Genomic DNA, 114,046 nt, shown 5'->3' with positions numbered 1-114,046 from the left:
CCCCCACACAAGCCCTGTGTGTGATTAATCCTGGCTTCATATGAGCAGAGGAAAGTCTGGCAGCCACGAGGCTAATTTATACAATGTAAAATGTCACTGGCTTATGCCAATAATGTTAACATGTTGTATTTGTGCGGAAAACGTGTTTAATGGAAGACAGTCGTTGTGTCTGTGAACAATGGAGCCAAATTATGTAACGTTACCTTTGTTAAATGTTGCTGTTGTCCCTGGCTTCATATAGGAAGCCAGGGCTCTGCTAGCTGCTGGCTAATTTATACAATGTAAAATGCTATACCCTTGTGCTAATAATATTAGCATATTGCATCTGTGGGGAAAGATGAAGACAGTTGTCTTGTCTGCAAATCTTGTGAGTTATAATAAAGCAGATTTATGTGCCTGTGTTTGAAACTGTCTCTATTAAGTAGTGCTGCACCTAACGATCGTTTTGATAAGCCGTCTAATGACTAATTTATCTATTATTCTGAAGATTATTTTCTTTATTACTTGCTTAATATAACACTTAAAAAAACCTAAAAATAAGTAACAAAAACTTGTCTCAGTACTTTATACAGCCACACCCCAAAAAAACTGACCTGTCTCTTTAAATCATGTCATACAGTTGTTAGCTATCAAAACACTGTCAAACTACTCAATTAACTCTAAATGATCATCAGCTTTACAGGCTGCAGTGAGGACTATATGGGCTGACTTTGCCTGGGTTTTGTCTCTCAGGCTCTAAACATAAAGCTCTGACTGGCTGAAGTTGTTGCTGCTCCTGCTGTGGATGTTTTTCGGGTCAAGAAACAGGAACTGTTTCTGTAATTTGATCTGATAAATGTCCTGAAGAGAAAAGTGATCTTTGTAATAAAGATGAAAAACACATTATCCCCATTATCTTCCCTAACCAAACCTTTGTTCTCAGGTGAGGGTAAGTAGGACAAGTGAGGACAAGTGAGGACAGGTGAGTCAGATTCCACACTGAAGATGAAACAAAGGAACAACAGGGTGAAACTGAGAATAAAGAGATGAAGAGAGGACAGGAGTTATATAACACACACACACAGTCACACACACACCCTCAGTTGAGTGTTACCTGTCAACGAACATGATGACCATGTCCTTCTTTTCTGAGTGTTTGAGCAGCTCTTTCTTCAGCCATCTGACCTTCTGACCTCCACCCACCGTTCGAGCCACGTCACCCCCCTTCCACTCCTCTCCCAGACCCAGCACCTGCACACACCATCATCATCATCATCATCATCATCACTGTATTTCTCCAGATGTTCATCTCACAGGTTGACTCCTCCTCCTCTCCCTCAAGCTGTTCTTGAGATATTGCATTCACGAGAATGAGATGGATGCAAGGTCACAGCGACCTTGACCTTTTACCCTTGACCACCAACAACTAATCAGTTCATCGTGAGTCCAAGTGGACATTTGTGCCAAAAAACATAATCTCTCTACGTCACGTCTATCGCCAGCGTGGAGGCATAAAAACAAAGTTTTCTTTATGAATTTAAAGTACCACATGGTGAGTAACTGATATACAGATGATCGACACCTTCTTTTAAGAGAGAACGTCTGTACAGTTGGTGAAACAGGACTGTCTCACCTGTGGTGACATCACAACAATATTTTGCCACTGAATTTTTCACACTTCATGCTGTGTTTTTGTGACACTCAGTATTATACATTATATCACCACTGTCACTTTACCTTCATTTAATCGCTCTTGTGTACGTTCTATTTTTACATCCATCTTACACTAGATGTACAGCTACCTTTGTGTGTGTGTGTGTGTGTGTGTGTGTGTGTGTGTGTGTGTGTGTGTGTGTTACCTTCACAGTGTAGTTGAACTCGTGGGCCGTCCTCATGAAGCGGTTGAAGCCATCTGTCTCTTCCGTTGCCGCAGTGATCACCAGCAGATTATCTACACACACAGATAAGGAGATCAGTCATGACATCATCAGTCAACTAATCAATGACTGAATCAACAGGAAACTGATTTTTTTTATACACACACACACACATATATATATATATATATATATATATATATATATATATATATATATATATATATATATATATATATATATATATATATATATATATATATACACACACACATACAGTACAGGCCAAAAGTTTGGACACACCTTCTCATTCAATGCGTTTTCTTTATTTTCATGACTATTTACATTGTAGATTCTCACTGAAGGCATCAAAACTATGAATGAACACATGTGGAGTTATGTACTGTAAACAAATCTGTTCTGCTTGTTGCCTCTCCTTAGCAGTGGTTTCCTAGCAGCTATTTGATCATGAAGGCCTGATTGGCGCAGTCTCCTCTTAACAGTTGTTCTAGAGATGGGTCTGCTGCTAGAACTCTGTGTGGCATTCATCTGGTCTCTGATCTGAGCTGCTGTTAACTTGCCATTTCTGAGGCTGGTGACTCGGATGAACTTATCCTCAGAAGCAGAGGTGACTCTTGGTCTTCCTTTCCTGGGTCGGTCCTCATGTGTGCCAGTTTCGTTGTAGCGCTTGATGGTTTTTGCGACTCCACTTGGGGACACATTTAAAGTTTCTGCAATTTTCCGGACTGACTGACCTTCATTTCTTAAAGTAATGATGGCCACTCGTTTTTCTTTAGTTAGCTGATTGGTTCTTGCCATAATATGAATTTTAACAGTTGTCCAATAGGGCTGTCGGCTGTGTATTAACCTGACTTCTGCACAACACAACTGATGGTCCCAACCCCATTGATAAAGCAAGAAATTCCACTAATTAACCCTGATAAGGCACACCTGTGAAGTGGAAACCATTTCAGGTGACTACCTCTTGAAGCTCATCGAGAGAATGCCAAGAGTGTGCAAAGCAGTAATCAGAGCAAAGGGTGGCTATTTTGAAGAAACTAGAATATAAAACATGTTTTCAGTTATTTCACCTTTTTTTGTTAAGTACATAACTCCACATGTGTTCATTCATAGTTTTGATGCCTTCAGTGAGAATCTACAATGTAAATAGTCATGAAAATAAAGAAAACGCATTGAATGAGAAGGTGTGTCCAAACTTTTGGCCTGTACTGTATATATATATACACACACACACACACATATATATATATATATATATATATATATATACACTTTATTAATTCCCTTGAGGGGAAATTCAATTTTTTCACTCTGTTGTCATTAACACACAGGTCCAAAATACACACACACAAACAGGACCTATACATGCACACAGTGGAGAGATATCAGAGTAAGGGGGCTGCCTTTGTCAGGCGCCCCGAGCAGTTGGGGGGTTCAGTGCCTTGATCAAGCACTGGCACCTCTCCAGCCACCAGCCAACGGACGGGGACTTGAGCCGGCATTCCCAACCCAAGTCCCTATGGACTGAGCTACTTCCACCCCATCAATTACATCTTCAATGTAGAGCTATCAGCGGGTGAGGGACATACTGTTTTTTTGTTGCTTTTTCTAAAAAACACTTAAAAAACACTTAAAAAAAGTTTTACTTTTTTTTATTTTTTATAAAAATACCACACTTCTTTCTTTAACCCCCCCCCCCCAAACTTAACAAAAAAAAACATAAAATATAAATAATACAAAATACTAATATTAATAATAATAATAATAATAATAATAATAATAATATTCTATAATAATATTCTAAGCTTTATTAAAATAGCACCTTTCAGAACACAGTAACAATGTGCTTTACAATAAAACTAAACACGTTTAAATTAAAACAAAGTTTTTTTGCTCTTACTAAAAACTTAGATAATTCATCACTCTTTTCTAAAAAGTTTTTATTCCTTTTTCTTTAAAAAATATATAAACAACTGTTTCTAGAAAGAAAATCAAAACTTTTTGTTTTTTTTCAAACTTTTTTCTTAAAAATAATCCAAACTTTTCAGAAAAACCATCAAATGAATTTTGTCCTTTTCCTTTTACTGAAAAGCTTTTTAAAACAGACCTTTTTCCCCAAAAAATTTTAAAATGTAAAAGAAAAAAAAAAACTTTTGAAACTGAAAAATGTCCTCAGTCCAGTTTCTTTCTGCTCTCAGACATGAAGAATCACTACCGACAGTAAAGTGAAAAATAAAACAACATCAATCAAAAGCTCTTGTTTGGATAATTGAAAAAAAAAAAAATACTTTAAGTACCAAAAGTACTTATAGTACTGATTATGCAGAATAATACACACAGTATTACTGGATTAAATATTAATACATGAAAAAGTAAAATATTTTCTCTGAGATGTAGTGAAAAAGAAGTAAAAAGTGTCAGACAATGAAAACACTCAAGTTAAGTACAAGTACTATAAAAGTGTACTCAGGTACTGAGCTACATAGCACCACTGCGTGCCATGTTAGAAATCAGGAAGCAAACCAAACTCCTGCTGCCCTCCAGTCTCTTTCTTCCTCCCTCCCCCCAGGCTTTCGAGGGATTCGGTGAGAGTCACATTCCTCAGAAATTCCTCAGAGAGGTTGGCGAGGTGAAGGGGAGGAGGCGGAGGACGGTGAGAGGTTAATGAGGAGAGGAGTATCTGACAAAAGCCTCCTTGTCCTCAGTGACTCCAGGTTTCCTTCAGTCAGTGTTTAAACGTGACTTCAGTGGACAAACCAACACTCATCTCTGTAACAAAGTTCTCCTCAGAATTACTCACAGCAGGGTCACTTTCTGCCAACAGTGGCTCCGCAGCTGTCACAGTGAATGGATCACTATCCTGCAGCACTGAGACATACTGGGATGAGTTCATGTAACACAGTATTAACTGCAACACACCTTTCCCACCACTTTTAAGGCTTCATGAAGTCAAATGAAGCAGATTCGGCTGCAGGTAAAGATGACTCTCACTGCTGATCAGGTAACAAAAATGTCCAACCTGCTGTCTTCAAATGTCTCAAGAAATTTGATCAGTCTTGTTTTGTTTGGGGCTGCTGGGTAACAAAAAAAGAACGGAGAAATGTTTGGGGCTTTCTAATTTACCTGTTGGGCCACAGACTAAAGAAAATGACTGCTTGCAGTTGTTTCGACCAGCAGTTAGATGTTGCTGTCTGGTGCAACCCAAACACCAGAATAAATGTTGGTATTGTACGGTTCTGCAAACCACAGACACCATTTAATGTTGTTATTATGCAGAGGATGTATTGAAACTTTTCATTTCAACAACACTGTGGTTTGTTTAGGCACAAAAACCACTTGGTTAGGAAAAGATCACGTTTTGGCTTTAAATACCCGCACAACTGCCACTGGACATGCTGCAAAGAGTCACCGAAAACACTCCCTTAAGGTCACACAATGGCTGCTGGAAATGCAGCGATAAGGCACTGAAAAAACACCACAGTTTGGTTGCAGTGGCTGCTGGAAACACGGCTGGAAACACAGTGATGTGTTGCTGAAAAACACCCCATTAGAGTCACACAATCACCGCTGGAAATGCAGCCATGGGTCACTAAAAAACACCCCATTTTGGTCACAGATTGGACGCTTGAAATGCAGGGATATGACGTTAAAATGCACAGCACAAACATCAGATTGGTCAGTTGCCATTTACCTGAAGATGACTGTTGTTGTTAGCACAACCCCACAGTGATGTGGTCTGTTCTCCTGTCATGCATCACTGCAGCTTTTATTTCTCAGAATTCTGGCTCCCTGTTTATACTGTGGTAGTTCTGCCTTTAATATCTGCAACTGTATTAAAAATACTGTGTCAGCAGATCAGTAAGGAAGACTGACTAATGGTTATAATGGATTTTAATTCACCAGATAAGAAGAGTGGTTTTCCACCACAGACACTGTTTCACAGTAGTTACAGAGGACTTCTGCTCAGCAGTGAACTTGCTGGACACCAGGCCAACGTAATGAAAACTATTTAGAGTTTCTGCTCATAATCTGCTGCCCGAGTGTGAAACAACAAACCCCCAACAACACACAACACAGCTGTACAAACACACACACTTCATTCATACACACAAGTTTGTAAAACTCTGCGCTCACTGTGACTCTGCAGCTTCATGTAAAGGAAATAAACACTGTCTGTGTAGCACTAACAGGAAAAGGAAACTCTGATTTATGTTTCCACATATTTTTTAGATTATGAGAGCATGTTATTATTATATGTTTTAGATACATTATTCCTGTTGCACTATGTTTTATTTCACATTCTTTCAGTTAATTTTCTTACTGTTTAATCTAGCAACACATTACACTTTATTCTCTTATTAAGTGTTTACAGTAGGGATGTTATTAAAATCAAATATCTCTAAGAAAACAACAATATGTGAGCAGATTATTTGACCTGAATTTGAAACCTACAGACTTCACTGAGTGGACTCATCTTAACTTGTGAGGTACCATGAGGACAATCTGTGTGACTGGGAGAATATAACTGATGGCACAAACACTGATTTTCTTTTAATGAAAATGTTGATGAAGAAACTTTAATTAATGTGGAAACTGAATCACTGAAAACTGAACATGATGTTTGGTTTAGACCAAATCAGAGACTTCATCACACTCAGCACAGTGACAACAACCTGAAACGTGGGCAGTGATTCTGGAAAGTTCCTTGAGAGTCGACTTCAGTCTTTACTGCTGCTGCGGTGCGGACGACTTTATGGACCACAATGAACCAGATCACATCTTCAAAATGAATTTCACAGCAGGAAACACTTACAGCACTTACATGATATACTACTGGAGTATTAGTATTGTTGATACATTAACATGCCAGCAGAATTTAAATATTGTAGCCAGCTGAGGTAGTGCTAATTCTGCTCATTCAATCTGTATTTATTTAGTAACTAAAGCTGTCAGATCTGCAAAGATTAATCTATAAATTGGGTAGGTGTCAACTACTAAATAGATCATCACATAATTCATAATAATAAAAACAAAAATAAATTTTATTTGTACAGCACTTTTCAAAACTCAGTTACAAAGTGCTTTAATTCAATACTTTAATTGGTAAAAGTCGAAATTCTCTGATTCCATCTCCTAAAGTGTGAATATTATAATATTTTCAGATTTCTTTCCTTCTTTGTGACAATAAACTGAATGTATTTGGGTTGTGGACAAAAACAAGACATTTGAGGACGCTGATCGACCTTTTTCCTCTTTTTTTAATGTATATATAAACTGTATATATTTGTACATTTTATAGACCAGACAACTAACGTTAGTGTATAAATCGAGAAAATAACCGACAATTAATCCACAATGAAAACAGTTGTTAGTTACAGCCCTACAGGCGGATATATAAAGTGGAGTAAAACATTAATAAATACAATATTAATCTGATATATAGTAGTATAGTATAAAGTACAAAATAACTCAAGTCATTCTTTGTGGTTTTGTGTGACGGATATCTCCCAGTGTGCAGTTTAAAGACATCACTAATACTATGACTTCTTCGTTTTGTCAGTCATTTAGACATTTCAAGGGTCTAATTATTAAACAGTTAATGGGGGAAAAACAGACTATAAAATGATGAAAATAAGCCCCAGTATTTAATTGTTGCTAATTAGCCTCAGGCTAATTTAAAAGTTAGGAAGTTGGAGGGTTTGATGGTTTGCACACCAGTTAGAACTAACAGTTTCCACTTTATAAACTCACGGTCACAGTTATTATTGATCATAAGTGAATAATGAACCTCTTAATTCAGTATAAATGAGGTTAACAGTTAGCTGACAGACACCAGGAGCCGGGCAGCTCCAGCGGGTCAGGGTGGTCCGCCCGGCCGGGCAGGGGACCCTCCGGAGCGGCCTTACCTGGAGACAGCCTCCGCTGTTCGGCCGACACGGAGCTGTGGAGGACGGTGAGAGTCAGGAGCAGGCCGAGGAGAGAACAGGAAGTCATGGCTGCTACTTAAAAACCCGTTAACGGCTCCGTTCAGAGTGTAACCCGTGACTTTATCTCCTCGTCTCGTCTTCACTCCATCAACGTTCCTCTCTGAATCCCTAACGGCTTTCACATCCCGTGTCCTGATATCGCGATAGAAAAATACGTCAACAGCGGATAGAAAAAAAAAACTATTCCTCCCGCCTTTTTCTGCTGCCAGCCAATGAGAATCTCAGAAGGCTTGAGTGGCGGGCTTCTCAAACCAATCACCGTGCCAGAGCGGCTCCACGGGAGCCAATCAGAGGCGGACAGATGGAGAGAGTGGGCTGTGATTTCGTGGCCTGGAGCTGAAGAAGGTTCGTGAAAAGTGGAGAAAGTGAATCTTTGCCACGTCTGATACATTCTACTAGAGAGAGAGAGGGGGGCGGGGCTAACTGTATTAAAACTTATTTCTCTTCATATTTATCATCAAGGCTTCATCATATATTAGATTCTGCTACTTAAGTATTTACATTTTCTGTTACTTTATACCTCTACTCCACATCTCGGAGGGAAATATTGTTCTTTTAATTTTTACTTTTAACATTTATCTCAGGAACTGTTCATTACTTATGGGAGTTGGGGGTGGGTTTTAGATTTGACATGTTTTCCTTAAAAATCTTTTTTTTTTTAACTTTAAAAGCACGTGTTTTTGAACTTTATGGAAAGCATGTTGTCTTTAAAATTATTGGCATGTTTTGTTTTGTTTTTCAAATTTAGCACTTTTATCACGTTTTTCCCCTAAATTTAACATCTTTTTTTTTTTTAATTCTTGGCATGTTTTTTTTATTTAGCATTTATTTGCTCAAATTCTTGCCATATCTTTTTCAAATTTGGCATTTTTTTCCTTTAAAATTCTTGGCATTTTTTTTTTCTAATTTGGTATATTTATTTCAAAGTTTTTGGCAGTTTTTTCCCCTAAATTTAGCATCTTTTCTTTAAAATTCTTGGCATGTTTTTTTTTTTATTTAGCATTTATTTGTTCAAATTCTTGCCATATATACATATATATATATATATGTATATATATATGTATATACATATATATATACAGTATATATATTATTTATTTATTTTCTTTAAGATTCTTGGCACGTTACACATACCATGTATATATACATATACATATATATACGTGTGTGTGTGTGTGTGTGTGTGTGTGTGTGAATAAAAAATTGTCTCAATAATGTAATGAAATAAAATAAAATAATTTTGGGGTTTCTTTTAAGAATAAAATATTTGATGGCATCTGTAGCAAAGAGCAGTCATCAATTAATTTTAAGTTATAAGGCTAATTCATTTTTATTTCATTTTAATGTTAATGTCAAAGAATGTTGAATAATAATAATAAATACACTAAGACTAAAATAAAATAATAAAGCTGATTATAGTCATTTATTTTAAAAAAAAAATAAGTTTCTAAATGATAAAATCCTGAAGGATAACAGAGGTCTTATTTTTGAAATTATATGATGACATCTTTGACAGAAAGTTGTCTGATCGGTCTGCGTCACAGCCCCGCCCCTTGACGCTTGTTGCCATAGTAGCGCGACAACACCGAAGCGACAGACAGGACTGAAGGGAGACACATTTAATCAGTCTGCTTTAAATACCGGAATAACGCCGCGTTAGCTGGGTGTGTGAACATGACCCAGTGAGTGATGAAGAGACAGAAGTACTTCACCCCCGCTGAGGTGGCTGCTCACAACACCGCCGCCGACCTGTGGGTGTCATTTCTGGGCAAAGTGTGTGACCTGACCCCGCTGATGGAGCAACACAAAGGTGAGCATCATCACAGCAAAGCCAAACGGTCAGATGAGAGCAGTGAGAGAGAGTCCACAACGTGAAGTGCTTTATTTTACTATTAGTATTACTTAAACTGCTTTCCCCTTTCACTTTACTGCATCCCAGAGAGAAATATTGTACTTTTTACTGCACTACTTTTATTCTAAACATCCAAAACATGTGATCAGTTTTTAAAATATGATTCCTTTTTATTCATAAAACCTCTCAACACACAGTATATTACAGTTAAAATGAGCTCCACCTTAACCAGATACAACAGGAAACTTATGCTTCCACACTCAGTCTTGTTTCAATGATGGGGACATATGTGTGTGTGTGTGTGTGGGGGGGGGGGGGCTATCTGTGTTAAAACAGCAGTAAAATTAAAAATAAAGTGACAAGATAAATATGTTTCATACAAATATGAAACCTGTGTTTCCTGCAGGCGACGCTCTGCTGTTACCCATCATGGAGTGTGCAGGAAAGGACATCAGCTGCTGGTTCGACCCTGAAACCAAAGATGTGAGCATTAATCAAACAACCAATCAGAAAGCAGCTCTCAGCTCTGCTCCTGGTTCACCTACACGTGTCTGTCTGTCTGTCTTCTGTCTTCAGGTGCTGAAATATGTAGACCCAGTGACTAACTGCGTGAGGTACTACACCCCCAGGGGCCGCTTTGTGCACGTTCCCCCCGCCGGCCCTCGCTCCGACTGGGCCAGTGATATCGGCCAGCCCTGGTGGAGGGATGAACGCTACGAGGTGGGACTGCTGTCTGCTAAAACCAGGTGGATACGAGTCGTCAACACGCTGACATCACAGGAGCAGCGCCTGCAGGTGAACTTTCAACCAACAGAAAATGAAAGCAGGCTGTTCTTGGCTACTGTTCAAACGTACATACGAACAGTAATGCACCAAAATTCGTATATAATACACATAATCGTTGAAGGCTGTGATTACGTGACCAATGCGCTGACGAGTAAAAACGGAAGTCGTATAAAGAGCGAAAGTTCATGTAAAGAGGCAGGTTACGGTGGTGAACGACTTTTCTTGAGGAGACTGGTGTTCGTGTCCCATGAGTTATTTCTAAGACACATCGTAATGTCGTCACATTACGCTAAGTACGTACTGTGAAGACACCCAAACATGTTTCTTTTCCTAAACCTCTGCAACTTTATGTGAAGTGTGTAATTTGACAACGCCCAACCATGATTCTTTTCGTAAACCTAACCTACGTAACTTTCTTTTAGGTACGTAACTTAACTTTAAGTACACAGTTTGTCCAATGTTGTCCAACGATGATTCTTTTCCTAAACCTGATTTATGTAACTTTATGTCAAGTGTTAAGTACGTAAATTTACCTTAAGTACGTAACGTGTCAACGCCTAACCATCGTTCTTTTTCTAAATGTAATCTATGTAACTTTATTTTCCTAAACCTAACCTACGTGACTTTACTTCAGGTAACTAACTTTATGCTACCCTAACTTGATGACGGCAAACCACGATTATTTTCCTAAACCTACTGTACATAACTGTCCCGTGTGAAAGCAGGTGAACTCTTGAGTTATTTTAAGATACATCAACATGTCGCCATATTACATTAAGTAAATGGCGTGAAGACCTCAACAGTTTCTTTTCCTAATCCTATGTAACTTTACGTTAAGTGTATAATTTGACAATGCCAAACCATGTTTCTTTTCCTTAACCAGCCAACGTAACTTTACTTTCCTACACCAAACCTAACCTAACCAGTAGGGGTGCTAACTCATAAGATATCATACAAACTGTTTTATGAGGATACGTTGATGAGGATTCAGGTGGAGACATGGTCCTGATTGTGGTAAGCAGGGACTCTGAACATACAGAGGACACATGATGTCAGTCGGCCTGGAGATGCTGAGATGTTTTGCTCTTGGTCAGAGTGTTGGATACACGTACGGACCCTGAACACAGCAGGGAAACACACCATTAATCTAGAGAGAGACTAAAGCTAAAATATGTTCACGTCCTGTCGTACCTCAGGTGTGCTCAGAGGAGACTCTGGCTGAGATCCTTCAGCGTTACCTGCGCTACAACTCCCACGCCTGCAGCTACACCTGGAAACATGCCGGAGCCAGCCTGGACATGAGCCGGACGCTCAGCGAGAACAACATCCCCGACGACGACCTCGAGCTCCAACAGCTGCGATTGGACCGAGACCTCTTCACTCCCGCCATCCTCCTCCACTTTAACGATGACCTCACTGAGGGCTGACCTCTGACCTCATCAAGGAGGACAGCTGGGAGGTGACAACAGATCAGTGTAGAGAAGAGTCACCATGAGAGCATTATGACCAGGACATTAAATGTTCATGAGAAACATGTGGCTGATTTATTCTGTTGACTCAAAGATCTAGATGGGACTTTAATCTGAGACTTTTTTTATTGGATGGATTGTGATGAGGTGGTTTATCATTCATGTTCGCCTCAGGATGAATTCTGACTTTTTACCTATCGCCATCATCAGGTCAGTTTAGTGTGTCCAGGCGCCTTGGGGTACAGACTTCACAATGCAGTGCCCTCCTAACCTAACCTATGTAATTTAAGCACATAACTTTAGGTTGCATCCCCAGTGTTGCTTTAACGTTGCATGCATCAAGGTGCTATTGTTTGGTTTACGACCAAGTACCTGCAGAACTAATGACATTCCCGTACATACTGCTAATAGAGCGCTGCAGGGACAATGTTTTTCTGTTGTGTAGTTGCCCTGGTTCCCTTGTCAGAAAGCCAGTGGGATTATCACATGCAAGTGTGTATGATCCTTACACGTTTTGTTCAGTAGCTTAATCTCAAGATAATTCCACTTTATGATTCTTGAAGCCTAACAGAAGTAAAAAAGCTAACATTAGGCTATAAACTACACCATGGTCGGATATTTTAACGTCACCACCACAATGAGGCTGTAAAGCTGTGATCAGCGTGATGACGTTCTGTAGCCACCGTCTTTTTCACAGTGGGTTATTTACTGATGTATTTTATGTCCTACAGAATGTGAAAGTCTCCTCAGCTTGTGTTAACCACAGACCTTCAAAAGAACACACTGACTTTGAGATGAGTGAACAGGAAGTTATAACGTGATGACTCATTTCTGGGTTTAAGTGGCCGTTGCACGCGAAAGATGCGCTCAAACGCCTGAGCAACGCCAGAGCAGCACGCACAGTTTCCTGAGCGCCTATTTTTCAGGGGTTGTGCCCTGAGATAAACAGAGTTCAACTTTTGGAATACAGCAGTGCACACAGCATGTCATGTGATGAGGACCAACCAATCACAGCTGACAGATCCCTTTCCTTCTTCAGTAAATATCAGTGTGTGATAAATATGGAGGAGAGGTTGATCATGTTAGTGCAGAGCTGTCAGAGCGTCTCACCTGTCAACTACCTCCAGAAAGCATAGTAGCATCCAGTGCCCAACTTTGTGTTTTCCAGGCGGTTAAAGACATGGCATGTGTACGGTCCCTTGGGACTCATTGTCCAGCACTGTTAACTGATGCTAGCAGCCTAACATGCTAAGCTAACATTTTACCTGTTTAATATTAAAGGGAGCACAAACACCAGTCTCCTGGGGACTTTGATCTTTATACAACATTACACAAACTTTGATGCTTTTTACGTCACATCCTCCTCTGCTCCTGTCATTATCACTTTGGCCAGTAGAGGGTGTAAGTGGTCGTAATCAGCTTCCTGCACAGTCGAGCATGTGCTCATTTTTATTCTGTCCCTCGTGAGACTACGTAATTGAAGTACAATCCTCTTTTAACATGTTAGCATTGTAATTGTGAGCATGTTAGCGTGCTGATGTTAGCGTTAAGCTAAATACAGCATCTCGGTCTGAAAAGTAAAGCACAAACTTAGAAAACAAATAATTAAATATTTCACTGACAGATACATGTAAGTTGTATAAGCAACTTTGTTCATGAGGATTGTTTCTCAGCGCCGATGTCTTTTTCCAGTTGTTTCTAATGAGGAGAGACTGTCTGTGGCCGCCTAGACAAAAAGCGCTTCACCCAGCTTCTTTTTTCAGTGCTTAAAATTTTTTTCTGCAGCCACTATATGAATCAGCTTCTGTCTATCTATGTCAGTCAGAAACTATGACAACAAAGACAGAGAAGCCCTGGACCATAGAAGAAGAATAAGTCAGACACTGAATGTTGTTGGTTTGTGTTGTACTTTTCTCGCCGTACGTATTGTAAGCTCAGAGAAAAGCACTGACAGGATGAGATGAAGTGCTCCCCAGCGCCGTGCCAATGTTTTTCTGCCAGAGAAAAACACTATGCTGACACACAGCCTAACAGTGAGGGTGGTTGCATGGTGTCAAAGGTTAAAGGAGTGTATTCCTACAGAGTTTGATTTGAACCTTCGTGTAAACATTATTTTGAGGAAGTGTCGACTGGTGATCAGTTTTCCTGCCGGAACAATCTGTAACAATAAAAAGGGAAGTTCTGACTTATGTTGAATCTTGGGAGGATTCATTGGAAACAGAAAAAAAGTAAAAATGTATAACATCGGAGAAATGTTATGAAATGTTGGACTGGATCCAGATTTGTTTTAGAAGTGATGACTGAGCAGTTTAATACAGTTTGTTGATCGATGGGAGGAGGAGCGTTTCAGAGTTTCTTGTTTCTGGAGTCCTCTGGACTGTTTCTGCAGAGACTTCAACAAGGTGAGTCAGTTTGTCGTTTGTCTGATTCCTTCTTTCAGAGACACCTGATATAAAGTTTTAACAGATGTTTGTTTGTTAGTTTTTGTATTGCACATATGTTGTTGTACCACCAGACTCGCTATCTTGATTACTATGCTAAGTGAACCAAACTCCTTTTAAAATTGCATTTCTTGTTTCATGGTGACTCTAAACCTGTTGTAAAGTAGATTTATATTCTACAGCAATCTATCCTTTGATTTGAAACAAAAATCTTTCTTTACTATGAACACTGTATAGACAGAATTGTTAAGGTAGGGCCACTTGTGCTCAGTCATATCATATAAAACAAAATACCATACAGCTAGAGGTTTGTTTTCAAATCATCTGTCAGTTTAAAAAAAGAAAAAAAAAGAAAAACTTGTCAGCCCTTATAAAATATAGGCTACAAGTCAATTTGAATTCTCATTTTAATTCACATATCTTAAAACAAAATTAGGCCACCATTTGTAATGATCTTATCTAAACTGTATGAAGTACATTATAACTGAAAGCTTTTAATTTTCCCGAGGCATCCTCCAACATTACTAACTACAACTTTTTGAACTCTTATATATCATGTATTTGTCCTAACTGTCCTTTTCCCTTTCAATGTTCGTTTTCAGTTCATTTTCAGTATGCAGTCATTTATTTTTATTTTTATTTTTACCACTGCCAACTGCTTCAGGCCCTTACACCTTCTGTAGTCCAGTTCAGAACATATGGATTCATATCCAGCTGCTGTAGTTATTTTTAAATGATGAGATAATGATCTTGTCATTTCAAGAAAATAATAAAATATACTGCAAATTGTTTTTTTGTTGTTTTTTTTTTACATTTTGTCAGCTTGACATGGTAATCCAAGCAGATGTCCTTTATTTTATTTTTACAATTATTCTGTGTATGATTACATTTTTACAGTGCAAATTATAATTATTATTATTATTATTATCATCATTATTATTATCATTATTATTATTATTATTATTGGTAACACTTTACAATAAGGTACACACAATTAGAGTAGTTACTGAGGAACTAATGAGGAACTAACTATTAGTTAGAAGTTCCCAATGACTTGGGAAGAAGCAGCGGGTTTATCGGGCAGCTGAGTGAAGTGGAGCCTGCGGAGGAAACACCGGGACCGTCTGGATGTAATAGTCCGTGGAGGTGCTGCAGTGCTCGGCTGCACAGATAGGAAACCCCTCGGCTGACAGGATGTACCACTCTCTCACTCCGCGCTACTTTGTTGATCTCATGCATTCATCGGACTTCCGGTTTCCCTTTTTGCATTATTTACTTTCACGCAGGCGCAGAACGTACGTGCTACTTGGCCGTCGGATGTAGTCTTCTTTTTTTCCCCCACAACTTTATTTAAGACAGGAAGTTTATAGAATGCAGATCTTCAACATTACACATATATGTCATATATCACATATGCCACGGGGATAAGAGTTTACAAGAAAACATTAAAATGATCACAAATATTAATGGTTTTGATTGCCTTTTGATTAAGGGAAAATTTAATGGAATCGATGTAACGAAAGCAACAAAAGAAGGTTTTCTATGTGTAAACTTACATTTGTGAATGTGAAATCTTGCCAAAGTAAGATGAGATTAATAATAAATCTTTCAACGGGTTTTGCCGTATTTCTGTTAAAGTCAAAAAGTCCAAACAGCACATCCCTCCAAAACAGCTTAAATTCTTTTTCAGTATTGTTCGCCAAAATAAATGAGTAACAGTTTCAAGCGTTGGGTGTAGTCTTTGTAGTGTGTTCAAATGCAACTGACACAGGGTGACGTGAGGCGACGTAGACGACACAACAGCTGGCTTTTGCTGCCCCTAGTTCTTTGATGTCGGTTTGGTGTGTCAGCACCTTGTACAGAATAACATAGATGGTCATATTAATGTGTATGTGACCTGAAAATAATGAATAAAACTCTTCTCAAGAATCCTGCTGTCTGTGATTTTATTTGTTAAGGAACTAATTGTAAAGATGATGATGAAGTAATGAAAGACTACTCATTATGTATCACTTTACTTTAGGACATAAAAAGGTTAACTAATGGACGGGTTATTGAGTAATGATTCTGTACTGATGAAGTAACTAGTTCACTAATCATTAAGTCGTGATTAACCCCTCTATGAAATTTGGTCATGAGTTAATGAAGAACTGACCATTAACTAATAGTTAGTTCCTCATTAGTTCCTCATTAGTTCCCCAGTAACTACTCTAATTTTGTGTAGCTTAGTTCCGCACTTTGGAAACCTTTGTGTTTATTTAAATTGTGCTTTATAAATAAAATGGATTGGATACTCATTAGTTCCTCAGTAACTACTCTAATTTTGTGTATTATATTATAATCCCTGACTCTTGACTTTTTTTTGCCAGATTTTGTCATGAACACAATGTGTTCAAGGACTGTCAGAAATTTGTAAATCCAACAATAACGGCATGTTTTCCTTAAAAATCGCCAGAAAATGAACAAAGGAAAAAAACAAATAAATAAACTTAAAAGAAATAAAAATAAAAGTTACAAGCTCACTAGCTTAACCACTTCAGCACCAGGTGCACCATGATGTGCCATGTGATAACCACGAGCAAACGAGTTTCATTTGAACACAGTATTCAATCAGCTCATGTAGAAAACTCCAAACTGACTTTGATTTCAGATTATTAAGTCTAATTCCTGCCTGTAGTTTGGTTGGTGTTCAGGGAGACAGAGCTTGGACTGTCAGACTTATTGTCTTCATCTTAAAGGACAACAGACAGAGAGACATCAACATGATGGACTACCAATATGACAAGGACCAGGACAACAGCGCCCTCTGGGTCAAAGGTATCTGTCTTATCAACTGCAAATATGATCACTGCTATATCACACCATAAACAGCTGATGAACTGTCTTTCTGTTTGTCTGTCTGTTCGTTCATCTGTTTGTCTGTCAGACGTTCCTCCTGGCTCTCTCTCAGGTCTATCCAGGTTCAAACGCTGGCTGTTTCCTGCCCTGACAGCTGTGGTCATCCTGATTCTGATCATAGCACTGGGAGCCAGCAGTGAGCACACTCACATTAACACACACACACAAACACTCACAGACATTGTGGGGTCCACTGACTTCATGGTCACTTGTGAGGACCACCCTCTCCTTCCATCGCTAAAGCTAATTAGTTTACCTTCTACAATCAGTTTCCTGTCATTTACAGATCAATTTTGATGCACAAACATGTTTGAGTTTGTTTTATACCCCATAAATAAGGCAGCAGCTAAATATAATCACAATGTAGAAAAAACTGAACTAGCTAAAAACTGCTAACTAGCCTAGTTTTGATGGTCTTCAGATTATTCAGACATTACGCCTTTTTGGACCCAGAAGTTCTGGAGAGCTTCCCCAAGAACTACAGACCTCCAAGTCCTTTTTTCTGTTTGCATTCACACCACCAACAAACGCTGAAGTGACGTACTGTGAGCTGGCCATTAGTTGGTATAGCACTGTCACTTCTACTTAGACGAATCAAAAAGGCGTCGTATTTCCACCATCACATATCTGCTCAGTGAAGCCTGGACTTCACTGCCATTCCATTTGTCAATGCTTGATTCGGTTTGTTTTATTGCGAGCTGTTTGTGTTTTGTGTTGTCTGATGTTTACATGGCAAAAATAAAAAAATAAAATGGAGGTTGCCAGTGCCACATCTGCTCACATGTTCTACCAGTCACTGTACACTTACATCATTAATGGTTCCTCTTGTGTTGGGAAATAGGAGCTAAAAAAAGTCTGTCAAGACAGCGTTCTGAGAACTATGATCATTCCTAGTTCTTGTGGTGCGGACACAACAGAGAGGGGGGCTTAGAACTATAAAATGCCCCAAAAATACAGTAATACAGTATTTGATTTGATCTGACAATGTTTTATTTTCTTATTTCATAAATGTGGTGTTTTACACTCTTGTAGTTACTGCTGTCTTTGTGTGCGTGTTTGTAATCAGACACAAATACGTCAAATCGTCTAAGGGCGATGGAGAAGAGCGTTTCCAACCTGACCAGCGTCATCCAATCACTGAATGCCTCACTGCAGCATGCTCAAGGTAACCCAATCACACACACTGCGGTGATCACACACTCATGTCTTATGATTTAAAAATAAAATGCAGGATGGAGTGTATTGCTGTTTTAGCCCCGTATAGTGAGTCCTGCATGCTCAGGGTAGGAAAAGTTAAAGAAAATTTTTCATGAGCTCAGGTAGAGAACCCAACTTCTGACAGAAAGAGAAAATAAAATGAATAAAAGTACTCAAGGTAAGGTTTCTTTTTATGTCAGACTGACAGAGTACAAAGTAAAAAATTATAAAGTCTGGGTTATTAAGAGAAACCAAATTAAGTCTGTTTTCTTCACTGTATAATCACCTGAAAATAATCAGGCTATTCCCACAAATTTTACGTATGTTTTCCTATGAAAAGCAATGCATCCAAATTCGTACATATCCCATGTATTTTGAAATATCTGCGATCACGTGACCAATGTGTTGATGGCAGTAAATGAGGAAGTGGTCCCAAGCACTTGCAAGGAGGCAGGTTGGGATGGTGGATGGGTCACAAAAAAACAGACTTTCGCGTGCGACTTAAGGCTTTTGCACACTGAGTCAGGGTTTTTTTGGATGCATATTTTAAATCAGTCATCCGAAAAACATTTTTTTACATACATAAACCTTTCACACTGATTCCAATGCATTTTATTGTTGAATTTGATGCGAAAATTTGCAACACATGACAAAATGAAGAGACACATTTCCTCCTTTGCCTCTCTCCACTGGAGTTACCTAACTGACAGTCATCACTCCCTCCCTGTCTTTCATTCGGCACCACAGCTGCAGGAAGGGGCGGAGCTGTCCTCCACATTCTGTGTGCGGTCCACATCCTCCTCCTCCTCATCATCATCCACCTGAATATTACTATCTGACCTGTTGAAAGTAGCTGTCTCAGTTATGAAGTGATTCTGTGCAACCCGTTCCTCTGTCTTATCTCAGCTGTGTCCAACCGCCACATTTTCTTCACTTATTCTTGGTCAAACGTCTCTAAAGGCTCTGACAGATATGAAAAACGCCGAAAATTGAACCTGTTCCAAAAACTTTAATGACAGATGAAAGTTTCAGACTGTGTGCAAAGGCCTTTAGCCCTGAAGTCACATGTTCAGAGCCTTAAAATAACCTACGTTGATTACGTAACTGTATGTAAGGACATAACATAATTTGTGCATGGGACACAAATTTGTAGGATATCATACTAACAGTTCTATGAGAAACATTGAAATAAGAATGTTAGTGTTCATGTTACCTTAGAATTAGACGTTTATATCTACATAGGGAGCAGGCAGAGATGGGCAAAAATACATCAAAATGTATTTTGATACAAAACACAAAATACCCCTCAAATAAATGTATCAAAATAAAATGCATGTATTTTGTATTTTCAAATACAGAAAATACTTTTTTTCTTTCTCTTTTTAGCAGCGACCCGCAGCTCTATAGGTCACTCTGTTGGTCGGTTGGTTGGTTGGTTGGTTGGTCGGTTGGTCCGCAAAGCTTTTCGTGAATAACTCAAAAAGTCCTTGACCAAAAATGCTCAAAATTTGCATACTGCAACTAGAGACCATGAGTAACTATGCCAGAAAGAATGCCCACAATTCGTCCATAGGTGGCGCTATACTAACTGATTCAAATCTTTTTGTGAATAACTCAAAAAGTCCTTGACCAAAAATGCTCAGAATTTACATGCTGCAATTAGAAACCACAAGTAACTATGCCAGAAAGAACAACCATGATTCATCTATTAATGGCGTGATAGTAGCAAATTTGGTTGCAGCTATTGCAAATTTGCACTTATTTTCTCACAGTGTGAGTATTCAGGTTTGGGCTGTAGGCTACCCTAAAATATTATTTATTGATTCAGATTTAGATTCAGACACTTTATTGATCCCACGTGAGGCAATTCATTTGTAGCAGACTCATCCCAAGCATCAACCACAACAACATACAATTTCCTATGTCATGCACAGTCCAGTAAAACAGACCACTAGGTCATTGAAGGGCACATTGAATGGCCCAAGTTTCAAAAAACATATAGCTACAAATATATATATATATATATGTAAGTAAAAAATATTGTTACATCCAATATTATAAGAATGTGTAGCCTATTATTTGTGTTTTTTGATTCATGGAGAAAGTATTTTGAGTATTTTAAATAGAAAAAAATACTCCACTCAAAAGTATTTTGTTACAAATTACATTTGCTTTTTATCGGCCTTATCAAATACAAATTACAAAATACTCAAATGTAACTGAAATACGTATTTTAAATACAAGTAATAGAAATACTGCCCATCCCTGGGAGCAGGTCCTTGTCTACAGAGATCACCATGTTGCACTGGGATGTTTCTACAGTAGCCCAAAATGGACAAACCAAATACTGGCTCTAGATAAAGCTTCGTACAGATTCATGTTTTCATATCGGCCACGTCAAAAAACACAGATTTTGTAACATGAATGTTTTATTCAGTGTTTTTCCTGGTTTAAATCTGTTTGTTTCTGAGAGGAAGAGGCCTCTGAGGATAACTCAGCTCCTGAACAATGAACACTGAAGGAATTCTAACCAGGAGAAATTGCAGCTGGTTGTAATCTGTTATCTCACCACTAGATGCCACTAAATCTTCCTAAATCTGACTCACTGGACCTTTAAGTATTAGTCTAAGTGTGATAAAAGGAGTTCAACAGTCATTTAAAGAGTAGAGGATAAGGTAGTTTACGTCTAAGTTAAGCACAAAGAGATGACAGCAATAGAAATGTCAACTGATGTGTAACTAACGAGCGAAATACTTCAGTTTCCTGTCCTTCATTCCAGAGACAGCTGAAGAAGCTCAGCGGCTGAAGTTTGCTGTGGAGAACAACAAAGACCAGCTGGCCTCAGGTCTGTCTGACTGCTCAACGTCCACTCTCTGGACTCCTACTATTAATAATCACAGTACAGCCGGTGACTTACATGAATCTGGTTCTAACAACACTTTCAGGAACAAGAGAGTGATTTGGATAGAAAGCATTTCACTGAAGTTTGGAGGAAATGATGTCACTTTAAACCTTAAAATAATAATAAAATGCAGTTTTTGGCTTCATGTTTCAGCCTCGAAGGTTTCTGCTTGACCTGTTCTACTTAGTCTTGTTTTATTTTTCTTTACCTTAATTTAAGTGCCCAAAGGTACCGGTCGTTGTTGTATTGGTAACTGATTCATACGATAAAATAACACTGTAAATCCTTAAATGTATCTTAAGTGCGTTCATGCTGATGCATTGTGCGTGTTTAAACACTGTATTTACTGTGTGTGTTCAGTGTCAGAGGCCTTGAAGCAGCTGTCGGTCTTGGACTCTCTCAGCAAGAGCGTCTTGTCGCTCAAATGTTCCCTCGAACGCATCATCAACAACAGTACATACACACACAGTGATATATATTTAGTACACATTTACAGACAGGCAGATACTCACACCTGTGTACCTGTGTACCTGTCTGTCTGTCTCTCTGTCTGTCTGTCCCTCAGGCACAGCAGGCACAGCAAAGGACGGATGTTGTCCTCTGGGCTGGGATCAGTTTGACTTCAACTGTTATTTCTTCAGCAGTTTGGCTCTGTCCTGGAACGAGTCCAGAGTCTGGTGTGAACAACATCAAGCTCACCTGCTCATACTCCACGATGACAAGGCCTGGGTGAGTCTGTCTGTCTGTCTGTCTGTCTAAAGTGTGATGTTGTTTGGACTCATCTGTATCCAGAGATGCAGGCAGCTCCTACATGGTGAACACAGCTCTGCAGCAGACGAGTACACCTCTCTGTTTTTATGTCTCTGCACCAGCGACAGGCCGGAGGCGTTACGTTCTTAGGTTGTCCATCTCTCCAATTCTTGTTAACACAGTATCTAAAAAACACTTTGAGGAATTTTCCTCCACTTTGACACAAACAGCCTCTTGGACTTAACAATGAACTGATTAGATTTTCATGGTCACAGGACAAAGGTCACAGTGGCCACGTTCGTCTCATTCTCGTGAACACAATATCTCAGCAACACCTTGAGGGAATTTCTTCAAATTTGGCACAAACGTCCTCTTGATTGCAAGGATGAATTAAGTAGAATTTGGTGGTCATAGGTCAAAAGTCAAGGTCACTGTCACCTCGTTCATCTCATTCTCGTGAACACAATATCTCAGCAACACCTTGAGGGAATTTCTTCAAATTTGGCACAAACGTCCCCTTGGACTTTAGGATACACTGATTAGAATTTGGTGGCCAAACGTCACTGTGCCCTTGTGGCCATCTTATTCTCATGAATGCGATTTTTCAAAAACACCTTTAGGGAATTTCCTCAAAATTGGCACAAACGGCTACTTGGACACGAGGATAAATTGGCAGGGCCCAGATCAAAGCAAGGGCTTCCTTTTCAACCACTGAGTAATTTAACTGATGTCAATTAATTTTTTTAGAAAAGAAACTGACTACTCTGTCAACTCCCTGCTCATCGGCTTGCATCAACACAGCCCCTGCTCCTACATGGCTCGCATCCACCTGTAAGACAAAAGGCTGGTCAAAACGGGGTGCAGCCAGCACTGGTGCTGCACACAAAATAGACTTCACATTGCCAAAAGCTTCCTGGCACTTTGGCGACCACACAAACTGAGCCCTGGCCTTCAGCAAGTCAGTTAACGGTGCCACAACAGTAGAAAAATTCTTACAGAAACACCTGTAATAACCCACCATCCCAAGAAATCTCATGAGTTCTTTTTTAGTGGTAGGCTGCGGAAACTGCTCAACTGCCAACACTTTAGCATGCACAGGAGCCACCCGCCCCTGTCCAACCACCCGACCCAAGTAAGTCACAGTTGCACGAGCAAACTCACACTTAGTCAGATTAATTGTGAGCTTTGCCTCTGCCAACCAGTCAAACAGAGCTCTCACCCGCTGCATGTGAGAAAACCAGGTATCACTGTAGACAACTAAATCATCCAAGTAAACTGCACAACCAGCCAGCCACCACACGGTTCATCAAACGCTGAAAAGTTGCCGGTGCATTTCTCAACCCAAATGGCATCACTTTATAGGAGTACAGCCCAGATGGAGTAATGAAAGCTGCCACTTCCTGTGCTCTTTTGGACAAGGGCACCTGCCAGTAACCCTGCAACAGATCAAACTTGTTGACATACCTAGCAGCACCCACCTGGTCTACACAATCCTCCATTCGAGGCAACGGAAAAGAATCTGGCTTCGTCACCTTGTTAACCTTTCGGAAATCCGAACAAAACCTGGGCGTGTTGTCACTTTTAGGCACCAACAAACATGGAGAAGCCCAGCTTGACAGAGAAGGCACTGCAATGTCATTATCAACCATATACTTCACCTCAGCATCTAAATATTTACGCTTCTCAGGAGAAACTCTATAGAAATGCTGACGGATAGGCTGTGCATCACCCACATCAATATCGTGCTCAGCCCAATCAGTACGGGAGGGCACGTCACCGAACAGACCAGGATACTTAAAAATAAGCTCTTCAAACTCCACAGCCTGTGCTGCTGGCAAATGGCTGAACTGACCCTTTAAGTTCTTGAGGGTCTCTGAATTTTTCAGCCGACCAGACAACAACTCCTCATCAGGCTCAAAAACAGCCTCGCCCCCACCCTCATCAGAAAACTCTCCAACTGTGCCAGCTACCAAGGCAGGACTCCCCGCCATTGACTCTTGCTGGACAGCACTGGGTGGACTAGAAGAGTGAGCATAATAGGGTTCCAACAGATTTACATGGAACAGTTTCTCAGGCTTCCTACGGCCTGGAGTTGAAATCAAATAATTCTGGTCTGAGACCCGTTTAACCACTGTATATGGACCAGAAAACTTGGCCTGGAAGGGAGAACTAACCAGCGGACAAAGAGCCAAAACATGATCACCAGTACTAAACTCACGAACCTCAGCCTGACGATCATACTTTTTCTTCATTTTAGCTTGTGAAGCAGCTAACATTTGTTTTGCCAACTCCCCTGCAGAATACAGACGGTGCTTAAAGCCATTTACATAATCAATAAGGTTGGTGGGTGGGTCTGACCCCTTCCACCCATCCTTAAACAGAGACAGGGGACCCCGCACAGTGTGGCCAAACACTAAATCATTTGGGCTAAACCCTGTACTTTCTTGCACTACCTCCCGTGCAGCCAAAAGCAACCAGGGTAGCCCCTCCTCCCAGTCCCCAACCAGTTCAACACAATAAGCCCGCAAAAGAGCCTTGAGAGTTTGGTGGAAACGCTCCAGAGCCCCTTGACTCTGAGCGTGATAGGCTGTTGACTGATTATGCCTGATCCCTAACAGTTTCAACACTTGGGCTATCAGATGAGAAGAAAAGTTAGATCCCTGGTCACTCTGGATCACCCTGGGGATGCCAAACACAGATATAAATTGTGACAGAGCCTTAACCACAGACCTTGCAGTTATTGTGCGCAAAGGATAAGCTGCTGGATACCTGGTGCTTTGACACATGACAGTTAGCAAGTACTGGCACCCTGACTTCGAACGAGGCAGTGGCCCCACACAATCAATGATTAAGTACTCAAATGGTTGACTAACAGCTGGAATCGGCTGCAGTGGAGCTGGTTTAATGACTTGGTTCGGCTTACCAGTTAGCTGACAAGTACCACAGTTCTTAATGTGCAGAGAAACATCTTTCTTCAATCGAGGCCAAAAAAAAGGGCGTAAAATCTTATCATAGGTCTTCCGGACCCCACAGTGCCCCGACCTGTCATGAGCAAGCTCCAACACATGGCTACGCAACTTGGATGGAACTACCATTTGAAAAATGGGGTCACCAACAAAATCCTCACCATGGGGCAACCACTTCCTCAGCAAAATACCATCCTGAATAAAGTAACCACTGGCAACATTTTTCATCTCACTGGCTGACAGCACAGACCCAAACAGCTCTTCCAAAGATGGGTCAGCTCTCTGCTCACTCCGCAGGTCACTGTGAGACACAGACAAAGGGAAATCAGGCAAACATGGCAACACAGTCTCCACCTCCCCTTCCCCTTCCTTCGACTCAGCCCGACTCATCGCCCGTGTAATCGCACATGCCGGAAAAACTTCAGGAAAACACACAGCACTTTCATCAGACTGCTCTGAACTCAAAGGAGAAGCAGTGACCACTGGAGGTGGTGGCTCACTTGCCCAGACACGACTGCCAGCCAAATCATTACCCAGAATGATATCAATCCCTTCAACTGGTAATGCTGGTCTCACAGCAATAGGCACCTCGCCTTGCACCAAGCCACAGTCTAAGGTCATCTTATGTAATGGGACAGGCACCAACCCCAACCCCATTCCTCGCATAAGGATCTTATCCCCAGTATCAGTTTTCTCTGAAAACGGCAAAACAGATTCCACAATATAAGAATTAACAGCACTGGTATCCCTCAAGATCTTAACGGGAACCTTAGTATTACTACCAGCCTGTGTGACAAACCCATCAGAGACAAAAGGCCTATAGGACTCACTGGGGTCGTCAGCCACACCAAATTCTGCCTTCCCACCTTGACACACTACCACATCCACAGGACCAGGAACACTTGCAGCCAGGGCAGCGGGTTTTACACGGCCGCTTCCTACGTGCTGCTTCCTAGCCCTAAGTATTGGGCAGTCTAACTTCCAGTGGCCTGGCTCATGGCAGTAATGGCACAAATTCTCTCCTTTTCCTGGTGTTCCCCGGGCCCCCTTACCCGAAGAACCCCCAAAGCGAACAGGCGACCTACCACCAGCATCCTTGTGCCTCACAGGCTCCTGCACAGGCTCACCCGACTGGCTTTTATGAATGAGGACATATTCATCTGCTAGTTTCGCAGCCTCAGCCGCAGTCTTAACCTTACGCTCAGTAAGATGTGTAGCCACCCGACTGGGCAGAGAGTTCTTAAACTGCTCCAAGATGATCAAATCACACAAGCTGTCAAAATCTCCAACATCAGAAGACATACACCAATGATTGAAATGAGTAGTCAGCTCCCTCGCAAACTCCATATGCGACTGGTTAGCCCTTTTTTCCCACGTCCTAAAACGCTGGCGATAGGCTTCCGGGACTAACTCATACGCCTTTAGTACAGCAGTCTCGACTGACTTATAAGTAAGATTGTCATTACTTAAAGATGCATAAGCCTCCTGTGCCTTCCCAGACAACACACACTGCAACAACAAAATTTGGTCAGAGTCTGACCAACCCCCTGCCTGTGCAACCCGCTCAAACAGAGAGAAAAAAACATCTGGATCCTTCTCATTGAACTTCGGCAAAAGCCGCAAATTCCTCACAACATCAGGAGCCCTAGGGAGCGAAGATGAACCTTCCTCGCCGTGCAAGACATCCTCAGAAAGCTTACCATCTCTGACTAAACCCAACCTAGCAGTCTGCAGCGCTATCTTTGCCTGCTCTGTCTCAAGCCGCAACCGTTCAATTTCGACCTGCTTTTCCACCTCCAATCTATACCTTTCTGTCTCAGCCTTCTGCCTCTCCTTCTCATGAGACAACTGTAACAAAAGCAACTCCTTTTGCTGCTCAAAGGTCAAACTTCCCACTGGAACTGAAAGTGACTGTGCTGCTAGTGCCTGACCAAGTCCTTCTTTCTTTGCACCCAACACCCCTTTCTCAACTAACTGCAGCTTCAGCATAGCCTTCATACTGTCCTTACGTTTGTCACTAAGATCACTCAGATCAACTTCAGACTCCTCTGCAATTTTCGTCAGCTGATCCTTAGTGCATCGATCCAAAAAACCCTCATTTGGGGCAGCAAGAAATTCTTCTATCCCTGCCATCCTACAGTAAACACTGTCTTAAGCCCAGCAAAAGAAAACAGGACAACAGAGCCACACACAGTGCTGCCCAGGCCAACTAGTGCACCAAAGAGACACTACTAGTGTCCCCCCAAGTTAATGTGAAGTTCCCCTCTATCAAGACTGCCTATACCAAACTTACCTAATCTCACTGAACCCTAGTCTTCATGCAGATTAGCGGTGGGATATTTAAACACTCAAACCAGTAGCCTGGCAAAGCCCCCAGCCAAGCTGGTTACACACCCAACAGCTATGGATGTGTCCCCGAGACAACTGCTCTACCTGCACACCACACAAAAACAACAAACTAAAAAAACAAACCAACGAGCCCAAAAGGACCACATTACTATACCTATCAAGGGAAACTCCACAAAAACAACACTCAATACACTAGCCACTACCCTGCCACACTGCTGATAGCCCACACCTGCCCTCTCAGTCAACACACTGAGCACAGGACCAAACTCCTCTTAACTGAAACAACAACCAAACCAAAAAAAACCCAAAATGAACTTTCCTATTCAAAATGCATCTCCCAAGCACAAGGCACAATAGACATCACTATCACTATAGTCTATGTCTAAGCCAACCCCATGCACCAACAAACAAAACCCCAGATCAACAAGGGCACCAAACAACGGCCTCAAACCAATCAAATTTGAGCAGACGAGCCCCCACTTGTCACGAACCGGGCCACACGGCCATGACAAAGAGGGAGACACATACACAAGGAAAGCCAATTAAAGGATTTTATTTGCTAAAGAATAAACATAAGAAAGAAAACCTAACTAAACATGGTGTTTGCAATCAGTAAAGTCAGTGGTGTAGGTGAGGGCATGAGTGAAACAATGTATGTGTGTGATGTTGTAGGGTGCAGAAACTAAGATAAAACCAAACCCAAAACCAAATGCTGCCTCAGGAAGGAGAAGAGAAAGAGCAGTGAGCAGCCAGAGCTTTTAAAAGCTCACTGAGCTCAGGTGCTGCCACTTCCCTGATTACCCGCAGCCACGCCCACTGCTACCTGCAAGGGAGAACACAACAAGGCAGGCAGGGCAGAGAGGGTCGTCACAATTAGAATTTGATGGTCACAGGTCAAAGGTCAAGGTCACTGTGACTTCATTCATCTCATTCTCATGAACACAATATCTCAGGAACACCTGGACACCTGAACTTAATCAGTTCATCTTTGAGTAAAAGTAGACTTTTGTGCCATGATATAAAGAGTGAGAAAATCACTACAGGGCAGGTGGGAGGGGTGGTTAATGGATCATACAAATGCTGGACTTTCACCCAGGAACCTGCTCTTTGCTTCCTGTGTGAAACCAAAAGTCAATAATACAACATTAATATCAAATGTTACATATCACAACGACTATGAGACAGATTGTCATTAAATGGTGCTGTCATTCATGTTCTCCAGAGGATGAAGCCTGCTGACTGTGCGTGTGAGTTTTAAAGAGTTACTACTGAAAATATTTGAATGCACGTCTGATAATGTCTGTCTGTTCAGGATTATGTGACCGCACGTACAGTTCCTCTGTTTTACTGGGTTGGCCTGTCAGACTGGAGAACCGGGCGGTGGGAGTGGGTGAACTGGGTGCCATACACCATAGAGCGCAGGTACATCCTGTTGACCTCCAGGTTCACTCATCATGTTAACAAACTCTGCACATTTGGGTTTCTAATTTTGGATTTGGGGTGCTGTCACAAAACAGAGTATTCCTTCAATTACTTTTGATCTATTTTTTTATTTCAGTTCCTTTGAACCATCTTGTGTGTGTTTGTGTGGTTTCCAGGCGCTGGTTGCCCGGTCAGCCTGACAGCTGGGCAGATCACGGTTTGGGCGAAGGGGACGAAGACTGCGCTCACCTGCACAACGATGGACGCCTCAACGACCTGCACTGCTCCACCAAGATGCGCTATATCTGCCAGACACACAGCATGCGTGGCTAAACAGCTCCACCCAGCTCCACTCATACGGGTGTAACCTAAACACCACTAAATAATCTGAACTGATCATCAGTTTTAAACTTGTGTGTGACAGGAAACGCATCATAGATTGGGCTCATCACTGATGAGCTGCCACCGGAAGCTCAGAAGACAGTAATAATAAAATACAACCTGACATCATTGTAAACTTTCTGAAATAAGAATAAATGGTATTGTTTTATGTCTAATGTGTATAGAAAGAGTATTAATCTGATGAAAGTCATAGTATTGTTTAAGGGCAATAGATTTTTGTAGTGCATGAAATGAAATTGTGAGATTTTATTTAAAGAAAAAAACATATAAATCTACTTTTTGCATTTACACTCCAGCTACAGTTTTATTATGTTTATTATATTATGTTTCCAGGTTGTTCATTCGTCCATCTGTTGCATACTTATGAATGCAATATCCCAAGAAAGCCTTGAAGGAATTTCATCAAATTTGGCACAAACAACCACTTGGACTCAACGATGATCTAAATAGATTTGGTTGGTCAAAGGTCAAGGTCACTTTGACCACGCATCTGTCTCAGTCTTGTTAACACGATATCTCAAGAACAACATGACAAAATATCTTCAGTCAGTTTGTAAGGTAAAATAGAAATATTATTCACAATACACTTGAAAAAAATGGCATCTGTGACGGTAGATTTGGTTTATCAAAGCAAAATCGTACATATATACGTACATACAATAATCACAGCAGAAACGTCAGATAGTTTGGACCATCAAGTTTAACTTAGTCTACATTCAGTGAATGTAGAGTCTGTAGGCAAACCCCGGAGATCTTGCCTCTGGAAGAAGAGCGGGAGAGCCCTGGTTTCCGTTGCTAGGCTGTTTGTAGTCCGCGTGATATTGACCAATCACGTTTGAGCCGGCTGCAGTTGTTGTCAGGTTAAACAGTCCATGCGGTGAACTAACGAGGCGGAACATAATTGGCATTACTGCAAACTCTGAATCCATCGTGATGTTTCAGCATATTTACTTATATATAAACGGAAGTCGGAAACGGAAATTCGCCTCCTCCGCCCAAATCAAACCAGAATGCCAAAAAATCGGGGGTCTGCCCCCAGAGGCTGTATTCGCCGTCTGCCGGAAGTCAGACGCCGAATACAGCCGATGGGTTCGGAGATTGTGTTTAACTATATACAGTATATTTAAATGATACAGTTACAGCTGAAAATGTCAACAGAAATAAACAAGTTTGATGATTTCACATATCTACACATTTCAGATCAATTGCTAGGAAGTGATTGATGCTGTTCACGCAACCTCACATTGACTCGGTCTGTATGTGCCAACATCACTAAAAATACAGTATATTAATGTTTATTTTGAACAAGGCTTTGTACTTGGCATTAACCGAGGCAGCTAATGTTAATGTTAGCGTGGTGGCTAGTCACCCTATCGTAACTAGCCACCACGTTAACATTAACCGAGGCAGCTAATGTTAATGTTAGCGTGGTGGCTAGTTACGATAGGGTGACTATAGCCAAAATGAGATGATGACAAGCTAAAAATAGATCTTGATAATAAAAACTAAGATGAAATCTATGTTTCATTTTCTTTGATCGAGACAAGAGACGAGACGAAAATGTTTGTGATGGACTATCAGACATTGAAAGCTGAGGACAGCCATGCTTGTAACTATCTTCAGATGCAGCATGACTGACAGGCTGTAAAATCCAGTAAATAGTCTGCACCAGGATGTTTGGGTTGGTGCAAGTTGTGAGCTGTAATTCAGCAGTAAATAATCAGCCGTGTGTGTCTAACTGTGGATGGTGGAGCTGCTGAATGGATTTGTGGAGTTTGTTAGTTGCAGCGGTGGCTGTTAGCAGCTAGCTCCGCTCGCAGACTTCACAGCTTCACCCCGCAGGACTCCACTCAGTCCGGACTGGAGAAGGTTTGTGGGTTGATGGTGTTTGACAGGCAGGTAGGAGACTCAGTTATCTGTGAGTGTAGCTGTGCTGTAAGTAAACAGTCTGAACTCAGATCAGTTTTCTCTGACAGAGATGAAAGTTTAGTTTGAATCACCAACTCTGTGAGAGGACACCAGTTTAAACCTCCAGACTAACATGTTGCACATGAAGAAACAAGTTATGTTTCTGCTTCTTAACAGTCACATGGATAAGTCAGAGTTTACAATGAACCTGGGGACAAATCCTAGTTGGCTCACATTAGTTATTTGTTGAGAGCATAAATAGAGAGATGTTGAGCTTTTCAGATGATGATCAGTAAGTGTGTGCTTGTAAATCAGCCCTTAAACCTGTCACACACTGCTGGAGACATGACACACACATTATTTTATGCAACCTGTCACCTTGATTCTGATTTATGATCCATGAATCAGCCTTACTGGGTTAGATTAAAGAGTAAAAACAGAGGAAACATCATGACTACAAGTTGACCAAAAATGATGTTTTGAATTTTCGTTTGCTAACTGTGAAGGATAAAAATTGAAGCTTTGACTTTGTCAGCAGCTCCGTCAGTTAAACATGTCTTTGCTTTATTTTTAATCACCACTTCAACTTCTTTTAGTGCTTCAACTTCAGCTGTTACCCCTCCACAAATATACTACACCAAAGAATCAAAAGTTTTAAGATATCTAGGCTTTCTTGGTCACTTTAGCTGAAGTTTTTTAGTGGAAATAAAAACACAGTAAAGAGTCTTTCATGGTTGTTGGTGTATTTCAGTGTGGAGTGACATCAGCAGAACTTCCCGACACACACACACATCTGGTGTTTTTTTAGTTCAAAGTGCATTTTGGTGGACAATGACCCTCAGCTTGGTGTTTGGACAGTCACACTGTTTGTCACTCTACGTCCTGAAGGGGATACACACGGTTTGAAGGAGCAGAGAGACAGAGAGGGAGACATCGCCATGACGACCGAATACCATGACGAGGCTCCAGACGACAGCAGCTCCTTCTGGAACAAAGGTACCTGTCTGTCTGTCCGTCTGTCTGTGCATGTTGCTGAGGTCAGACAAAACTGATTATACTGAACTGTAAAATGAAAAACTCACCTGTCTGTCTGTGTCCGTCTATGTGTCTGTCTGTCTATGTGTCTTTCTGCCCACCAGAGCCTGTTCCAGTCTATTACTCAGGTGTCTCCAAATACAGACGCTGGTTGTTTCCTGCTCTGACAGCTACAGTCATCCTGGTTCTGATCATAGCAGTGGGAGCCACCAGTGAGAGCACACACACACACACACACACACACACACACACACACAGGGTTTCTGGTATTTTCCAGGAATCTGTGCCAAATAAGGTATCTGTGAACTTTTTTTTTTGTTAAGGCAGTACGACTGTCGGAAGAGAAACGTCCGTCTGTCCTCTGCTTGTGGTTCATTGTTTATCTTCTCCTCAGGATGAATTGTAATCACCTTCTGACTTTATATCCAACGCCATCATCAGGTCGACATTTTAATGACATCTCTTTAATGACTTGTTAGCATGTATGTGCTTGTGTGTTCTTATACTGCAGAACATGTCACCAATGCCCACCATCTAACTGCTGTTATTACAACGATCGTCACTGGATCGATGTTTTAGATGCAGTGGTTACTTCCTCAACTACTTACTTCCTCAGCTTATGGTATTATACGTTCTTGCAAACCACAGACATGATACATTTGTATGTTATTATGTAGCTGAGATGTTGAAACTTTACAAGTCTTTAAGTTTCAGGTTAACATGTGGTTAGATTTAGGCCCAAAAAACCACTTGCTTATGGTTAGGTAAAGATAATGTTCGATGATACTCATTTTGGTGGCACTACCCTGGCAGGAAACACAGTAATGCCTTGGTAAAAAAAAAAAACAACCACTGTTAGTGGTTTGAACACACGGGCCTCTAAAAAACATCCACATTTGGTAGCTAAAAAGCTGCTGGAAATGCATAAATGTCTCAGTCCAAAAACACCCGGTTTTGTTGTTTGTTGGTGTTGAACAGTCTGCAGCTTGGCAGGTGTCTCTCCTAGATGTCACGCCATCCACCATCCCCTCCACCTCCTGATGACGAAGTCAGCTCAGATACATCACTTTGAAAATACTGGAAATGGACCTTGTGAACATTTCCTTTTGGTGGCAGGGCTGCTGAAGAATATTTTGTGATTAATTACCTGCATTTCAGTATTTTACAATTCAAACTTCATTAATGACGAGGAAACGAGAATTTTAAAATCTGTGTAAACATTTAAACCCTAACATGCAAACACACACAGAGAATGACTTTATGTGACATTTTGCATTAACATATGTTTATATTTATGTGTGTGTTTTGCATAGACACGAATATATTGAGCCGATTGTGGTCTGCGGACAAAAGTGTTTCCAACTTGACTGAGGCAATGAGCGCCACGCACCAGCTCTCAAAAGGTAACACACCTGCCTGACTGTCTGTTCCTTCAGTCAGCCCATGTGATACAAGAGATAACAGACTCCCAGATTTAAAACTTCAACCTGATCCATCAGAATCTCCTGTTCCTCTGACCCAGATGCAGCGAAAGACGTCCACCGCCTGAAGTTTGCTGTGGAGAGCAACAGGGACCAGCTGACCTCAGGTGTGTCTGACTGCTGAACATCCACTCACTGGACTCCTATTAATATTAATAATTATTCTTTACAGTACAGACTGTGATTTACAGTATTGCAGTGTTTACAGTAACATACTGTATAATATAGATTATTCAGATCTAAAACTGTAATGTTGTGTGCTGTGTGTCTGTGTGTGTGTGTGTGTGTGTGTTTGTTCAGTGGCAGAGGCACTGAAGCAGCTGTCAGCTGTGGACTCTCTCACCAAGACGGTCACCGAGCTCAAATGTGCCATCGAACGCATCATCAACAACAGTACACACACACACACACACACACACACACAGATCACAAAGCTGTCTTAACTCTGACGCTTCATTCAATCCTGATTCTATCAAAAATCTGCTTTTTAAAAATGTCCTCACTTTTAAAAAATATTCTTATTTTCCAAAAATCTCCCCTTTCCAAAGATTATCCTAACTTTCCACTGTCCTATTTTTTTAAATGTCCCTATTTTCCAAAATGTGCTCACTTTCCACAATACCTTCACTTTTCAAAAACTATCCCCATTTTAAAAGAGATGTCCTCCCTTAGAATTTCCCCTTTCCAATAATATCCACACTCCCCCCCCCCCCCCCCCCCCCCCCAAAAAAAATGTATTTTTTAAAATGTCCTCACTTTCAAAAAATGTCCTTACTGTCCTTAATCTCCAGATTCTAAGTTTCTTTACTTTTCTAAAGGTCTCCAGGTTCTAAAAATACCCCCCCGATAAAAATGTCCCTAATATCCAAAAAATCCTTACTTTCCTAAAGGTCTCCAGATTCTAAAAAAATCTCCCCTTTCCAAAAGTGTCCTCACTCCTTAAGGATGCCTCATTTTCCAAAAAATGTCCTTACTTTTAAAACATGTCCTCACTTTCCAAAAATATCATTGTTTCTTAAAGATTTCCCCATTTTTTAAAAAAAATGTCCTTACCTTCCAAAATGTGCTTACTTTACCTCCACTTTTCAAAAATTCTCATTTTAAAAGACGTGTCCTCACTTTGGATATCCCCTTTCAAAAGTTGTCCTCACTCTCCAAAAATGCCCCACCTTTTTAAAATGCCACCACTTTCCAAGTGTCCTCAATTTTTTTTTTACAATGTCCCCACTTTCCATAAAAATACCCCCACTTTTAAAAGTGTCCTCACTTTTTACAAGTTTACACTTTTCTAAAATGTCTTCACTCTTTTAAAATATCCCCCCTTTCCAAAACACATTCTCACTTTCTAAAAATGGTTCTTATGTTGCAAAATGTCCTCACTTTCCAAAATCAATACACTCCCCAAAAATATCCTCACTTTTCAAAAAAGGTTGTCATTCCCAAACATGTCCTCACTCAGACTTCTAAATGTGATTGGTCTTTGAATGGCTGATGTACAAGAGGACACAGGTATAACTGTCTTAGACATCATCTCTCTCTTCATGTCTCTTTCCAGTATGTCTGCTGACCTGTCTGTCTCTCTCCATCTGTCTCTTAGGTTCAGTAGCGGGTGGCTGTTGTCCTCTGGGTTGGGAAACTTTTGGTTCCAGCTGTTATTTATTCAGCAAGACACCTTTGAACTGGCACGATGCCAGAGACTGGTGTAATGGACACGAATCTCACCTGGTCATACTCAACACCGATGAGGAATGGGTGAGACAGCCTGTCTGTCGGTTTAAAAGAAATATAATCTATGTATGGAGTAAACAGCAGGGGACCCAGAGTGGCTCCTTGTGGGACACCTTTATCCACATTTAGGATTCCTGATTTGAAGCCAGTTGGAGTTCCGCTATAAAGTTAAATCAGCTGTATGTCTGTTTGTCTCTCTGCCTGTCTGTCTCTCTGGTTCAGGAATTCATAAAACAACATACCATGGGCACCTTCCATTGGGTGGGTCTGACTGATGAGAGAGGGGAGTGGGAGTGGGTCAACCAGACACCATACATCATGAACCGGAGGTGGGCTGTTACTCTTGAGATTTTTTTTTGAATTACTCTTCAACCTTTAAGGTCCAGAAACACCAAACCAACATTAAAGAAGTAGTGGTGACAAAAGCCAACTGTTGTGTTGTCTCACGTCGCTGTGTCTCAGTCAAAAAGTTGCACTTGAACAAACCACGAGACGACAGCTGACGGCACACCAGCAAATAAGTTCTGAGAGGAAATAACTCTTGCCAGTCTCTGTAGCTAATTTCAACATCCATGACAACTGTACAGGGCTGATTTTTTATAGAACGCACCTGTTAACATTTTATCAAGGCAACGATATTGGACAGGTAATATAACAATGACATGAGCTTAGGCTCACAGAGTATAGACGCAGCTGAAGCTGTCGCTGTTTCTTTGCTATGTTTTAAGTTCGTTAAGGTTAAGTGTAACATTTTAGTCACCAAACATTTGGCTGTACTAAAAGACCCTCTAAGGAGTCTGATTAGTTTTTCCAAAAAAAAACAACATTTTGTTTTAATGGTTTTAAGCCAGTTTTTTTTTTCTGCAGGTGAAAATTAGCATTATTACAGTTAACCATAACTGTAAATGCACTGTGCTAACCATGCTAGCAGCTAGCATTGGGGTCAGCTCCACTCTCTCATCCAAATATGGTCACTTCTGGCTCCAAAGATCCAAGATGGCAACGGCCAAAATGCCAAATTGCAGGATCGAAATGGGAGTCCACAAACCAATGGGTGATGTCATGGTGACTATGGTTATTATTTCATGTAGTCTATGCTATTAGATAATTTCCTAAAAACTCAAACATTAGGAGTGAGCACTTACCAACTGAAGACTTGCTCCATTTCCCAAATAAATACCAAATTACAGAAACTGTCCTGAGCATTAGCAGGTATACTAGCTTCATTCTAGAAATATCTAAAAGGTATTTCTAAGAAAGTTAAAGACTCATTAAATGACTAGAATTACTGCAACACGGTTCTGTGCCTTCGTGAACCGGTGAAGATGCAGTTACAGTTTACATCTATGTCTGTCCAGAGTCATATGAAGCCATGACAGTTGGCAAATTTTTGGAATATGGTCAAATTCCAATAAGTGGATGCTTCACACACGGAAGATCTATACAATCAGCACAGTTTCAAGATCACCAATTCAGTCTCTGACCAAATGTCTCCCCTTCTGTTCCTGAGATATGACGTTAAAACATGATGATGTCACAGTCAAGCTGACCTTTGACCTTTTGGATATAAAATATCATCACTTAATTATTTTATCCTGTTAGACATTTGTGTCAAGTTTTGTCATAATTAACATATGAACTCTTGAGTTATAGCCAAAAACATGTTGTTTTTTCAGGTTATAGTGACAGACACAAGGTCTCAGTGACTTTGGCCATTAAAATCTAATCAGCTCATTCTTGAGTCCAAGTGAATGTTTGTGCCAAATTTGAGGAAATTTCCTTAAGGCCTTCTTAAGATACTGTGTTCATGAAATTGTGATGAAGGTCACAGTGACCTTGATCTGTGACCACCAAAATCTAATTAGTTCAACACTAAGTCCAAGTGGACACTTGTGCCAAATTTAAGGAAAGCAAATGTTTTGATTGTTAAAAATGGCATCTTGTCTATTTAAATGACATCAGCACAATAATGTGTGCAGACAGTGACGGGGTGTGAATACTCTCTGAGGCCACTGTATACATCCTGTGTTTCTGTGGTTTCCAGGCGGTGGAAACCCGGTCAGCCTGACTCCTGGACCGGTCACGGTTATGGCCATGGAGATGAAGACTGCGCTCACCTTCACAACGACGGACGCCTTAATGATTTGCACTGCTCCACCAAGTTACGCTATATCTGCCAGAGACACAACCAGCATAGCTAAAGAACATCGCGTCTGTCCGGGCTGCACCCACCCACTGCTCACATCCACTGTAATCTGTAAAATAACCATTAAATAATTTGATCCCAACACATCAGACTGATCTGTTTCTGTTGTGTCCATGACAATGCTGCTCAGACAGACTGATGACATCATGCAATGTATCCTCATATGCCGATTTGTATGATATCTAACAAATGAGTGCCCCGTGAATAAGCACCCATACTGCTCAGGTTAAGTTTAGAAAAAGAATCGTGGTTAGAAGTGGTCACAACGTAACGTATAGTTGCTCATTTAATATTATGTTAGATGTTTAATGTAAGGTTACATAGGTTAGGTTTAGAGAAGAAACATGACTGGGTGTCGTCATGTTACGTACTTGACATAAAGTTACGTAATTAATGTACAGTAACACATTTAACGTAAAGTTATGTAGGTTTGGTTCTGCAAAGTAAAATTACATAGGTTGGGTTTAAAAAAAGAAACATGGTTATCCATCAGCATGTTTCACATAAAATTACGTACTTAACATTACGTATAATGAGGCATCAGCACGTTACATACTTAACGCAAAGTTACATACTTAACATGAAATTTCGTACTTAGCGTTAAGTTAAATATTGAACATAAAGTTACGTTAGGTTCAGGGAAGTAAAATTACTTAGGCTAGGTTTAGGAAAAGGAACATGGTTGGGTGTCTTGTTACGTACACGTAACAAGAGGCCTATAACGTAAAGTTACGTACTTAACATTAACTTAAAAATGTTACATTTAGGGAAACAATCAGGGTTGGGCATTGTCACATTACGTACTTTATGTAAAGTTATGCATTTAATGAAAACTTACCTAGGTTAGGTTAAGAAAAGTAAAATGATGTAGATTAGGTTAGGAAAAGAAACACGGTTGGGTGTCGTCACATTATCTACTTAGCGTAAAGTTCGGGAAAAAACTACTGATGAGACTATATATTTGAGTTTTTAAATATTTAGGACTTAGTAGGAACCAATGGGCTTGGAATAACAATAAGACAAATATAAAATATGTCACATTTTAGGAAGACAACATGTTTGTTCACTTGTTGGGTTGTCTGAAGCACAAATGGAAACCTTTGGGAATTACAACCATTTAGACAATACAACTATTTAAATATTAAACTGAGAGAATTTATTTAACTGCAATAAAAACATTAACTCTCCATAATGAAAAACTGTACACACTTTAGAAAAACAAACAGATCGACAGCCAGAAGGACAAAAACAAACATTCAGCTGAGAATGGGGCTACGAGGTTCCTACTAAATGTAAATATCTTACAAAATATGTGACAAATACAAAACCTTCACAGAGATACAACATTAGGGGACTTTCTGGCACTTAAATAGAATTTACACCTCAAACTGAGGTTCTGCTGTTAAAACAAACAGCGAACATGTAAACCAGGGCCGAAGCCAGGATTTTAGAAATATTGCCGTCCCCTCAACACCACCTAGACCAAAAAGACGGTCTGTTGCATTTGTATTAACTGAACTTTTTGTTTAATTTATAGATTTTTGTACCACCCTTTGTAAATTGTATAACCTTTAATACAGTTTCAAAGCCTTCTCCAAACAATCAGGAGTACAATACAAGTGAAGAAACACAAAATCATTCATTTCTTTGTTTGTTGTCCTTAAAGCAATAAGTTTTAGAAGTAGTTTTTTTTTTTTCCAAACTGTGGCTGTTGAAAGGCACAGACATGGAAACCGAGCAATGTGTACACATCAAATAAACCTGTTGGATCACCTTTAATAAGCTCATCTTTCCATCTGTGTACAACACTGAAGCTCTTTTAAAACTCATTTTCAACACTTACACTGTATTACAAATTAATGTGGAAATATTTTGTACGTAAGCTGTACCAATAAGATCTGAGACACAAGGGAAAAAGTACAGGGAACAAGGAGATAATGAAAAACAAAAAATAGTAATAATGATATGGAGTTTTATTGCACACACAGCTGAAAGGGGGAAGAGCCTGCCACACTTTTCTTCCTACTTTATCCAAATAACTTTAATCTTTTAAGTTACGTTCAAGTGGACATTTTAGCCAAAATTTGAAAAAATTCCTTAAGTTGTTCTTGAGATATCCCATTCACTAGAATAAGATTGATGCAAGGTCATAGTCATCTTTGACCACCAAATTCTAATCATTTCATTTTTGAGTTGAAGAGGATGTTTGCGCCAAATTTGAATAAAGTCCCTCAAAATTTTCTTGAGATATCACGTTTAGGACAATGTGACAGATGCAAGGTCACAGTGACCTTGACCTCTGACCACCAAATACTAATATAGTTCATACTTGAATTCAAGTGGACGTTTGTGCCCAATTTGAGGAAAGTCCCTAAAAGTGTTCTTGAGATATCATATTCACGAGAATCATTTTTTTCTTCTACTACTGTTATAATAATAATAATAATAAATTGTTATTATTACTATTATTGTTGTTGTTGTTGTTATAATTAATAATAATAATAACAATAATAATAAAAAATAGGTACTAAACATGTTGTGTTTAAGCCTCCCTTAACCAGAAAGCTGTTACCCCCTTGTTTCTTGTACTTAGAAGCTGTCCCAGTGTATTTTATTGATACTACTTATATACTAAATATATGTACTAATATATGTGCTAAAATAATTATAGTCACTTGCAGTTTGTAATCTTTAGTGTTACTAAAAACTAGAAATCCCAGCACATCTGGTACAAAAATCTAGCAAACAGCTACAACTGAAATCGTTTTAACAGCTTAAATTTGTCACTGTTGCTCTTTAAATGTAGTCCATATTGTAGAGTTAAAAAACTACAACTCCCAATATTAGTAAAGTGCATTAACATGTAAAACGTGTAACCTTGCAAATTTATCCAACATGAAATACTTTCATAAATAATATAAATTATCAAGTATAAAAACGTCAACGTTAAACGTTAAATAATAAGTTGACAAGGAAACGGTCAGTCGGTCAGGTGAAACGCTCGACTCAGGACAAGTTCTGTTGTAGCTCCACCCAGGTGACATGCCTCCAGGACACACACCAGCCTCTGATTGGCCAGCTGGGCCGCCATGTTGATGAGGTCAGCTGAGAGAGAGAGAGGAAAACTTCATCGTTCTGCTCACGTTTTTGTTTTGTGTGTGTTTGTGTGTGTGTGTGTGTGTGTGTGTGTGTGTGTGCTGACCTGGTGAAGGTGGAGGTGTGTTTGAAGAGAAGGCTCCATGTGATAAGATGGAAATCCAGGTGTTGGAGTGAGGGAGGAGGGGAGGACATGGGGAGGAAGAGGAGTGAGGGAGGAAGACAGCGTCGACCGACACACCGTCTGACAGAGCTGAGAAAAAAACATTTACTTAATTCATGACTTCAGAAACATATATATACAAGTGTGGGAACATATTTTGGCAGAGGGGTGCTGTGCAGTATAAAGGTGCATGCATGACGTATGTATGTACATGTGCTTAAGTGAGACGGCTGCCAACTGTTGGAGACCAACAAACAACAAAACTGGGTGTTTTCAGCGAGACATCTGCAGCATTCCTGGCTGTGACCGAGCCACCTACAGCAGGAAACATGATCTTTTCCAAACCAAAACCAGGTGGTTTTTGTGCCTAAACTTAACCACAGTGTTGCTGAAACGATAAGTTTCAACATATCTGCTACATCATAACCTACAGGTTGCAACCAAGATATTTTAAGGAACTAAAAAGCAGCTCCAAAACTGTTCTGGCAAATTTCTGGTCTTTCTCAGTCTGGTCAGCCTGTCGGTGATACTGAGAAGTTCCCAGTACTGCAAATATCTGTCCAATGACCTGATCCTCACAAAACATAACAGATTAGAGGAATTAATTTAAATATCTTTTTTCATGTATGTTGTGACAAGCCATTTATAATTTAAAACATGGTCAGATAGCCTGTGAGTTTTGGTAAAAAATTTTTAAAAAAAAGACAACTATTTGCAGACTGTTGTTCCACCCCTTGTCAATAGGGGGTCCAAATTAAACTGTTTTTTTAATATGTTCATAAAGCATTGTTAGAAAGAAACAGGCCTTCCTGTCTGCCTGCGCATGGTGCAAAACAAATGCTTAGTGCTAGACAAAGTACTAGTTTACGTTATTTGTCACCCCACAGTCCGTCTGCCTCACCCTGCGGTGACAGTAGACTAGTTTGCCGGGAGAGCAGACAGCAGATTTACAGACGTACAGCTACAGCAACTAGAATTCAGCAAGTGGGTTTTCCTCTGAATCCACTCCTCCACCACGGAGGTCAAAGTTGACCTTAAATGTTTCTGTTTTGTAGCAGTTTGTTAGCTAACACGTCTGTTAGGCTTACGTTTTGCCCCTCACATGCAGAAACAGTCGACTGGTTTCACTGAACTCAGTGGAGTGGGCAGAGTCAAAGGTAGAGTGATTCTCAACAGTGCAAAGGAATAAGGCTTTTATTAAATCTTGGCTAACAACCAATCAGAATGCTTGATTTGACCGTTTTATGATGCAGGAACCTTACTTGTTCTTTGATAGGATCCTCATTAGCGTCATTAACACAGAGGCTATTCTTCCTGAGGTCTAATCACACAGCACATCAGGACACCAACTCACAACTAAACCAGTTCACTGACAGAGGAGTACTAAACACGTAAAAACCAAACCCAACAGCTCCAGAAATAAAATACCTTTGTTGTCACTAAATAATAGATTCAACTGTTTTGATTGAAATCTACATTATGCTAAAGGAGCAAACGTACCTCTCAGTCTCAGTGTGTAGTAATCCTCGATGGCAGAGTCAAACCTCCCAGCAGCAGACGCCCTCCCACCCATCGCCACGGCAACCGCCTGCTCCTCTCTGTGGGCGTGGTCATAACGCATCGGCAGCGTCTCCACAGCAATCGTCGGGGAGACAGGGAGGAGGGGGGCAGTGACGAAGGACGAGGTGTCATCATCATCATCATCACTGTCATCTTCTTCATCGGCGTTTGTGTTTTCTAGAAACTCCATGGAGGCTTCAAACAGAATGACTGCCGACACACACAGAGGAGTCATTATTACCATTACTGTTATTATATGACACACACACACTCTGGTTTTTGTCACATGTTGGGACAACACTATTTCTGTCATTTGTGGGGACCATTTTTATTTGTCACACCTTGTTTTAGTCACTTGTTTGGAACACTTTTTCTTTTTTGTCTTTTGTGGTGACCACTATATTTTTGTCACTTGAGAGGTCCGCACTTTTTTTGTGATTTGTGGAAACCACCATTCTTTTAGGTTTTTTTGGGGGTCTTTTGTGGGGACCACCACATATTTGTCACTTGTGGGGACCACACTTATTATTGGTTATACGTGCCTGAGAAAAATCAGGCAGAATTGTTGAAGATGACGTGTAACAACAGAAAGAACCCACGCACACACGTTTCTCTGATTGACAGCTGTCATGAGTTTGTGTTCTGGTTTGAACTAGAGATGTACCGATACCACTTTTTCCTTCCCGATACCGATTCCGATCCCTGAACCTTAGGTATCTGCCGATACTGAGTATCAGTCTGATACCAGCACGTAAAAAAAAAAAAGGGATATGAATTGTTGTACAGTACAGGCCAAAAGTTTGGACACACCTTCTCATTCAATGCGTTTTCTTTATTTTCATGACTATTTACATTGTAGATTCTCACTGAAGGCATCAAAACTATGAATGAACACATGTGGAGTTATGTACTTAACAAAAAAAGGTGAAATAACTGAAAACATGTTTTATATTCTAGTTTCTTCAAAATAGCCACCCTTTGCTCTGATTACTGCTTTGCACACTCTTGGCATTCTCTCCATGAGCTTCAAGAGGTAGTCACCTGAAATGGTTTTCCAACAGTCTTGAAGGAGTTCCCAGAGGTGTTTAGCACTTGTTGGCCCCTTTGCCTTCACTCTGCGGTCCAGCTCACCCCAAACCATCTCGATTGGGTTCAGGTCCGGTGACTGTGGAGGCCAGGTCATCTGCCGCAGCACTCCATCACTCTCCTTCTTGGTCAAATAGCCCTTACACAGCCTGGAGGTGTGTTTGGGGTCATTGTCCTGTTGAAAAATAAATGATCGTCCAACTAAACGCAAACCAGATGGGATGGCATGTCGCTGCAGGATGCTGTGGTAGCCATGCTGGTTCAGTGTGCCTTCAATTTTGAATAAATCCCCAACAGTGTCACCAGCAAAACACCCCCACACCATCACACCTCCTCCTCCATGCTTCACAGTGGGAACCAGGCATGTGGAATCCATCCGTTCACCTTTTCTGCGTCTCACAAAGACACGGCGGTTGGAACCAAAGATCTCAAATTTGGACTCAACAGACCAAAGCACAGATTTCCACTGATCTAATGTCCATTCCTTGTGTTTCTTGGCCCAAACAAATCTCTTCTGCTTGTTGCCTCTCCTTAGCAGTGGTTTCCTAGCAGCTATTTGACCATGAAGGCCTGATTGGCGCAGTCTCCTCTTAACAGTTGTTCTAGAGATGGGTCTGCTGCTAGAACTCTGTGTGGCATTCATCTGGTCTCTGATCTGAGCTGCTGTTAACTTGCCATTTCTGAGGCTGGTGACTCGGATGAACTTATCCTCAGAAGCAGAGGTGACTCTTGGTCTTCCTTTCCTGGGTCGGTCCTCATGTGTGCCAGTTTCGTTGTAGCGCTTGATGGTTTTTGCGACTCCACTTGGGGACACATTTAAAGTTTTTGCAATTTTCCGGACTGACTGACCTTCATTTCTTAAAGTAATGATGGCCACTCGTTTTTCTTTAGTTAGCTGATTGGTTCTTGCCATAATATGAATTTTAACAGTTGTCCAATAGGGCTGCCGGCTGTGTATTAACCTGACTTCTGCACAACACAATTGATGGTCCCAACCCCATTGATAAAGCAAGAAATTCCACTAATTAACCCTGATAAGGCACACCTGTGAAGTGGAGACCATTTCAGGTGACTACCTCTTGAAGCTCATCGAGAGAATGCCAAGAGTGTGCAAAGCAGTAATCAGAGCAAAGGGTGGCTATTTTGAAGAAACTAGAATATAAAACATGTTTTCAGTTATTTCACCTTTTTTTGTTAAGTACATAACTCCACATGTGTTCATTCATAGTTTTGATGCCTTCAGTGAGAATCTACGACACAGATCAAGACACAGGTTAAAGTGCAGCCACACAATTTGGCAAAAAAGACATTTTAAAGGCTACAGTAGAATGTTTTTTAAACTCCGCTCCGTTTCCATTTCATTTGCCTGTAGCGTGCGTATGCGTAATGACATGAGGCATTACGTGGTATCAGATTGGTCATAGGCTGTACTCGCCGATACCCGATACCGCATTTTAGGCAGTATCAGAGGCATTTCCGATACTGGTATCGGTATCAGTATAACTCTAGTTTGAACGCTGAACACATTGCCCAGATGGCTGATGGGAGTTGCAGTTTTAAACTCTTATATTTACATTTGATGATAACTTCAGACATGTGTGTTACTATATAGAAAATGATGCTGTAGAAGTTTGAAGTAGAAGACCTGTCTTGTTGTTCTGCTCTGGTTGTAATGTGACCATCGGATGTCTGAGGAGACAGAGACAAAAGAACTAAACCAGTGCTGGAGGAAGTAAAAGTAAAAGTACTAAAACCACACTATAAAAAATACTTCACAACAAGTAAAAATCCTGCATTCAAACCTTACTGAGGTAAAAAGTACAATATTTGCCTCTGAGATGGAGCGGCGGAGGACGTGGTGGCACACAGAAGTACTCACATACAGTAAAGGTACACTAAATGTAGTCCGGTACTTGAGTATATATACTTGGCGCTCACCTCTTCTTTGGCGTTTCAGCCTGCAGCAGCTGCTTCCTCTTACACGACCTCCTGCTGAAACACAGTCTGAGTGTAAATCCACATTCTCACTCTGAAATAATGAAATCATTATAATCACATGATGAAGAAATGTTTTTATATCTCACCCTGATCTGTAGTCCAGAGGACGCGGCGTCAGCTGACTGTGCGCTGAGGACGGAGACATCGGAGAGAACGAGGAAGAGGAGGAGAGAGGAGGTCTGAAGGAGCGAGGCGTGGAGGACAGAGGGAGGAGGGAGGAGAAGGAGAGGGAGGGCGAGGGAGATGGATGAGGGGAGGATTTGGCGAAGCGAGGGGAGGGGGAGGAGGAGGAGGAGGAAGAGGAGGAGGAGAGGGATGAAGGTCGGACCGTCCAAAACAAACAGCGATCCTCCTAAAAGAGACAGAACAACATAAACGTGTTAGAATGTTAGGGAGTTACTAAAGTGTGTGTGGGTGTGTGTGGCAGTCACCTCTCCTCTGCGGCTGTATGTAACCATGGTAACAGCTGCCTGGATACAGAAGCTGCGTCGCTCCCGGTAACAGAGTCTCTCCACCTCCCTCTGAAGCTCCGCCCCTCGCAGGAACCCCAGCTCACCTGTTCGCACAAACACAAACACTTAAAGAGAAACTACACTCTTATTTTTTAGCCAACACTGACAGATGTACGGACAGACAGACAGACAGACAGACAGACAGACGACCTCTCCTGTCCTTCATGTAGGTTTCCAAGGAGACGGGAGGAGGCGGGTAGATGAAGAATCCTCCAATCAGGGCCCTGCTCAGCACCTGTCCATCCTCCTGGCTCCTCAGCCACAGGAGGAAGTGTCGCACCGGCCGGAGCTTACGGTAACTCATCTCCGAGTGGTGGCCCAGCCCTGCCAATTGACAAATGAGGAGAGAGGACAGAATCCAGCTGACCAATGAATGAGAAGAAGTGTTGGCGGACAGGATCGCTGGCACTAACAAGACGTGTGCTGTTTCACTTTTCTGCTACCAAAGGGAGACATGGTAAGAAAACGCTGCATGAATATCAAACATTCTTACAGAGGTGTGTGTGGTGTGTTACCTGTGCAGTACACCTGTGTGTATGTTGTATTTGTCAGGTAGAAGCTGGCGTCTGTCTGATCAGCGGCTTTGATCACCTTCAGTCTGGTACAGACGACCACTGACACTGAAAACACACACAGATGAAAATCACTGACTTCTCACTATTTTCTTAAAAAACACAGAATGTGTGTTTTCTGACAAACTACTGCTGCAACTATATCAAGTGTGTCTGTGTGTGTGTGGGGGTGTGTGTGTGTGTCTCACATGGGTAGAGCTTGCGGTGGGACTCAGGTTGAGATGTGGAGAAGAGCTTCACCATTATTGGGTGATTGCTAGTCCCGTCCTCCAATCGCAGCCAACGATATTCCAAAAGCTCCGCCCCTCTGCCATCTACCAATGAAAACACAGACTGGAGCGTGACTTGTGTGTTTAAGTGAAACTGAAAGAAACAAAAAACTAAGGCATGAATGTTATCTATATGCAGTCACCATGGCAACCCTCACCCTTGCTCCTGATTCGCTGGGGTCGTCCTGAGAACGTCAGAAGGCCAATGACATCACACACTACGCCATGAGGACGCTCCAGGAGCTCCTTGCTGACAGACAGAGAGTCAGAGTGTGTTTGTATAAGTGTGTGTGTGTGTGTGTGTGTGTGTGTGTGTTTACCTGCTGTAGAAGCTGTAGGACGGAGCAGGTGGGAGATGTTCAGGTGAAACAGAGGATTCTGGGAGAACAGAGATGCGGGCAGCAGGATTCCTGCTGTTCACACTGATCTCTGGACACAAACAGAGACACGGCGAAGAAAAGAAACTTCAGGAGGACGCGGTCCCCGTAAGAATGGTGAGATAGGTTTGTGTGTGTGTGTACCTATATCATCTGACTCGGCCTGGTAATGCTGTTTGACTCGATAGCGTCTCAGGCTGATGATGTCACCAGGCTTCAGACAGCGATACCAGCTCACACACACACTGTTCCACAACACCACACACACACTTCCTGTCCTGTCACACACCTCCAACACCGCCTGGACAGACAGACAGAGAGAGAGAGACAGAGGGCAATGGAGTTAACATAGTCTGGTGTTCCACATGGTTCTATCTTTGGTCCTCCCTTATTTAATCCAGTGGTTCTCAAAGTCTTTCTGTCATGACCCCACAGTGTTTTTTCGGTTTGCTGTCACATCTCTTGACTCTGTGTTTGTGAAAACAAATATCTGAAGTAAAAGCTCTGTCACAACACGACTTTGTTCCGTTAATGAGTGAACAGAAATCCTGATGTTTTCTTACTGGTACACTGCAAATACCTGCATACCATGTACACTCTACTACTGAGAAGCAACACCTGTTTTTCTTTTCATCCCTGTGTCATAGCCATCTTTTCTGTAAACCTACAGACTGTCTGTGCTTTGTGAAAGCATGATTTGTTTACTGTTTCACTATAAAAAAGATTTTGACATAAATACATTATTTATGCTGTGTTCACACCAAATGTGATGCAGAATTTTTCATCACGTTACTCACACAAGTTTGAACGCTAGAATATTCTGTGTTGACTTCATACACGTGAATAACTCATGTCATATGTGCTTGAAATTGCTAAATCGATGAATGAACTTCCGCCGGTGCGTCCTCTGTGTCATATGTCCCTGGAGGACTCCAGATACTTGGCTATCATTGCTGAAGTTCAGATTTTTCAACTCTCGCAAATAAGCGCACCACACGAAATCACACTACTTGCGTGGTTTGCATCAAGTCCATTGCGTCCATCGCACTGCCCGCTGGGGATTCGTGTCTAATCGTGTCTTTACGTTGACTTTACATGTAATTCACTGCCCTGAATTTGGTTTATTCGCGCCCGGTGTGAACACAACATTAAACATAACATTTTCCCCTGGTCACGTGCGCCCCAGTTTGAGAAATGCTGATTTCATCTAAGGGCTCATTTAAGCTCAACATATATCAACATGGACGGAGCCTTCTGTTCGTACTCTGCCTTCATTTTTTCAGTATTTGTGCAAGTGTTCTGAGAGCTCATTAATACAGGTGAAACTGAGCAGTACCACCAGAGATGGTGGAGGCAGTGTAGTGTAGTTCAAGCGAGATACGACTGTAGGCACAGACAAAGACATTTTAAAAATAGTGGAACGAATTGAATCAGTAACACAGTGAAAAGAATTCTTCATTCACATATTGCGATGTGACCTCACAGACCACCGCCATCTACAACACTGCCTCTGTTTAAAGGTACGTTATTACGACCTCCTCCACTGTCACCTCATTTGATGCTGTGTGAAGTGACCTGAAACTCTGTTTGTGGACGAGAGGCCAAAACATAAAAGAAAATATCTGTTTGCAAAGACATCTGACGAGAGACAGTGTGTGTGTTCACTGACCTTATATGGACACTCACAGTTCCGGTCTGTTTTCCCATAATACATCAGGTGTGACTTGTTGATGATGCGTACGATCAGTTGATGCTGGACAGCGCCCCTGGAAACGCCCCGGCGACCGATCAGGAAGGAGTCACGCAGTTCTGACACGGTCACAGCAGGACGTTGAACTGTTGACACACACACTTCTTTTACCCTTTAAATTTAATATATACATATATATAAATATATATATATATATATATATATATATATATATATATATATATATATATATATATTTCCTCCCCATAAATTATAGTAGCACATTTTAAGACTTCAGTGGACAAACATTCAAATGTAAAAAAATCAGACTTAATCTGATTAATATTCAAGCGTAATGATCGACAGTATCTCTACCCTCCTCCTCCTCTTCATCTCCATCCTCTTCCTCAATGGGCGGGGCTTCTCTCCACACCTCCCCGCTGTAGTCCACACTGTTCCACAGAGGGAGGAACACGCTCCTATTGGCTCTCAGAGGAACCAAAGAACCTGTGGGATCAATCAGCCGATCAGAATCATCATCACGCTGCAGAACATACCTGCGACTCATCGGGGGTTCGAGCCTGCAGAGCTGAAACCTTGTTGGTTTTGCTTGGACTTCTTTTTTTATTCAGCAATGTTTTTGTGAGTTGGTTCATCGTAGACACATTAAATCTTCACCAGTTCTTGGAAGTTGTGTACAAATGCTACTCAAGAAATATGACGCTAATTGGCCAGATGAGGGCGCTATAATTAAGGCCCACACATTCAATTTTTGAAAGGTCATACCCCTCACACTGTAAAGACCCTGACACACCAAGCCGACCATCCAAAGTCAGGCCGTCAGGGAGCGTCTGTCGCCCTAGTTTTTGCAGCGTGTCCCACACTGTCGGCGGCTTTTTGGCCGATTGAGCATGTTGAATCGGTGGTGGAGCTTGTTGGTGAGAGAGATCACTCTGATTGGCTGTTCAGGTTTTATTTCCTCGCCCCTGTAGCAAGTGAATCTGCCTGTAGTGAAACCGGGGCTAACCGGTGCTTCCTCCTCAGGCTCCACTTCACTCAGCTGCCCGTTGAGTCAATCATTGCAAAACTTACAGGAAATGTCTAAGAGGGTAGAAAGTGGCGCCAAAATGCATAGCATAAATTGGACTTTAAATCAGAAATTGTTTGTCCAATCATTACAAAACTTGTAGGGTATGTTAAACAATATGCCCATTTCCACTGAAGAAGTTCCTGGTACTATTTGGGGGGCAGGAACTTTACAGGAACGTCCTCTCACTCGGCCCTCAACCGCCGTGTCTCCACTGTGCGGCGGAGTAGGAGGAAGGTTGCTGTAAAGTTACCGGGCTCTGGATGTGACGTAATCGTTGCGCGACCATTTTGACCGGGGCGACAGTGGTCTGATCCCCGCCTCCTCCAGTCTTCACGTCAAAGTATCCTTGGGCAAGATACTGAACCCCAAGTTGCTCCCAATGGCTGTTCCATCGGTGTGTGAGTGCAAGTGAATGGTTACTGAGCAGCAGGTGGCACCTTGTATGGTAGCCACGACCACCAGTGTGTGAATGGGTGAATGTGACATGTAAACTGTCATGATCCTACCCAGCTTCTTAAAGGTCAGGCTCATCGTCATGGTTCTTATATTGTCTCTGTTCACATATTCATCTGGATTTTGACAACAGTCTCGTCTCACCTGCAGGTTCTGACAATCCAAACCAGGGCAGAGAGTCCTGGTCCACGTCAAACCTCCTGACTCCATCTTCCTCCTCATCATCGTCACCTGCAGCTCCATCTTTGACCTCCACGCTCACCAGTCTGTAGCTGTAGGAGCAGAAACATTTAACCCGACTGATGACATCACAGCGACATAGTCCACCTGTCCTCACTCACCTGTCTCTGTCTCCAGAGGCCCCAGGGCATTCTGGGAGCTGAGCTGTCATGGCGGGGGCGAAGGCGGCGTTTCGTAGCATCGACCCTGGCTGCAGGACGTTCCTCTCGACCAGCCGGTTCAGACCAGGATCCAGAGTCACACGAAGCCTGCAGTCTCCGTCTGTCAGTGTGATGTCATACAGGTCATCACCTGCTGGAGTCAACACACCAGTACACACCAACACAAACCAGTAAGACCAGTAGGCTCAGCTGCAGCAGAGGACATGTTAGAATTTCTGGAAACAGTTACAGGAAACAAAGTGTTGACCTTCCTGTTTTATACTGGTTCATGACCTGGGATGTTTTCTTTGTCCTGTTTGTTTGTTTGTACTTTTTGTATTGTTTTTCCTGTTTGTTTGTTTTTCCTGTTTTGTTTGTTAATTTGTCCTGATTGTTTGTTTTGTTTTTTCTTTGTTTGTTGTTTATCCCGTTTGTTTAGTTTAACCTGTTTTGTTTGTCCCGTTTGTATTTTTTGCTCGAACTGTTTTCTTTTTTGTTGGCCTGTTTATTTTGTTTGTCCTCTTTTGTGTTGTTTACACTGTTTTGTTTGTGTTGTTTGCCCTGATTGTTTTGTTATTTTTACCTGTTTTTTTGTTTGAATTGTTTACTGTTTCGTTTGTGTTGTTTGTTTTATTGGTAGTGATTTGTTTGTTGGCTTCTTTTGTTTGTCCTATTTTGTTTGTGTTGTTTACCCTGTTTTGTTTGTGTTGTTTGTTTTCTTTTGTTTATACTGTTCTGATTTTTTACCTGTCTGTTTGTTTTGTTTGTGTATTTTGTTTGTTTTGTCCTGTTTGTACTATTTTCTTTTGTTTGTCCGGATGGGTTTGTTTGTTCAGTTTGCCCTGTTTGTTTGTCCTATTTGTTTGTTTTGTTTGTACTGTTCTGTTTTTTTAACCTGTTTGTTTTGTTTGTGTTGTTTTGTTTCTGTTGCTTATTATTTTGTTTGTGTTGTTTATCCTGTTTAGTGTTTCCAGTTTGTTTTGTTTGTACTCAGTTGTTTGTCAAATGTGGGATCAACAAAGGTGTATCTTATCTTACTATTGTTTCGTTTGACCTGTTTGTTTATTTTGTTTCTCCTGTTTTATTCTGTTTGCCCAGTTTTGTTTGTGGTTTATTTGTTTTGTTAGTCCTGTTTTGTTTTGTCTGTGTTGTTGCTGTGTTTTGTTTGTCTGTCTTGTCCTGCAGTGTCTGACCATTGAGGACAGCCTGGGGGAAGTAGACGGAGGATCCCTGGTCTCTGCTGTACCGCTGCACGTCCACCACACACAGGAACTCCCTGCAGACAGCAGGAGAGGACGAGGACGAGGATGCCTGAGAGACAAACAAATGGGAAAAACAAACAAACAAACAAACAAAATAAAACCTAGAGATTAATCAGTAAAACTGAACCTGTGACATCATCACCTGCGGACACCCTGAAGAACATTAGTAGGAAACACTGGCGGTATCAATGTGAGTCAGTAAACGATTTAAGTTTTTCACAATAAAAGCTTCCAGCACAAAAACTAACAAAGAGTCAGAAACATGATAGAAAACAGAATAAACAGAAACAGAGCGAGTCAGAGGAATATAAGAGACGCATGTTATTGTTTGTGGCCGGTTTATGACAAAACGAAGAGTTCATATTCTGTAATCACAAATGTTAGATTTCAGTGAGACTGTTTCTGATATTTAACTGAACTAAATACAAGATAAATAAATAAAAAGATAAATATCCACCGGGTTAGACACTCAGACAAACAACATTCAGAGCAGATACAGAAAATATAACTGAACTGTGAATACATCAGATGTAACAACATGTTTGTTGGTTTTAGTGATGACGATTAATGAACAAAATAACATAATTAATAACAACCTTCATTTAACTGATGAAGCTGAGTGGCAGAGAGGTGACAGGCAGCTGAACCGCGCGCTCTCTGACTCGGACCAAACTCCATTTAAACTTTAGGTAATTTAAATCGGTCGGATTTACCGGCTCACAGAAACACATCTACAACACAGCTGGGCAGCTCTCTAGATCTTAAGCGTCTTGTGAAAAAATCGGCATATCCATAACTCACTCAACGGGAGTTTTTAGACATGAAATGTGGATTTTAAGTGACTCTCACTGCAGCAGACTGAGAGGGGAAACAGGCGCGTTCTTGAGATCCCGCGTTTTATTGTTAAGATGAAAGCAAACGGATCGTTTGCACGAAACCGGAAACTCCTCATTCAGAGAACATTAAGAGTCTAGTTGACGTGTTTTTGCTCCTGAGGAAAGCGACGTTAAATCGGTTGATATTTGAACGGAGTCTGGTTGATGTTGAGTCCGAGCTCAGAGGAGGGGTGGAGACGGAAGCACGCGCCAAACGCAACAGCGATAGATCAGTAAAACGATGATGATGATGAGGATGATGATGGTGGTGGTGGTTCAGACCTTGTTTGGGCCGGATCTGGACCGGGTCAGAGTTCTGTGGAAGACGCAGTCAGGAGCCGCCATGTTGGATAGGCAGCACAATCAATAACAGTGCGGTGCATTGTGGGACACAGACACAAAGCTTCCTGTAATGACTCCATGGTGACGTTTCATGTAGCGTGTTGCAGCTGTAACAGATAAATCTTATTAAAAAACTCAGATTTACTTTTCACGGTTTATCATAAATACTGAATTAAATTCAGAGAAGAGTTTCTGATTGGTTCACTGGATGTTCAGTCCCATGAGGCGTGAATGAATATGTAATAGTTTAAAAAAAAGGTAATATATTAATCAGCAATAAGCTAAAATCCTGTTGAAGTTAAAAAGCTCATATAGGTAAAAGAAACAATTCATAAAAAAGAAGGGCTGAGATGTGATTAAAAAGACCATAAAGTCACTATAAATATGAGTTAAAAAACAGTAAATGTGAAGAGTTAAAAAAACGGTTTAAAACTGTAAACTCATCAGATGTTTAAGAAGGGGTTAAAATATTACATAATCTCTTATTCATTTCATTGTTGGTTTTATTTGTTACAGTTAAAAACTAAACTATAATAATCTCTGTCTTCCTCTGGGATCGATTATTTTTGTCTGCGCCCTCATACAAGAGATATCGCGCGCAATGTTTGCCTCACTTCACTAAAGCTCTGGTTGAGGAAACACTGCATCACTTGTGTGATCATTTATCCCTGTTTTCCAGAGTGCAACAAATACGCTTTTACTGTCATCATACACTAAAAGAAATGAAATAACTCAGAATAAATCATTTCATTTTATTTCATTTTACACAATTTATTCACAAACACAGATAATAAAAATGCAGTTAATCAGAAATAATGGAGATGGGACACCTTGATGAGCTGTTATCAACACATTGTCTAGCTATAAGAAAGAAAGTGCAGGTAATATACAGTAACATTTATAACCTACACAACTTCTAAGACCAAACAAAAACCGGTACATAAGAGTGACATGACACGGTCATGAACTTGTCATGAACATTATGAACTTGTCATAAATGTTTATGACTGCTGTCATTAAGTGTCATTCGGTTTTTGTAATGACAAGTTGACATTGTTTGGGTTGTCTTGATTATGACAACTTGACATTAATCAAAGTGACATTACCAGAAGATATGGCAGTAAGATATGCCACTGTTGGTAACTGTTTAATAGAAGGAGCAGTAATGTCCCTGTAGAGCGGGAGGGAGGGTTGGTTGGTGGATGTGTCCAACAAACCCTGGACTTTCACCCAGGAGGCCTCTACAAATGTAGAGTCAAACCATGTTGCACAAGGAAATAACTGAGATGTTTTACCAACGTTGAAGTTTATGTTGAAAAAGACTGTGCATCTCATGAGCACAAAATGTACATTTCCTGTTTAAAAGGAAGTGTATTTAGAAAAGACATTTGCCTTTAATGGACAGGACAGAGTGAAGAGTGTGAGGTGGGGAGAGAGAGTGCAGCAAAGGGTTGCAAGCCGGGGTCAAACTCGCAACCGCTGCAGCAAGGCATCACCTCTATACATGGGGCGCCGGCACTATCCACTAAGATACCAACACCCCAAACCATAGGATGAACCTCACCTCCAGAAACAACATCAGGGAGGCAGAGTAGTGATGGAGAAGAGGAGTGGTGTGGAGCTGAGCTGACCTGTCTTCACCTCAGCTGGTGCCATCTTTAATGAATCTGCATCTCTTTGCTTCGACTAGAATCTTTACTCTCAGTCTGAACAAACCTCAACAGATTCAAAAACCTCCTCTCATCCATCGGTCTGATCTGATCAGATATGATCAACTATCCACTCCACAACTCAAACTGTCACTGAGGAACAAAAGAAATCATAAAGAGTTCCGCCCGCGCTGCGTTCACAGACCCTTAAAAACCTCTGAATTTTAGAGAGGGGACACAGACTGAAAAAAGGGACAAACAACATTTTAAAAAAAAATGCATTTATTGATTTATTACAACAAATACTCAGGAAACACGTGATCTAAACAGTCAAAACACATGATAACCTTCTCCTGTCAGTTTCATCAGAAGCTGACTGTAACTGGCAGAATTTAATATTCAGTATCTCTACAAATAAAACAGAAGGCAAACACTTGGATTTACCGCTCTGCAGATTTAATAAACACTGATCCCTAAACAATATGACACTTTTAATATTCCAGTAACCATCCATGGTCACTAGATGGCAGTGTGGTCACATGGTAAACCAAAGGTTAAAAGTGTAAATTAAAAACTTCCTGTGTTTCAGTCACGTAAAAGTGGGTGTTCGCTTAAGTTTAAAAAAAATGTGCTAATTAACGCACGCTGAATTACTGCCTGATTTAATGATTATTTCATATTAATTCAGACTTAGTTACGAAGAAATAACACCAGTGTGGAAATACACTCAAGACTGCAGCTCCAATGTGGGGAGGTAGCAGAGGTCTAACAAATCTTAAAAACACAACACAGCAGTCTGAAGTTCTCACACATTTTTGCCAATTAATTCCTAAAACTTTTTCCATAAAATTTTCCCCCATTTGCCTGGACACGTCCCTGACAGCAGGTGTTTGAAATAGAGCACTTTTCCAAATGTGGCGAGGTATCCAAACTTTGTTTCACTCCAACTAAATTCAGGGTTCCCACACATTTTCAGCAACAAAAAAAAAATTAAAAACTTTTCCATGGTTTTTCAAGGACTCAAAACAAAACCATTTACAACACATAACACAAACAGAACTGTATAACGCACTTCTCAAGAAGTTAACTACTGTATGAAAATTAAGCAGTAACCTTTTGCAAGACCTGATAGTCTGTTATGTTCACTTCAAATACTTCAAAGTATGGACAGACTCAATACAACGTCCTTCAGAAGGAAAAAACAGGCCTTCCAATCACACATAATTTCAGCTTGCCCGGATATATGGAGGGAGACAAAACGCAGTGAGAAAATGAAAAAACTTACACGATGGTTTACAAAACATCACACATTGATGCATATTAGAGCTACGTAACAACAAAATAAATAAATATATTAAAAAATTCAGCATTTTGTTACATTACTTGAAACTTTATCTGCCAAAGATTACTGTACACACAACAAAATTCCATCACTTATCCAAAACTTGAAATGATTTTTATTAATACCATGACATTTCCGGGCCTGGAGAAAGAGACTGTGAATTCAATGACTTTCCAGGTTTTGTCACTTTGGCCACTATTCTGCTCTGCACAAAAAACATACATTTTTTTTTAGCACAGTCATGGTCTTCCTCCTCCTTGGGACATGTTTTATATTAGTCATTTGAAAGCCATATTTTATTAAATGCTAGAGGCGGGCATCATGACAGGCCCCAGAATACGATAATATCACAATATCATAAGTCATGATACACCGATATTGTCACCTTTTTCCATCAACAAATTATGTTCCCAAAGGGAAACTTTGTCAAAATTTGTATATCTAATAAGGTTTTAGTCTGTTCATCTCGCCAGAATCATTGGATCAGTCCAACCATCAATCATTCAGTGGAAACAGGTTTTTCAAACTCATAACTTAATTTCATGACTGCAGAACTACAGAAATATTCAAAACAACACGGTGTGACCATGGCGATGGATGTTGAGGCTGGTCCGAGGCACAAACATTGGTCGCAGCTGTAGGGTTTCTCTCCAATATGAGTACATTGGTGGACTTCTAGGATACTTTGGCAGGTGAAAGCTTTCCCACACTAGTCGCAGCTGTGCTGTTTCTCTCTAGTGTGAACACGTCGGTGCATCCGAAGTTCACTTGATGTGGTGAAAGTTTTCCCACATTCATCACACCAGTACGGTTTCTCTCCAGTGTGAGTACGTCGATGGACCTCTAAGGCATTTCCCCGGGCAAATGTTTTCCCACAGAGGTCACACCAGTACGGTTTCTCTCCAGAGTGAACGCGTTGGTGACGAGTCAGTGCGTTACGCCTAATGAAAGCCATTCCACATTCAACACAGCTGTGCCGTTTCTCTCCTGTGTGTATGCGTTCATGGACTCTCAAGCTACCTTGAGTAGCGAAAACTTTCCCACACTGGTCACAGCTGAATGGTTTCTCTCCAGTGTGTACACGTTGATGGGCAAAGAAGTGATTCCTGTGTAGGAAAGCCGCTCCACATTGGTCACAGCTATATGGTTTGGCTCCAGTGTGAATGCCATAGTGGATTTTTAAGGTACCAGCTCTGGCAAAACTTTTCCCACACAGGTCACACTTGTATGGTTTCTCTCCAGTGTGAACACTCTGATGATTATTCAGGTGATACCTGCGTTTGAATGTTTTCCCACATTGGTCACACCTGTGTAGTTTCTCTCCAGTGTGAGCTCTCTGATGATTTTGGAGTTCCTCACTTGCTCTCTGTCTCTGTAGCAACAGACAAACAGAGAGAGTCAGTGAGATGTCACAGTGGAATGAGGTATCTAAAACCATAAATAACATTTAGAGAATGTCTGTTGATCATGGCAACAAACACAAACAGAACTCAGATCAGTGTCAGAGTCTTCATCTCCACCCTGAACTGAACTGCTGTGGGTCCTCATGTGCTGAAACTATTTACGCCAGTTTACAGGACTGTGGGGACTCCAGGAAGCTAATGAAGCCATTATCCACGTTACAGTTTTAACTAACAACAACCTTTTGTTCATTTGTCCCCATGGATAAGTGAAGCTTGTGCTAAAGTATTGACAAGCATAGTCTTGAGAAGCTCTGACTTTACAGGTGTTAGCTTACTTGTTTATGTTTTGGTGTAATTTATTATCATGCTGCAGCAGCCGCTCCTCCTGCCGCCACAAGGAAAAAGTCAATACTTTATCAGTACACCTGATCAGCAACACAGAAACATGGAGAAAATATTTAAATCTCAACTCAACTCAAACTTTATTTATAGTGCTGTACAGATTAAAAACAGCACAGATGATAAAAGTGACCCATACAATGCAGGAATTACAATAAATAAAATAAATACTAAAATACATAAACACAGTGCTATAAAATAGAATAAAATAAAATAGAATAAAATAAATTAAAATTTTGCCAGAAGTCCATTTAAACTCGATTAAAAGCCAGGGAGAAGAGGTGCGTCTTTAGGGAGGATTTAAAAACCTCAATCGATCCCGCAGAGCGGATGTGCCAGAGCAGGTTGTTCCAGAGCCTAGGGGCCGCCGCCACAAAGGCTCGGTCACCTTTGGTTTTTAGCCTCATTTTGGGGGTGACCAGTAGCAGCTGATTAGAAGATCTCAATGTTCTGGCAGAGGAGTGGATACGGAGAAGCTCAGTCAAGTACTGGGGGGCTAGGCCATTGAGAGCTTTAAAAACAAACAATAAAATTTTAAATCTATTCTAAAAGCAACCGGGAGCCAGTGCAGCGAAGTTAGGACAGGGGTTATGTGATCACGCTTGCGTTTGCCAGCGAGGAGACGGGCAGCTTTACTAAAAACTACAGTATATTTTTAACATCACAATTAACAAGTCATGTGGAAAGCAGGCGAAACGACACACACTAAACAGGGAACCAGAGTGCCCCCCTACAGAGGCTGAGCCCCCAGTGTCCTCAGACCCTGGACACGCCCCTGTTAGAGTCTGTAAATTAATAACTGACTCTCTCAGAAGGTAAATATATTTATTTTGTAGTTTAATTACATGTAACCAGTCATTCCTCAGCACTGTAACTACATAATAAAGAAAGAAATAATCGCAAACAAGCCTGTTGTTCGTTCTGCAAGCTCTCGCGAGATCACGAAATGCGCCGCGCGGGAAAATCTCCATGAAGAAACCACACAGAGCCGTCAGTGTTATGTGTACAAAACATGAGCTGATAAAAGCTCCACTATAACTGGACACCCAGAGACAACAACCTGTCCTTCATCACCATCTGTCTCTGTCCGTCAAACCGGAAGTCCACTGTCCCTGAATCCCAGCAGACAGAACAACCCGGAGCACTGACCGCAGACTGGAAACCAGTACAGGAGGAGAACAAAATGGCCGCCACGAGGCTCAGAGTGAACCAGAGAATGAGCGGATGATCCACGGAGCCTCGAGACTCTTCCTCGTGTCTTTAGTGTGGCTGCTGTCAAGCCCTTTTTATCCATGACGTCATCAACACTCACCTCAACATCGCTGCTATCAGAGGACGAGCCTGCTGCTTGTCTTCTCCGGACCTTGTTGCTCCGGTGCTCCGGGTTCTGCTTGTCCTCCTCCATTCCGCTCCTCTACTGCTCCTCCTGCTCCTCCTCTCTCATGGACTCTGATGTCCTGGCCTGAGTCGTAAGGAGCCTTCCTGTTATAAGCCCCGCCCCTCTTAGTTACTGTTGCTAAGGAAGAAGATTTCCCGCCAGGAAGTAATGAGTTCTCTTCAAGTTGCTTGAATAGAAAAGTTGAATGGGGGATCTATAGAACTTTAGGGACTGTTCTTTATTTATCAGAGGAAGGGGTGACTGGGTGCAACTTTTTTTTTTTACCCTCCCTGAAGCTCCAAATATTTTTCCTCGAGCCTCCCTGAGTTACTGGGGGAAAATCCACCAACCTCCCTCCACCATATAATAGATTTTTATAACTTAGCTTTTGATGTCTGAAAGTTAAAAGTTGAAGACAGAAACCTGGAGTTGAAAAAAAGCCTCAGTTTAATTAACAGTTCGTACAAACAGTTTATTCAATATCACTATTTCAAGCTCACATTTATTTATTTAAATGTTTTTACAGAAGCATTTGTCACACGTGATGCGTCCAATTACAGTCGGAAATTTGAAAATCTAACAATGATTTCTGTTTTTACAGTTTCTGGCTGATAAATGGTGTCATTCTGGTGAATACTGTGTTTTTGATTTTGTTTTGCTTTCACAAAACTTTGTTTTCTTTACTACACGATCACGTTTTGGCACCCTGTACCATGTCATTTTTGGGCATACTACACTGTGACTTTTTTGTCATATTATACAAAGATTGTTTTTTTTACATACTATACTATGTCTTTTTTTAGCATGCTGTACTTAAACATTTTTGGCATACTAAGATTTTTTTTGCCGTATACTTTGACTTTTTTCTTACATATTATTTTATGATGTTTCTTTGCCATTCTATACTATGTCATTTTTTTCTTAGCATGATGCACTTTGACATTTTCGGCACACTATACAATGACATTTTTCCCGCCATACTACACTGTGTGTTCTCACACACACATTCTTATACTAACTGATTAACATGCTCATATACTCCACATTTAATAATGACCTCATGTACTCAGTCACTCACCTATAATCCTTTCTATTAGGGATATCCCATAATATTGGCACATCATCAGTATTGACCGATATCTTTAAAATGAACCAGAATCAGCCAACATGCTTTTTCTTATTCTGCACAATGAATATTACATTAAAGTATTGTATTTTGTGTCTCCATCTGCTGGTGGGCCATCATGATAAGAGTATACATGCTTAATATGATGTTTATTCCACTACAGAAGAGACCTGATGATCCCCTAAAATAAGTGGGGAAAAAGTGGATACCATATATTTCCAAATAGCCGCCGGGCACCTAATAGCTACAGGGGGTTTGACCCCATTTTGCGTATTAAACACTGGGGCAATTATTTCCTCATTCATTGCCTCGTTGCATTTGAGGGACTGTTTGCGCTTTTACGCACGGATCGGTGGTGAAGTGGTACACATGACTCGTGCTACAGACGGACGGACAGCCACGTATCTAAAACAGGTAATACATCTGGCTACATCTTTCCCACATCAAATATCCGATTTGATGGCCCGGTACTCATTGTAGCCCACTCTTATAAGACCCAATAATAATAATAATAATAATAATAATAATAATAATAAGTTACTGTGGACCTATATGCCATGCCTTTACCAGAGGAGTTTGCTGAAAAACAGGTAATGTTAGCCTGAATTACTCGCATGCGTCCCCGATGAAAATCTCTGACATGCATGAGGAATACAGCTTCTACAGGCTCGCCATAGCTTACTGTCAGGACTCAGGGATCAGAATTCGGGATGGCGGACAGTCAGAATGGCGATATTTCGGTGTGGCGGCCTGTAACTGTTGGTTAAATGGCCCGTTCGGTTGGTATTCGGATAACTGGGGCTTTACTGGTATAATGCAATAGCACCACCCAGCGGTGAAATCCATGTACACGTGTACACAAAAAAAATGACCCACTCAAAACGTTTAGAGATTTTTCTACATGAACTCACCCCTACATTATACAGTATTTTTGCACTAAAAAACATACTGGACAGGAACTGTAACCAAATAATGGCCTGGTGCAGGTCCGTGCAAAAAAAATAAAAATTAAAGCCTTGAGCAAATAGCCGCCAGGTTCTTTTAAATGCCTGGGTTCAAAATCGATTTTGTGAAATAAATGCCCGGGTTACTATTTGGAAAAATACGGTATATCGATATTGGTATTGGCCAAATAAGCTGTTTTATATTGGCATGTTGGATATTGGCAAAAAATCCAATATGGTGTATCCCTACTTTTTATTTTATATACAATAAATTATTCATTTTATCATCATATGGTCTGATGTAATCTTTTTTTTTTTAACTTTGATTCTTTTTATCGTATCCACACATAATCATCTCTTCCACATTATATTTGTTGAAGTTGTCAGATAACCAGATAAAACCTTAACCTCTGTTTCTGTCTGAGCCAACGAGACAAACTTTCATGTGTTTGCTGCCGTGTCAGCCACGGTCCAGAGAGACGACAATGATCTGTCACCCACCCCCAAAAAAGCCTCTCAGAATCTGGAGAGTTCACACAAGTCGCCTAAACTGATGTGACAAAAAACATCTGCTGAAAAAAGCGAGGTGTTTGCACTCCTGAATTCAGCACCAAAAAGTGTCAGTGAAACTGTGGAGCTGATCCTGAGCAGCGTCTGAGCTTTAGTAGTGAGACTGTGACAGGTGCAAAGACAAACACCAGGAACCAAAAATGGTTTGATCGACCCTATCCCTCCCACCTTTCCCGCTGCCTTCCAGAGTGGGTGATATGCAGTAGTGGTGTAAGTACCTGGCTTAAACCAGGATATGTGGCACATTTCCTAACTCCTACCACTCAATACCAACACATTACTATCATTACCAGTCCTCATTTTTGCTGCATTTCATCGTAGGTCACTGTTTATGTTGTTAGGTAGGAGTTAGCTAATGTTTTTTTCTAGCTAGGAAACGTTACAGGTGGTCAGTACCACTGTCCTCTGTTTGAATTGGAATGAGAGAAGCTAGCTGTTGTGTCATGTGCATGTGTTAATATTAAAGCCAAGGTGCTACTGACTAGCTAACTGAGTGGATGCCCATTAACATTATGACTCCTATTGTGTGTATTTATTATTATTATTATTTTGTAGATTTCAAGCACTTTTCTTTTTTGAAGTGTATTTTTATTTATGTATTTGTATATGTATGTATTATATAATACAAACAAGAAAAAAAAGGCAGAGACAAACATTGAAAAAGTCAATTACTGTTAATGTTACATGTTGTACATTGCATTTCAAATAGAAGTCCAAAAAATAAGCCCAAGGTCCATTTTTGGTATGTTTGGTACTCACTATAGGGGGCTGGTTTACTCCAGAAACATACATACTGTTTATGTGTATGTTGAGGAGCTGCTGTATCAAAATGAGTTATCCTCCCCCAGAAATTAGGGTTACCATATGTTTCTTTTATGATTCCAATCCATTCCTCTTTTGCTGTAGCTCAGTATTTAAATAACCTTTATCAGATTTGATGGTTTAGTCACAGACTTTCCCAAAAAGTGTTGTGCTTTACTTTCACAAATGTGGGAATGACATTGCGTTACAATGTACAGAACAGTGAAATTTATTTTGCCTGGCCGGGCAGCTCTCTGGGTGCTCAGCACCCCTAAACCTCTGATCCTAGAATCGCCCCTGAGCCAGACTAACGGTGCGTCAACAGACCATGATGGATCAGACCTGGAGCACCTCGCCATGACAACACAAACAGAGCCCCCTTCTGGAGGCAGGCTAGAGAAGGAAGCTGCACACGGGACCAAAAATCAGTCAAGTCACTAAACATTTCATTCAGCATGTTGAGCCAGCGTCTGAGACTGCAGAGCCTGTCTGTGACAGAGATCTCAGGCTGATGCAAATACTTTGATCACAGTCATGGTAAGAGGCATCAATATCAGTTTTCAAATGCTTATTTGGTCAATCAGCCTATATATATCTAAATGGACTTGACTCATGGGGCTCGTAGGGCACAGTCCCAAAGATCAACATGGAGTCACCATCCTGTGGGCTCACCAGTCGCAGAGATACGCTTCAGGGTCGGGTGCATTGTGAGCCGCAACATTGCCCCGGACAGTTGCATGATTGATTGTGAAAAGTTTGTGGTCAGCTCTCACACATGGGAGTCCTACAGGGAGGAATCTGGTGGTCCAACATAGGGTTACAGTTGAAATAAAAAACAGATAAAAATAATCAAAGACAAAAGTAAGATATCAACACAGCTATCAGGGCATGGGGAGGAAGCAGTAGGAAGATGTTTGCCTGGCCCTGAAAATGTCCAAAACAATGCAGGGTAAACACATTTGTGGGCTTTAATGTCACTACCAACACTGGTCACATCAGGACGGGTTCTCTCTGGTGTGAACACGGTGGTGGATTTTTAGGTCATACCGTTCGATAACAGCTTTCTCACACTAGTCACAGCTGTACGGGTTCTCTCCTGCATGCCGGCATTGGTGGGCTCTCAAATGACTGCACCAGGCAAATAATCTTCCACATTGTTCACACCAGTACGGTTTCTCTCCTGTGTGAATACGCTGGTGGCTTTTTAAGGCCCCTGACAGTGCAAAAGCTTTGCCACATTGATCACAGCTGTACGGTTTCTCTCCTGTATGAATACGTTTGTGGCTTCTTAAGGCCCCTGAATGTCCAAAGGCTTTGCCACATTGATCACAGCTGTACGGTTTCTCTCCTGTGTGAATACGTTGGTGTTTTTTTAAGACCCCTGAATCTCCAAAGGCTTTGCCACATTGATCACAGCTGTACGGTTTCTCTCCTGTGTGAATACGTTGGTGGTTTTTTAAGGCCCCTGACAGTGCAAAGGCTTTACCACATAGATCACACCTGTATCGTTTCTCTCCTGTGTGAATATATTTATGAGATATTAGCGTTCTGATGTGGGCAAACTTTTTCCCACATTGGTTGCACCCGTATGGCTTCTCTCCTGTGTGACTGCGTTGATGGGCTTTCAAGTTCTCTGATCGTGTGAAAGTTTTGCCACATTGATCACAGCTGTATGGTTTCTCTCCTGTGTGACTGCGTTGATGGGCTTTCAAGTTCTCTGATCGTGTGAAAGTTTTGCCGCATTGATCACAGCTGTATGGTTTCTCTCCTATGTGACTGCGTTGATGGGCTTTCAAGTTCTCTGATCGTGTGAAAGCTTTGCCACATTGATCACAGCTGTATGGTTTCTCTCCTGTGTGACTGCGTTGATGGGCTTTCAAGCTACCTGAGCATGTGTAAGCTTTGCCACATTGATCACAGCTGTATGGTTTCTCTCCTGTGTGACTGCGTTGATGGGTTTTCAAGACATCTGACCTTGTAAAAGCTTTGCCACACTGATCACAGCTGTACGGTTTCTTTCCTGTGTGAACTCTTTGGTGAGTTTCAAGGGACGTGCGTTGCAACTTCTCTGCAGTGTGAACACGGTGGTGATTTTTTAAGCTATGTTGGTTGCAGCTGTATGGTTTCTCTCCAGCTTGACCTCTTTGATGAATCTTTAAAGATCCAGATGTTGTGAAGGATTTGTCACGGTGGTGACATATAAGTTCCTCTCTTCCTCTCTGTTCCTATAGCAACAAACAGAAAAAGAGTTCATGAGTTGTCACGGTGCAGCGAGCCAACTAAAACCATAAATAACATTTAAAGCATGTCTGCCAAACATAACCCACAATGTCTGACTAATGCATTACCACCAACAAATGTTATGATAAATAACTTACAGAATAGTTTTTATTTAGGTTTTGACTTTTTGATAGGAATTGATACCAATACTACTTATCAATGCGACTCTCACTGATACTTCTCTCCATAATTTAGTGGTTTAGTGGTTTTGGGTTGGACCTGAGATTCTTGACTTGTGCTCATGTCTCCCCCATGACTGTACAGGCTAACCGCCACACCAAAGTCTTTTCTCATTTTCTTTAAATATTTATCAGTTACTTTTCATAACCCACATAAACCATTTGTCATAAATCAGATCCACTGCACAGCACTTATTCAGAAAGACAATGTGACTCTTAAAGCTGGTCCCCCTGTTGCTCCCATTATTTCCTTCTTCCAAAACAGTGATGAAGAACACCAGCAGTTAATGTCAGGAGTTGAGTTTCCATTTAAACAAAATTATTATGACTGTTGTGCCAAATTAATCTGAGCACACTAGGGCTGCCAAGGTATGAGATTTTCATGGTACGATAACTGTCTAAGAATATAATGCGTTTCAGGATATCATAGAATTTATGATTAGTGTGAATGATCCTTTTTTGATCTATTTTATACTTCAGATTTATATTGTTTAGCATTAATTGGTGACAGAAAAGAATGAATTTCATTCTGCAAGGAAACGCGTGTCCTTACTGTGCATATGACAATTAACACTTTGAATCTTGAATCTATATATTTTATGAAGACCCTATGTGTGTTCTTTTTTTATCTTTGAATGTTCGGGGGTTAAAAACAGTGTTAAGTGAAAAGCAATCTTTTTATTTTGCAAGGAACAAAAATCAAAATGTGTTTTCTTACAAGAGACTCATTCTGTTATGACTGACGAAAAGTTTTGGAAAGGTCAGTGGGGCGATTCTGCTTTTTTTGCACATGGAACTTCTCATTCAGCTGGAGTAATGGTATTATTTAACAGGTTTCCAGGCATGATAATTGACAATCAAACAGATACATAATGTCATTGGTTAATGGTAGTAGTAGAGATAAATGACAAACGTTACATTTTAGTGTGTATTTATGGTTAGAATAATAAAGCTGCGGACAGGGACATGTTTGCAGAACTAGGTAAACTTGTGAATGATGGAAAATAACCTACACTTCAGATCAAGTGATAATGGGTGGAGACTTCAACATAGTTGAAATGTGATTTGGAGATTTCAAAACTGCCTATTAAGTTGTCAGATTTCCATAAACAGGTACTGCATTACTGGAAAATGATATAGACCCATAATTTCACACCACATGGCTCCACCTTGTGGAATAATAGAACCATTACAATTAGTAAGAAAACCTTGTTTAAAAAAGAATGGTATGAGAAAAAAAGTGTTATATGTTGTTGACTTGATGGATGAACATGGCCATTTTATTCAATGTGATTCATTTGTAGAAAAGTTTCATTTAAAATGCTCCGTCAGAGAGTTCAGTCCAATTTGTAAAGCCATTCCGTTTCCTTTGAAACACATGACACAAAGCACTCTTACATATTCACATGTGGTTATTAAGTTGCCTGAAATAAAGATTGGTGAAGTGTATGTTGGTGAGAAGAAATGTAATAACAAAGTCATTGGTAATGTTTTGAAATGCAAATTGTTTTCTGATTTTCAAAAGTAAGAATAATCCATAACGGGAACATTTTAATGAATAAATGTTTCCATTATCTTAAATGGCCAATTTCACCAAAAGTAAAAGACGTTCACTTTAGAATTGTAAACAATGTTTATCCAGCTGCTGAAACTTTACCACAAAGATTTCATTTTCAAGTAAATCCTTATGTGTATTTTGTTCAAGAGAACCCGAAACTATTGAGCATTTATTTTTTATCATGGGTAAATATCATATACACCATTGCAAATGGAAAAACTGTAAACCCTCCATATTTTGCTTTAAAAATGAACTTTTTACTTTGCCATACTACACTATGTCATTTTTTTCTTAGCATGATGCACTTTGACATTTTTCTGGCACACTATAAAATGACTTTTTTCCCGCCATACTACACTGTGTGTTCTCACACACACATTCTTATACTAACTGATTAACAAGCTCATATTTTCCACATTTAATAATGACCTCATGTACTCAGTCACTCACCTATAATCCTTTCTATTAGGGATATCCCATAATATTGGCACATCATCAGTGCTGACCGATATCTTTAAAATGAATTATCAGAATCAGCCAACATGCTTTTTCTTATTCTGCACAATCAATGAATATTACATTCAAGTATTGTATTTTTTGTCTCCATCTGCTGGTGGACCATCATGATAAGAGTATACATGCTTAATATGATGTTTATTCCACTACAGAAGAGACCTGATGATCCCCTAAAATAAGTGGGAAAAAAGTGGATATATCAATATTGGTATTGGCCAAATAAGCTGTTTTATATTGGCATGTTGGATATTGGCGAAAAATCCAATATGGTGTATCCCTACTTTTTATTTTATCTACAATAAATTCTTCATTCTATCATCATGTGGTCTGATGTCATCTTTTTTTTTTTACTTTGCTTCTTTTTATCATATCCACACATAATCATCTCTTCCACGTTGCTGTGTCTGGGCCATTAGAGGGGTTGTCACCTTTTGGGTGGGTCTGCTGTGTCAGCGTTCAAAATGAGCCACACAGTGCAGGGAGAGAGCAGTGTGTTCACAGACAAACAATGACAATGATCTGTCACCCACCCCCAAAAAAGCCTCTCAGAATCTGGAGAGTTCACACAAGTCACGGGAAAGTACTCAAGGCGTGTGCTGATCAGCTGGCCGAGATTTTCACACAAATCTTCAATCTTTCCCTGTCACAAGCCATCATCCCCTCCTGTCTGAAAACAGCAACCATCATCCCCGTCCCAAAGAAGTCAGCTGTGAGCAGTCTAAATGACTACAGACCAGTGGCTCTCACACCTGTGGTCATGAAATGTTTTGAGAAACTGGTCTCTCAGCACATCAAAGCCAGCCTACCCCCCGTCTTCGACCCCTACCAATTTGCCTACAGGTCAAACCGCCCCACTGAGGATGCCATCAGCATAGCTCTCCACGCTGTGCTTAACCACCTGGAACACCCGGGGAGCTACACCAGGATGCTCTTCATAGACTACAGCTCAGCCTTCAATACAATAATACCGGACATCCTAGAAACTTTCTCACCAAGGCCTGTCCACCTCCATCTGCTCCTGGATCAAAGACTTCCTGACAAACCGCCCACAGGTCGTCAGAATTGGCCCCCACCTCTCCTCCCCCTCACCCTCAGCACAAGTTCCCCACAAGGTTGTGTACTGAGCCCACTCTTGTACACACTGTACACTTATGACTGCACACCAGCCCATCCCTTGAACTTGGTCATTAAGTTCGCACACGACACGACTGTGGTCGGGCTCATCTCAGGTGGAGATGAATCTGTATACAGGGACAAGGTTGACAGACTGGCAGAGTGGTGTTCAACAAACAACCTTTCACTGAACACAACAAAAACAAAAGAGCTCATTATGGACTTCAGAAAAGACAGTGCAGCCCTGACCCCACTCCTCATCAATGGGGACCCAGTGGAACAGGTCCACTTGTTCAGGTTCCTGGGGGTCCACGTTGCAGATGACCTCTCCTGGCCTGTTGACACCACTGCAGTGGTGAAGAAGACCCAGCAGCGACTCCACTTCCTGAGAGTGCTCGGGGAAAAACAACCTGAGGGAGAAGTTTCTGGTATCTTTCTAACGAGCCACCGTGGAGAGCATCCTGGCATACTGCATTTCTGCGTGGTATGTTGGGTGCACGGCAGCAGACAGGAGAGCTCTGCAGAGGGTGATCAATACCAATATAAGAACCATGATGCTGGGACATTCTGTCACTTCACAGTTGTCCAAAATATGTGGTTTGTGCCAGGCGGACATGATTGCCAGTATTTTTTCATTATTGCAAGAAATTCCATTGACTCATTCACAAGTCAGAAATGTGTTTTATCTGAAAGAAACATGCAATATTTACATCTAAGATCATAGAAAAATAGTCAACCAAGTGCAATGATGTCCTCCAAGATAATATTTGTTTTTCAGTTTCAGTTATATATTGGGGGGGGGGCATTTTGGGCATTGGTGGAGGGGCACGTGTCCCCCTCAATGTGTATGGTGACTACGGCCCTGTCAGCATGCATAATTAGGCTGCAGTTGTCTGGGTGCGCAAAGGTGAAGTGGCTGGTCTTGTCATACAAAGTTTGATGGAGTGTCAACTGGACAATATGGAGATATTTGCATCTTGAAAGCCGGACTACAAATGTGGATAGACAGGGAGAAACACACGTAAGCCTAAGACGTGGTAAGATATGATATTCCTCACTATATGAAGTGACTGATAACAAGATCTGTATAATGGATTGTAAAGAAATTCGTTAGGTTTTTATTTTGTAGACAATTGATCTGGATTTATAGCGTGATGGGATGACAGCACAATGATGTGTGTGGTCCTGCACTTTCATGTGATATGCGTGGCATTTCTGTGCGAGCCTGCGTTCGCGAGTAATCCATCCAAGAGTAATGTGTGTGCAAAGCTGTATGAAAGCTCTGTTATACATCATTTTATTGTAATTTTTCGCTGTGAAAACATTGGATTACCGACAAGTGCTTGGCCTTGTCGGAAAGCTACAATTCTGCTGTTTCCGCTGATATGCGTGGCTTCTCGCTATGATGCACAGTCGCGGAGAAAATCCACAGAGAAGAACGGGTGTTAATTTGGACGCACTATGCGTCGTTCGGGCCCATAGTCTAAACTTCTCAGTTTCAACATTTTATTGAGAACATTTAGGAACAGTGCTGCATATTAACTTTTGTCTGCACATTGTTTTTGTTGCCATTGTTGCTGAGTCTGAGGTGCGAGTCATGCGCTCTCGCTCCGCCTCCACCTTGGGTACCGAAATTTGGCACCGTTTCATTTTAAGTGAATCGGTACTCGGTAGTACCGACGTGAATCGGTACCAAGTACAAAAAGTGCTGAGTTTCGGTACCCAACATGTCGGGCAGGAAATCCAAAGCGTGGGATCATTTTGAGAAGGTGAAGGACGAACCCAAGGTGATATGTAAACTCATATTCACTGGTCGACTACAAACATGACGTATTAGTTGACCAAGAAAATTCTTAGTGGGGGGCAGCTTTACTAAAAACTACAGTATATTTTTAACATCACAATTAACAAGTCATGTGGAAAGCAGGCGAAACGACACACACTAAACAGGGAACCAGAGTGCCCCCCTACAGAGGCTGAGCCCCCAGTGTCCTCAGACCCTGGACACGCCCCTGTTAGAGTCTGTAAATTAATAACTGACTCTCTCAGAAGGTAAATATATTTATTTTGTAGTTTAATTACATGTAACCAGTCATTCCTCAGCACTGTAACTACATAAAAAAGAAAGAAATAATCACAAACAAGCCTGTTGTTCGTTCTGCAAGCTCTCGCGAGATCACGAAATGCGCCGCGCGGGAAAATCTCCATGAAGAAACCACACAGAGCCGTCAGTGTTATGTGTACAAAACATGAGCTGATAAAAGCTCCGCTATAACTGGACACCCAGAGACAACAACCTGTCCTTGTCCGTCAAACCGGAAGTCCACTGTCCCTGAATCCCAGCAGACAGAACAACCCGGAACACTGACCGCAGACTGGAAACCAGTACAGGAGGAGAACAAAATGGCCGCCACGAGGCTCAGAGTGAACCAGAGAATGAGCGGATGATCCACGGAGCCTCGAGACTCTTCCTCGTGTCTTTAGTGTGGCTGCTGTCAAGCCCTTTTTATCCATGACGTCATCAACACTCACCTCAGCATCGCTGCTATCAGAGGACGAGCCTGCTGCTTGTCTTCTCCGGACCTTGTTGCTCCGGTGCTCCGGGTTCTGCTTATCCTCCTCCATTCCGCTCCTCTACTGCTCCTCCTGCTCCTCCTGCTCCTCCTCTCTCATGGACTCTGATGTCCTGCGCCTGATTTCTAGTCGCTTCCTCTTCTTCTTCTTCTTCTCCTCCCTTTTCCTGCTGATTCTTCTTTGAGGTTTATTGGCGGTTGGCAAACAACGTCATGTGGCATTACCGCCACCTACTGGTGCGGAGTGTGGACTGAAATGTCTAATAATCCAGTTTATAATAATAAATAAATTTGAAAAAAAACAACAACAAAAAACTCATGTCTTCTTCATAATAATTTGTTTTAGATAATAAATAGTAATCAGATTAATTCCCTGAGTTCTTCTGTAAAATATCTTTTCAGGTTTTGAATCAGTTGCTTTTTTTCATCTTCATATTTCTGACAGTACATAACAGGCTGTACTGTCTCTTCTTACCCACAGTGATCACATCTCTGTATTATGTTTGCATATTTTGAACAGTAAATCCAGGTCTTGATATTATTATTTCTTCTCTCCTTCTTGTACGTCTCATTTCTCTGAATCCCCTTTGAATTCTGTCAACCCTTTAAAACCTGGAGTGACATCACAAAAATGTCCAAATATTGCAAATAAATAAATAAATACATTAATTAATTAATATAGAAATGTATTTTTAAAAAAGCATGGGGAAAACTATAATCATAATTATCATTATTCTTACATTTTAAAGTTATGTTACAGAATTATTATAATTCTTAATTTAATTTCATTATTTTTTATGAGCACTCCTTCCAGCTCATTTCCTTGTTTTGTTTTTTCTTAACAAATTTTCTTGTTTTTAATTTTCTCTTTTTTCTCATTCTTGCTATTTTTTGGAGGGTAATTTCTTCTTTCATTGCTCATCGCCTTCATCCCATGTTTGTTAAAGAAATCAAGCCAATTCTAACCCACCGTCCTTTCCTCTCTTCCTCCCAGTGCTTCCCCACCTTTCCTTCAGTCTCTGTTTAATCACACTCCTGATTTCTGTTGTTTTTTTCTCTGGAGCTAAGTGTCGTATCAATACAGTTATTTTTTGTGGTCTTCTCTGCTCCCTTATCTGCCATTTTATGTCCTTTCATACCAACGTGCAGCAGTCATTTCATTTCATTTCATTTCTTTATTCACACATCAGTTAAAACCACGTACAATATACCCATTTTTGTAGTTATCTTATGTGAAATGGGACACGCTAGGAAGCTTAAAAAGCTTTTAAAGAGGGGCCCAGGCACAAAATAAATACATGTAACAATAAAACATCCCCCCCACACACACACACACGCACACACACAGAAAACAAAAACAGAAACACATACAAGAGCTACCCTAACCTAAGGCTAAGCCCTAATCCTAACAAGGTCCAGGTGGTCACGTCACCAGCAGTCCAAGAAGAATTAAGCTACATGTAGGAAAAAGAGATTACCTTATCAAAATCATGACTGAGAGTATTTCAACAACAGATGCCTCCTTAGTCTATTTTTAAAAACAAGTATAGATGGGGACATTTGCAAGTCTTTATCAAGATTGTTCCATACCTGTGGACCTTTACAAACAACACTGAGGCTGGTACATTTGAGTTTTCATTTTTTTCCCCTAATAAAATGCTTCTTCCTAGTCTGATATGAATGTGGAGAAAAGGAAATTGGAATCAGGACACAAAATCGTTCGTTGAGCTTATTAACAACACAAAACATAGTACAAGTATTATGAAAAGTATTAAGTTCAGTAATTTTTTAGAAAGCCATAACAATGAAAGAGTGGGTCAGAAGGAGCATCAAATTTAGACCAAGACATGGCACGAGTGATTTTCTTCTGCAGAATTATCAATTTCCCTAGGTGGCTGGGAAATGTATTGCTCCAAATAATATTGCAATGATTAAGATGAGGCTCAAATAATGACCGATATAATGTTACAAGTGCTTCACCAGGTAAAAAATGCCTCAACTTAAAAAATAACCCAACATATTTTGATAGTTTCTTAGTTAATACATCAATATGGCCCCTGAAATTTACAAACTTGTCCATGTGAGCTCCCAGAAATCTAGTGGACGTCACTCTCTCAATAGGACTGTCATTTATTTTAATATCAATAAGTTCAAGGTTGCTCCGATTTCTGTTTGATCAAAAAATGATAAAGTTTGTCTTGTTTATATTTAGAGATAATTTATTGCATTTTAACCATGTATCAACCTTGATCAATTCATCATTGAGATTAATTTGCAGATCATTTATGTTCTTGTGTGATAAAAATAAATTAGTATCATCCGCGAACAGAACTTTGTGTAGAATGTCAGAACAATGAAAATCATAAAATCATTTATATATAAAATAAAGAGGAGCAGTCCTTGGATAGATCCCTGGGGGACACCATATTCTACTGTTCTACATTCAGATTTGTGATTGAATATAGAGACATATTGTTTCCTCACAAACATGTAGCTATGAAACCAACAGAGTGCAGTACCTCTGACACCATAATATTGAAGCTTATTTAAAAGAATTTCAAAATCAATCGTGTCAAAAGCCTTTGACAAATCAAGGAAAACTCCAATGCCTAACTCGCCTTTATCAATACAATCATACATTTTTTCCAACAGATTCAGAATCACTATAGAGGTGGAGCTCTCTTTCCTAAAGCTATACTGTTGTGGAGATAGGATTTTAATTTTTTTTAAAAACACACTCAGTCTACTATTGACAACTCTCTCCAGTACCTTGGAGAAGACAGGTAAAATCGATATGGGCCTATAATTATGCAAGTCATTTTTATCCCCCGACTTAAACACTGGTACAATTCTTGCAGTTTTTGTCATGTCAGGCACAACTCCACAGAGTAAGGAGAGATTGATAGAGTAGACCAGAGGCTCCAAAATTTCACTTATAATAGCTTTAAGAATTTTACTACAAATGTTATCTACACCAGCTGTGTGCGAGCTCTTCATTTTCATAACAATTTTCAACACTTTGTCTCTATCAGTTGGCCTAAGGAAAAGAGAGTTCAAATAATTGCCTTTGAGGTATTGTCTCAATGTGGCATTGTGTGGTTGATTAATCTTTTGAGAGAGGTTTTTTCCAATAGAAACAAAATGATCATTAAATTTACTGGCGAGTTCATCATTGTTGGTGGCATTTCCAGTGATATTCTCAGCATTTTTGAAGTTTCCCTTGATTTTGGCATCAGGGAGAATAGTATTTTTATGCTTACGACAGAGGATGTCATTTAGTACCTGCCAGGATTTCTTTTGGTCACCCCGATAAACTTTAATGCGTTCAGTATAGTACCTTTACTTACTCATGCAAATTACTTGTGTGAGCTTATTTCTATACTTTATATATGTTTCTTTATTTGCATCACTAGGGTTTTGAACAAATTGTTTGTATGATTTATTCGTTTTATTGATAGATTTTAAAATACCCTTTGTAAGCCAGGATTTCTGTTTAATGGCACTTTACTTTATGAGTCTTTCAGGTATAGTACAATCTATGGAATCGGTGACTTCATTAATTAGTACATTATATGCAGTATTCGGGTCATTACAATTATAGACAGAATCCCACGTTTTAGTTCACAGGTTTGCACAGTTTTTGTAAAGACTTTTCATTTAAAACCTTAACTTTAGTTTTGGTAGGGGAATCATCAACGTTCTTAACAAGATCAGTGAATAAAACAATAGGATAATGATCTGTTAGATCTGAGAATATTACACCAGAATCTATACGAGCTTTGTGAGAATTTGTGAGGATATTGTCGATTATTGTCCTGCTAGACTCTGTAACTCTAGTGAATGTATTGATTGTAGGAAAAAAAGAAAAGGAATGTAAAATATTAATAGTCATTTGTCATAGTATCATCCTTAACGAGGTCTATGTTAAAGTCCCCGAGAATGAAACATGTTTTATTTGTTTTGTTTATACGATATGAGAGTTTTTCTAAATTCATTTTGAAGATGTCAATATCAGAGTCTGGTGGCCTGTAAATTACTCCAACTGTAATGTTTTTACTACTTTCTACGTCTATCTCTATGAAAAGAAAATCAGAGTGACCATCTGCAATACTAAATTCATCACCAATGCTAACTGAGAGTTCAGAGGCTGCATACAAACAGACTCCTCCTCCTGATCTACCAGATCTATTTTTATTGTATAATTTATATCCATCAAGATTAAGGCCATATAAGATCCTTCATTTAGCCAGGTTTCACTGCAGCCAATGACTGTTACTATGGCAGCAGAAAATAATAATAAAAACATTAGTTTGAAGGTGACAAGGAACTTCATAATGAGAAACTGAGTGATGGTGTTGTTGTCATGGCAACACACTGCTTTACATTAGTGTAAATAATAAATGTTAATGCTGAGGAGGCCGATCACAACAGCTCAACAAACACTGACAGATGGAAACAGTTTGAGATGACGAGTCAGAGCGTCTCTTTGTGTCCAACATTAAAAACAGCTCTGATTATTACAGCAGAGACCCTGACAGGAAACAAGTCCAACAGCAACAATCACATTTGCTGACACAACAGGATGTAAACAGGCGTTACAGTGAAACCAAAGAATGAACACGCTATAGACCAAATCACAATTTTTATTTACAAGAACTTGCAGGGAGAAAATCCTCACGTTACAAACATTATAAATTTAGATAAATTTTCCACTTTGTGGAACGATACAGTTTACCTTTAATCTTGAATCTTTACCTTGCAGTCGGACAGTCTTTTCCGATGGATATCTGAAGCTGTTAAATCAAAGTCACCAGACTCATTTTATGTAGCAGAGCACAGAGTTGCTGCCTCATTTAGTGAGTGTGTGAGGTAAAGCTGAGCAAATATTCAAACATAGCGTACACTTACACTGATACTGAGTTTTTCAGGTGGCCAAAATCCGTTTTGCTGCGGCCCCGTCCACAACAGTAACAGGCTGAATAAACTACAGAGTGGATGTGCTGCAGATTTTCACACAGTCTGATGGAGACTGTGTTCAAGGACCTCGCCTGGTTTAATGAGGCAGCATCACTTTAATAACAACTCCAACTCAACTCACCATCACAGAGTGAGAGTACAACTGTGGAGCTGATCCTGAGGAGCGTCTGAGCTTTAGTAGTGAGACTGTGACAGGAGCAAAGACCAACACCAGGAACTTTGATCCCACTGCAGAGTCTACAAACTATTTTTATTAAAGGCTGAACTCATCTGATGATATGGACATTACAATCCTCCACACACAAACAAACAGGCTTCAACTCAACTTCTGTCTCTGTACCTCCAACAAGAGTCAAAAAGAAGAAGAGCTCCACCCTGCTGAGCCTCCGTCTTTATACAGGTGGAGCTCAGGGAGAAAAACTCAGCTGTCTTCTACATGTGGACAAACACAGGACACATGCAAGACACTGGATAAGACATCAAATATGTTACACATGATAACATACATCATATTAATCTGCTATTTAAGTTGTTGATGATGCTCAGAGCTCAGAAGACTTTGGTGTCCTGATGTCATCAACAGGAGCAAACAGTCTGAGCTGGAAACCTGAACATTGTGGAGGGGTTTTCATGTCCCTGTCATACTGGGAGCTGTGGTGTCCCAGCCGTTGCTCCTGGTCAGGTCTTGAGAGGCAAAGTGGTCCAAGGGGAGGGGCCAGACTAACAGTGAGTCAACAGACCCTGATGGATCAGACCTGGAGCACCTCGCCCTGACAACACAAACAGAGCCCCCTTCTGGAGGCAGGCTAGAGAGGGAAGCTGCACACGGGACCAAAAATCAGTCAAGTCACTAAACATTTCATTCAGCATGTTGAGTCAGCGTCTGAGACTGCAGAGCCTGTCTGTGACAGAGGTCTCAGGCTGATGCAAATACTTTGATCACAGTCATGGTAAGAGGCATCACTATCAGTTTTCAAATGCTTATTTGGTCAATCAGCCTATATATATCTACATGGACTTGACTCATGGGGCTCGGTGGGGCACAGTCCCAAAGATCAACATGGAGTCACCATCCTGTGGGCTCACCAGTCGCAGAGATACGCTTCAGGGTCGGGTGCATTGTGAGCTGCAACATTGCCCCGGACAGTTGCATGATTGATTTTGAAGAAATTGTGGTCAGTGTAAATTGTGGTCAACTTCAGCAAATACTGAAATGAAGAGACTCGGAGAACCACGGAGAAAAGTTACAGCCAGCGAGATTACTTTAATTGCAAAGTACAACTCAACAATACTCGTAGAAAACAGCGGACACAGCAGAAACAGCCCCGCTCATACAACTTCCAAAAACCTTTATACTATCTGAGTGAGCGAGCATCTGTTCGTTTGTGTGCATGTGTGTGTGCATCCATGTGCATTTGTGTCTGGGTGTGTGTATGTGTGTCTATGTGTGTGTATGCGTCGATGTGCAGACGTGCCTGGGTCTGGCACCTAACCATTCTGCCAAGTTTGATTCCTTGGAAATGATCGTACAAGAATTACTCAACATTACAAAAACAACTCCTAAAAGGAGTCCTTCCTAGTAACTCCAAAATACAACAACTGTACATAACTGTTCTCCTAAGTGTGTTGGTTCTCGGCAGAGGTAATGTGAATCTGTGGTTTACTGCTTGTCTTGTCTCATGGTTATGTCTGTTATTTGTTGGCAATAGTTGTAAATATAAGCAGTTAGGTTTACCAACAGTATATATATTCTTTACAAACAGAATAAGACTGCATGTCAGTCTGTCTTTTACCATTAGCCATTAGGTATTTTACTCCTTCTAGTTTTACCTATGACTTCATTTAATGTTTTCCATAATTTCTTACTATCTCCTTTGTACTCCTCCAGTTTACTCTGATAAGAATTTTTCTTCTGTCTATTCATTTTGGTTACAGTGTTTCTAAATGACTGGTAAGCTCGCCAGTCATGCCAATTTCCAGATGCTACAGCTACTGTTTTCAGTCTGTCTCTTTCTTTCATGGAATTTTTAAGTTCATGATCAAGCCAGGGTGTTCTGATGTTTTTCACAGAAATTTTCTTCATAGGAGCATGTTTATCACAAGCATCCATAAATAAATCCATAAACTTGCATAATGCGGTCTCTGCATTCTTAACATCCAGCACTGAGTTGCACGTGATTTTGGATATATCTTTAATAAACTCATCTTCTGAAAAGGACTGATAAATTCCTTTAAAGATTATTTAGGCCCCATCTTGGGATCTTTTGTCCCCTACAGTAAATGCTACCATATTATGGTCACTGAAGCCCATTGGTACAGATATAATTTTAGAACATTTCTCAGGAGCATTTGTAAAACAGTGATCTATACACTTTGATGAGACCGCCCCTGCACTGTTAATGCTGATCCTTGTTGGTATATTAACCACCTGAGTTAAGTTACATACAGAAGCCACATCACCAAGTTTCTTTTTCAGCGTACAATTATCTGAAAGCCAGTCTATGCTAAAATCACCAAAACAGTAGATTTCATTTTTTGAATCAGCCACATTTTGCAGCATTGTACATACATCATCTAAATACACAATACTGGAGCCCAGAGGCCTGTAGCAGCAACAGATTAACAATGGACTTGAATGTGAAATGTGTACCTGTAGCCATAGGGCTTCCACCCCAGTCATTCTCAGGTCCTTCCTTACTTTAACAGGGATGTGACTCTGGATGGATATACACGTGCCACCACCGTATTTGTCTCTGTCTTGGCTACAAATGTGATAACCTTGTATATTTAATAGTGTATCACTTATTGAATCATCCAAGTGTGTCTCAGATATGGCCATTACATGTATATTATTTTCTTGCATAATAGAGCTCAACTCATCAACCTTATTCTTTAAATTACAAATGTTCAAGTGTGCGAGTCTTAAACCCTTTTTTGGTAGTTTAAGCATCTTTGCAAAAAGAAATAGTTAGAGATCACACACACCCGTATAACCTTAATCCAGCCTTTGCTGGGAGTTTATTTATTACAATAGTTCATTTAGCTCCTTCAAGCTCCTGATACATAATACTTTAGCCTGTTCTGGATTTCCATTCAATTTGACAAATACCTTACAATTGCGGGTCCACGTAGACTGCAGCTTTCCCTGTTTCCTCAAGAATCTTGCTTTTTTTGCAATGTCAGCGTTTCTTTTGATGAGATGCTCATTTAGATATACAACAGTGCCCTTTAGCTTTCTGCCCTGTTTGAGTAGGTGAACTTTTTTCTTTCCATTGGCAAATCTGATAATGATGACATGATTGGCTACCCTGCCTGTCTTGTTACCTACAGGAATTGTGTGACATGCTTCTATGTCATCTCTATCGATTGAGATGTTTTTCTCCTGCAGAAAGGCAGTCACTTGGGCTTCAGTTGACTCGTCATGTCTGTCCTTATCTTGTCGGTCTTCTCCCTCCACCGCTTTGGAATATGATTTTGGTTTGATTTTTAGTCCTGTCACAATAACATCATTAATTCTTGAGTACTGCTCCAAGTCCAGCAAGCGGTTCTCTAAAGAAATAATTCTGTTCTCATGCTCCTCATTTTTCTTCTTGATTTCACTTATTTCCTTCATGAGGTTCATCAAGGTGCTCATCTTATTTGTCATGTTGGTAATGTCCTGAGACATCATGTTTACCACATTCTTCAGGTCTTGCTGCTGTGGCCTGGTGGTGGAAGCTGCTGTGGCCTGGTGGTGGAAGCTGCTGTGGCCTGGTGGTGGAAGTTGCTATGACCTGGTGGTGGAAGCTGCTATGACCTGGTGGTGGAAGCTGCTGTGGCCTGGTGGTGGAAGCTGCTATGACCTGGTGGTGGAAGCTGCTGTGGCCTGGTGGTGGAAGCTGCTGTGGCCTGGTGGTGAAAGCTGCTGTGGCCTGGTGGTGGAAGCTGCTGTGACCTGGTGGTGGAAGCTGCTGTGACCTGGTGGTGGAAGCTGCTGTGGCCTGGTGGTGGAAGCTGCTGTGACCTGGTGGTGGAAGCTGCTGTGGCCTGGTGGTGGAAGCTGCTGTGGCCTGGTGGTGGAAGCTGCTATGACCTGGTGATGAAAGCTGCTATGGCCTGGTGGTGGAAGCTGCTATGACCTGGTGGTGAAAGCTGCTATGACCTGGTGGTGGAAGCTGCTGTGACCTGGTGGTGGAAGCTGCTATGACCTGGTGGTGGAAGCTGCTATGACCTGGTGGTGAAAGCTGCTATGACCTGGTGGTGGAAGCTGCTGTGGCCTGGTGGTGGAAGCTGCTATGACCTGGTGGTGGAAGTTGCTATGACCTGGTGGTGGAAGCTGCTGTGGCCTGGTGGTGGAAGCTGCTGTGGCCTGGTGGTGGAAGTTGCTATGACCTGGTGGTGGAAGTTGCTATGACCTGGTGGTGGAAGCTGCTGTGGCCTGGTGGTGGAAGCTGCTGTGGCCTGGTGGTGGAAGCTGCTGTGGCCTGGTGGTGGAAGCTGCTATGACCTGGTGGTGAAAGCTGCTATGGCCTGGTGGTGGAAGCTGCTATGGCCTGGTGGTGGAAGCTGCTATGGCCTGGTCGTGGCTACAGCTGAGGCTGTTGGCTAGTCTGCCACCAGGGATGACAGGTCTAGTTCCAATCCACCAAATATCACCTTTAGATTTCCCAATCCACAGCCATAAATCATCAAACACCACTTCTCATCAACCAGTAGTGAATAAAAGAAGAATTTGACAGCAGTCACAGTCTCTTGTTTATGTGATATCTTGTATGTGGTTGTGGTGTATATATTCCCTGTTCTCTCTTCCAGGAGAGAGTATCAGCCATTGCTCATCTCTCTCTCTCTCACAGTTTCTCCTCCTCATTTGAATTTGTCTATGTAATCAGGAATTGGGAATAAATCTGGTATTTCCTCCCCCCTCTGCGCCAGAAGGACTCTGCGCACCAATTGTTCAGGGGTTAGCATACTTAGCATTTGTGCTCCTTGTATGCCCGTTACAAGGTTCAGCTTCTTGTCCATCGCTCTCTCACACCATTTTTTCCGGATAGGCACGATGCAACATGTCAATAAGGAAAACAGAATTAGTACCATCAGTACAATTATCCCTGTTTTAGCCAAAACAGCTCCCCATTTTCCAAAAATTTCCTCTAACCCATCCCACTTGATTCTTCCACTATTACCAGCATTTTCAGTCATTTCAGATTTTAAGGCTTCAAGCTTACTCATAGCAACAGAAAATGTTCCATCAGGCTAAGTGTTACTTGAAATAAACGTACAACAGAGCGTCCCGAACATTTTACATACTCCCCCTATTTCTGCTAAAATCCGATTTAAAGCTTGCCTATTCTACCACGCCATGGCACTGGTTTCATGCACTTGCTGACCTAATTGCTTAAGAACTTCAATGTGTAGTTGACATATCTCTGTTGGTTGTAGAAGGTTGGTTGTGATCGTACAAGAATTACTCAACATTACAAAAACAATTCTTTAAAATGAGTCCTTCCCAGTGACTCCAAAGTACAACAACTCGACAGTATTCAAAAACAACTTCTTATAAGGAGTCCTTCCTATTGCGAAATCTGACATCTGGTCAACTGTTTCTATGACCTTTTGCAACTGACATTATTTTCATATTTGATATAGAACAATACATTATCTGCCTCTACATCAGCTCTCACACATGGGAGTCCTACAGGGAGGAATCTGGTGGTCCAACAGAGTTACAGTTGAAATAAAAAACAGATAAAAATAATCAAAGACAAAAGTAAGACATCAACACAGCTATCAGGGCATGGGGAGGAAGCAGTAGGAAGATGTTTGCCTGGCCCTGAAAATGTCCAAAACAATGCAGGGTAAACACATTTGTGGGCTTTAATGTCACTACCAACATTGGTCACATCAGGACGGGTTCTCCCTGGTGTGAACACGTTGGTGGATTTTTACGTCAAACCGTTCAATACAAGCTTTCTCACACTAGTCACAGCTGTACGGGTTCTCTCCTGCATGCCGGCATTGGTGGGTTCTCAAATTACTGCACCAGGCAAATAATCTTCCACATTGTTCACACCAGTACGGTTTCTCTCCTGTGTGAATACGTTGGTGGCTTATCAAGGTCCATCTGCGTGCAAAGGCTTTGCCACATTGATCACAGCTGTACGGTTTCTCCCCTGTGTGAATACGTTGGTGGGTTTTTAAGGTCCCTGACAATGCAAAGGCTTTGCCACATTGATCACAGCTATACCGTTTCTCTCCTGTGTGAATACGTTGGTGGGTTTCTAAGGTCCATGGCTTTGCAAAGGCTTTGTCACATTGATCACAGCTGTACAGTTTCTCTCCTGTGTGAATACGCTGGTGGAATTTTAAGGCCCCTGACTGTGCAAAGGCTTTGCCACACAGACCACACCTATACAGTTTCTCTCCCGTGTGACTGCGTTGATGGGCTTTCAAGTATTCTGATCGTGTGTAAGCTTTGCCACATTCATCACACTTGTATGGTTTCTCTCCTGTGTGACTGCGTTGATGGGTTTTGAAGCGACCTGACTGTGTGAAAGTTTTGCCACACTGATCACAGCTGTACCTTTTCTCTCCTGTGTGACTGCGCTGATGGGCTTTCAAGTTACCTAATTGTGTGAAAGCTTTGCCATTTTGATCACAGCTGTATGGTTTCTCTCCTGTGTGAATTCTTTGGTGAGTTTCAAGGGATGCGCGTTGCGAAAACGTTTTCCCACATTGGTCACAGCAGTGCAACTTCTGTGCAGTGTGAACACAGTGGTGACTTTTTAAGCTACGTAGAGTGGTGAAAGCTTTCTCACATTGATCACAGCTAAACAGTTTCTCTGCTGTGTCAATGTCTTGTTTTTTTGAGCTCCCTGACTCTGTGAAATCCTTCCCACTTTGGAAAACACTGGACAGTTCCCCTTCAATATGAAAGCGTTGTTGGGCTTTGAGGGCACTGCAGTGCAAAAATGTTTTCTCACATTGGTCGCAGCTGTATGGTTTCTCTCCAGTTTGAACTCTTTGATGAATTTTTAAAGATCCAGATGTTGTGAAGGATTTGTCACGGTGGTGACGTATAAGTTCCTCTCTTCCTCTCTGTTCCTATAGCAACAAACAGAAAAGAGTTAATGAGTTGTCACGGTGCAGCCAGCCAACTAAAACCATAAATAACATTGAAAGCATGTCTGCCAAACATAACCCACAATGTCTGACTAATGCATTACCACCAACAAATGTTATGATAAATAACTTACAGAATAGATTTTATTTAGGTTTTGACTTTTTGATAGGAATTGATACCAATACTACTTATCAATGCGACTCTCACTGATACTTCTCTCCATAATTTAGTGGTTTAGTGGTTTTGGGTTGGACCTGAGATTCTTGACTTGTGCTCATGTCTCCCCCATGACTGTACAGGCTAACCGCCACACCAAAGTCTTTTCTCATTTTCTTTAAATATTTATCAGTTACTTTTCATAACCCACATAAACCATTTGTCATAAATCAGACCAGACTGCTTTCATTGACTTAACAAGGGCAGCATCTACAAACCCGACACAGTGGGTGGCGCTACATGTACCTTTAAACTTGCTTTGCGAGCCGCCAATAAACACAGAGAAGAAGAACAACAACAACTGCAGCACGCTGTCTAGAAGGTAAAACATGTCGCAGTGTGGACGTCTTTCACAGTTTCAGAGGAAGCCAACAGGATTACACCGAGGGTCTGATGTCTGACCACCCGACAACCCCCAGATCAACAAACTCCCTGGAACCGGTGAACAGGTTATATATCCCGCTTTATAGACACAGCACTGAAGGACCATCTCCAGAGCGTTAGCACGAGCTAATTAGTTGCGGCGGCTAACATCCAACTAGGCTTGGGCGATTGGACAAATACATCGCCAATCTCCCATCGGCTGAGTCCATCACGGTTGGTTTCATTTTTGGCGATTTTTTGGGTGATTTTTGTCATTTTATTTTGCTAAATTAATGGTCTGTCTCCACAGAATTCAACTCGGTACATATAGTCCATAACAACTATGTAGAGCACAATTCAAAGTGTGTGCGTATTGGAACTGGCAGCTTCACACTGATTTCTGACGAGTCTTTCACAAAACACGTCAGTGATGGCGGAGCTGAACGTTACGGCCGGGGTGCACCGGGCACGTCAGCGGCGTGACACATCTGCAGCGTGAGTCCCGTAGCAGCTCGCATCCCTGTTAATCAATTACAGCGGCTCCACTGGCTATGGGAGCGGCACAACAACTCTCTATTTTAGGATGCTCTTCTATTTTTGTTGCGCTACGCACCCCTACGCGCACCCCTAAGAGCCGTCAGACTCTTTTTAAAATGGTGTCGGACAGTCATCTTCAGCCCGTCTTTACAGCTTATTACTCAGCAAAGATCTCAAGGTGATTTTTTTTTTTAATGAATAAGAGTATAGCCTATAGGCTGTATGTTTCAGTAAAATTTCAATTCAATAATTTTGACATTAAAGACCACAGTCAGAGGATAAGGTGCAGGTAAATTTATTCAAACAGAATAAACAGTTGGTCGGTCCACAAAAGTGACACAGTAACAGTAGCCTATGATAAATAAGTAAATATAAACAAAGGACATTGGAAAAATAAAGTGCAAAAATCACACAATCACATAAAACAATGATGTCCACTCCCTTTGCGTTGTCTTTATAATAATGCCGTTGCGGACGTGGCAATAAAAACTTAAGCTGTTATAGCTGTTCTAAAAGCCTCTTGCAGGCTTATTGCTTGAATAAATAAATACAAATAATAATAAATATAGGCTAAACAAAGAAGAATGGAAAAATAAAGTGCAAAAATCACATAAAATAATCAAGTCCCTTTGCGCTGTCTTTAACTCAGAAACACTCTGTTTTACATGTTTTTGGAGAGGAAAATGAGCATGTTAACCTTATCTGGCTTAAGCAAAGTGCGCAAGACAAATTTCCCTTAGGGGACAATAAAGTATCTATCTATCTATCTATCTATCTATCTATCTATCTAGCTAGCTAGCTGGTTAACAACGTTACCAGCCGTGCTAAACACCCTCTCTGATGGCGTGCTTGTTGCCGGTATGCACAGATATTTCCGTGCCATGTTGGAAATGAGTGGACTCGCAAAGCACGCTGCATTTTTTTAGCTGCATTCATGTGGTGTCGGGAGATCTGAGTTGCTGGGTTGTTTTTCTGACATGAGGTGGCATTCATGTGAATTATCCCATTCTGAAAGTCATTTTTCGATTCTTTCCAACATCACATGAATGCAACATCCCCCCTCTCTTTTTTTTTCTCTGCCACACACACAACTGCTGAATATATCGGCAACCGCCGGTTGAAGGGCTGACGGTGGCCAAACCGCTCCACTGAGGATGCCATCAGCATAGCTCTCCACGATGTGCTTAACCACCTGGAACACCCGGGGAGCTACGCCAGGATGCTCTTCATAGACTACAGCTCAGCCTTCAATACAATACCGGACATCCTAGTTGAGAAACTTTCTAACCAAGGCCTGTCCACCCCCATCTGCTCCTGGATCAAAGACTTTTTGACAAACCGCCCACAGGTCGTCAGAATTGGCCCCCACCTCTCCTCCCCCTCACCCTCAGCACAGGTTCCCCACAAGGTTGTGTACTGAGCCCACTCTTGTACACACTGTACACTTATGACTGCACACCAGCCCATCCCTCGAACTTGGTCATTAAGTTCGCAAACGACACGACTGTAGTCGGGTTCATCTCAGGTGGAGATGAATCTGTATACAGGGACAAGGTTGACAGACTGGCAGAGTGGTGTTCAACAAACAACCTTTCATTGAACACAACAAAAACAAAAGAGCTCATTATGGACTTCAGAAAAGACAGTGCAGCCCTGACCCCACTCCTCATCAATGGGGACCCAGTGGAACAGGTCCACTTGTTCAGGTTCCTGGGGGTCCACGTTGCAGATGACCTCTCCTGGCCTGTTGACACCACTGCAGTGGTGAAGAAGACCCAGCAGCGACTCCACTTCCTGAGAGTGCTCGGGGAAAAACAACCTGAAGGAGAAGATGCTACCTCTCTCTCTCGGCCCCTCCTTCCCTCTCTGCCCACTCGCAACCTAGAATTCTACGCGCGCGTGAAATGTTTTTGACCATTTGGGGCGGAGACTAAGGCAGGCTCTGGCCCTTTTATGATTGGTCACTTTGGACGCCGATCACACCCACACGGACCATCCCTGTTGCCAACTGCCGTAAAGGAAGAAGAAGAATAAGAATGGCGACCGTGACAGCTGAAGATTTTCAAGTAAGTTAAATGTTGAAAAGTTACTCATAAATGGCATTGTCTAATCCAGCAAATTACTTAATACATATGCATACAACGGCTTGCTCGATAGTTTTCGGCTAAGTTAACTAGCGTTGTAGGCTAACGTTACATCAACACTAGTATGCTTTCATTTTAAAACATCTTATTTTTGCGGGGTTTGAGCCTGGCGTCGTTATAGTATGGCCGTTTGTAAAGGAAGATAAGGTAACCTTGCTGAGACCCAGCTTCTGCAGTAGTAACACGCAGACCTGAGCTGCTGCTAGGGGATGTGGATGTAGGGCCTCGGGCGCTGTTCACATAGCCGGTCCGGCCACGGATCCACCAGAACTCATTTACTAAACAAACATTTTAACAGTTGTTTGTTTGTCGTCTTGCAGACAGACCTGACAAAGCATCAGTTCAGACTTTTTATGAATTGGCATCATGATGTTGTCATTTTGGGATACTTTTTTATCACTTTATTACAATTAAATCTCATGAAAATCTAAGTTTATTTTGGCGGGGCTCATGAGACAGTTTGTTTTGGTGTACAGGCAGTACACAACTGCGAACCCTAGCGGTGAAAAGATATCGCTTTTTGCCCCTTTAAGCAATGGAGGACTGAATAATATATCATATTGAGTTATTAGCCTTAATATTATTAAGAGAGTACAATTAACTTGCTAACTTGATCAATATAAGTGGAAATACTAAGACCCCTCGTCCGCTTTTATGTAACATTAAAGTTGTGTAACTGCTGCGCTAGTTAACGTCATAGTCCGGTCAGCTCTGTGAAGAGAAACGCCTTTTTTCTAACGCCGTCCGTCCTTAGTTATTATAAGTTAATACCAGTGATGTGAGTTGTATTAAATGTACCCACTTATGCCATTTAAAGTGCTCAAATAAGTTCGGGGGTAGGCTATATAACTACACACCTGTCGCATCTGTTCACCCAGTCTCATATAAAATACACTAAAGAATACAGTAACAAAGTAATTTCCTATTTAACTTAATCCTTTCAGTCAAAATATAGACCACAGAGGCTATATTCATAACATGAATATAGACTCACTGAAACCTCCAATTGAACTATTTTAATGGATGCAACATTAGCAGCCTACAGGTTGTTTTGGAGGTTAAATAAAAAGGGGGAAAAAAAGTCGGGCTAGGGTTGGTTTGGGGCCTGAGAATTATGATAAACCAGTGAGCCGGGCCGGTGCGGGCCCAGATTCTAGGCCCGTGCAGGCCACTAGTTAGTGCTACATGTGCAAAACGATAACAATTGCATAACCACTACAAGTAAAAATCCTGCATTCAAACTTTTTAAACAAGAAGTGGGTTTAACTTGTTGGGTAGCCATACTGTCACATTGTTTATCTTGTATTTACAGAATAATTTGAAGTAAATACAAGTTATATAAAGCTAGTTAGACAAGTCAGCTAAATTGCCAAATATAGTACTGTTTTCTCTTCATAAATACCGTATACTGCAGGTAAGACTGTAGTATATTATCTTGGGGGAGGAAAAAAAGTGACTTGACTTGGGACTTGAGTTGCTTTAACTTTGACACAACTTGAGATAAGCTGTGATGTGACTTTACTTGCCTCATAAAAAATGACTTGAGACTTGGACCAAATGAATTGAGTCACATATCTGCCATTTATAGATATATAAATAAATAAAAGCCTTTTATCATACAGCTCATCAATTAATTTAGCCTGTAACAGTAATTACATGATGACATTGAATTATTAATGTTGAATTTATTGTTAATGAAGTTCAGGGACAGAGCGCTCCACAATCCAGGTCTGCTAGGGGCACCAGGCAGGACAGATGCCAGGAACCAGCAGGGCAGAGTTCTGCCCCTTTAACGGCACAGAGACCCTCAGGGACTGTTCAGAGCAACATGGCCAGGTTTGGATGTTGTTCAAAGGATGCATTAGGATGATTTTTTTTGTTGTTGCCCAAGTCCATTTAAATTTTGTGTGAAAAGGAATGAATAGAAGTTGGTTTTTAGTGTTATCTGTAAATGATAAAAGCAGAGGGAAAGACCAACACAGAAGCATCAACAAGAGCCATCTTTAGTTCCTCACACAGTTGTTTGACAGTTGAGATGTCGGAATAATTTGAATTTTTGCTACACACTTTCTTTCAGGTGTTTCCCTGGACTATTTAGACAAAATTCTAGATCTCTCTCCAAAAAAAGGACAGGCACCAAACTGACCCCAGTCCAGTTCTTCCTACTGCGTAGCTCCACAGAAAAGACGCCAAAACCCTCTGAGGAGCTGATGCTTCTACAGGCTGGGTTGGGAAAAAGGACTGTAAATGTTCCAGAGGATGCTGGCCATAAGGAGGTATGTGATCTGGTATGACATTGTTAGTGAAGCAGGGTAAAAAATTTAAATTTGCACAAAATAGAGGCAAGCCTTATTAAAACAGAATATCCAGCTACAGATTATGCCTGATCTTTGCAACCAAATATTTCATTTATTCTAGGAATGCTGGCATTAACTCTAATAAACATATTTAGCTTGTGCTCATTTATTTGAAACATATTTTCTCATCTTACATCCATAGATCACAGACATTCTTTGTGAGACATATCCGAAAATGTCTGATCTGGAGGGGGCCTGGATGCTTCACAAAGCCATGGGTAAAAAGCAAGATATAAATCTTAAACTTGACTAATTTTTTTTTTCTCAAAGTGAAGAAAATTTATTTATTTATTTATTTTTTTTTGTAAAGTTGTCATTTTTGAAAAGTATGATCCTTCAAACAAGGAGTTGACCAGAAATAATTATTTGATATTAAAACCCAAACAGGAGGATCAGGTCAACGGAAACTGAACATTTTGTCACCAGAAGAGGAAGGATACACGGGGGCTAGTCTTGTGAAGACCTGGGGAGGCAAGGGCTGTCTTTATATTATGCCTACCCAGCACACTCTGGACATTTCTCCCCTGCCCTTCACAGCTCCGGAGTTCAGGGCCATGCCGAAAGCTCGGTGTGTGTCATGCCAGGAGTCTGTGCCGCTGCAGCTCTTCAGTCTCCATGTCAAGACATGTACCGAGTCTAACGGCACTGATGAGGTATGGCTTGCTCTCAATAAACTATAACATTGATTTTCTTTCTCTCTGTCCGATGTACAGGTTGGTTTACAGAGAAACTATTTGAAGGTGGGACCATGTTTGCAGTGTCCCCATTAGCTTACCAAAAAAGTTAATAAGTGTTATGACCCCTTCCTCTCTGTCTGTAGTTTTGTCACAGGCCTCTACCTGCAGGCAGTCATGGAGGGTTGTTACGATAATGTGGTGGCACCTGTGTAGGCCTCCTCCAAGGCTATGTTTCCACATAGCTGGCTATTTTCATATACGGAGACATTTCCCTTCGTTTGTGCCGAATTCTCCTCTGAAAATTATTCTTTCTAAAAACTCTGGCCAGGGTGGAGATTTTGGAAAACTCCGTTTTGCCCATTTGCATGTCAACTGGGGAAGACGGACTTCAGAGGAAGTGATGCATTGTTGTTGTTGCTATTTTGTGGATTCTGATTGGCTAACGTGGGCTTGAGCTTCACATTACGCTGCCACCTACAGGTCTGGCATGCTCTTGATGGCATATATACACCTATACACGGGTTAGTGTAAACCGAAAGCTTTTCTTAAAACGGACAGCTGTGCACAATATTATTTTTTAAAAACGGAGAGGGTGAAATATCTGTTGATGAAAATACCCGGCTATGTGGAAACGTATCCCAAGGCTACAAGCACCAGCTTGGTCATTGTTTGTCTCTCTCCCCAAGGCTCCACATCTCTCTGTTTTTGGTTAGATTGTCCTTTGAGAAATGTGTATGTATTGGTGGATGCAGCAACACTCACCCATACATTGCACTTACTACTGATGCATTTACTCTCCACATCTCATGGCTGTTGTTACTAGTTATGTTAATTTATTTGAAATAACACATCCAATTGGTACTTTTTTCTGACTGGTCTCCCATCTTTGTCACAATCATTGAAACGTTTGCAACATATGATACACTTGTTTATATCTATTCTTTCTATTTTCTCACTCTTTTTACTTGTACAGATGAACTCTGATGATGACATTATCAACTTGGATGATCAGACATTGGTAAGCAATCAAAACAAATATTACACAGGGATTTAGACATCATATATATTAAGCCAGAGATGTATTATTTTTATTTACTGAAACATATAACAACCCAATTGTTTCACAGGTGTCCACTGATGTGCAGCCATCATTATTGGACAGAAAGGTGAGCAGACAGCAGTGATGCATCAAATGGCTTCTGTTTCATTTTAAGAGATTGAAATCCATAGGTTGATTGTTAACAAAATACATGATGACCTAATAATGTTTTAACAGGCGTCCACTGATGTGCAGGCATCATACTTGGACAGTAAGGTGAGCGGACTGCAGTGCTACATCAAAACAGGGTTTGCATGATTATGTAAAACCTGGAAAACTAATGGAATTGTGAAAATGAATTTTCCATGCCTTGGAGAGTCATTGAATTTAAATTCTAATATTTGGAAAAGTCATGGAATTTTGTTGTCTGATGTAATTAATTAGGCTATTGCTGCGTTCGATTGGACTCGGAACTCGGAAAGATTCAGGTTGGAAATTCAGATTTCCGGTGTAAATGCGTTTCATTGTGCTAGCTCGGAAACATAGCCTTCCACATTAAATTGATGTTTGTTTGGATCCTTTCCGAGCACAAAAAATGAGTGCTTGAGAACTACATTAACTACTTGAGGGCCAACAATGAAGAGAAATGTCATGTGCTTTAAATATGACTTAGTGTGTGAATTACCGTGACAATTAGGGGGTCTCCCCTGGTGTTCCGTGTCAAACCAAAGTCTTACAAATAGGCTACAGTCTACACAGACGCAAACTGCATGCTACACATGCTTTTTACAGGAAAGCCACTCACACAACAATGCTATGACGTCAATCCAACCGACTCGGTCTGCTTGAATCCTGCCCGAATTCCCAAGTCGGAGTCCCAAGCTCAACGTTCTATTGCACTTTTCCGGCGCGGCACATGTTACTGTAATCACGGGCACAAGAGCTCCATCTCTCGTAAAACATCCTCCAAATTTCCTACAACATTATCCATGACCTCTAAAACTTACTGTAGGACCCCCAAAACATTCTCCAGGTCCTCAAAAACTTTATTCAGGAGCTCTACAACATTTAAAACAAAACAAAAAAAGATTATTGGATGTATTCCATGGTGGATTGTTTTCATGTATTGTTTGTCGTTTGTTTCTTTGTCCTGTTTTGAACATGCAAGACCTAGGTATGTAAGAAAGAATAGCATGTACAATAACCATTGACCTGTTTTACATGATCTATACTCATCAAGAGCACAATGTTACATCAGACAACCTCTGAAACCATTCTTATACGTTTCCTTTTTGTTTTTAGATGGGCATTTAACAGTTGTTTTATTGTCATAGGTTGCCTGTCCAGTGTGCTCTCAAGAATTCTCAAAGTACGACATCCACATACACGCCAGTGTCTGCGGCGAGGTACAAGCATTTTGAAGTAATGTTTGAATTCTTTGGACAGCTAATGACATCATCTGCATTTATGTAAATTAAAAAAATGGTGTTACATCTTTACAGTGACACAAATGAGGGACATGATGATCTTCTTGAGAAGACCCAGGAAGAGTACAGCAGGTATGCAGTAGAATGCAGTTTGTAATGTGACTGGATAATGATGCTTGCCTTGTGGACCTAAATTGTCACTAATGTCTCTTTTTTTTAGTATTTCAGACATCCTGAATTCACTAAAGAAAAAAGTCGACGCGTCACAGACATTTAACATTAATGTCACGAGGGAGAACCTGTTTGAAAGGGGGATGAAACAGTGGTCCCGACAAAAGGGAACATCCCCGAAGAATCTCCTCCAGGTGTCCTTCATTGGAGAGTATGGAATCGATCAAGGTGCTCTTCGGAAGGAGTTCCTCACTGGTATGTGTTCCACACCCAAGGCCAACACAAATGATTAATTGAAAATTAAGAAATCAGTGTAGATAATATTTTGCATTTGACATAAGCTGATTTTTCTGGACAGAAATGGTGCGGGGAATTGAAATGCATTTCTTTGAGGGAGATGGAGAAAGGGGCAAAAACCCCAAGTACAGTATCCTGGATTACCAGGACTGCAATTTCAAGTATGTGCTACAGTGTCATATTAAATATAAAACATATACAGTACAGGCCAAAAGTTTGGACACACCTTCTCATTCAATGCGTTTTCTTTATTTTCATGACTATTTACATTGTAGATTCTCACTGAAGGCATCAAAACTATGAATGAACACATGTGGAGTTATGTACTTAACAAAAAAAGGTGAAATAACTGAAAACATGTTTTATATTCTAGTTTCTTCAAAATAGCCACCCTTTGCTCTGATTACTGCTTTGCACACTCTTGGCATTCTCTCCATGAGCTTCAAGAGGTAGTCACCTGAAATGGTTTTCCAACAGTCTTGAAGGAGTTCCCAGAGGTGTTTAGCACTTGTTGGCCCCTTTGCCTTCACTCTGCGGTCCAGCTCACCCCAAACCATCTCGATTGGGTTCAGGTCCGGTGACTGTGGAGGCCAGGTCATCTGCCGCAGCACTCCATCACTCTCCTTCTTGGTCAAATAGCCCTTACACAGCCTGGAGGTGTGTTTGGGGTCATTGTCCTGTTGAAGCGTATATCCATATAATGGGAGTTTGCGGGGCAACGAGAATGCAGCCTCTAAATAACGCATTATCTACCGCTAAACTTGTTAATTCCACCAATATTTTTTTCATAAATCGCTAGTGTAGACTGTTGACTGCATGACGGTGTAAAATGAACCCTCACCGTCTGCTGAGCAGCTCTGACCGTCACCTTTTAGAGTGTTTGCACCGACATCACAGGTTGGAAATGTACCTGGATGTCGGCCATATTGGAAGTACTTGCTCAGAGATGACATGGAGTTAGTAGGTAAATATCGTTGTTTCTCCTGCTGTCCGAGTCATTCTCTGTAAAGTCTAGCCGTTTACGCACGTTCCTCTGGGCTTTATAGTAGTTTAGACATTTTAAATCCTGCTTAAAATGAACTTTCAGCGTGCTGTCCATTGTTTGTTTACATCCGAGTACTTCCAATATGGCCGACATCCAGATAACTGGCTAACTGTTGGTGGGTGCAAACACTCTTAAAAGTGCCGGTCAGAGCTGCTCAGCAGACTGTGAGGGTTCATTTTACACCTTCATGCGGTCAACAGTCTACACTAGTGATTTATGAAAAAATACTGGTGGAATTAACAAGTTTAGTGGCAGATAATATTATAATAATATATTTAGAGGCTGCATTCTCGGTGGCCCATAATGCCAGAAATAAGGTCTAGGTAGTAAAAAACGGAAGTTCTCCTTTAAAAATAGACATTACATTGTTAGTGTACAATTGTGGTACATTAGCTGAGCTTTATAAAGGGTCAGGGTCCTGCATCACTCTGTTGGGGTTCTTTTCGCAATAATGACTGGCTCTGTCTACATTCTGCTTATTACACAGCTACTTACTAGAGAAATCTATAATATAGACAAATTATTGATTTAAATGTTTGTTTGTTTTTTAAAGCAGGCTGTGTCTGCTGCGCCCATATAGCATTCATGTAGCAACATATATAGTCTTGAACACTGCCATAACCCATACTGTGCTCCATGCCTGTCTTTAATTTAGTTTTTCTTTGTCATCCAGCTCTGTCTGCACTGTTTCGTGTTCGTCTAACATGAATCCAAGTTTCTTGCTCTCCAAATATATTTAGATTAATATGAAAAAAATGTTCCATGGTGATCAGATGAAATCTAAATAAAAGTAACTTTTCCACCACAGGGTGTCGTCAATGAGCTAAACATTAATTTTACCAGACATTTTCCTACGGATTGATATGATTAGGCGTGGTCCTTATCCGAGCTGCGTCCCTAGAAACAGTCTGCTATCCAGAAATAACAGACGTTACAATGCTGTATTTTCCCAATCAGAATATTATTCCACAAATTCAACTAAGCCGTGTAATAATTGTGATATACTTGGCTGTTATTTTGGATCAGAGCAGGCGGCCTCTGTGCTGTGGGGGTATTGCACAATACCAGCAAGAACGCATTGTGTCAACCTGACAACGGAGCGTTCTGTGTGCTCGTGATATTGCGAGTTCATTCCTCTGAGATAAGAACATTCTCCCTAAGGACACAAGTCCGTTCTTTGCAGTCTCGGGTTTGAGAAAGGCCCAGTTACTTCAGCATCCTCCTCTGCTTCTTCTCCTCTGAGATTTATTGGTGGTTGAAATTACAACTTCCAGGTCACACAAATCAGATTACATATGTGGGAGCCAGGTTGTTCATTTTCTGTTTTGCTTGTGGGTGTTGTGCACGTTTGTGCCAGTAGGTGGCAGTATCTGTTCAAACTTGTTGTTTTCTGTCTATATAGTCAGGTGGGTTAATCAGCGCAGGTGCGCACGCTAGGGAAGCCATACGGTTTTTGAACGTGCCATGGCGTGTAACGCCGCAGGTCAGAGTATTCCATGTAAGTTATTATGTATAGTATAAACAGTATATACTTTGCCTCGGTTGTATAATAAATCAGCACAAAGAAAGGTAAATGTTTGGACATTTGTGCTGTTTGTGCACTTACACTAGCACGCGTACAAGCCCTTCAGACCAGTGTGCGCAAATAGTAGCAAAGGAGGCCACTATAACATTAAAATCATTTTCAGCCTGTGGCTTGTTTTTCCAATTTCCTATTTTTGATCTGAGCATAGAATTTAAAGTGTGAAAAACCTTTTTTGTATCAAATTCACACAAGAATAATTAAATAAATTGTTTCTTCATTTTCGGATTTTAGATTTTCAATTGAATATTACAAGATCGAATGATACATGGATTCATATACTCTTTTAAAATGTTTCTCCATCACCAATATCAAGGTTTATTTTGTTTCCAGGAAGAAAAACTAATAGAATTATTGGACGCAATTGTGGCCTGTGGCTACACGGGGCCAATAAACATAAACAAAAAAAAGGCCATCATCGAGTATGTCCACAGAGTATTAAAATATTTGTCACCAGATGTTTCAGTGATAATTTCACTCTAATACAGTCTTTTTTCTACAGTTTTACAGTTCTCTTGTTTTTTCTTTACTAATTATTAGTGCTATCACCATGCATTCACTGGTGAGGCTGATTAACATCTTTCAGCAGCTGCAAGATGGATTGCGGCTGTATGGAATCGACGCAGTCTTGGCGCAGCACCCAAAGCTTTGCCAGCAGCTGTTTGTCCCCGGACATATAAAAGAAGTCAGTAACGTTGAGAACTATTTATTAATGAAATGGACCAAACATTACAATGTGCTATACATGCAAGTTTTGTGTGTAATTCTTCCCCATAAGGATTTACTGTGTTTCTGTATTTAATCTGTTTCTCTGATTAGGTGGACTCTGACTTCCTTGTACGTGCACTGTATCCAGATTTCAGCGAGGAAGGGTCTGTCAAACAGCAGCGAGAGATGAAAGTCATCAACTTTCTGCAGGATTTCCTGCAAAAGCTGGAAGACGGAGGTAACAAACTGCATAGCACCATTTTTTGCCATAACCTTTGTCTACCACTCTTACCTTAGCTTAAAGGTTGAATATGGAGAATGCTTATTAAAAGCTATATTTAAAAAAAAATAATACATCCACGGTGCTTTTAGAGGGGTGCAGAATAAAAGTATAGCATTTCCTTGAAAAATTATATTTAGTCTGAATTAAATAATTTAACAAATTTTGATGGGTTTGACAATGACTTCATGTTTACATCGTACCAGCCAGGCATTGCGGGTTGCCAGGTCTCGTAAAATGGCGGAGTCTGCAATTGCTGCAGCTGCTTCAAAGCCCCGGCGAACGGTGCGTTATCCGTCCCAGCAGCAGAGTGAGCGGAGAAGGGCAAAAATGTGGGTCAATATGAAATGAAGTAGTTTCATGTAATGTCCGGCCACGGGAGGGTTTTAACCGTTTATAACGTCCTGCTGTTAGCTGTTAGCTTGACATCCTGATTTCCAAAAAACTGAATAAATACCACACATAGCAACATATATAGCTAGGCTAACGTTAAATAATGTAAAATAATGTTGTAAAATTAATTGATTAGTGGAAATGAATCATTACCCTGTATTATTCATGGCTTGACATGGTGCAGCTGATATCAAAAGAACCTGGCAACCCGACTTCTGGAATTAATTTCGGCTGTTGTGACGACGATCTTGAGACACTAGATGTCGCTATTCTGCCGAAGGCGAGGACCCTATTGTTTTTGCTCCGTTTATTATTATTATTCTTTCTCCCGCCGCCTCTTTGAACTGGAATTTGACCCCCTAAACATGCTCAAAAACTCACCAAAATTGGCACGCACATCAGAACCGCTGAAAAATTTTAGAAAATCATGAAATTAACTCCTAAAGTGCCAAAATGGGCTCTCTAGCACCACCTAGGCACACAAAAATGGCCGCTACGGCCTGTAGGAATGTCATAGAAACATGAAACCAAAAGTGGCGTGTTCGTCTCATGAAGGCCTAAAAATCACGCGCTGACACCCCTGACCTAAATCCAACAGGAAGTGAGATATTTGCCCTTTCAAAGTAAGATTTTGCCTTAAAACTGCCTTTCCTAAAAAATCTTCTTCTCATACACCGCTTATCCAATCGGCTTCAAACTTGCACAGATGACAGATCAACTCGTTCTAATCAAAAGTTATTCGTAACTTTTTCATTACTCGCTTAGTTTGGATTTTATGGGCTCCATAACGTGAGATATCAGAAAAACGTCCTGACGATCTTCGAAAGCTGTCCCATAGGAAATGAATGGCAGCAGGGGGGAGAAAGAGACCAATCTTAGGGCTTTTTCTAGCATTTACAGCGTCTCCATACTTTGTGCTACAGACTCTCTCTCTCACTCATGTTTTCATCTTTTTCATATCTTCTACCGTTTTTCATCTGTGCCTCTCAAAGTACCATGAGCAAAAGTGGAGAAATTCTCAGTTTACAATGGGTGTGTATTGCACGGAATGCTGTGAGCTAGAGTGGAGAGGGCTCTAAAAATCGTCTAAAACTTTTGTCTTTAACTCGCTGCCATGGCCACAATTTTCACTGTACAGACACAATTTATACCACAAAACGTAGGAAAATTTGTCCTGCTCACAGATATGTTGACATGGAATCTCTCACGCATACACATTTTTGCTGAGTGGCTCCAAAGCGAAGGGAGCGCTGATTTTTTTCTCATTCACTCCCATGTAAACTCAGAGGAGAAATTTCTGGAAACAGCTGGGGTGCAACACATTTTAAACTCGCTCCCCTGACCACATTTTTGACTCGAGAAATATAAAACGCGACACGCGCGTTCACGAGACGTGGCTGTCTCTCAAAATCACTTTATTTTCTTGCTTGGACCAACGGTTTGGGTATGCGAAGCATTTGTTCGAGGAGTTAAATCCCTTTATAAACAGCCTTTGGTGATCTGCTTTCCTGACGTGTCTGTGTCTTCCACAGGTGTGGGCAAGTCATTAATCGCCATGACAACGGCTGCACACACAGACACAGCCACAGGGCTCTATCTGTCTGTGTGTCTCACAATCTTTAAAGGACAGATTACAGCAGCAGAAACTTCATTTGAAACAGAACACACACATTATTAACCCCTAAAGTGCCAAAATGGGCTCTCTAGCGCCACATAGGTGCACTAAACTGGCCACTGCAGCCCGTCGGAATGTCGTATCAAGATCAAACCAAAACTGGTGTGTTTGACTTACAAATCATGCGTTGACACCCATGACCTAATTCCAACAGGAAGTGAGCTACTTGACCTTTCAAAGTAAGATTTTCCCTCAAACGTGCTCTTAAAAAAACACATGTCCTCCTACCCCGTTTATTGTGTCGGCTTTAAAGACGCACACATGACAGTTCAACTGCTGCTAAACAGATCTTCTGTATAACTTTATCTCTCTCATCATCACATTTTTTTCATGATTGGACCAACGGTTTGGGAATGGGAAGAACTTGTTTGAGGAGTTAAATCTCCACTACAACAGATCTTTCTGTGTTCTGTCTGTCTCTCTCTGCTCTTCTCCCAGGTGCACCTACTTCATCACCATGGCAACCGCTGTCACACACAAACTCACAGAAACATGATGTGTGTGTGTGTGTGTGTGTGTCTAAATCTTAAATGCAGACATGACAGGGGCACGATCTCCATTTTAACCCTTTAGGTGCCAGACTTTATTGAGGAAAATATTCCATTTTCATTTCAACATTTCAAAAGGCTGTGGCTTGAAAGTGGTGAGAGATAAAGGCATACTGTAAATGAGAAAACTATTCATCATGACCCAAAGTTTGTCATGGGAGTAAATTAACTTATCTAATTTGCATATTGTGATGTCACTAGGCGGCGGCCATATTGGATTTCATACATCTCAGTAAAACAACATTTTGAACATATTTACACAGTAAATTTATTTTGTTTTGTGTTGTTTTTGTTGTCTCTTCCTCAAAATAAAGGACGAGGAATCTGATGGGAATAAATTCACTCATCTAATTTGCATATCGTGACATCACTTATCCATACCTACAGCTACAGAAAGCATTCAAACATCAAAACATTCAGCTCTGTAAGGATTTTCTGATGTTTGTGGCAACATGTTTGATATTTCTAAATAATTCACAGTGACGACATAAGCTGGGGCCCGAAACGGGCGCGAGTGCGAGGTCCTGCCAAACGCTGCTTGCAGCTTTAATTATTATTATTCTTTCTCCCGCCGCCTCTTTGAACTGGAATTTGACCCCCTAAACATGCTCAAAAACTCACCAAAATTGGCACGCACATCAGAACCGCTGAAAAATTTTAGAAAATCATGACATTAAAAAAATTAAGCGCCAAAATGGGCTCTCTAGCGCCACCTAGGCACACAAAAATGGCCGCCACGGCCTGTAGGAATGTTGTAGAAACATGAAACCAAAAGTGGCGTGTTCGTCTCATAAAGGCCTAAAAATCACGCGTTGACACCCCTGACCTAAATCCAACAGGAAGTGAGCTATTTGCCCTTTCAAAGTAAGATTTTGCCTTAAAACTGCCTTTCCTAAAAAATCTTCTTCTCATACACCGCTTATCCAATCGGCTTCAAACTTGCACAGATGACAGATCAACTCGTTCTAATCAAATCTTATTCGTAACTTTTTCATTACTCGCTTAGTTTGGATTTTATGGGCTCCATAAGGTGAGATGTCAGAAAAACGTCCTGACGATCTTCGAAAGCTGTCCCATAGGAAATGAATGGCAGCAGGGGGGAGAAAGAGACCAATCTTAGGGCTTTTTCTAGCATTTACAGCGTCTCCATACTTTGTGCTACAGACTCCATTCCAACTCTCAAATGTTGCCACAGGTCTCATCTATTCACTCATGTTTTCATCTTTTTCATATCTTCTACCGTTTTTCATCTGTGCCTCTCAAAGTACCATGAGCAAAAGTGGAGAAATTCTCAGTTTACAATGGGTGTGTATTGCACGGAATGCTGTGAGCTAGAGTGGAGAGGGCTCTAAAAATCGTCTAAAACTTTTGTCTTTAACTCGCTGCCATGGCCACAATTTTCACTGTACAGACACAATTTATACCACAAAACGTAGGAAAATTTGTCCAGCTCACAGATATGTTGACATGGAATCTCTCACGCATACACATTTTTGCTGAGTGGCTCCAAAGCGAAGGGAGCGCTGATTTTTTTCTCATTCACTCCCATGTAAACTCAGAGGAGAAATTTCTGGAAACAGCTTAGGTGCAACACATTTTAAACTCGCTCCCCTGATCACATTTTTGACTCGAGAAATATAAAACGCGACACGCGCGTTCACGAGACGTGGCTGTCTCTCAAAATCACTTTATTTTCTTGCTTGGACCAACAGTTTGGGTATGCGAAGCATTTGTTCGAGGAGTTAAATCCCTTTATAAACAGCCTTTGGTGATCTGCTTTCCTGACGTGTCTGTGTCTTCCACAGGTGCGGGCAAGTCATTAATCGCCATGACAACGGCTGCACACACAGACACAGCCACAGGGTTCTCTGGTCTGTGTGTCTCACAATCTTTAAAGGACAGATTACAGCAGCAGAAACTTCATTTGAAACAGAACACACACATTATTAACCCCTAAAGTGCCAAAATGGGCTCTCTAGCGCCACCTAGGTGCACTAAACTGGCCACTGCAGCCCGTCGGAATGTCGTATCAAGATCAAACCAAAACTGGTGTGTTTGACTTACAAATCATGCGTTGACACCCATGACCTAATTCCAACAGGAAGTGAGCTACTTGACCTTTCAAAGTAAGATTTTCCCTCAAACGTGCTCTTAAAAAAAAACACATCTCCTCCTACACCGTTTATTGTGTCGGCTTTAAAGACGCACATATGCCAGCTCAACTGCTGCTAAACAGATCTTCTGTATAACTTTATCTCTCTCATGATCACATTATTTTGATGATTGGACCAGCGGTTTGGGAATGGGAAGAACTTGTTCGAGGAGTTAAATCTCCACTAAAACAGGTCTCTCTGTGTTCTGTCTGTCTCTCTCTGCTCTTCTGCCAGGTGCACCTACTTGATTACCATGGCAACCACTGTCACACACAAACTCACAGAAACATGGTGTGTGTGTGTCTAAATCTTACATGCAGACATGACAGGGGCACTAACTCCATTTTAACCCTTTAGGTGCCAGACTTTATTGAGGAAAATATTCCATTTTCATTTCAACATTTCAAAAGGCTGTGGCTTGAAAGTGGTGAGAGATAAAGGCATACTGTAAATGAGAAAACTATTCATCATGACCCAAAGTTTGTCATGGGAGTAAATTAACTTATCTAATTTGCATATTGTGATGTCACTAGGCGGCGGCCATATTGGATTTCATACATCTCAGTAAAACAACATTTTGAACATATTTACACAGTAAATTTATTTTGTTTTGTGTTGTTTTTGTTGTCTCTTCCTCAAAATAAAGGACGAGGAATCTGATGGGAATAAATTCACTCATCTAATTTGCATATCGTGACATCACTTATCCATACCTACAGCTACAGAAAGCATTCAAACATCAAAACATTCAGCTCTGTAAGGATTTTCTGATGTTTGTGGCAACATGTTTGATATTTCTAAATAATTCACAGTGACGACATAAGCTGGGGCCCAAAACGGGCGCGAGTGCGAGGTCCTGCCAAACGCTGCTTGCAGCTTTAATTATTATTATTCTTTCTCCCGCCGCCTCTTTGAACTGGAATTTGACCCCCTAAACATGCTCAAAAACTCACCAAAATTGGCACGCACATCAGAACCGCTGAAAAATTTTAGAAAATCATGACATTAAAAAAATTAAGCGCCAAAATGGGCTCTCTAGCGCCACCTAGGCACACAAAAATGGCCGCCACGGCCTGTAGGAATGTTGTAGAAACATGAAACCAAAAGTGGCGTGTTCGTCTCATAAAGGCCTAAAAATCACGCGTTGACACCCCTGACCTAAATCCAACAGGAAGTGAGCTATTTGCCCTTTCAAAGTAAGATTTTGCCTTAAAACTGCCTTTCCTAAAAAATCTTCTTCTCATACACCGCTTATCCAATCGGCTTCAAACTTGCACAGATGACAGATCAACTCGTTCTAATCAAATCTTATTCGTAACTTTTTCATTACTCGCTTAGTTTGGATTTTATGGGCTCCATAAGGTGAGATGTCAGAAAAACGTCCTGACGATCTTCGAAAGCTGTCCCATAGGAAATGAATGGCAGCAGGGGGGAGAAAGAGACCAATCTTAGGGCTTTTTCTAGCATTTACAGCGTCTCCATACTTTGTGCTACAGACTCCATTCCAACTCTCAAATGTTGCCACAGGTCTCATCTATTCACTCATGTTTTCATCTTTTTCATATCTTCTACCGTTTTTCATCTGTGCCTCTCAAAGTACCATGAGCAAAAGTGGAGAAATTCTCAGTTTACAATGGGTGTGTATTGCACGGAATGCTGTGAGCTAGAGTGGAGAGGGCTCTAAAAATCGTCTAAAACTTTTGTCTTTAACTCGCTGCCATGGCCACAATTTTCACTGTACAGACACAATTTATACCACAAAACGTAGGAAAATTTGTCCAGCTCACAGATATGTTGACATGGAATCTCTCACGCATACACATTTTTGCTGAGTGGCTCCAAAGCGAAGGGAGCGCTGATTTTTTTCTCATTCACTCCCATGTAAACTCAGAGGAGAAATTTCTGGAAACAGCTTAGGTGCAACACATTTTAAACTCGCTCCCCTGATCACATTTTTGACTCGAGAAATATAAAACGCGACACGCGCGTTCACGAGACGTGGCTGTCTCTCAAAATCACTTTATTTTCTTGCTTGGACCAACAGTTTGGGTATGCGAAGCATTTGTTCGAGGAGTTAAATCCCTTTATAAACAGCCTTTGGTGATCTGCTTTCCTGACGTGTCTGTGTCTTCCACAGGTGTGGGCAAGTCATTAATCGCCATGACAACGGCTGCACACACAGACACAGCCACAGGGTTCTCTGGTCTGTGTGTCTCACAATCTTTAAAGGACAGATTACAGCAGCAGAAACTTCATTTGAAACAGAACACACACATTATTAACCCCTAAAGTGCCAAAATGGGCTCTCTAGCGCCACCTAGGTGCACTAAACTGGCCACTGCAGCCCGTCGGAATGTCGTATCAAGATCAAACCAAAACTGGTGTGTTTGACTTACAAATCATGCGTTGACACCCATGACCTAATTCCAACAGGAAGTGAGCTACTTGACCTTTCAAAGTAAGATTTTCCCTCAAACGTGCTCTTAAAAAAAAACACATCTCCTCCTACACCGTTTATTGTGTCGGCTTTAAAGACGCACATATGCCAGCTCAACTGCTGCTAAACAGATCTTCTGTATAACTTTATCTCTCTCATGATCACATTATTTTGATGATTGGACCAGCGGTTTGGGAATGGGAAGAACTTGTTCGAGGAGTTAAATCTCCACTAAAACAGGTCTCTCTGTGTTCTGTCTGTCTCTCTCTGCTCTTCTGCCAGGTGCACCTACTTGATTACCATGGCAACCACTGTCACACACAAACTCACAGAAACATGGTGTGTGTGTGTCTAAATCTTACATGCAGACATGACAGGGGCACTAACTCCATTTTAACCCTTTAGGTGCCAGACTTTATTGAGGAAAATATTCCATTTTCATTTCAACATTTCAAAAGGCTGTGGCTTGAAAGTGGTGAGAGATAAAGGCATACTGTAAATGAGAAAACTATTCATCATGACCCAAAGTTTGTCATGGGAGTAAATTAACTTATCTAATTTGCATATTGTGGTGTCACTAGGTGGCAGCCATATTGGATTTCATACATCTCAGTAAAACAACATTTTGAACATATTTACACAGTAAATTTATTTTGTTTTGTGTTGTTTTTGTTGTCTCTTCCTCAAAATAAAGGACGAGAAATCTGATGGGAATAAATTCACTCATCTAATTTGCATATCGTGACATCACTTATCCATACCTACAGCTACAGAAAGCATTCAAACATCAAAACGTTCAGCTCTGTAAGGATTTTCTGATGTTTGTGGCAACATGTTTGATATTTCTAAATAATTCACAGTGACGACATAAGCTGGGGCCCGAAATGGGCGCAAGTGCGAGGTCCTGCCAAACGCTGCTTGCAGCTTAAATTATTGCTATTGTTCTTTCTTGTTGCACTGACTGGAGTGGCACCTTAATTTCGTTGTACACACAGTGACAATAAAAGCTATTCTATTCTATTCTATTCTATTCTATACTATAGTGTTTTGGTCGATTTCTATGTTGTTGTCATAATCTAAATCTGTGAAGTGATTCAAGATGTCAGATGAATGTAATGCAGTAAAAAGTACAGTATTACTTCTGAAATGTAGTGGAATAAAAGTACACGGGAGCATAAAATAGAAATACTCGAGTAACTTAAAAGTACCTCGACGCTGTACTTAAATAGCTTCAGTACTTCAGCAAATGTATGACTTTAGTTTCCACCACTGTCCATTAGGTCCATTAGTCAACTAGTTGCCCGCATGTTTACAATATTAATGTAATTATTAAATTATATATTTCGGTCACTTAGTCACAGAAAAAAACAACAACAAACAAACATGAAACTCTGTTAGGAGCTGCGCCTTATCAAAATAAATCCAAACCAGTTTGCTAAGTTTTAAACAGTGTTTGCTGCTGCTCCGTTGATCAACAGTTATTTTGAGAGCGCACTGTGTCTTTTAAAATTGTTGCTGTTGCATGTTTTCAAACATGTCACCAAAAACAGCTAGCCTATCAAGAAAGTTTTTAGCCTTTTAAGAAAACACTCTAAAACTTAAATTTAACTTCAGGGGACATACAAGTTCACCGTAGCCTACTTTTTGCTGGTTAATCTGTGCATCGCCTTTGATGTGGGACTTTAATGTGAAAGGACAAACACAGGAAGTGTGCACGCTCAGCAGTCAGACAGGAGTCAGGTTCATTTCCAGGGCTGGTACCTGCGGTTATTCCACAGGCTAGTTAATAACATGTCGGGCAGGAAATCCAAAGTGTGGGATCATTTTGAGAAGGTGAAGGACGAACCCAAGGTGATATGTAAACTCATCTTCACTGGTCGACTACAGCTTTACTAAAAACTACAGTATATTTTTAACATCACAATTAACAAGTCATGTGGAAAGCAGGCGAAACGACACACACTAAACAGGGAACCAGAGTGCCCCCCTACAGAGGCTGAGCCCCCAGTGTCCTCAGACCCTGGACACGCCCCTGTTAGAGTCTGTAAATTAATAACTGACTCTCTCAGAAGGTAAATATATTTATTTTGTAGTTTAATTACATGTAACCAGTCATTCCTCAGCACTGTAACTACATAATAAAGAAAGAAATAATCGCAAACAAGCCTGTTGTTCGTTCTGCAAGCTCTCGCGAGATCACGAAATGCGCCGCGCGGGAAAATCTCCATGAAGAAACCACACAGAGCCGTCAGTGTTATGTGTACAAAACATGAGCTGATAAAAGCTCCGCTATAACTGGACACCCAGAGACAACAACCTGTCCTTCATCAGCAACTGTCTCTGTCCGTCAAACCGGAAGTCCACTGTCCCTGAATCCCAGCAGACAGAACAACCCGGAGCACTGACCGCAGACTGGAAACCAGTACAGGAGGAGAACAAAATGGCCGCCACGAGGCTCAGAGTGAACCAGAGAATGAGCGGATGATCCACGGAGCCTCGAGACTCTTCCTCGTGTCTTTAGTGTGGCTGCTGTCAAGCCCTTTTTATCCATGACGTCATCAACACTCACCTCAACATCGCTGCTATCAGAGGACGAGCCTGCTGCTTGTCTTCTCCGGACCTTGTTGCTCCGGTGCTCCGGGTTCTGCTTGTCCTCCTCCATTCCGCTCCTCTGCTGCTCCTCCTGCTCCTGGGCTGCGTCAAGTAGTATGGATTGTAGTAGAGCAAATTAGTATGTCCGAACCGTAGTAGGGAGGAGCAGTATGCTACCACCCCTACTAAACACGACTACATTGTAGTATGATCGCAGAGCATACTGCGGGGCTACTACTTACCCAAGATGCACCGCGGGCTTCTTCTTCGTCTTCTTCTTCATTGTACACGTTGCACGGCATGTTACCGCCCTCATCAGTCTCCTATTTAAATGCAACGTGCTCGCTGCCAGGCAAGATTTAAAATATCATGGCGGAGCAACACATCAATACAGATGTAACTACACGCACACTTTGTTACATTACTATATATACATACACACACACACACACACACACACACACACACATACATACATACATACATACATATATATATATACATATATATATATATATATATATATATATATACATATATATATATATATATATACATATATATATATATATATATATATATATATATATATACATACATATATATATATACATATATACATATATATATATACATATATATATATATATATATATATATATATATATATATATATACATATATATATATATATATATATATATATATACATATATATATATATATATATATATATATATATATATATATATATATATATGTATACATATATATATATATATATATACATATATATATAATATATATATATATATATAATATATATATATATATATATATATTATATATATATATATATATATATATATATATATATATATATATATATAATCTGTTTGACCATTTCATGTATAATGTCGCATTGTTGTGGCTGCACAGGTCTGTACGCCTCCTTCATTATATGCAACAAGCTAAAGATTTAAGTTGCACAAATATACAATAATCAACACACACAGTTTTCATTGGTCAAAAATGTATTTCTGCTAATATGAATATGAACAAAGCGGTCTGTTTTATGCCGGTATTAAGTTAGTTTGATATTGGACATTCACATTCGTCTGACATTCAAAAGAAAATTAAATATGTCTTATATGCTAAAACCATTTGAGTGAATGATGTCAAACCAGCTGTTTAACATAGAGGCTAATATTTCTCACATGCCACAACACTTCTTTTTTAAATATATCTTATGTATAAGTTTTGAGGACTTTTTAAATGTAAAAAAAAGAACTCTGTGTGGCATTCATCTGGTCTCTGATCTGAGCTGCTGTTAACTTGCCATTTCTGAGGCTGGTGACTCGGATGAACTTATCCTCAGAAGCAGAGGTGACTCTTGGTCTTCCTTTCCTGGGTCGGTCCTCATGTGTGCCAGTTTCGTTGTAGCGCTTGATGGTTTTTGCGACTCCACTTGGGGACACATTTAAAGTTTTTGCAATTTTCCGGACTGACTGACCTTCATTTCTTAAAGTAATGATGGCCACTCGTTTTTCTTTAGTTAGCTGATTGGTTCTTGCCATAATATGAATTTTAACAGTTGTCCAATAGGGCTGTCGGCTGTGTATTAACCTGACTTCTGCACAACACAACTGATGGTCCCAACCCCATTGATAAAGCAAGAAATTCCACTAATTAACCCTGATAAGGCACACCTGTGAAGTGGAAACCATTTCAGGTGACTACCTCTTGAAGCTCATGGAGAGAATGCCAAGAGTGTGCAAAGCAGTAATCAGAGCAAAGGGTGGCTATTTTGAAGAAACTAGAATATAAAACATGTTTTCAGTTATTTCACCTTTTTTTGTTAAGTACATAACTCCACATGTGTTCATTCATAGTTTTGACGCCTTCAGTGAGAATCTACAATGTAAATAGTCATGAAAATAAAGAAAACGCATTGAATGAGAAGGTGTGTCCAAACTTTTGGCCTGTACTGTATATTGGTATAGTATATTTGTAGTAGTATCAAGGTACCAAGTACCAAGAGGCGAAGCTCTGTTGAATTTCTGCCAACAGCCACTAGGGGCGCTGCAGCCATTTTGGACTGTTGAGCTTGGACTGTTGGGCCCAGACAACATGCAAGATGTCAAGGAGAGAGGAGAAAAAAGTAAAAGAAAACAATGTAGTGCAATTAACTGCAACAACTATCAGTGGAACACCCCGCACCTGGCCTTCCACCGTTTCCCGAAGGATCCAGACAGGTAAGAACTCCTAAATTCATATATATATATATATATATATATATATATATATATATATATATATATATATATATATATATATATATATATGTATACATATACATGGCCTCTTGGACCATTTGTATCTGAACTGATTACTGCTTTAGCATTAAAATATATCATATTAAAATAGCCTATATTATTTTACTGTCCCCTTACTGTACAAACTGTAAATAAATCTTTCTTCCTGACTATGTGACGTCGCCATTAATGTGTTTCTAGTTAAAATATTGATTTTCTTTTTTTGTTGATTTTTTTTTTTTTTTTACATTGGCAGTCAGAAATTTGAAAATCTAACGATGATTTCTGTTTTTACAGTTTCTGGTTGATAAATGGTGTAATTCTGGTGAATACTGTGTTTTTTTTATTTTATTATTTTGCTTTCACAAAACTTTGTTTTCTTTATTACACTACCACATTAACTGGCATCCTGTACCATGTCATTTTTGGGAATACTACACTGTGACATTTTTCTTACATATTATTTTATGATTTTCATACTACACTATGACGTTTTTTTTATGTACTATACTCTCAAGGCAATTGAATCAAACGCAACTGGACTTAGTTTTGTCTTAGAAGACGTTTCACCTCTTATCCAAGAGGCTTCATCAGTTCATGCTTGTCTGACTAGGCTGGAACTAAAAAACAGGTCTTCACAAGACCAATGATGTCACTGGTTCGTTAGTGCTCCAATGGTGTGTCAACGACGGTCGTTGAAACTCCTGCTGCAACGGTGGTCGTTGTCTGTGGTGGCAAAACTACAATTTAATGAACAGTTTAAAAGAAAAAGTCTTCACACGTCGGCTGTCTTTCTTGAGTTTTAATAAGCATTCATGAATGGAGACACTCAAACATACAACCGCATGAACAGTCAGTCATTCAGTCAGTGAGTGAGTGCCCAGCAAGTCCTCTCGCCCTGCTATGTTTATAGTTCCCATAACACATGCACATCAACAGTCAAAATATGTGGCTCCTTGACATTCTTAAAACACAACATCTCTTCAGACAAGGACACTTGTTGTCTGAGCCTCTCTGGCTCGCAACCATGGTGTCTCTCACTGCTGTGACAGTAGGGGTTAAATGAGCAACACACATCATTAGATGAGAAGTTCAGTTTCATCAAAACAAGTAACCTTATACAACACATTATAGGTTGAATATGTTTAAATACCAGAATTTTCCATCACATTCCACCCTTTTTAGAATTCAAATGCTAAACCATAAGCATGGAAAATTATCGTCCTTATGTCCTACGAGTTCCACCCATACCAGCCAAACGCCAGTATCACCAGCCTCCAACATAGTAGATAAAAGCCCAGGCAGAAGTCACCAGCCATAAGCACAGGCAAGCCAAACATCCCCCTCCCTAAATGGCGAAGGAGAAGGCAAAAGACTTGTCTGTCTAACTACACTACCTAATAAGGAAAAAAACCTCTATATGATGAGGACAAAAAATCCCTTAAACTAAACTCCAAGTTAAAGCAAGATACACATAAATGAAAAATGTCATCTTTAATGAGAATACACAATAGTAAAATCCATAAAGGGAACACATTGCTTTACTGACTGTCATGTGAATGTTTATATAAAAGTAAATGAAGATGAATAAAATGAGAAATAAAAATGAAAATTAAAAAAATGAAAGTGAAAATCAAAAGAATAAATTGAGTAAATATGGTGTCTACTAAACTAATGCTAAGTGTAATCAGTGTTAAAGCAGCGTAATGAAAAAATGTGATTGCAAATCAAACTACTAATGAATCAACTTTAATGATCAAAACATTTCTAAACTAATACACATAAATGTGAATCAGAAGAAGAACTTAAACGAGAGACTCCTGTGAATTGTAAGGAGGAGATTTTCCAAGTCCACAGCTACAGCATCAATCTTGTGTGCATTGTTTACTGTTCCCCACCATGGCAGGAGACCCCCAAAACCCTTCTCCACAGGGGGCACCCTTACCACAGCTCGCCTTGCTCTGTGCGGTGGGTAGTAGTGATCATAGTCTGTGTGAAAATGAGTCAAATCAGGAACAATAGTCACAGCAGGCAGCAACTTAGCCAAATAGCACCTGCCACACCATCCAGACTGAAGTGCCTGATGAACATGTCTGCCACACACCCAGACATGATGTCTGAGCGATCCATACCCATCACTGGATTGCATCACTGCTGTCTCCATCACCAAAAGCACCTGGAACAAACCGTTCCACCTGCGAGCTTTCCAGCTCTTTCGTCTCAGATCTCTCACCACAACGTAGTCGCCTAGATTGAGGTCATGTAGCTTCCTTTCCGCTGGTTTGGGCAGGGCAGCTTTCACCTGTTGGTGGATTTCAGACAAAACAGAGGACAAGGTTGCACAATATCATAACATTTCATCCTCGCAGTGACCAGTGTCTGGCAACTGCCTTTTAACGGGCCCAATCCCAGTATTGAGTGGTCTGCCAAACAAGATCTCAAATGGACTGAATCCATTTCTGCTCCTCCTTCTAGCCGTCATGTTCATCAATACAATGGGAAGAGCTTTTCTCCATGACATCTAAGTCTCCTCACACACTTTAACACGTTTGTTTTTAAAGTTGCATTTTCTCTCTCACATGCCCCTCCAGAGGCTGGGTGATATGCACAATGGTGTCTCAGATCAATACTCACCAACAGTTTTCAAGGCTGCACTCACAAAAGCTGATTTTAGTTGGAATTCCCCACCTGGGAATCAGAGTCATCAAAGCCTTCGCCACTGCTGCTGCATCCTGTTTAGCTGTGGGAAAAGCTCCAACTCATTTTGAAAACATGCACACAGCTGTGTACAATTAGCTGTTAGTTCAATGATATCCATTTGCAAGCGATCAAAAGTATTAGTATAAAAGTATACTATAAAGTATAGTAGCACAGATCACACATCTTTTGCAAAACTCTGTGGCATAACTGGAAAACCCTCTTGTAAAGCAGTATCTCCGTATCTCATCTCATCTCATCTCATCATTCCCCCCTTTGACACGTGGTCCAAACCATGTGTCAATTTAGCAAAGAAATGAAAAAGGTAGCGAGGGAGACAGGCCAGGCCATCGGGGCCCGTCCACACTTTATCAACCACAGTACATCCAGCATTTTCAAACGGCCTTCTCAGTAGGAGAGGCCCTTATCTGCAGGTCTGTTATCTCAGCCGTAGCCACGACTGTAGGAGCAGAAACAGGGGTTAGTCAAGGCTGAAGACAATGGCAGCACATGATGAGCAATAGTTTTCCCCGAAGTTAAGAAATCCCTATCCTTCCAAATTTATCCAAAATCATGAACCCCACCCAAAGCATATCTGCTGTCTGTGTAAATATTTACAGATTTGCCCTCTGTCAGGTTACACGCCTCTGTCAGAGCCACCAATTCAGTGGCTTTAGCTGAATGTGAGGATGACAAAGGACGTGCTATCACTGTCTCCTGCAGTGTTGACGGCAAAACTTGCAACATTTTTACCAGTGCTGGGGTCTCTTGAAGCTGATCCATCTACAAAGATTCAAATCAGCGTTGTTAATCGGTGTGTCTCTCAAATCTGGCCTGGGAGAACAGGCAGAAGTTATCCCAGACACACAGTCATGTGTGTCAACTGCAGCAACACTATCAAGTTTAGATGACAAATAAGCTACAGGTCGCTTTTTCCCCCTGTGTTCTTGTAACGGTACAGAAGTCATGTACCCACCCTTTTCATCAACAGTCTGGGTAAATGGTCGTGTACAGTCAGGCAGTCCAAGAGTAGGAGGTGTTTGCAAAGATTCAAATCAACAAAAGATTTCTCTGCGTCAGGAGTCCAAATGACACGATCAGATGCTTTCAGGCCTTTCCCATGAGCAATTGCTGCTAATGGTGCCTCAATCTCAGCATAATTAGGAAGAGATCACGTGACCCAGGAATGTGAACTCTTTTGCAACAAATTGTAGTTTTGACAGGCTGGCTTTATGACCCTGTTCAGCCAAATGAGTCAGCAAGGCGAGGGTGTCTTTAACACAATCTTCTCTGGTCACATTCGCAATCAACAGTTCATCAACACACTGCAACAAAACACTTCTTTTAGGCAATACAAGAGTTTCCAAACTATCTCTCAAAGCAGAATTTCAAATCAAAATGCAAACCAGAATTGACTGTTTGGGTGTACTGGAACACTGAAAAAAGCATTTAAACAGATCAACAACTGAAAACCATTTGCTATCAGCTGGAACTTGAGACAGAATTGTATGTGGATTTTGGGACCGTAGGCGCCCTGGCCTGCACAGCAGCATTTACAGCTTGCAGGTTTTGCACAAATCTCCACTCTGTAGATTCGCAATCAGGTCATATTTTACGCACAGGACATATGGGCATTCTCACAGGAGAGTCTGCACATGGAACAATCACGCCCACTTTCAACAGATCATCAAACACAGGTTTAATACCTTCAACTGCTTCACGTCTGAGAGAATATTGATTATGACAGGGTCTGTTGTCTGATTTAGGTGTTATTATCACAGGCTCGCAGTTGTTTTATCAGACCAACATCAACCAATCAGTCAATTTTATTTGTAAAGCCCAATATCACAAATCACAATTTGCCTCACAGGGCACATCATGTTTACTTTTGGCCCAGAGATAAGCAGGAACCTGCTGTAGCTCTGGGATGTCTGCAACAGATTTAACCGTGCACATGTCAGTATCAAAACCCAGTCTTGTCTGCAAACATGACTGAACAGGAAGTCTCAATGGCACAATTTAGTTTCTTTCTGTACACCCTCATTTCCTCATTAAAATCAATAAGAGGTTCAGTTGTAGACTTCCAGCATGGAGTGGCATTCAGCTCCCCCACCCACAGACCCAGGTCTGCGCTGTTGGGATTTACCAGTGAGATGTGTGGATCAGAGTTTTGTGACAAAATCAACTCATGCAATCGATCAGGAAGTTTCACTGAGACAGCACAATTAACATCATTCCAATACAACCAATCTAGCTGTAACCTATCCTTTTCCTGTCCTGTACTACACCAGATGTCCTCATAATCACGGTCAGTGTGTGAAATAGGAATCATGTGTGCTGTGCAGTGCAGGCATGTGACGTCAGCGTGTGTGTGTGTGTGTGGGGGAGGGAGGGAGATCCACCTTCAACTCGATCGCACACAAACTGTCCCTCAGCGTTTTAGAAAAAATCAGAACTTTCCTTCATTTCATTCACTCTCCTCACCTGAATGCCGTCAGGTGTACAAATCAGTCATGATGTGCGTGTTGTGTGTTTCTGTACTTGTGTTAGTGTCAGTGTTCTCACGTGTCTGAAGCGTTGGTTGGTTTTCCAGGCCAGTGTCGTCACTAGATTCGGTCGTCCTCGTGCTCTCACCAGATAGTCAGTCTGACTCATCTCCCCCGTCTTTTTTCTTGTTGTTTCCCCCTTTACGGCAGTTTCTTGCCAAACGTCCCTTTTTGCTGCACTTGAAACAACGGTCATTGTCTTTGTGTCCTTTTGACTTTCCTCAAGTTCGGTCAGTCCACCACACTGCATTGCTGCTTGTCTCAGGCGGTATAAATAAGCAGAGACAGTTTCATTTGCATCCTGCTTAACTGCCACCACTTTTCCCCAGTCCAAACGAACAGGGAACTCTGTTTTCAGTCTTGTCATCAGCCGAAGAACAATGTCTCTGTAAGCAGCGCTGATTCAGAGAGGCCAGTTGCTCCCTCCGGTTCGTGGTGTTCAACATATGGTGGGGGCTGTACAGGTGGAGCCGAGTCGAGGTCCGAATCCAGCTTCGAACACTGCGCCGGGAAACCTTTGGGGCCCTGCCTATGCTTGGCTTCCCTCATCCAACTACTA

General features: G+C 40.9%; 8 protein-coding genes, 1 long non-coding RNA gene and 1 pseudogene across 12 annotated transcripts in view; 5 read left to right on the top strand and 5 right to left on the bottom strand.

The window, feature by feature from the left end:
- Window positions 1–8,009, bottom strand: part of plod3 (procollagen-lysine, 2-oxoglutarate 5-dioxygenase 3) — a 19,980-nt gene extending 11,971 nt beyond the window's left edge. The window contains exons 1-3 of the mRNA XM_033609393.2: window positions 7,784–8,009; window positions 1,839–1,930; window positions 1,094–1,230 (exon numbers count right to left, since the gene is read on the bottom strand). Of these exons, the coding sequence (XP_033465284.1) occupies window positions 1,094–1,230; window positions 1,839–1,930; window positions 7,784–7,871 (317 nt within the window). The 5' untranslated portion in view covers window positions 7,872–8,009. The remainder of the gene's footprint in view (window positions 1–1,093; window positions 1,231–1,838; window positions 1,931–7,783) is intronic.
- A 1,449-nt stretch (window positions 8,010–9,458) lies between these two features.
- Window positions 9,459–13,267, top strand: cyb5d1 (cytochrome b5 domain containing 1). Its single transcript, XM_033609613.2, has 4 exons — window positions 9,459–9,674; window positions 10,123–10,199; window positions 10,293–10,511; window positions 11,699–13,267. The coding sequence occupies exons 1-4, from the start codon at window positions 9,554–9,556 to the stop codon at window positions 11,927–11,929; spliced, it is 648 nt and encodes a 215-aa protein (XP_033465504.1). The 5' UTR covers window positions 9,459–9,553; the 3' UTR covers window positions 11,930–13,267.
- A 970-nt stretch (window positions 13,268–14,237) lies between these two features.
- On the top strand, window positions 14,238–29,453 carry asgr1a (asialoglycoprotein receptor 1a). Its single transcript, XM_033609572.2, has 9 exons — window positions 14,238–14,373; window positions 17,090–17,229; window positions 17,339–17,446; window positions 18,377–18,475; window positions 21,287–21,352; window positions 21,770–21,862; window positions 21,975–22,138; window positions 28,787–28,896; window positions 29,073–29,453. Exons 2-9 carry the CDS (start codon window positions 17,175–17,177, stop codon window positions 29,227–29,229), a joined length of 852 nt encoding a protein of 283 aa, XP_033465463.1. The 5' UTR covers window positions 14,238–14,373; window positions 17,090–17,174; the 3' UTR covers window positions 29,230–29,453.
- A 2,590-nt stretch (window positions 29,454–32,043) lies between these two features.
- LOC117245934 (C-type lectin domain family 10 member A-like) lies at window positions 32,044–37,739 on the top strand (annotated as a pseudogene). The gene is made up of 8 exons (XR_013488545.1): window positions 32,044–32,202; window positions 32,346–32,453; window positions 33,555–33,644; window positions 33,764–33,829; window positions 34,023–34,115; window positions 35,320–35,474; window positions 35,673–35,779; window positions 37,495–37,739. The product of XR_013488545.1 is annotated as a C-type lectin domain family 10 member A-like (transcript).
- A 1,055-nt stretch (window positions 37,740–38,794) lies between these two features.
- On the bottom strand, window positions 38,795–53,412 carry LOC117245827 (RPA-related protein RADX). 3 transcript variants are annotated; one of them, XM_033609380.2, is made up of 19 exons: window positions 53,322–53,412; window positions 52,096–52,213; window positions 50,864–51,056; window positions 50,667–50,794; window positions 49,355–49,486; window positions 48,959–49,125; window positions 47,434–47,590; window positions 47,233–47,341; window positions 47,071–47,162; window positions 46,832–46,957; window positions 46,587–46,691; window positions 46,222–46,395; window positions 45,991–46,115; window positions 45,646–45,911; window positions 45,500–45,553; window positions 45,207–45,250; window positions 42,416–42,685; window positions 40,859–41,005; window positions 38,795–40,761 (listed from the first exon to the last, which is right to left on the bottom strand). In XM_033609380.2, the coding sequence occupies exons 1-19, from the start codon at window positions 53,382–53,384 to the stop codon at window positions 40,637–40,639; spliced, it is 2,595 nt and encodes an 864-aa protein (XP_033465271.2). In that variant the 5' UTR covers window positions 53,385–53,412; the 3' UTR covers window positions 38,795–40,636. The 3 variants fall into 3 exon arrangements, with proteins under 3 accessions (XP_033465271.2, XP_078020376.1, XP_078020377.1); XM_078164250.1 differs by having other exon boundaries at window positions 52,096–52,206; window positions 53,321–53,401; XM_078164251.1 differs by having other exon boundaries at window positions 50,864–51,053; window positions 52,096–52,206; window positions 53,321–53,401.
- A 1,929-nt stretch (window positions 53,413–55,341) lies between these two features.
- Window positions 55,342–59,681, bottom strand: LOC144459735 (uncharacterized). The gene is made up of 2 exons (XM_078164314.1): window positions 59,487–59,681; window positions 55,342–57,744 (listed from the first exon to the last, which is right to left on the bottom strand). Exons 1-2 carry the CDS (start codon window positions 59,577–59,579, stop codon window positions 57,082–57,084), a joined length of 756 nt encoding a protein of 251 aa, XP_078020440.1. The 5' UTR covers window positions 59,580–59,681; the 3' UTR covers window positions 55,342–57,081.
- Window positions 59,682–62,758: 3,077 nt separating this feature from the next.
- LOC144459726 (uncharacterized) lies at window positions 62,759–71,516 on the bottom strand. The gene is made up of 2 exons (XM_078164283.1): window positions 71,172–71,516; window positions 62,759–65,218 (listed from the first exon to the last, which is right to left on the bottom strand). Exons 1-2 carry the CDS (start codon window positions 71,262–71,264, stop codon window positions 64,064–64,066), a joined length of 1,248 nt encoding a protein of 415 aa, XP_078020409.1. The 5' UTR covers window positions 71,265–71,516; the 3' UTR covers window positions 62,759–64,063.
- Window positions 71,517–78,061: 6,545 nt separating this feature from the next.
- LOC117245732 (uncharacterized) lies at window positions 78,062–106,290 on the bottom strand. Its single transcript, XM_078164286.1, has 2 exons — window positions 105,907–106,290; window positions 78,062–83,269 (listed from the first exon to the last, which is right to left on the bottom strand). Exons 1-2 carry the CDS (start codon window positions 105,997–105,999, stop codon window positions 82,145–82,147), a joined length of 1,218 nt encoding a protein of 405 aa, XP_078020412.1. The 5' UTR covers window positions 106,000–106,290; the 3' UTR covers window positions 78,062–82,144.
- Window positions 86,328–91,145, top strand: LOC144459736 (uncharacterized). Its single transcript, XM_078164318.1, has 6 exons — window positions 86,328–88,384; window positions 88,626–88,824; window positions 89,048–89,123; window positions 89,293–89,558; window positions 90,556–90,600; window positions 90,710–91,145. The coding sequence occupies exons 1-6, from the start codon at window positions 88,377–88,379 to the stop codon at window positions 90,764–90,766; spliced, it is 651 nt and encodes a 216-aa protein (XP_078020444.1). The 5' UTR covers window positions 86,328–88,376; the 3' UTR covers window positions 90,767–91,145.
- On the top strand, window positions 91,390–95,275 carry LOC144459749 (uncharacterized). The gene is made up of 3 exons (XR_013488557.1): window positions 91,390–92,180; window positions 92,269–92,474; window positions 94,964–95,275. It is a non-coding gene; the product is annotated as an uncharacterized LOC144459749 (long non-coding RNA).
- Window positions 106,291–114,046: the final 7,756 nt, after the last annotated feature.

Source organism: Epinephelus lanceolatus, chromosome 22, assembly GCF_041903045.1.
Source record: "Epinephelus lanceolatus isolate andai-2023 chromosome 22, ASM4190304v1, whole genome shotgun sequence".
NCBI lineage: Eukaryota > Metazoa > Chordata > Actinopteri > Perciformes > Serranidae > Epinephelus > Epinephelus lanceolatus.
The sequence above is the reverse complement of the archived record's forward strand: the minus strand, read 5'-3'. Positions and strand labels throughout refer to the sequence as shown.

Bases quoted from the DNA above. Each gene is read 5' to 3' on its own strand.
- cyb5d1 (XM_033609613.2), top strand. From the start codon at position 9,554: ATGAAGAGACAGAAGTACTTCACCCCCGCTGAGGTGGCTGCTCACAAC. The intron at 9,675-10,122 runs GTGAGCATCATC...TGTTTCCTGCAG, and splicing joins GCTGATGGAGCAACACAAAG to GCGACGCTCTGCTGTTACCC. The intron at 10,512-11,698 runs GTGAACTTTCAA...GTCGTACCTCAG, and splicing joins CACAGGAGCAGCGCCTGCAG to GTGTGCTCAGAGGAGACTCT.
- asgr1a (XM_033609572.2), top strand. From the start codon at position 17,175: ATGATGGACTACCAATATGACAAGGACCAGGACAACAGCGCCCTCTGG. The intron at 17,230-17,338 runs GTATCTGTCTTA...TTTGTCTGTCAG, and splicing joins CAGCGCCCTCTGGGTCAAAG to ACGTTCCTCCTGGCTCTCTC. The intron at 21,863-21,974 runs GTACATACACAC...TCTGTCCCTCAG, and splicing joins CGAACGCATCATCAACAACA to GCACAGCAGGCACAGCAAAG.
- LOC117245827 (XM_033609380.2), bottom strand. From the start codon at position 53,384: ATGGCGGCTCCTGACTGCGTCTTCCACAGAACTCTGACCCGGTCCAGA. The intron at 51,057-52,095 runs GTCAGACACTGC...TGTTGACTCCAG, and splicing joins CCCCCAGGCTGTCCTCAATG to CAGGTGATGACCTGTATGAC. The intron at 40,762-40,858 runs GTCAGCACACAC...TCTCTCTCTCAG, and splicing joins CACACCTCCACCTTCACCAG to CTGACCTCATCAACATGGCG.
- LOC144459735 (XM_078164314.1), bottom strand. From the start codon at position 59,579: ATGGAGGAGGACAAGCAGAACCCGGAGCACCGGAGCAACAAGGTCCGG. The intron at 57,745-59,486 runs GTGAGTGTTGAT...CTGTTGCTACAG, and splicing joins CTGATAGCAGCGATGTTGAG to AGACAGAGAGCAAGTGAGGA.
- LOC144459726 (XM_078164283.1), bottom strand. From the start codon at position 71,264: ATGGAGGAGGATAAGCAGAACCCGGAGCACCGGAGCAACAAGGTCCGG. The intron at 65,219-71,171 runs GTGAGTGTTGAT...TTGTTGCTATAG, and splicing joins CTGATAGCAGCGATGCTGAG to GAACAGAGAGGAAGAGAGGA.
- LOC144459736 (XM_078164318.1), top strand. The intron at 89,124-89,292 runs GTAAAAAGCAAG...AAACCCAAACAG, and splicing joins GATGCTTCACAAAGCCATGG to GAGGATCAGGTCAACGGAAA. The intron at 89,559-90,555 runs GTATGGCTTGCT...TTACTTGTACAG, and splicing joins AGTCTAACGGCACTGATGAG to ATGAACTCTGATGATGACAT.
- LOC117245732 (XM_078164286.1), bottom strand. From the start codon at position 105,999: ATGGAGGAGGACAAGCAGAACCCGGAGCACCGGAGCAACAAGGTCCGG. The intron at 83,270-105,906 runs GTGAGTGTTGAT...TTGTTGCTATAG, and splicing joins CTGATAGCAGCGATGTTGAG to GAACAGAGAGGAAGAGAGGA.